The following is a 144,179-nucleotide window of genomic DNA, read 5'->3' on the forward strand; positions in this document are numbered from 1 at the left end:
ATGCAGCACCCCAACCTCCAGGGATGAAAAATGAAGCAAACGCAGAAGTGCCAAAAACTGCAGTTCCCCTGATGGCCACTTGAGGCTGGCTCCAAGAGTGAGTCAGTCCCCACAGACCCCCACGTTAAAACTTTACGGTACAAATACACATCTTTACAGCCTGGTACAAAAAGCAGTTTTGGTCTCTATTACTAATTTCAACGTTCATGAAAACTGTACGGGGGCTGAATTGTTATATAACTCATTAATTTAAATGTTATTAAAGCTTAAAGTTACACATTTTTACACATGATTAAATGCATGGTTGCTTTCAGTGACAGATGGCTGCCTTTTGTTGACAAGTCGCTTCCACAGCAACAATGTTGTTTAACTAACACAACCATGGCGTTACCCCAGATTCACAGAGTGTAGCTGTAGCTATCACAGTTTCATTGTGTTTTCGGCTCATGAAAGTTAACTGTAACGTTTCAGGCATCTTAAAAATTGTTGTTTACTGTTTGCTTGAACTAAAAGACGCTCTCAGGAGTTTTTTTGGGTAAGTAGATTTTATTTTATTGGTTTTAAGCCTGTTTTCGTTAGTGAATATTAGCATTAGCATTATCACAGCTGTAAATGCACCCTTTCAACCAAGCTAGCAGCCAGTGTTAGGGTTATCTCCACCCTCTCTCCAAATATGGTCACTTGTGGCTCAAAAAATCCAAGATGGTAGCAAACAAAATGCCAAACTCTAGACAATAGCTGCAGACGCATCACGTTTGCAGCGTACACAGCATGCCCTTACTAACAGCTCCCACCATGTCCAAGATAAACCCACCAACGTGACAGCTATCTGAACCCTCCTACAATGCTACACGGTAGTGAATAAATATGAGTCCAAATGTAGCAAAAATCCATATTATAGTTCATAATACATGAAGACGTGATTCATGTAGCTGCTCCAGCTGCAGTTACACCTACTTGAAAATCAAGGCTTCAAAATGAGAGTCCTTCAAACCAACAGATGAAGTTATGGTGACCATTTCCATGATTTTATACACTGTATGGTTTAAACAGTATATTTTGATTCCTCTTTTGAAGATAGATTTAAGCTCTTGAGATGTGCAGGCTCACCGAGACACTGAGCACAACAGATAATATATGTATCTATACATCATCAACACCTGCATATTTTCTGAACACATTAAGGAGACATCTGTCCTGAGCAGAGACGTGTTTAAACTTATCATCCTAAATGTAAATCATTAAAATCTCATTTCTCACACATTTCTGCTGGTTGTGACAGAGCACGGTGACAGGAAACAGTTTGCGTCATGGTGGTGTTGGGCAGCCAGACAGCACTTTGTGCTGAGCGACGGTTGTAAAGTCTGTAATGAAACACTGATGATGCCTAAAGCTTACTGCTGTCTCTTTACATTTTAAAAGACACGGCTCTTAAACTTCACATCGCTGTGATTCTCAGCAATAAGCCTCTCCCATATGTGGATATTACACAGACAGGCAGCACAGTCAAGCTTGCTTTCATTCTCCCTTCCTTCCTTCCTTCCTTCTTTCCTTCCTTCCTCCCTCAGCAGGGCAGGTTGTATCATGCAGGCTCTTGCCGAGCTGCTGTTTACTTCCCCTGGGTAAGTACGGGTCATTTAGCTCACTCCTAAACTCTGGAAAGTCCCTCTGTAAGTGAGCTGAAGAAGTGAACACACACTGCCGGCCTGTATGCAAATAATCTTTTTATTCATTGCATTCTGTGGTGCATTAAATTAAATACTTTTAGTTATTAAAATACTTTTCTTGGATGCGTGTACTAATGCGTTACATGTAAATATTATTTTGCATCAGAGCGAGAAGCAACTTGTTTTTCTCCTTCTGCTTTGCCTCAACAGCTCAGGAGATTGTTCTCCATTTGTCCCAGAGACAGACAGAGGACGAGGGTGTACAGACGGAGAGGAAGGAGTCCTCTGTCACACTGCACAAGTAAGACTGAAGCCAGTGAGCGACAGTGTGAACACTGGACAGCCACAGCCCGGCCTGTTGTTTAAATGTCTCCCACAAAGTGCTCTGTTAAAAGGATCCATAAAAAGCAGCATTCTGCTTTAAAGCTGAATTAGGCAATTTCACACATTGGCGGTTTTGGTGAGAAGAGGTGGTTGAAAAAGATGACTCCAGTTCACAGGGCTCGTGTAACTTTATGCCACAGTGTGCTCTTGTTTATCAACCTGATCAGACTCATTTAGGCAAACATAAAGTTTAAATATGTATTAAACTTCTCACGCCGCGACAACACGCCCGCAGCAGAGTGTTTCCATTGTAATCAACTGAAGCTGCTGCACAGACAGAAGCTCAGCGATGCTCATGCAGGCAAAGACTTTTCTTTTCTAATGTTTCGCGGCTGGTCTCCGTGGCCCTCAAACAGGTGAACCATCCCAGCAAACATCTTTGCGCTGAAAAGATGGTTCAAAAACAACTGCGTCAAAAGTGAAAGTTTTTTCCCCGACTATTTGAAGTGTGCAAATAATAGTCTATCGAGCCCAACTAAGAAATCTCATCCAAACTTCTCAGTTGAAAATCACTTTAGCTGGTTGAAAAGAGGTGTTTAGCTCAGTTCAGACAAAAGATTGCTGACAAAACAAAACCATTTTAAAAGTTGCAGAAAAAAGTGTCAGCGGTGTGAACTGACCGGTCTGAGCTCGACTCAAGCCGGCTGATGGTGTCACCTGACACTCAGCTGGTCAAATGGCCGGCGGCTGGTTTTAAAGCACGTCACCTGTTTCAACATGATACACCGTCTCATGGTGGTCACTTCCTGTCAGCGTTACAGATCAGAAGCACAGAGAGTTGTCGACTAGAGATGATACACCGTCTCATGGTGGTCACTTCCTGTCAACGTTACAGATCAGAAGCACAGAGAGTTGTCGACTAGAGATGATACACCGTCTCATGGTGGTCACTTCCTGTCAGCGTTACAGATCAGAAGCACAGAGAGTCGTTGACTAGAGATGATACGCCGTCTCATGGTGGTCACTTCCTGTCAACGTTACAGATCAGAAGCACAGAGAGTTGTCGACTAGAGATGATACACCGTCTCATGGTGGTCACTTCCTGTCAACGTTACAGATCAGAAGCACAGAGAGTTGTCGACTAGAGATGATACACCGTCTCATGGTGGTCACTTCCTGTCAGCGTTACAGATCAGAAGCACAGAGAGTCGTTGACTAGAGATGATACGCCGTCTCATGGTGGTCACTTCCTGTCGACGTTACAGATCAGAAGCACAGAGAGTCGTCGACTAGAGATGATACGCCGTCTCATGGTGGTCACTTCCCGTCAACTGTTTCCAGTTTCAACCTGTCTCATCGCAAATCTTTGGTCTGAGCTGGGCTTTAGATGTTCAGACCAAATATCGGAGGAGCCCAGGAGGATCCTGATCAGATGCCCAAATCAACTCAACTGATGCCTTTTGACATGAAGAGCAGCGGCTCTACTTCGAGCTTCCTCCAAAGCTCCTCCCCCTATCTCTAAGGCTGAGCCCAGACACCCTACAGAGGAAACTCATTTCGTCCGCTTGTTTCTGTGATCTCATTCTACCCAGAGCTCATGACCATAGGTGAGGGTTGGGACGGAGATGGACCAGTAAATCGAAATCCTGCTTGTTTCAGATTTTGAGCTTTTCAAATGATGATCATTAAGTGTGTGCTTGTAAATCAAAAACTCTGCTGCAGAAATACGAGTTTGTAAATGTGTGGAAATTCTTTGTTGAAAATAATCATGTCTAATTGAAATTTTAACACTTAATACAACCTGTCACCTTGATTCTTATTTCTAATATCTGTATTAGCTGAACTGAATTAGTTTAAAGAGGAAAAAAAGTTGATTAAAATGTAATGACTTTTCATCTACTAAAATTGGACTAAAACTATGAAGGATAAAAGGTGATTAAAACTAATCAGCATTTCCGTCTTAGAACTAAATCTAAGTTAAGTGCCAACATTAACGCTGATCCAAACAAATCACATGTGAACAGAAGAACCAGCTGGTTGTACGAAGCTTCCATGTCCTTGCTTCAGGCTTTAGTCTCTTCTGTCTTTGGATATTCTTATCTAAAAATACCACCAGTGTTTTCCGCCTGCGGCAGAGCATTTCAGACCAGACTTTATTATTGTCTGTCTTCATTGTAATTGGGTCGCTAGTTATTAGTTTCTACATGAACTCTGTGCTTTAGGCTGTAAGAGGCCACCGAGGCAGTGGGAGGTTTTCAGAGACATCAGTCGCTGCTTTTGTTCCTGCCTGTTACCATCACAAAGCGGACACCACAAGTGCATTCACCTGCAAATGAGTGAAGCTGATGACATGATTCGAGTCGCCACTACATTTAAAGGAATCTAATAATTGTGTAAAAATGTTTTCAGATGTCGCTGCACTCAAAGAAGCTCTCAGATAAAAGTCACTTTATGTTAATTACTCTGCAGTTAGTGATCTAAATTCCTCTGCTGAAAACTTTCAACACCACACCCTCTCAGGGTTTCACCTAATTAACTTTAAATGCTGCTTGCTAAAAGACAACAAGCGCAGCACCTTAAATTGCATACATTCAGCTTTATTACAGAACCTTCCTGCTTTATGTGGGTGATCACCGCAGCCCTTTTGTTCTGAAAGCAGCTGCTCAGAGGACTCAGAGAGAGTTTTTTCCTGTTGACTGAATTTCAGACATTAAAAATGCAAAGTCTGTTGGTTTGGCTCGCTCTTACTTTCCATTTTCTGAGAGTGTTTTCCCAATTGGTAAATCACTTCTGCTGCCAGTTTGTCACAAACTGTACAAGCACTTTGTCAGCTAACTTTAACTCAAGACAAATTAGATTTCTAACCATATGAAAATGGACCTCCTGCAGGCGTCTGCCGGGGGGGTTCACCAAAAAAAAAAAAAAAAAAATCAGCTGCTTCAACTTAAGAAAAAAATGAAGGAGCAGTAAGAGTCTTTTATAATCCGACAAACCTGATTAGTTTAATAAAACCATTATGATTTGCTTTGAGCTCGAAAAACTTAATTACATTAAACCAATTTATTATTTATTCTGAAGCTGTGGTGATATTTAGAGGTCAAACAGTTTTATTAAAGATATTTTAACTTTTTTATTTTAATTCCATGCTACTCAGAAATGTTAAAATAGGTTGTCAACTAATTAAAACACATTAATGAAACAAAATGTTTTTTCATGCTGTAAAGCGTCTTTATTTTAAGCATTTTCCACGAACACCATAAATCATTTTTTAGAATGCACTTTACAAAATATTCACAGGGTCAACTTAAAATAAAATAAAAATTAATCTGCACAGATCTTTTAAAGTAGTTCCGTCCCTGCGTAAATCCTATGATTATTTTATAATCCAACAGACCCAGTTAGTTTAATAAAACCAACATGATTTGCTTTGACCTCGAAAAACTTTATTAAGTTGAATCATCTTAATATTTATCCAAAAGTTGTGGTGATATTTAGTGGTCAAACTACTTTATTTAAAATATTCTAACTTTTTTTTTTTTTTTAATTCCACCCTACTCAAAAATTGTTTTTAATTTTGACCAAATTCTTAAAATAAGTTGTTAACTGACTTCAACACGTTAATGAAACAAAGGTAATTGTTTTTAATGCTGAAAAGCATCTTTATTTTAAGAGTTATGCATTAACCCCATAAATCAATTCTTACTGATCCTTTTCATGGTCCTGTTAAAAATTGTTCTTAAATAACTGTAATAGGTAGAGCATTCATTCAGTGACACTACAGTATCGTTCTGTCATGGCTAAAATAAAAACTAAAAGATCAATTTTTTTGCAGCAGAAAGCTAAAACTTCTCTCCTTTATGCCATCACATTGTGCACTTGCTGCGTCGTCATTAAGTCATGCTACAAGAGGTCCAAACGAAGGTTGTACATCTATAGGAATGTCTGTTGTATTCTGTTTTAAATTTATGACACAATTTCAATACTACAATATAATCATTATTATGATTTATTGACTTCCATAATCTTTAAGGTTCTACAGACTTTAGGGATATGACATTCCACAAATACCAATGTAGGAACTGGGGAAATATTTCTACTGCTGATGAAACTAGTAAAACAGTTGTTACTCTGCTCATAAAAATCAGCATATCTCAAAAACTAAAAAAAAATGTATATAGTTCAAATGAATTACGGAGTCTTGAGAAATATTTTGATGATGTTTTGGGTGAGTTTTTTTTCCAAATTTGTTCAAAAAAACATGTCTGATTTTTGTATTTTTTAAATTAATGACACAATTTCAATACTTTTGTCAATTATTATTGTTTATTGACTTTCATAAACTTTTATCTAATGTTATACAGATTTTAGGGACATGAAGCGTTTGAAAATACTCCAAGAAATGACATCACAATAAGCATATGTACCAATGTGGACCCTGGCGGACTGTTTCTATGGTAGAATTCAAATGACTAAACTCTGAAACAGAGAGTGTGGGAGATAAATTAAATTCTGCCTAAAAATGTAGATACAATCAGCGGAGAGAGGCTGTAAGTTACCACCACTCTGCATGGCGCCACCACCACACACCACACCCTGTCAACAATCTCAGCTCATTAACTTTAGCACTTAATGACAGACCATGAGTTAAGATCAATTATGTCGCCTCTTTCACAATTATTTTCCCAAAGACCTGTCCCTCTCTGTCGAGGTGATCAATGTGCGCCCTAAAGTGCCAAAGCAGACGTCTTCTGTTTTCACATTCCTTCAGCCAATATTGCCCGAGGGGGGTGACTTTAGATAGGACCCCTCCTCGCCTGGAGCAGTGGATCAATGACGTGACTTTGCATGTTTCTCTGTGATTCATGGAATACCTTTAGTGGCCTGGTCTTTGTGGCCCGAGGACAGAGAGATGGATAGAGACGGAGAGAAAGAGGAGGGACTAAGAACGCACACCAAGTCGCCAGAAGAAATGTTGGCATTGTACATTTCTCCAAACCACAGATACATTACATTTTCAAGTTATTATGTGGATGTTATGTTAAAACTTTACATTTGAACAACCCTATGGTTAGTGTGGGGTTAGTTTAAGGCACAGAATCACTGGTTATGGTGAGAAACAGGTCATGTTTTGGCCTAAAATATCTGGTTGGTCTTGAACAGTGGTCTCATCTGGTGACACGCCATCCACCATCCCCTCCACCACCTGACAACCAAGTCAGCTCATACACTACGTCACTTTAGAAACGTGTACATGATGTGTATGAAACATGAAAATGTAACAAATCTGTGGTTTGCAGAAACGCACATTGCCAACGTTTTCCTCTGGCGACAATGCTGCATACACACATCGATGCATGTATGGTCAGATTATATGTTTATATTTATTTATGCATTATACGTTCAGTGCGTCACATTTATGAGGATTTAGTTGTATTGAGTTGTGAGGACTGCAGATTGTCACCAGCTGAAAACTTCTCCTGGTTAGGATTCCTTCAGTGTTCATTGTTCAGGAGCTGAATTATCCACAGAGATCTCTTCCTCTCCAAAACAAACCAGCCGATTTAAACCAGTAAAAACACTGAATAAAACAGTTTCACATTTCAAATCAGTTTTCTCTCCAATGCAGTTTGATGCTGCTCGCCCAGCACCAGCTAATGTCTGCTCACCTTTATTCTCTGATAACTTGAGATCCAAACTTTAGTGAGGTTTTTACGTGCAGTTTCATGTTTAGAAAAAAAAAATGTTTGCAGTGGTTACCATTGTCACCTCACAGTAAGAGGGTTTGAATCTGCGTTTACACAAGCTCCTTTTACACTGCCAGATTTTTGCCGAATGTTGGGCCGTTTTGCTGGCAAGCTGTGAGCGTTTAGACACACAGAGCTGGATTAGCGAGTTGATCCGAGGTGCCCAATTTTCCGCCTCGTAGGGTAGACATATTGGTGGAACCTTTTTAGTTTAAAAAGTCCGAGGCGGCCTTCCGCAATGGGAGGAGCTGTTGATGACACCGCACGTGCAAGCCACTGGCGGTGGATAAACAGGAAACAGCTGATAGCAGGAATTAGCGAGCAGCTAGTAGCAAGAGGGAAACACAAACCTGACAGACACTGTAAAGATGAGCAACTGGGGAGACAAGGAATTGCGCGCCCTACTTGTCCTCGCAAACGAAGAGGCCATTAACCGTCAGATGACGGGGACGGTGAAGAACGGGCCGACTTACGAGAGAATCGCCGAAGGACTGACCAGCCGCGGCTTCCCTCCCACGTCACTGTTTACGTCACACGCTGAGCTACACGTTTTGTTACTTGCTCACGCCCCCCATTGCCCCGAAAAAGGAGCATTCTGTATAAACAAAAGTAGGTAGGCGGCATTTTGCTGCACTCCCCGATTTTGTTTTTATACTGCCAATGCTGAAAAAACACTGATTGGGCTTTCCTGCAAATTTGCACAACTCCTGTTTACAAAGGGCTTATGTGTCAGCCCTGTGATAGTCTGGTGACCTGTCCAGGGTGAACCCTGCCTCTCGCCCAGTGTCAGCTGGGATAGGCTCCACCCCCCTGCAACCCTCCAACAGGATAAGCAGTTGCAGATAATGATTGAATGAATGTCACAGAGGGGTTGCTAACTACGGTGGCTGACACAAAAACGCAAAAAAAAACCCCAAAATGCGCAAAGGCCAATGTCCCTATTTAGTCAGTGTTTGGTTTGTCCATTCTGGGCTACTGTAGAAACATGGTGTTGCAGCATGGCGATCTCTGTAGAAAAGGACCCGCTCCCTATGTAGATATAAATGTCTCATACAAGGTAACGAAAACACAACAATTCTTATTTTCAGGTGATTATACACTAAAGAAAACATACGTATTATATTATATTGCATTTCTACCAATACATCCCCCTGAGTCCTCCGCTGGAGCTTTAAAACAAGGGAGCACAGGCAAACATATTGTGCATTAGTATGTAAGACAGCAGGATAAAAGAAGACAGTGTGGTTGTGTATGTTCACACACACACACACACACACACACACACACACACACACATGCATTAAGATGAGAGCAGCTCTCCAGTCGTCTCTATATGGGCTGTAATTAGGTTAGGGATCTGGGAGCCTATTGCATCTACAAATGGTTATTGATCAAGCAACAGGTGTTGAAAAAAGGAAAAGTGTTTGTGCATCCTTGTGTGTGGGAATCCTTCTATTTATGTACACACTGGAATGCCTCCATGTGGCTCAGTGTGTTTGTGTTAGTGTCCGCCTGTGTGAGCGTGTGTTTGTGCTCGGAGCTGGGGGACAGGGCGGGGGCATTAACCACTGACACTTATAGCTATTGTCTCATCTGTCAAACCCTGCTTGCTCTCTGGCTCTTTAATGTGCTAATTAGGCTGCAGGACCTGTGTTTGTTTCAGAAGATCACCATCTAGATTCTTATCTGTTTTACAAGATCATTCCCTGACAGGGCGGTATGCTGCGTAGATCCCGGTGAGACCCTGTTCGTGCCTCAGCACACCCTGGCATTTTTTACAGGTCTGAGCCTGAGACATAAAGTCTAGTGGCACGGAGACGGAGTGACTTCATTACCGGTGGTGACAGTGGAGCAGAGACATGTTGGAAACAGGAAAAGTCTCAGAAGAAACATTCAGAAACAATTCATCGGGAAAATCCACGAGCAGGTATTTGTGTCGCTGGCATTGCTGCAAGGACAATCACTAAAATATCATCAGCACAATACTGATATACACAGCTGCTGACAAGCAAGGACAAGGACAGCTGTCATGGTGGCTGTGAGCCCTCAGTTTATTTCCATGAAGACCATCAAGGGTTATTTAGTGGACTGACTCATCTGGGTTACAGTCCTGTGGATCTGCTGGTGGCTCTTTAAACTCTGCAGCAGCTGGATTTTCACGATATCACGAGATCCCGTGAGATCCCGTCTTGTCGGGCTTCAAGTAATACCGACCTCAACGTCCAGAAACAACAAATCTACTGTAGAGAACTAGTGGCAACAAAAGACTTCAGCTGCGTCGCCTGATGTCGCTGTGTGTCAGCCAAGAAGTTGCGCATGAACACACTGTGACGACTACAACCAACAGCTAAACAGCACGTCTGTTCTGTGCCTGGGCGAGAGGAAATAACTCTCCAAACGTGCAGACGCGATCTGAAACTGGAAGACCGTCCTGATGTCTCGCCAGTTAGCACATCAACAACACAATTTAATGTTGAAAGAACAGAGCATATTTACTGTGCACCATTTTGTGCATAGAGATGATACACCGTCTCATCTAGTTGACTTGGCAGCTTTTTACAATGTTGTAGAACAGCGCGTTGCAGGTAGAGGCCTGTTTCAACTCATCTCGTTGTTAATCTTTGGTCTAAACAGGGCTTCATGTGCATTAGCATGCTGCAGAGATGAAAGATCAGCAGTCTCAGGTCTAACACATGTACTCAGTCTCTTCATCTGTGGGTTAAATGCTCCTCACGGTAAAACCAGAAACCCCACGCTATTTCTGTGAGATGAAGTACTTCAGCGTTATATAAAATCTGCAGCTCTCTCCAAAAACTAGAACTCAGAGAAGAAAAGACAAGTTCTTACACGTACAATAACCATGGAGGAGAAATCGATGTCTGTGAGCCGGGGGCAGTCACAATGCATAGAAACATTTTAAACAGAAAGTATTAACTCTTCTAACTGCCTTTGGATTGATAGAAAGCAGAACTGAGTTGATGTGCTGTTTGACCTCCTTTATTAATTTAATTTAATCTTTATTTAAACAAGTAATCTGATTCTGACACGGGGTCTCGTTCTCTCAGCAGACAACACAAAGTTAAACACAGGACATTCACACAAAGTCTTCATTTGAAAACTGTCTACAAGAACAAACTCCCACAGACACTGTCTCCAGGTCTCTTAAAAGAAGTTGAAAACAACCCCTAAAGGAATCACAGTGGACGGCTTCAGTTCCTGCTGTAGCGTGTTCCAGGTTGAGGGGGCAGAGAAGGCCATTTTACAAAGTCCTGTTGGGACTGAGGGGATGGAGAGCGTGATGAAGCTCAGGGAGCGTAGGCTCAACCCAATCACCACAATAAATATTGACCCTGTATGTTTGTTCAAACCACAGATAAGTTATGTTTTTGCATTAGGCACTAGAATCACCTGGTTATGTTCAGGAAAAGATCATGTTTGGGCTCAAAATACCATCACCGATCTCAACTCCAATCTCATACCACCCGTATGATCGATAGCTCATCACTAACATCTTTCATCATGTCTTGTCTCGTCAATGAAAACAAACCATATGTTTCGTCATTTCATTATCAGAGATCTATTGTTAGCTTGTCAGTGTCTCATCTCCGTCACAGTAAAAGGTTGTTGATAAACATTTTGTGTTGTAGTTTTTGTAACCAAAATTAACACAGCTGTAAAGCGTCCTGTTTGTTCAACCTGGTTTCAATCCAAAGTTGTCAAATAGCGGTGCTTGGGCAGTGACTTCCGACATCAGAAACCGACGAAAAAGCCACCCTTTAACATCGGCACGGTATGTGGCCGGTTGCCATTATTGTGTAACAGTGCCCGGTGGTGTCAGGGGCAAATGGGGCTGGGCAACAATGTTGGTTAAGAGGGCGAAAAGTCCAAGAAGGGTGGATGGGTCCAACAACCACCAACTTTCACCCGGGAAGCCAGCGTTCGCTTCTCATAAGATTGTAAAGCCAGACCCTGTTCTTTATTCCTAGACCCAACCATGTGCTTTTGTTGGCTAAACGTAACGATGTGTGTTTGTTGTTGCAGGAAAACAACTTACATTTGCGGTGCTGTACCGACGTAGTGCTTTTACTTTGAACAAGACTTTGCAAACTGTACATTTCCTCTGAAAACAGAATGTGTATTCTGAAGTTTACATAGTTTACTATATGACGAGGTTGGAGTGAGAATGCGTTGGTTTGTTGGCAAGACATGCTAACGATAGCATGTGACAGCTAATGAGGCAGCACTGTACAGCCACGGCCCGCAGACTGTAGCAGACCTGAGTAAAGTCAGACATTAAAGTGCAAATGTCAGAAAGCGTCGCTTGTGTGATGAAAACATCAAATGGTGGAGTTTGATATCTCTTCACCCTGGTAATGACCTTATATCTTAAGGGGAAAATACTTTCTGACAGTAGTAATTCAGGATGCATGAGGGAGTTTTGAAAGGGCTGGAAAAAGCCAAGAGGGCTCAGTGTGATACCTGCAGGCCTACTTCAGTCAGAACATCAGTTATCTTCCACCACAGGCTGAAAACTCATCTCTTCGAGAAGTGCCTCACGTCCTCTTGTCCCCACTGAATCATATCCCCTCTCCCATATCTTCCTCCTCTACTGGCTATAATATGCTCTTATCTTGAATTCAACAAAATTCTTTCTACCTCTCCCCGTTGGCTTTCATTTCTCTTATTTCACTTTAAAGCACTCGTCTCTTACGTGATAATTCTCGGGTCACTGTAATATTCGTCAGGACACTGTGGCGTCGGACATCGTGACAGACTGATGCTTCAAACCTAATTAAAGGAAGACTTTTGTTTGTCACGATGTGTGTTCAGTTTGAAGTCAATCATAATTTTAATCCTGTGATTTTGCGCCCGTCACAATACTGATGAAATGCTAACTGCTCTCACTGATTACTGCAATTATCGTCTCTAAACAGCGGAAATAAACACATTTTCCCCAGAAATGAAAAATGGAAAATTTCTGCCTTAAAAAGTCTGTTTTTGTAGCTCTCACTTGACGAAAACTTAAAACAACCAACAGTGGATATTTTGAATGAGCTGAACCCAGTGTGTGGCTGATGGTTGATCCTGAGAAAAATCCAGTATCTAAGTGAAAGTTTTGTTTGTTTGGAGTAAATAAATGAATGAATAAATAAAGTGTGTGGTGTTAGCAACCACTGCTGGACAAAAGGCTTCCACCTTTAAACCTTTATAATTCATATACTGTATATTCATAAGACGTGCACTGTGTGAGTGTGTGTAGCTGTACGGTGGATGTCTGCTGTAAAAATGACTCACAGCTCAGATCTCAACTTTATTATTCATCTAAAGTGTGAAGAACACATTTCTCCCCTGTGCTTCATCAGGTTAAGTCAGAGCAAACTGTCAATTCCTGTTGACATTCCCGGGCAGCAGGCTGCTTCTTGTGTCATCACCATGGAAACTGTTGCTGGCAATCTAAATGCCATTCTCAGCAGTTGAAAGAAAATTCTCTTTTTCTGTGGGTTCATTTTTGATTTGTATCTCTGACTGCCTGTAATTCTTTAAGGAGATTTTGAACACACTGAAGTCCCAACACTTTGAACTGGCTGTGGCCACACGAGTGATAATACGCAATAAATCATGTATGTTTCATGACTGTTATGGACACAAACCACAGACACTAAGGTCCCGTCTCTGCCACCACATATTTTGTCCCACCTGAAAACACCAGGACACGTCTGGCTGGGTGCGTTTGAGAGCGCTCGTCAGTGGAGTCTGGTGACTTTGAGATAACAGCTTCAGTTCTCCATTGAATAAAGCTGTCTGACGGCGAGGTGAAGCAGTAAAACTAATCTAAATATAGCATTCACCTTTACTGATATATTTCTCAAGTGGGTCTTTTTTGGTGGTAACTAACCAATAAAGGCAGCTCACCAGTGTTAATTATAATGTACGCGACGCAAGGGTTCAGCTAATGTCCGACGTTAATGTTAAAGGTTGTGTTAAACATGCTTTGAACGTAGCGTAAGTCTGATAGTGTTTCACCAGACCTCTGGGAACAGTTGAGCTAGTAGATAGAAAATAGTGGCTAAAGTTAGCTAACGTTAGCTAGTAATGTTAGCCTTATAGTGTTTTGCTGTGTTCGATTGTACTCGGAACTCGGAAAGATCCGGGTCGGAAATTCCGACTTCCGAGGTAATTGCTTTTCATTGCGCAAGCTCGGTAAACATGGCTGGCCAGGTGATATTTGTTTGGATGCTTTTTGAGCATCAAAAATTACTGGGGAAGTATATTAGCTACTTGAGGGAGAGAGAGAAAGAGAAACGTCATGCTGTAAGTATGACTTAAATAACTTACGCTCTTCTGCAACACACAGTCCTAAACGCACCAGCGAGGGGAATCCTGCATGCGTCATTGACCTTATACGGCCATCAACAAGTAAAAGCAAGCTGTGCAGGTAGACACTACATCAAGTGGGCCACTTCAAAAAATGACTGAACCCAAATGAAAGGAGGCTGGAGCACTCGATGAAATTGCAGAGCTTTTAATAAGGTGCAAACAGACTGACATTTCGACGCTACTGCGTCTTCTTCAAGCTGTTCAGGTGTCAACTGGCCTGTCTTGCTGCATTGTACGCGCAGAACTATATTCCCTTTTCCATAACTTCCCCCTTGCCTAAACATCTAGGTTGTAAGATAAATAGCCTAAATAAATAAATAAATAAATAAATAAATGTCTTACTTTCTGTTGCCTTACAGGTTTGCTTTGCTGCTGCTGAAGCTCAACCAACATCCAGACCCTTCATGTTGGAGGACGACCAGAGGTTCCCCTTCACCAGAGGCTTGCCATGTTTCTTTGGTATATAGGCAACCAAAACTGTTTTCGAGAGCTATCGGATAAATTCGACGTCTCACAGTCAACAGCTCACCATGCCATTCTGGAGCTGCTCCGCACACTCCCTCACTTCCTCCTTCATCTCCTGGCCTAGGGAGTGTGAGAAAACAACATCTGCCGCAGCGTTTGCCAGGGTCTGTAACTCTGTTTACCTCTCACGGTGTGCGACGCCATTTGCTATGACGTCATTCCGACTTCCGAGCTTAAGGGCCGTTCTATTGCACTTTTCCCATTCAGAGGTCGGATTTATCCGAGTTCTGAGTACAATCGAACGCAGCATTTCACCAGACCTCTGGGAACCATTGACCTAGTAGATAGAAAAGAGTCACTAAAGTCAACTAACGTTAGCTGGTAATGTTAGCCTGATAGTGTTTCTCTCGACCTCCAGTAATGGTTAACCTTGTAGATAGAAAATAGTGGCTAAGGTTAGCTAAAAATTAGCTAGGAATGGTAGCCTGACCACTGTTCACCAGACCTCTGGGAATGGTGACCTAGTAGGTAGAAAATAGTGGCTAAGTTAGCTAGTAAAGTTAGCCTTACATTGTTTCACCAGACCTCTGGGAACGGTTGATCTAGTAGGTAGAAAATAGTAGCTAAAGTTAGAGAATGTTAGCTGGTAGATAGTAACTAAGATTAGCTAATGTTAGCTGGTGACATTAGCCTAGCAGCGCTTCACCAGACCTCTGGGAACAGTTGACCTAGTAGATAGAAAATAGTGGCTAAAGTTAGCTGAAATTAGCTCATAATGTTAGCCTGATAGCATTTCACCAGATCTCTGCGAGCGTTTGACCTAGTAGGTAGAAAACATTAGCTAAAGTTAGCTAATGTTCACTAGTAATGTTTGCCTGACAGTGTTTTACCACATCTCTGGAAACGGTTGACCTAATGGGTAGTAAACAGTAGCTAAAGTAAGCTAACGTTAGCTAGTAACATTAGCCTTATAGCATTTCACCAGAGACCACCTAGAAGTGGTCGACCTAGTAGGTAGAAAATAGCAGTGAAACTCCGCTAATGTTCACTTGTAACATCAGCATGATAGCGTTTCTCTAGACCTCTGGGAACAGTCGACCTAGTAGGCGGAAAATAGTAGCCAAAGTTAGCTACTGCTAGCTAGTAAGATTAGCCTGAAAGCATTTAACCAGACCTCTGGGAATGGGTGACCTAGTGGATAGAAAACAGTGGCTAAAGTTAGCTATCGTTAGCTGGTAACGTTAGCCTGACAGCGTTTCACCAGACCTCTGCAAGCAGTTGACCTAATAGACAGAATATACAGTGCCCTCCAAAAGTATTGGAACAGTGAGTCCAATTCGTTTACTTTTGTTGTAGACTGAAAACATTTGGGTTTGACATCAAAAGATGAATATGAGACAAGAGATCAACATTTCAGCTTTTATTTCCAGGTATTTACATCTGGATCTGATACACAACTTAGAAGATAGCATTATTTGTAATGGAACACAAAATTTTTAGGTGAGCAAAAGTATTGGAACATATAAACTTAAAATAGATTAAAGTGAATGAGACTTAATATTTAGTTGCAAATCCTTTGCTTTCAATAACTGCATCAAGCCTGTGACCCATTGACATCACCAAACTTTTGCATTCTTCTTTTGTGATGCTTTTCCAGGCTTTCACCGCAGTCTCTTTCAGTTGTTGTTTGTTTTGGGGGGTTACTCTCTTCAGTCTCCTCTTCAGCAGGTAAAATGCATGCTCTATTGGGTTTAAGTCTGGAGACTGACTTGGCCAGTCTAAAACCTTCCACTTCTTGCCCCTGATGAACTCCTTTGTTGTTTTGGCAGTGTGTTTTGGGTCGTTATCTTGCTGCATGATGAAGGATCTCCCAATCAGTTTGGTTGCATCTTTCTTTAAATTAGCAGACAAAATGTTTCTGTAGACTTCTGAGTTCATTTTGCTGCTGCCATCATGTGTTACATCATCAATGAAGATGAAAGAGCCCGTCCCAGAAGAAGCCATGCAAGCCCAAGCCATGACATTACCTCCACCGTGTTTCACAGATGAGCTTGTATGTTTGGGATCATGAGCAGATCCTTTCTTTCTCCAAACTTTCGCCTTTCCATCACTTTGGAAAAAGTTAATCTTTGTCTCATCAGTCCATAAAACTTTTTCCCAGAATTTTTGAGGCTCATCTCTGTACCTTTTGGCAAATTCCAGCCTGGCCTTCCTATTCTTCTTGCTAATGAGTGGTTTGCATCATCTGGTGTAGCCTCTGTACTTTTGTTCATGAAGTCTTCTGCGAACAGTAGATTGTGATACCTTCACTCCTGCCCTCTGGAGGTTGTTGCTGATGTCACTAACAGTTGTTTTAGGGTCTTTCTTGACAGCTCTCACAATGTTTCTGTCATCAACTGCTGATGTTTTCCTTGGTCTACCTGTTCGACGTCTGTTGCTTAGTACACCAGTGGTTTTTTTCTTCTTCAGGACATTCCAAATGGTTATACTGGCTATGGCCAATGTTTGTGCAATGGCTCTGATTGATTGTCCATCTTCTCTCAGATTCACAATTGCTTCTTTTTCACCCATAGACAGCTCTCTGGTTTTCATGTTGGTTCCACCTCTAAATGCAGTCTGCACAGGCAAAACCTATCGTACCCAATCTGAAACTGAGCTGACATTCAGTGCTATTTATTGTTTGAATAATCAATGTAACTGGGAGACACCTAGGCAACAAAACACACCTGTCAGTCACATGTTCCAATACTTTTGCTCTCATGAAAAATGGGTGGGTTCAAACAAAAGGTGCTATCTTCTAAGTTGTGTATCAGATCCAGATGTAAATACCTGGAAATAAAAGCTGAAATGTTGATCTCTTGTCTCATATTCATCTTTTGATGTCAAACCCAAATATTTTCAGTCTACAACAAAAATAAAGGAATTGGCCTCACTGTTCCAATACTTTTGGAGGGCACTGTAGTAGCTGAACTTAGCTAATGTTAGATTATAATGTTAGCCGGACAGGGTTTCACCAGACCACTAGAAATGATTGACCTGGTAGATAAAAAACAATGGCAAAGGTTTGTTAGCAATAGCAAGTAACGTTAGCCTAACAGTGGTGCATCCACATACAGAGTTGAAATATAATATTTTCAAGCCCATTTACTCTGTCAAAAACAAGACAGCAGTCATGACAGACATTGATCCAACTGTACACAAATAATTATAGTCCAGTAGATTCATGTAAACTTTCATCGTCCTGCTGTGTCATGTCAGGAGGTTGAGGTCATTTGTAACGACGATCGTGTCCACACAAGGTAAATCTGTCAAGTTGTGGGAAAAATTATTTTATTATTTATTTATTTATTATTTTAGTTTTGTATGATCACATCCAACAAGAGTTTCTAAAACTTTTATGTAGTCACTTTCCTTTATGTCCAATTTACACAGTATAGATTTATCACTTCCTGCCCTCCACATGAATTTTGCGTGCCATAATAGTCATGTGATTGTCAACAAACTATTGTCCTGTTGTTTAGAATAGTCAATTTAAGAACTGAATATTTTAAAATTCCTGTCATAAAAACATACACTCAGTGGGTCATGTAACCCAGTTACAGGCTGAGACGAGGAATATATTTCCTTTTCTCTGACATGATTATTTAACTTCCTGCTGATGCGGTGGGATTGGGACTTCCCTTTAGCAAGTAAGGCCATGCATTTCTCATGTGTATCCTCGCACATGTAGAGTGCAGCTGACATGACGATGACAGCATCTCAGAGAAAGTGTCAAGTTGCATCTGTCCTGATCACAGTACAGAAAGTTTTAATTGCACGTACATGACGAATGTGGTCACGACTCCAGCACGAGCACACGACATGCGAAGATATAAAGCACGCGTATGCCAGGACACATTAATGAGCCTGCATAGTGTATGTGTCAGTGTGTGCTGTATGCATGTGATCATGGGCACACATGTTACAAAGGCAGTGGAGGAGCTTCTGTTCAACATGCAGATATGTCCTAAAACAACAACAGTAAAAACCGGGCGCAAGAAATCAATAAATAAACAAAACATCCCCCATCTCTCCGTCACATTAGGCCTTCTTTGTTTCTCTGCCCCATTTCTTCCTGCCAGCACTGAGATGAAATATTAACAAGGAGGACGGCACCCTAACCCACATACTGTATCCTGCACTGCCAATTTAACTGACTGCTTTAATAGGCACAGTAGCAGGAAACACACACAAACACACTCATGCTTTGATCCACACACATGTATGGATAAAAAATGGTGTTTATAAATGTAGATGTACATGATGCTGATGCTGTTGCTGCTGCACAGACAATCAATGCAGACACAAAGCGAGTGTGTGCCGGGTTCACACGCTGCAGGACGCGTCGACCCGTCTCAAATGAAAGCTCATCGACTTCTAAACACCCGCTGAGGATGGAGAGTCGTCGTATCAGAGCTTCGGTTTATCTTTCTTGTAGATTGATTGAGTACAGTGCGAAGTTTTCCTATCACATGCTCATCAGATTATCTGACACGCTCTGAATACCTGCCATTCAGTAATCAATTTACTTGCTATCTTTCAAATTAAACTGTCAAACCGACTCTCTGCTTCTCCTTCTGTCTCTCCCGTAACATCTGCCGTTCACCAGCCAGTTATTGTCGACAATTTTTCAGATTATTACACATTTAAAACCCATCCTCCCTCCCTCTCTTTCCCTTTCCCTGAGGGACAGTTACAATATTTAAAATATAATAAGACCATATTGGCGACACATTTTCCGGAAAGTGAGGAACACTCATTAGAAAAGTGAGAGAAAGATGAGAGGAGAGAGAAGGGGAGTGGCGGCGATGGTGTGTGTGTGTGTGTGTGTGTGTGTGTGGTGGAGGTGGTCGGGATGGAGGGGGCCAAGCAAATAGGATTTGAAGCCTAGCAAAACAGGAAGGCTCTCCGGGAGAAGGGAGTTGTCACTTTTCATTAGATACAGTCAGACGGATGGGCCCCGGCTCGCCTGACGCCCTCCCTGCATTCATACAGCTGGAGATATTTACCTTCTCTCCCTCTTGATGTGTGTGTGTGTACGTCTGTGCTTCAGCGTGTTAAGATGCTTCTGTCACGTCCTACCTTCGTCCCCCATGTTCGTGTGTCTTTGTGTTTCCAGCTTCTCTTCATACTGTAACATGCAACCTGCCGTTTGTCTTTCATTCGTACAGTTGCAAAGGGGGAGAAGTTATTTTAGGCACCTGGAGATCCAGTAGTGAACGTCCCTTCATTTTGATGCATAGAAAATGTAGCAACTGACATTTTGAGCACTCCCAACACGTGGAAGGATATGAGACTCTCCTGCTGGAATCAACAGTACATAAGATTATCAGCTGCAGAAGAAAATATCAGCTTCTTTCATAAAAGTCAAAGCTGAAGGCACATGTACAAAAATACTCATGGACAGAAGTCGCGTCAACTTTCACAGAGCTGCGATTTTCAACGCCCGGGCCACACGGCCTGTGTGAGCAGTGCATGATGGCTACATCGCGAAACTGCTGCAGCTCACGTATGAGGTGTTCACATAGACGGCGTTGCTGCTGCACAGCTTCCTGCTACTGTCACTACAGCATTTTCACAATTAAAAGCCGCTCCTGCACTCATTTATGGAGCGTGCAAGACACTGCATTGTTACCAACGCGGTCATGACAATGTTTCACAACATAAAGCCTTGTGTTTACAGATGAAGGGATTCTGACAGATTGTCAGAAGGCTCTTATTTTGAAAAGGGAACGAGAAAGGTTGAGTTAAAAAAAACGATTTAATTTTAAAATGGGTGGGGTTTAAATCAGAAGTCGGTGGGCCTTGACCAGAAGTTGGTGTTTTAAACCTGAGATTTATATGGGTTGATCAGAAGTTGCTGTATTTATTATTTATTAGAAACGTATTTACAGAACAATCTCAGAATTAGACTGAACACAGCTTCCTAAATGAGAATTATCCTTCATCACAGATATATGACATATTTAACTTGTACCCATACTTGTAAAAAGTGCATTATCTGTTCCCTATTCTTGTTTTATTGAGTAACCCAAACCCAAACTGGAACTGCAATGCAGACGTTGCACTAGAATTTTTCGTCGCCGGTCATTTTGACCGACAGGGTTATAAAAATCCAGTCATAATCTATTTTTACCGGTCATTTTAATTTTCGTTTTTAAATGATAATAAAGATATTCAAAGACATTTAGTTTTCATTCATTCGTTTTTAATAAATCCAACAAGCAAGTTATAAAGTGTGCATTAATAAGGACATGAATGAAAAGATGAACTGTCATCCACGCACCGCAGCGCTTCAGTTCGGCGTCTGGTCTACACGCGAGCCGCGAGCGCTTCTGTCAAGCTGGATAGAGCGGATCGTACCAAACAGGAAGCCGGACACAGAAAAGACGAGAGAATCCGGCCAATTTTCAAAATAAAATAACAGCACGCACTGAGGAACGTGAGGAGAAAATACCATGTTTATAATTTAAAATAACACAACAGTGCATAACCGAACACATTTTTCAATACCCTAATCACTTCATTACAATTTTAATTTTGTGTCACCGAGCCTACAGACATAACTACATAAATAAAATGGTCAGAACAATATGCCCTATTCATTTAGTGTTTATCCAACACGCTCAATACATCGACATGCAATGACAAATTGTCATTAACTTATTACGTTATAAAAAACGATTAAAATATGGCCTTGCCCATGTTTAAAATGACCTGTTGAAGTGAAAAAACGAGTACTGACAGGAACAGACGAGTGGAGTCGATGTTTAACCGGCGCGGAGAACGCAGGAGAAATGCACTGCCTGTGTGGACAGTCAAGGCCTGCGTGTACACTCGCAGGATTTCTGTGGCACTAACGCGTCTGGTGTGTCCAGGGCGTTATGTCAACAACGCTACATGAAGCAGATGAATGACTTTTTCTTTGCAGTGTGAAAACGGCAGCCACTTAAACCACTGACTGTGCACTCCGCCGCCAAGTGGGCAGGGGTGGTAATTGCAACCGGTCATAATGACCGACGGCCTTCAGATTTTCCGGTCATTGTTGTAAAAAAACGGTCAATGACCGAGAATATCCGGTTAACGCGACCCCTGCTGCACTGTAAGGTGATATAACATCTATATGATTATCAAAAGGCCATTTTCTCTTTTTGCTGAAACTGCACACGTCACACAAAAACAGTAGACAAGACTTGTATTTTTTGGAGCAGTTGAGCCACCTGAGCAGCACTGCTCACACAGGCAGTGTGGCTGCTGTAACCTGTTAACATGAGGGTCGAAAAAAACCAAGAGATTCTGCATTGCACACGCACTGCTCACGTAGGCAGTGTGGCCTGGGAGAAAGCCTGATCTTGCTATGGAAGTCTTAAGAGGCAAGCAGGAATTTTTGTTGTCCAAGAACAGTTTTTTCCTCATCTGTAGAAACTGTTGATTTTTGGGGGGATAGCTGATTGAAAAATCATCCAAATAAAGAAAATGTTTCACCTGTTTCCACAAGTTGAAAAAAAAATGACAAAAAGAAAAATGATCAACAGAAATAATTAAATCTTTCTCCTCTCTCAGGGCTCCTGTATATTTCCCAAACCCCAATGTTTCTTACTAAACAGAAAAATATAACCAATCCAGGTTTTCCTCTCTCACCAAACTAACATTAATTTAATTGCCCTGTTAAGTTATCCTAAAACACACTTAAAGGGAAATTTCGGTTTATTTCAACCTGTCTCCTATCGTCCTAAATTTGTTTCAAGTGACTAGTGACATAAAAATAATAGTTAGCATGTTAGCCGTTAGCCGGGGCGCATAGTAGTGTCAGACCTGTTAAAACGTAAGTGAACGGGCAACCTTCAAGTGCAAAGTTAGTCCACTAAACAAGCTTTTTTTCCACAAAGACCGCCTCATATCGTTAGGATAAATGTCAGAGAACATATAGAAAACGACATGTAAACGTGTTGTCTTACCTTACCGGTGTGCTGCCATGTTTGTTTACCATCTAGCTCTGCTTTCCAAAGCGCGGAGAGAACAAGCAGCGATTTCATACCGTGCCTGTGCCTGTATCTAGGCTAACGGCTAACATGCTAACTATTATTTTTATGTCACTAGTCACTTGAAACAAATTTAGGACGATAGGAGACAGGTTGAAATAAACCAAAATTTCCCTTTAATTCAAATTTGACAGAATCAAATCAAATCAAAAATCAAATCAAATCAACTTTATTGATCCTTTCCAGGAATTTGATTTGTTGCTGCAGCAACGACACAACAGCCACAACAACGTGCAACCAAAAGAGACAACACAATACTTATTCAATGAACCACAGAAAAAAGCACTAAGAAAATACTAAAATACCAGGCATGGTAGTTAAAAGTAATTTAACCAAAATAAAACTCACCAAAAGTCAGTTTGTCTTGTTCCAGCAATCAGCATCTCTGTTAAGATCCAAATAACCCTTAAATTTACTGAGTTAGATGTAAAAATAAACCTATGTTTGCTCTTCATGCTGTTTATCCCGCCGTCTCTTTAACGTTATGCCTTTCAGCTGTCAGCTGAGTAGCAGCTCTCACTCTGACAGAACGTCATGTTCAACAAACATGAAATTAATGGCTACAAAAAAATATTAAAACAAACAAACAGGTAAATAACAGTAATGGTGATGTCTTATATGAAAACCTAGCGACACTGCTATTTTGGTCGTTGCTGCAAAACCTCACCTCAGTGAGTCGCCACCTGTCACAGGTCCATTTGTTTAAACTAAAACGGTTGTAATGGCAATGGTTCACATAAAGTGGCTGCCGCTCTGGTCATCCTGCTGTGTTGCTTTAAATGGGAATGTCAGTTGTACTCTCATTAAAAATGTTTCTTTGCTGCAAAACACAGCACCATTAAAATGTTATATTAACAATTATTAAATAATAATAATAATGAAACCATTTAAAAGGTGCCTTTCAGCACACCAAGGGTCACCTGTTGTAATGTTGCCACTGAGCGTCGTCCAGTGTTTTGCAGAGTCGTTTTGTGCTGCAGTTCTTGTCTGAAATCAGTCAGAAACAAATCAGTTTGCTTTTGGATTCTGGGTAAATTCTGAATGAATTCACGGCGCTGCGTTTTGCAGCAAAGAAACATTTTTAATCTTCTACAGCTCTCATTTGTGTCTCTGACATTTTCACCTTCTCCATAGCAACGCCAGCTGAGGCTGCCGTGTTTAGAGCCAATGTCTACACCAAACAGAAATAAACATGACTTCTTGGGTATTAAATCATTTATAGTAATGGTCACAACATAAACATATGCTATGATATCCCTTTTTACATTGAAGAGTAAAAAAAAAGACTCTGAACCCAGCAGCTGCTTCCTCCACACAGCTCTACCTGTGCTGTATACAGTATATAGTGTATTCTTGTCTTGTCTGGCTCTCTTTGTATTTTTGGCAGGTCATAGTAGTATCATATCGTCTTCTTCAGACTCTCCTTCTCCAGCGCGCACATTTTCTCTGTCTTTGTCAGACTCAATATCACTTCTACCTCTCCTCTCCTGCCCTCCCTCCCTCCCCCTCTCTCTCCTGGCTCTCCTGTCTCACTCTGTGGTGTTGGTTAACTCCTGCTTCCCCTCTCATCGGTGCTTCTGTCATGTACCGTCATGAATATTGAAACACCACCTCCCTCAGTAAAGCCTGGCCTGTCTGAAGACGTTAGGAGCAATGAATACCTCCTCCAGCAGCTCGTCCTTGCTCTGCGCTAAGATGTTTGAGCGGTGCCTGGATGCTGCCCGGAGCAGGAACAGCCTGGTACTCCATTATGTTGGAGTTCACAGATAGTCCGCTGACCTCGCTGTCGTTTCAAGTCAGCAGATATATATTTAATATTTGTGACAATTTTTAACACCACAACGCTGTTGTAAACCTGAGTCTAGCTGTGGTTAAGTGTTCAGAATGCATTTCAACTATTAAAATCAAAACACCTTTGTTTTTGCTCCCATTTTTAATTATTTAAAAATAGAAGATTTTAGATTTTTTGTTTGCACACGTAAAACTTACTTCTCTCAAATTTTGCTCACATATTTGTTTAAATCCATGTTTATGACCACTTTGCCAACATAACCGATCCACCTGACAGGTGTGACGTATCAAGATGCTGGTTAAGCAACTCGATTACTCCACAGATGTGCCTCAGGATGGTCACAATAAAAGGCTGCTCTAAAATAGTGCACTTTGATTAACGACACAATGCTGCAGATGTCACATATTTTAAGGGAGTGTGCTGTTGGCATGCCAACTGCAGGAATGTCCACCAGAGCTGCTGCTCGTAAACTGAATGTTCATTTTACTACCAAAAACCTTCTCCGCTGTGACTTTGGCAGTTCATCCAACCAGCGTCACAACCACAGACCACATGTAACCACACCAGCTCAGGATCTCCACATCTGATGTTTTCACCTGCCGCTGAGAGTTGATTCCTGACAATTTGTGCACCAAGTATGGAATGTGATTGCTTCTTCCTGCTTCCTGTCATTTTGATATTGGCAATGTACAGCAGTTGATCGGCTTGAAATTCATTGTTTACAAAAAAAAGTTAGAAAAAAAAAAAAAGTTGGAATGTGGACTGGCAGCTCGAGGCAAGGCGCAGAACCCCTTAACTGCTCCAGGGGCAAAATAATATGGCCGACCCATCACCATCCCCCTTAACTGTAGCCCTTTTTAAACAGAAATTGTGCAAATTTGCAGGAAAGCCCAATCAGTCTTTTTTCAGCATTGGCAGTATAAAAACAAAATCGGGGAGTGCAGCAAAATGCCGCCTACCTACTTTTGTTTATACAGAATGTGCCTTTTTCGGGGCAATGGGGGGCGTGAGCAAGTAACAAAACGTGTAGCTCAGCGTGTGACGTAAACAGTGACGTGGGAGGGAAGCCGCGGCTGGTCAGTCCTTCGGCCCGTCCTTCACCGTCCTTCACCGTCCCCGTCATCTGACGGTTAATGGCCTCTTCGTTTGCGAGGACAAGGAGGGCGCGCAATTCCTTGTCTCCCCAGTTGCTCATCTTTACAGTGTCTGTCAGGTTTGTGTTTCCCTCTTGCTACTAGCTGCTCGCTAATTCCTGCTATCAGCTGTTTCCTGTTTATCCACCGCCAGTGGGTCGCACGTGCAGCGTCATCAACAGCTCCTCCCACAAGTCATCAACAGCCCCTCCCGTTGCGGAAGGTCACCTCGGACTGTTTAAACTAAATGGGTTCCTCCAATATGTCTACCCTACGAGGAGGAAAATTGGGCACCTCGGATCAACTCGCCAGTCCGGCTCTGTGTGTGCACTTGCGCGAGACCGTGAGACATGGGCACCGCGTTCATGTGTGTTCATGTGCTTTCGCTGGTCTCGCACAAGTGCACACACGTGAACGTGGTGCACAGAGAGGCAGTCAGAGCTACAGGCTACAATGAGGCTAAAAACAGAGTTCAAATGAGGTTTTTCCAAACAGCTTTTTATGTCGGGGCTTCAGGACACTTGGATCACTACGGACGAGCAGTATGGAGATATTTTGTGGTTTCAATTATGTGTTTTTGGACGTTTGAATCTGGGGCGCCGTCAGCCTCCATTAGGTGGAGTTGTGTTGCTACCTCCTCTCCCCTTGGATCTCCACAAGTGATGTGAGGACTCTAAAACTTCACCTGAGCCTCCCTCGGCATATGGGTGAGTAGATAATGGCTGAATTTTCATTTTTGGGTGCACTATCCCTTTAAGATCAGCATCTCCTCTCTCCTCCCAAATCGTCTCAGCCAACCAATCACTGCAGAGTCGCGGTATAAACAACCCCTCTTCCTCACTCCTCTGTGTTGCTCATCTCGCAGGCACCCACCATCACCTCAGCTCCACCTTCCATCAGATGACTCAGGACTCCCCGCGGCGGCCAGCTCAGACGCCCTCCTGCAGAGCGCTCTCTCAGGATGCTGCTCCAGCTTTGGGCCACACGAGCTGAGACAGTCTCTGCACCAAAAGGCTCGGTGCAGCAGTTTTACATCTTATTCACGGGTGGTGAGCTGTTCTCTTCTTTAACTATGAAAAGACTACAGATTTATAAGGTAAATAATGTGTTTAATAGAGCATGCAGGCACGGAGGAAGAATGTAGAGGTCTCTGGGCTACAAAACCATGGACCCCCCCCCCCCCCCCTTGTAACTTTTGTTGCCTGTCCTGAATGGTTAGCTGAAAGGTTTGATTGAGATATAGAGGTAAAAATGAATAGATAAACTGTGGGGCTGCTAAACTGGTACTCTACCCAGCACCAACAGGTCTCTTCTGCTGGGCGGCCTCCTTGTTGGACTCAAGGTCAGATGGCAGAGGTGGACAGGCTGTTTAACAGGTGGAACAGCTGGACTAATATGCTAGCTTGCTGAAAAACACACCATCTAACTGCAGTCGAGTTAGCTGGTGTGTTTTTCCGAAGTAAAATGTTTCTGCTTTCCTTGTTTTTTCACATTTTTTCACTTTTTTTTTTTTTACGCCTCCACGCTGGCGACAGCCTTCACTGGAGGCATTGTGTCTGTCCCATTCTTATGAACGTGATGTCTCAAGAATATTTGCGGGAAATTTCTTCAAATTTGGCAAAATTGTTCACTTGGACTTAACAATAAACTGCTTAGATTATGGTGGTCGAAAGTCAAAAGTTAAGATCACTGTGACCTTGTCTGTCTCCTTATCTCAAGAACCACTTGATTTTTTTTTTTTTCAAATGTGGCACAAACATCCACCTGGACTCAGTGATTAACTGATTAAAATTTAGTGGTTGATGGTCAGAGGTTCAGATCACTGTGCCCTTGTTGGTCTCATTGTTGTGAACACGATATCTCAAGAACGCCTTGAGGGAAGTTTTTCATATTTGGCACAAACAGCCACTTGGACTCTAGGATTAACTGATTAGATTTTGGTGGTCAAAGATCAAAGATTAAGGTCATTGTGACCTTGTGTCCCTCTCATTCTCGTGAAGGTCGTGCCTCAAGAACCATTTGAAATTTGGCACAAACGTTCACTTGGACTAAAGTATAAATTGATTTAAAGTTTGTGACTGAAGATCAAAGGTCACTGTGACTTCACAAAACATGTTTTTGACCATAACTCAATAATTCATGCGCTAAAATTTGTCGAACAGGATACAACAATACATAGGCTACAATGCAACTGAATTGTCAGTCAAAATATATATACTTGCGTTCACCCACAAATTAGACATACAATAACACAAACAACACATAATCATAAAAAACAAACAAACACAAATGTCTAACAGGATAAAATAATGAAGGTCAAAAGGTCAAAGGTCAGCTTGACTGTGACATCATCATGTTTTAACGTCATATCTCAGGAACAGAAGGGGAGACATTTGGTCAGATACTGAATTGGTGACTCTAATCTTCAAACTGTGCTGATTGTGTAGATCTTCTGTGTGTGAAGCATCCATGTTTTCACTGACATGGATGGAGACTGTCAGAGACACTGGACTGGTTCATGATAACTGGAGATAAAGTAACTCTGCATTCACTGGCTCGTACTCAAACACACACAGACACAAATAATTTATTTGTTTGATTTTTAAATAACTAAAGACAGGATGAGGCCACAGTTGGTGGGATTTCGGAGGCCCCCGAGCACCAGCCCAGTCAGCTCAGTGGAAAATCCATGCTTGAGAGCATAATGGAGCATTACGTAGAATTCTCACCCATGCAAAAGTTCATTTACATTGGAGTCTCATTTTTCCTTCATCCCACTGTCTTAAAATGCTGTTTTTGGTACTGGTTAGTATTTTCTCAACATTTTACACAACCATACCCTTAACTCATCTGCCACGTAACCCCAGTGTCCTACAGAAACCTTCTACTGTCATAAACATCAGGACTTTTTATCAAAAATTGAGAATGAAGTGGTCAGTTGTCCAATTTTGTCTTTTTTCGTTTGTGACATTTAACAATACATTTTCAATTATCTGACTCAGCCCCAGACTCACGGAACATCTTTCTCCTACACAATGGGGACAATGACTGCTGTCAGTTATAATAACACTCTCAAAGATGGCCTAGTTCTGGGACAAAATACCAACAATTTTCAAGATATGTTTCACCGCTCTTCCCCTTCAATCATATCCCGATCACTCCACGTCACTTCAATGGCACGACAGAGATTCTGTACATTGTCACAGGTAACTACATACCCTCGAAAAACATCTGCTCCTCATGTACCTCTCCACTTGGCTCTGCTTTTCTTTTATGTCTCATTTCTTTCATATATGATCATTGAGCAGTCACAGACACACAGTCGGTTCATTGCGGCTGTCGTCCTTACACTCCTCTTTGTTTGATCTAAGACAACTGTACTCTTAATTAAACGTAAATTAAATGAAACAAATTTAATGAGTTTCACATTTAATTCACACAAAATGAGACATTGCTTAGAAGTGACATCTATGCTCGCTTGGTAAAAAAGATTTGATGACAGAATGAAGCAAAATCAAATTAAAGCAGTTTTTATGAGGACAGTCGACACTTGAATCTATAAGTCATAATATTTGGGGGAAGTCAACGCTTCCTGGTCACATCACTGGCAAGCAGACTCTCTGGAAGGCTAGTGACTGAAAATCTTGTTTTCTCTGATTTTAGGTACAGTGACAAATTTAGGCCAAAGCGTAATTTTCAAGATAGAAACCTGGGCTCAAAATGAAGCTCATCAACTTGGGAAGTTTCTATGTACAAGTGAAGCAGTGACATGAAACACAAAGTGATGAAAATAATCACTTTTGATGAGAATTTGTCAAACGGACGGTCCAGACAACTTGTCTAAAACAAGCTAACAGACATTAGCTAATGTCTGTGGAGAATTGTTTTGCCTCCAGCTAAGCCCCGCCCACCAAAAAACACCATGCTGTTCACTAACAGTAAAAGGGTCTGTAGCTGACACAGAGATAACATCTGTGCAGAAGGAAAAATACAAGAAGTAGAAAATCCTTAAAACAGCTGACAGAGATAAAGTCCTTTATTTTATTCTATTTAAGGCTTTTGGTTCGACTCTCAGCCCCGCGTTGAAGTGTCCTTGAGCCCGACACGGAGCCTCAAACTGCTGGTAGTGAGCAGGTCGGCCCCCTCACACAGCCGCTCTGCTGCCACGGGTGTATGAATCTGTGCTTGCGAGCGTGGGTGAATGTGCTGCGTTGTAAAGTGCTTTGCAGTGCTCTTGGGATAAAGGCGCTATATAAATGCATTCCATTTACCGTTTACCATCACCCTACTTCACACTCCGACTATTACATATTCACACATCTCCACCTTCACCAGAACAATTGCATGTTAAGTGCCTTGCTTGTAGGCACCTGAACAGTAACTGGCAGTGGAGGTACAAGTGTTTTTCATTCACTGTTCATGAGCGTGTCTGGGATGTGGGCTGGTGACCTTCCAGTCAAAGTTTCGTTAACACCGCTTTGGAGAGAAATCAGTGTGGAGAACATTATGAGCTATGACGAATAAGGACTTGTTCAGTCACAATTATTCTTGGCAAACTTTCCCAATCAAAGTTCAGCGTTAGTGGTGCTTGTGGCTCCCAGCATGAGGCTGTCTTTAGAGGTGAACCCCTCTTTGCACACAAAGACCTGAAAAGCCATTACAAGACAAAAAACATGAGGCTTTTACCGCGGACAAAGACTGATTTTATGAATTCACGGAACACTTAGTTGAGCTTTTATATCAAATCAAGCCTTATTTCACGCAGTGCTAAAATGCATGAGCACATATAAAAACACTCCAGGTGCTGTCCATAAAGTCAATATGAGCAAAGACACTCAGTCAGGCAAATAAATAAGCTTTTACTTCACACAGATACACGTTTGTTTTTTTTCCTTATGTAACACAAAATGTGAAAAAGCAACTTTATTAGGCAAAAATGGAGAAAAATTCATATGTGAAAAAGTTGGCAAAAATATGATCTGAATCACTTTTATTTTGGTCAGTTGGAGGACGAATATATTATTCATAATGAGCGCAGTATTTATCAGTCTGTCACATCCAGCTCAGTCACCAGAAGAACATGTTGGCGCTGTACGTTTCTGCAAACCACAGATACATGAGTGCGTTTCAAACACATCATATCAACGTTTCTAAAGTGATAATGTATGAGCTGACTTTGTCAGTGGGAGGTGGAGGGGATGATGGATGGAGAAACACTTGGGTGAGACACCTGCCAAGCTGCAGAACAGAAGCTCTGGACCAGCAACAATGACTGCTTTTGGTGGCACAATGCGCGATGGAAGAACAGCAACCAATCACTAAAAAACACACGTTTGGCTACAAAGGAAAGGAAAGGATTTACCATGAAAAATGAAGCCAATGCAGAAGTGCCAAAAGCTGCAGTTCCTCTAATGTCCACTTGAGGCTGGCTCCAAGAGTGAGTCAGTCCCCACAGGCCCCCGTGTTAAAATGTAGAAATAAACATCTTTACAGTGAGCTCCAAAAAACTGTTCTGGTCTCTGTAGCTAATTTCAACATTCATGACAACTGTACAGGGACTGAATTTATATATAACTCACCTGTTTACATTTTATTAAGGCTTAAAATTACGCACAATTAAAGGCGGGGTCTCTTTAAGTGACCCGGGAGAAGCATGTTTGAAACCATGTGAACTCTGACTCATTTCAGGTACGTCCTCACCATGTTTCTTTTCCTGGACCTAACCTCCCTGACTTTACGTTAATTACATAACTGTACGTTAAGGGCGTAACGTCATTCAGGGGCACTAATTTGTAGGATATCATACAATCCGTCTCACAAGAATTCATTGCCCCATCACAGCTCCACCCTTTCGCCCAAATATGGTCACTTCTGGCTCCAAAAAAAACAAGATGGCTACTGCCGAAATGCTGAACTCGAAGCTAGGGTTCCAGCGATGTATCGGTTTCAAGGTATACCGTGATATAAAAGTTGACGGTTATCGTACCGTGTACATTTGCTTATCTGCGATATTGAAAAAAACAATGTAACTGTACGGAGAATCTCCCCTTTATTTTAGCTTTTTTTCAAAGAGGAGACTTTTTACACAAACATTCATTAACAAAACGGTTTAAAGTTTCAGTTATAGTTATAAAACATTTGTTCAACCTTTCTGTTTTCATTCCTTTAAGTGTCATTCTGACTGATCGTAATATAAATTCTATAATCCCATGAAGCCGTGATTATATTCTGAGACGGTTATCATACCGTGAAAAAGCTTGGCTCCAAAAAACCAAGATGGCGATGGCTGAAATGCTGAACTCAAGGCTTCAAAATGGGAGTCCACAAACCAATGGGTGACGTCACAGTATAGCTACGTCCATTATTTTTACAGTCTATGGTACAATGCTGACATTTATCCTGCTGACTGCGCTGACTGAATCTAACTTTAGTTGTTGCACTGATGAGATTGTTGTTATTTAGTGTATTTCACTACTGCTAATATCATACTATTACGACCCGATTTCGTACATATCCCAGGTATTTTGAAAGGCTGCGATCACATGATCAGTAGGCTGATGGAAACTTTATCCCGGGACTCTCCCCAGGAGACCGCTGTTTGGAACCACGTGAACGTTGAGTCATTTAAGAAACGTCCTCACTGTGTTTCTTTTCCTGAACCTAACCTCTATAAATTTATGTTAATTACGTAACTGCACATTAAGGATATAATGTTATTCGTGGGATGCTGATTTGTAGGATATCATAAGAACCCTTCTACTAGAATTTGTCGCTGCTCCACAGCTCCACCCTTCTGCCCAAATATGGTCACTTCTGGCTCCAACAAAACAAAATGCGACCTCGAGGCTTCAAAACGTGAGTCCACAAACCGATGGGTGACGTCACAGTAAAACCACTGCAACTATACATTAATAACATAACTGTACGTTAGCAATGTAATGTCATTCGTAGGACGCTAATTCGTAGAATATCATACGAACAGTTCGACTAGAATTTGTTGCTCCTCTACAGCTCCACCCTCCCGCCCAAATATGGTCACTTCTGGCTCAAAAAAAAAATAAAAAAATAAAAATGCCGAACTCGAGACTTGAAAACAGGAGTCCACAAACCGACGAGTGACGTCACAGTAGCACTACTGTAACTTTACGTTAATAACATAACTGTACGTTAGCAATGTAACGTCATTTGTAGGACGCTAATTCGTAGAATATCATATGAACAGTTCGACTAGAATTTGTCGCTCCTCCACAGCTCCACCCTCTTGTCTCAATATGGTCACTTCTGGCTCCAAAAAACCAAGATGGCGACGGCCGAAATTCTGAACTTGAGGCTTCAAAATGGGAGTCCACAAACCAATGGGTGATGTCACAGTAGCTACGCCCATTATTTTGTACAGTCTATGGTACAATGCTAACATTTATCCTGCTGACTGCGCTGACTGAATCTAACTTTAGTTGTTGCACTGATGAGATTGTTGTTATTTAGTGTATTTCACTGTGTCCATGAACAACAGAGCCTGTGACACTTCACCACTTGACTGCAATGCTCAGGGTATTGATAAAAAAAGAAAGCTGCAGGATGATCATTCACCTCCCGGATCAATGTCATCATCATAATTCCATCTGAGGAGGTGTTGAGTAAACATATTGATTTATTTGCTCATGATTAGGGCGCATGCCTTCAGAGGCACAAACAGGCGGGGGGGGGGGGGGGGGGGGCAGAGTGAATGAAAAAGGAAGGAGACAAAGAGGAGAGGAATAAAAGGAGAATGTGGGAGACAGGAGAGCAAATATAGTGAATGGGAGAGAGGAGGAAGGATTCAAAAAAGAAAAGGGAGAGGGGGGCAGTTTGGGGGAGGAGTAATTCAGAGAATGCGAGCCACTGCCCTCCTCCCTCCCTCTCCCTCCCTCCCACTCTCCCTCTCCACTCCTCCTCCTCCGGGTGGAAATTCATCCTTCAGGCTCGGCAGCGGACATTTGTGTGGAGGACCTCGGGAGTGAGGGACGTGTTGAGCCGCCTCTCTCCAGCCGAGGTGCAGCCTCTACAGCCCCGCTGTACTCGTCCGGTGTCACCGCTGCACACACTGATGTGATTTATATTTGATTTTTATTGCTGTCACCACTCGAGACAACATTTCTGTCTGTTTTTTACGCGTCACATTTTTCCTGTTCAACTTCAGGATTTCTGCTGCTGGTTTAATCCCAACTCCGGGCGCTGCTCCATCTGGAGCTTTTTCTGCTGCACTTCTGAATCAGTAACTTTGGAGCAGCCCGAGGAGACAGCCTGCCGCCAGCCGGAGACCCGACACCGAGCACAGCCTATATTTGTCCGCTCGGCTGTGTGCGGAGAGGAAGGAGGAAACCCAGCTCCTGTCGCCACCTCCGCCACCAGCCTCCTGCTCCGCCGCACGGAGGGAGCAGCAGCAGAGGAGGAAGAAGAAGAAGAAGAAGAGGAGGAGGAGGATTTAGGCTGAATTACACCAAGGGATATAAAGCTGGAGGAGATTTGACGGTCAGTTTGTGTCTCTCTCTCTTGTCTCTGTCTCACTGCTCAGTGTGTCTCGCACATTTCTTCCTCTGTGTTGCTGGAAACTCGGAGACATGGAGCGGATACCGGCGGAGGGGACAGGAGACATATGTGAGCGGATCTCTCCGGTGTCTTGTGTTGCTTTGTGTCGAGGTGTGATCGTGCACACTCGGAGCAGCGTGAAATTGGGTGCGTTTGATAACACATCCGGGTCCGCTCGGCGGGGTTTGGGCTGCAGCGGCAGCAGCAGCTCTGTGGTCGAGGATATTTTTAGGCAATCGCTGTGTTATTAGCTGCCTTGCTGGGCTCCTTATCCCAGCTACCGCTCTCCACCCCTCCTTCCCTCACCTCCTTCCCTTGCTTCCTACCCGCCTCCCGTGCCCGGTGCTCGGACAGCTGAAGCCGCCTGCAGCCCGGCAGGCTCATTCCTCTGGCTTCAAACCGAACAGGTGCATTTTAAAGCCAGGCCAGGACAGGCTGTGGTCCAAGAGGCACACACACACACACGCACGCACACACACAGGGGGCCTCTCTATCATGTGCACCGTGTTCACACGCTCCGTCTCGCGGGTTATTTTTGGCGTCCAGTGAAGGGACAGTCCCTCGAGACTTCCAGGAGAGGTCCGTGCACCGTGCACCCAAACTGAGCCCAGTGACCTCATTGTTCCTGCTACTGTTCCTCTATCCTCTCCTGTGCACGCGAGCCTGTGCGCGTGCTCCCGTGCGCCACAAGGCTAGTTAAGTTGTGTGTGTCAGCTGTGTGAAACGTGTCGGCGGACATGGACACACAGCTCGTTATGAGCTCCGGTAATGAGCTCCAAACACGTCCACTAACAGACACCGGCTCCGGTAATAACGCGGAGCTGTGTGGAGGTGAAGTGTGCGCGCACCGGAGGATGTGTTCGCCCTCCTCGTCGAGATTCCGCGCACGTATGCTTTGCCATGGAGACGTTTGACAGCCTGCCGCGGTCTGGGTCTGTCTCCTCTGACCGAGGGACGAGACAAAAAGAATATATATGTGTGTGTGTGTGTGTGTGTGTGTGTGTACAGGGGACAGAAATATTAAGACACCACAAGTAGGCTACGGTGTGTTTATGGTCCTCAGTGGTGTCCACAGCAGGTCAGGTGGGACATCAGGTAAAATGGGACGAGTAGGGTTTCACATTTTGGGCTCTTTAAATATCAGCAGCTAAACATGTTAGGGACTGTTCGTTACTTATGAGGGGAGGAGGTGCACAAAGGAGGAGGCGTGTCAGATAATTCTGGATACACTGGGCAGGGGAGGGGCCTTCAGCTGTAAACAGCCATAATTTGTATTTATTTTTCAGACTTTTTTTTTTTAAGAAATCTGGCATGTTTTCTTTAAAAAAAATAAATAAATAAAATCACCGAAAGTACAACATTTATAAAACAGAAATTATTGTTGGATTTTCAAATATCCGACGGTCCTGAACACATCGTGGGATGTGAACCAAATCTGAGCTCAAAATATTTAATCAAAATCACTTTATTCTACATTTAGAATTTGGCCAAAAATAAACTTTTAGCACAACAGGTGTGAAAACATGAGGCTTTTTCAACTTCTTCAATTTTATTTTTTTTCTCTGGTTTAAATGTTTGTGTCAATTATTATTATTTTTTTTAAAGATTATTTAAAAAAAAAGGGTTTTGCTTTATTATAGAACAGCTGAGGAGTGACAGGAAATAGGGGACACAATAGTAACGGCACGTCACAAAAGGCCACAAAGCCAAGCCACCGCTAAGGCCTCAGCCTACCCGGCGAGCTCGAGGGCGCCCCCGTACTGCTGATTTTAAGGTATGTTTTCTTTTAAAATTGCCAAAATAACTCGGGGTGGGAATCACCAGAGGATTTGTTTTGATTTGATTTATTTATTTTGTACATTAAAAATAAATAGTGATATAAAATAAAGTAGAAAAAACCCACAATATAGAGACAAACAATAAGTCATGAACAGACTGTGATCAACAGTATCACAATACCTAAGTTACAATACAGTATTATTGAGACTTTAAATATGTTGTGATATGCTGAATATTGCAATAATTGTGATTTATTACCTTTTTTTCCCCTTTTTAAACTGTAAATTATGTCTTCAGTTTTCAGTCTGTCCGTCTCACCTCAGACATTTTTTTTTGTGGCCGTGAAATGTATCTAGTGGACTGAAAAAGCGACTTAATATATTATTTGTATTTGTAATAATAACAGTTTATATAATACAAAAAAATAATACCTGTCACTGACAAAATTAACACTTTTCCTCACGTCCAGAAACTGTGAAAACTGGCAAAAAACAAAAAATATTGTTGGATTTTCAAATATCCTACGGTCCTTGGATCCATCATGTGCAACGAATGCATCAGAATAAAACAATGTAAAAAAAAAACAACTGAGCTTTAAAAGGTAATTTCACCAAAATCAGTTTAGTCTTTGAGTCTTATTTAAAATTTGGCCTAAGATGAGTAATTTGTGTGAACTAACCAGTGTGTGCATCAAGAATTTAATTTTCATCTTTTAACTTTCAAGTTTTATAAATGGTCATTTAAGGTGTAGTTGTGGTCGTGCATTCACACTCAGTCACTGAGAGGCTCAAGGAAAAATATTTGTAGCTTCAGTGGGGGTAAAAAAACAAGTCACACTCCAGCCCTGCCCTCCTCTGATAAATAAAGAACAGTCCCTTGTTACACTGCAGAGCGGAGATTAAAAACCTCACTGGTCCCAGACGTTTCCATGTGACATGATGATTTTCTGTGTTGGTCATAAGTACAGCTGAAACAGCCCACAGGGAAAATTGGACATTTTTCTGATGTGAACCCAAAATGTTTTTAGGCTACCAGGTGCTATCAGATCATGACACATGGTGTTGTGTGCCACTCTGTCATATGACACACATTTTCAGTATTTTTGTCACTTAAAAATATTTAAGTTGATGCAGTGAGTCCATGTCAGCCACAGTAGTCCAGACGTAGTCATAGTTGTGACACACGTTTGTTGATTGTCGACAGTATGGCACTGAGGAAACAGGAAGCAAAGGACTGGGAACGCATGGCGGAAAAAACGGATGATCTTTATTAATGAATAGTTTGGTTATAGTTATTGATTTAATTCATTATTAAACTGATACATTGATTTAATCTTTTAAAAGTACAGACAAACACGACTGTCTCAGCTGTCCCATTTTACCTGAACACATCATGGGAGTGAGGTCGGGGTTCTCGGTGTGTTTGAAGGTCCAAAGTTTACAAAGTGTTGAACTTGGAAACGTATTTTCTTTCTGAAGATACAGCAGATACACAACAAGATGTGAAAGCAAAGGTGTTTATTTGGTGATCACCAGATGACCTGACGTCACCCAGCTGATATAAATGACATGTAGTTACATTTTCTGACTGTGAACCTCCATGACACATCTAATGAATGTGTTTGTTGTGCTGTTTGGGATTTCCAGCACCGTCTCTGGTGTCCTCCTGATTGTTTTACTGGAACCAGTTTAGATTTTTTTTTGAGTGAAAGTTATTTTCTCCTCCATCAGGGAGGCCGAGGCTTCAGGTCTGGCCTGACTACAAAGGTGTTTCTCTTTTTCCGTCAGTTGGCTGTTGCAGCCTGACCTTTGAGGTCCTGGTAGCGTTTCAGTTCATGCCTGGCTGCGATCCTCAGTGTGATTTGCAGAGTGTGTGTAGCAGCAGCAGCAGCAGCAGCAGCAGCAGCAGCAGCAGCAGCAGCAGGCACACAAGTGAAATTCCCCACTTTTTAAACGCGTCATTTCCAATGACATGTTTCGGCTATTTCTGTTTTAATGTCATTCGATCGTTGAGAAACGCTTGGCCGCTCCATCCCACAGGCCCCTAAATAAATTAAAGGACTCGACTGTTCAGTAATGGGCAATTTGGAGGGTTGGGAGTGGTCCCATGGGTGTCATTATTCTCTGGCTGAGGCCTACAGAGGAGGCCTGAATGTCCACCTATTCTCCTGCCACCCCCCATGGACACACACCAATACCTCCTCACTTCATCACCCCTTCATCATCTCTATTCTGCTTTACTCTTTTCACTCCTTAGTGACGTAAATGAGCCAGGCCGACAGCTGAACATACTTGCTCTTGTGTGTGTGTGTGTGTGTGTGTGTGTGTGTGTGTGTGTGTGCGTAAACAGGCGTCATGTTGATAGGACTGGTGTGTTTTGTAGACAAGCTGTCTTTAATCCTCGACACAGAGAACAGTGTTTGTTTCCCTCAGAGCAGCAGGAACCGCCTCCACTGATGATGATGGTGCGTGTGTGTTTGTTTCTGCACCGTGCTGATAGTTTGTTCACTTAGGGACTGTTCCTTATTTATGAGAGGGGTGGGGGTGGGTGGGGGGTTGTTGCAGAAAGAAGGAGGCATGTTGAATAATTTTCTAGGCACTGAGGACGGACTTATGTTTATTTATTTAGGGGAGGGGCAAACAACCTTGCTGAGGTTTGTATTTATTTTTCGGATTTTTTGAAAACAAAACAGGCATGTTTTTGTTAAAATTGCCCATTTGTCTCGGTCAGAAACTGTAAAAACACAAACTGTTGTTGTATATTTAAATATCCGAGGGTCCTTGAACACATTACAATGATGAACGCTCCCATTAAAAAGAAAAACATAACCAAATCTGAGATTAAAATAGTGACATTTCATCAAGTCGATTTATTCTACATTCCAAATTTGGCCAAAATGAACTGTTAGCATTAACTTTGAGTGAAAACCAGAGGCTTTTTCAACTCCAGGATTTTGCCATCAACTTTTACGTCTCAAACATCAAAGGGTACGTTTTTAAAAACTAACTGGATGAGTTGTGCATTCCCCGTCATTTAGGAGGGATCAAGGAACAATATTCATAGTCTCACCACAGCCACCCGCGCTCTGATAAATAAAGAACAGTCCCTCCGGTGTGTGTCTCGTGTATACTGATATTTCTTGTTTTATGAGCGAGGATGAGTTTGGGCGTGTGTGTGTGTGTCTATGCATGAGTTGGCTCTGTGGTAAGCTTTGCAAAGTCTCCCAGAGCAAGACGCATAACCTCCTCCCCTCCCCGTGATGGCCTCGGCGTGGCTGATGGCGAGCTGTCAGTGTTTCCCCCTGCAGATGTAGAAGTGTGTGAATATGAAGCTGCATCTTGCTGGAAAAGGACAAACATGTTGAGCTGACTTTCCCCCGGATGAAAAAAAAGGATTAAAAAACAGATTAGTGTCCCAGGCAGTCGCAGTAAATAACCTCATCTTGTCTTTTTTGATGAGGAGCAGAGGACACACAGCCTGTGCCACACACACACACACACACACACACACACACACACACACACACTCTCATACTCATCTGTTTGTGTATTAGATTGGATGTATTTATGTGGCGCCTCATCATCCTGCACTGTAGCAGAGCTGTAGTAACACAAAGAGGTGAGAAACACCGTGCACACGGAGCTCTCTCCCTCTGCAGTGAAAAGAGCTCCAGTTGTTTTCACGCTGTGCGTTTCTTCTTCATGTTTTCTGTCATTTTTACAGAAGGAATCTCTGTGCTAACCTCTGAGGGTTAAGTAAACAGTGTGTGTTTGTGTGTACTTTGCCTGTGCAGTTCCTGGTGTTTGTGTATTTCTGTTTCACCGGGTCAGCCCCGGCAGAGCTCGCCTGTGAAAGGCGCCTCAGTCTTCAGTTAAAAAGGTGTTCTTCCAGCCTTAAGAGGTTTGGATTACCTCTGGAAGGCATCGTGGCAGCCATCTTTTCAAGGTGATGATCAGCTTAATAGGAACTGAGCGCTGCTGCACGAGATGTAACACATGCTTTGTGTTCGGCCTGCTGTGTGTCGGAGGAGGAAAACAAAGTCTTCGGGTCTGTTCTGTGGTTTTGCGAGGAAACCCTGGAACTCCGCTTTGGGTTTTGTCTTTGCCTTTTTCTTCCCCACTTGAAGCTTACATAATCTTTAATGTGCTGAGTAACTTCTGACCTGAGATGACCCACACACAGAGGCTCGGCGCAGACTGCAGAGTTTCAGCTGCCTGTCATTTATGGAGACGGTAAAACCCCTTTTCCACAAAAATGAATACGTGTGCGTGTTATTAAATGTGGGAACAGCCGCTAAAAATAGGTGATAGACTCCTTTCCCAGCAGATGAGGGTGTCTTTATGTAGCTAATGTGTTTCTTTATTTACTGGTGTGCCACATTTGACGCCACCAACAGGCGTAAAACAGATCAGTAAACAGTAAAGCAGTGTAGAGCACCATGTTACAGTGGTGTCTTCCTTTTTTTGTTTTATATACTCTATATAAAACAAAAAAAGGAAGACACCACTGTAACATGGCGTCTTCCTTTTTTTATATACTCTATATATTTATTATCATATCTATCACTTATTAAGGGTGGGACTCACCAGAGGATCCACGACACGATATTATCACGATACAATATTTTGACAGTATTAGATATGTTGTGATATGCTGAGTATCGCAATTAAATATATTGTGACTTATTACCTTTCCTTAACTGTAAATTATTTTCCCAAAGGAAAACATTGTTAACATCTCTTGATCTAATCAGATCAAGTTTTCAGTCTGTTCAGCTCACCTCAGACTTTTTTTTTGGCAGCGTAGTGGACTGGAAAAGCAACTGATTATATTATTCTAGCAGGCTACCTAAAGTTTAATTTGGATTTGTCACATATATAATAAATCAATCTATACATGACACTGTGACGATATGATCTTGCAGTACTAATCTATCACGATACTGTGCTGTATTGATTTTTTTCGCACGTGTATTGTTTATTCAGTCTCTCTTTCAAACTCTGTGCAGACTAAAGTTGAGATGTGACTAAACATTCGAGTGCTGCTTGGACAGAGATGGACAGTAGTGAAGGAGCTAAAACTAGCCAACACTTTGTCAGTGACCTCTTACACTGTAATATATGGTGATAGATCTTCTGTGTCTGTTGTTGACGTTCCGAAACAGCGTGTTAATTTACATTTGCTATATTCATTCTGTCTTTGCTAAATACACTAAAGTTTTCACAGGACATTTAGTTTAGATGTTTTCAGTTTGCTTTCAAAATAAACTTATAACGTTGGTAGAACACGAGTGTAGAACGTTGTATAGTCCTCTTATTTAGGGTTACACCTGTTAATGAGGAAACAAGAGACCTGAGAGACTCTGCTGGCAGACATGTATTCAGCTTCACCATCAGAGCCGGACAGCGCACCAGTTCCTACACACAGCAGTGGAGGGCGTAACAGTGTCTCAGAAAGGACAAATGTAGGCTGTCCATATGTAAAAGTTAGGTTTGGATAAAATACAACATGGTTTGGCTGAAAACAGGCACAGGAAGCAAACAGCGGGCTCTCGGGTGAAAGTCCAGGGTTTGTTGAACTCATCCACTTTCCAGCTCTTTATATTACGTTGTTACCAGCTGCGTTTCAAACTGACGGCACTCAGCGCGCATCGTACTGCTGTTAGTGGGTAAGGAATTTTTGTTAGTTCTGAAACTCCAGGAGTACACAGTGCTCACAAAACTTAACAGAAATATCACAAAGGATGTTTAAAAGTCACATAATCCGTTATGTGCTCAATAAGTCGCATGTGGCCGTTAACAAATCTGAGGAGATTTATTTAGAATATCCCTCTGATCACTGTGCTAACAAGGCTGTTTTTCTTTTGTCCCCAAAGAGTTCAGATTCACTTTTTTGTTTGTATTTCACCCGACAACAGCTTTGGTTTTTATCCCATTTTCATCTCGGCAAACAAGATTTTCGTCAAAAGGCAGATTGGAGTCAAACATATTCCCCAGACGCTCCCTCCACCCCCCCCCCTCTCTGAGGGTGTTTCTTCTGTCTACGTCTGAGCTACTCCCTATTTCAGAAATCAATATCATCCAAAGCAGGATTGAGTTCCTCTGTTATGAAACGCCTTGTGTATCATCCACATGATAAGTCTAATCTTTGGCTCCCTGCTTTTCAAACTTTAGGTACAAGTGGAGAGAAGGATTCTTCTTTCAGCTCAGAGATCAGCAGAGAATTTTTTCTTTCCTATTTTGAAAGCTTTAGGAGGAAGGTGAAAAAGAAGTGTGCATGTTGTGGAATAAGCCCACTTTATCACATTGGGAGATGAGATTTAGATCCTTTAGGCACTTTCTTTCTCTCTGTGTCTCATTCTCCTCCTCCCTCGGCCCTTCTGGGCTAAAATAGGGGATGAGGCATCTCCTGCGTTTCTCTGCCTACAGTTGGCTGCAATTCTGTCGCTGTGAGTCATGCTCTTGCCATGGCTGAAACACCACTTGTCGATACATATACTGCACATTTGTCAGAGAATAAAACGGTCCTGGGATGTTTAAAGAGCCTCGCAGGCTTTAAAAGGTGTGGGCCTGGGCTACTGCCGCTATTCTTAGTCTGAGATAACAACAGGAAAAAACAGAGCAGGCTTCGGTTGATGACGTCGGGCGGTTGAATCAGAGGGTGTGCAAGTGTAAATTTGGAGCACGTACAGGACAGAGAGCTGAAGTTGTTGTCATGGTTTCAGTGCGGTTTAAAATAGAGACCAATGAAGACGTGGAGCCAAACAGAGGGGTTAATCCATAATGTGCAGCCTCGGCACCTTCACTTTGACTGTTTGCTGAACATTTAGGCTCCCTCTGATTGTAATCTACAACAGCTCTTGTCATGAGCTGTAATTCCTTCTAATACATTTCCTCTGGGTTACAGTGCTCACTGCAGATCTTGTCAGTCTGTCAGAGCTTATATTGTTTTTCTCGACTCTGCAGACGAGTCTCCAGCTGCTGTTTCACTCACCTGTTGGGAGTCGCTGCTGCAGAATCATCAGCATTATAGATTAAAGTTTGCAATCAGAGGAAGCAGGAAATGGAATCAGAGGTGTCCATGCAGTCCTGCTCATGTGCAGTTACGTTTGCACAGCATGATTTGTAGGTGATTTATCCATACTGGGAGATCGTCATGGTTGATTTAAGTCACAGTGTAAACATTTGTGGTGTGTCAGTTTATAAAAGTTCACACCCATCAGCATTAATTTAACAGTTTTGATACAGGCCTGGAGCCGTATTCGTCCTGTGAGCAAACAAACAACAGTCTAATCAACACCTGTCAACTTTAAATAATCGTCACTGAAACTGTGGCTCTTATCAACTCTGGGAATGTGCTCAGAGGAAATTATTTCAGACATGATGTGTTTCTGACTGCAGATTTCCTGCGAATAAAAATCATCAGAAGAAACTCAACAATCAGAATCCTGATTCTTTGACATCGCAGTGACATCGCAGTGACATCATAGTGACACTGAATGGGTGATGGGACGTGTGATTGGAGGATAGACAGCAGTGTTGTAACAACAGAACAGGATCTGTGAGGCAGCCAACCTGCTAACACCTGCTAACATCTGGCTCTTTATTGTAATGGGAAAGGCTACAACCGGCAGTCACGCCCAGGTCAAAAGACTCTAAATTGACTCCAGCTCAGATCTTAAATACCGTCCATCTGTGCCCAAGCTGTGCTCGAACATAGATCTAAAAAGTTTGAAAGAGAGACTCAGTAAGTAAGCGATATAAGAAAAGACGTAACCACTGTTAAGTGTTCACAGGCCTCCATGTTGCTTCCTACTGTTTACTAACCTGTTTTCCAGCACGTCTGTGACACCAAAAAAACCTGCACACACAGAAGGGGAATGGAATACCACTGGGAATGGGAAAGAGATCTGTCGCCTATTTTTTAAAAACAGCGTACATGTGCTAATTTTGATGGAAAAGGGTTGTAACAAGCGGTTCACTTCTAACTTCCAGTTGTTGCATTATGTCTATTAGGTGGTGCTGTATCAAACCCAGCACACTGCAGCGGGACCACAGTGAAGTGGTTACCAGCCTTACAAACACAGTGAAGTCATTATTAGTCTCTGTTTCCTGCCGTTCAGTGTTGTGATATAGTTGTATCTCAGCCGACGCCCCTTTCTAACCGTAGATAAGTAGACAACAAACTTAATTTTCATCCCAACCGTCCTCTGAGTTCAACAAATAACAATTCTGTCTGTGTGCAGCCGACTGACGACACCGAAAAGAGATCTGACAAAAATATCCAGTAACTTTACTCTTACAGAGTGTAGTGACCAAAATCATTTCACACACACATCATTGCCTGTAAAAAAAAAAAAAAAAAAGAAGTGTGTGCTTGAGCCAGTTGAAGTCATGTGTGTACACATGATGAGGATGGTGCCACCACTCTTGATGGACGTGTATTTTCTCTTCCACAGCGAGCTCAGCTGGGCGGATGCTCGCTGACAGGTGTGACGTGTGGCTGAACTGGAGTGTATTCTTGTGGGGACTCATTACTCCACCCAGCAGCAGGAATAATCCTCCCATGTGGGGTTTGATAAGAAGATGCCTTTCAGTTATTGATTGAGTTGCCCTCACTCTGACCCTAAATATCTGTTTAATGTGCTGTATCATCAGCATGTCCTCAGATCTGCTGATGCTGGAGAGTCATATCCAGCAGCTCAGTGGCATCGGTAAATTTCTGGCAGCCGCAGACGCCAAATGACACAAAATGTCCAGGCTGGGATAGTGTGGGGAATAATACTTCTTATTTTTTTCTAACTCAGGCTTTGAGTGCGAGGCAGTGTGACAGACTGTCTGCCATGTGTGTATACGGCTGTGGAGCTGTTAGGGTGTTGCTCCTCGTGGCAGTTTCCCGTATAATTGCAGCTGACATAGCTGTGTACTGCTGCAGAGGGAGACGGCGCAGCAAGCTGGCCAGGCCATTATGAGCGCTCAGTGTAGCTAACTGCTCAGGCCTGTATGTCACTGATAGAGAGGCCATTTCAGTGCCGGAGCTCAGGAGGGTGGGGGAATTGTTCTTGTGATGATGCACGCATCTCGCTGGTGGAACCTGTGGCTCTGCTGCTCACTTTAAACACAGATTTTAACTGCTGACAGTGACACTTGTGCTCTAAGATACAGTAACATTTCCATATTTGCTTGGGTGTATTTTAATCATTGATTTAACTCCTCACATCAAATATTTTGACACAGTTTCCTCTGCACATCAGGACGTTCATTTATTTAGCACTTTTTGAAACACACAGTGATAAAGCACTTCACATTTAGATGCGATGCACATAAACATTCAAGTGCACATATGCACACCAATGCACATACATACATATATACATATGGACAGTATATAGTCAAGATTTACTTGTGGCATACAGAGAGATTTTTATAAAAAGGCCAACCTACAGAAATGAGTTTTCAGGAGCAGCTTAAAGCAAAACACAGATTCAGCACTTCTGATGAAATCAGGACGACTGCTCCACAGTTTGGGAACTGCAAAAGCTCCTCTGGATTTAAACCAGGAACAGGGAACAGAAAGGAGGTCTCGATCAGATCATTGAAGTAGTCGACTGGATGAAGCATCTCTGCTGTATATGCACAATTTTAAAATCAATTCTGTGTTTACCTGCAAGCCAATGAAGGGAGGCAAGAACTGGGAGGATGTTTGACTGATGACTAGCTTTTGTTAGCAACCTGGCCGCAGCATTTTGTACCATTTGCAGTGGAGCTATAGAGCACTGTGTAATAGTGAAGAGGGAGCTGCAAAGTTGAAGCGCGAAAAGATTAAGTATGCTCTAGATGTTTTTTGCTCATAGTGTTGGTTTGGTTCTTGCAGTATTTCTCGACTGGAAAGACATGACTGAAGTTCAAATGTTGGTCAGTGTAGTACAAGTGGGACAAGTACGAGGTTATGGGATGTTTAGAAAGTCATGAAGAATTTTCCTAATTTAAAGTAGTCACACATGGTACATACCATACTCAGTGAAATCTGTCTCAATGGCTAAATGAACATTTTCTCTACCATATTTTCCAATTCTTTTTGAAGGCGTATGGAGCAGGTCATCTGTTCCAGAAATGTTCACCAGTATTAACACAGAGCAGCCCAGCAGTGGGACAGTTTTTCTGGAACCATTATTTTATAACAGCCTTTTTACTTGCTGCCAGCAAGATCTTTAGCAGACACGTATCATCGTAACTAAGTCTGTCAGGGATGTGTCCAGGATAAAGGGACGTGAACATTGTACTAAAATCCAAAGTTTTTGAAATGATTGCTGCTATTTTCTTTCAGAAAGTCTGAACAGAACGACAAGACCTAAAAACATGGGCATGGTCAACTAATGGTCCAGTAGGATTGCTGAGTGCCATTTTGTTTAGACTTCTGTTTGGTTATGATGAAAAAGCGAATCAGGTTTTTCTGGCAGAAGTCTCTCCAGGTTCAGGAGTTAGTGGAGGTCAGCTGTGTTTCAGGGCATTCAGCCACATGTTCTCAGTTATTTCAACATCTAGTTCTTTTTCCCATCATTGTTTCACATTTAATTCAATTCAATTCAATTCAATTTTATTTATAAAGCCCAATATCACAAATCACAATTTGCCTCACAGGGCTTTACAGCATACGACATCCCTCTGTCCTTAAGACCCTCACAGCTGATCAGGAAAAACTCCCCAAAAAACCCTTTAACGGGGAAAAAAAAAACGGTAGAAACCTCAGGAAGAGCAACTGAGGAGGGATCCCTCTTCCAGGACGGACAGACGTGCAATAGATGTCGTACAGAACAGATCATTATAATAAATTAACAGTAATCCATATGACACAATGAGACAGAGAGAGAGAGAGAGAGAGAGAGAGATGCAGGTAATGACAGTAGCTTACAACAACATTAATGAAAGTAATAATATTATAGTTATAGTTCTGGCTACTGTGGTACAATATGTTGAAAGTATGTATTAATATCTGACAGTATACTTGTGTGACAATAGTCATATGTGTATAATAACAGTAGAAGTATGACTAATGACTAATGATGGCAGCAGCAGCAGGAGGCATCTGGCAGGACCACGGCAGCAGCACAACCACACACGTCACGCTGTCCAGGCACCGCTGTGATATGAGTTAATCTGAGAGACAGTGGAGCACAAAGGCTCCGGAGAAGAAGCCGAGTTAGTGACATCCAGAATGGCCGAGTTAGCAAGATGCAGTAATAGGATGAGAGTGAGAGAGAGAGAGAGAGAGAGAGAGAGAGAGAGAGAGAGAGAGAGAGAGAGAGAGAGAGAGAGAGAGAATGAGAATGAGAATGAGAATGAGAATGAGAATGAGAGAGAGAGAGAGAGAGAGAGAGAGAGAGAGAGAGGGAGAGGGAGAGAGAGGGAGCCCGGTGTATTATAGGGGGTCCTCCGGCAGACTAGGCCTAAGTCAGCCTAACTAGGGGCTGGTACAGGGCAAGCCTGAGCCAGCCCTAACTATAAGCTTTATCAAAGAGGAAAGTCTTAAGTCTAGTCTTAAATGTGGAGACGGTGTCTGCCTCCCGGACCGTAACAGGAAGATGATTCCACAGGAGAGGAGCCTGATAGCTGAAGGCTCTGGCTCCTGATCTGCTTTTGGAGACTTTAGGGACCACGAGTAACCCTGCGTTCTCAGAGCACAGTGTTCTGGTGGGATAATATGGCACTATGAGCTCTCTAAGATATGACGGAGCTTGACCATTTAGAGCTTTATAAGTTAACAGTAGGATTTTAAATTCAATTCTGGATTTTACAGGGAGCCAGTGCAGAGAAGATAAAACAGGAGAAATATGTTCTCGTTTCTTAGTTCCTGTTAGTACACGTGCTGCTGCATTCTGAATTAGCTGGAGAGTTTTTAAGGACTTACTAGAGCTACCTGATAATAGAGAGTTACAGTAATCCAGCCTTGAGGTAACAAAAGCGTGGACCAATTTTTCTGCATCTTTTCGGGTCAGGATAGGCCTAATTTTCGCAATATTACGCAGATGAAAAAATGCAGTCCGTGAGGTTTGCTTTAAATGAGAATTAAAAGACAAATCTTGATCAAATATTACTCCGAGGTTTCTTACGGTAGTGCTAGAGGCCAGAGCAATGCCATCTAGAGAAACTATGTCATCAGATAAAGAGTCTCTGAGTTGTTTGGGGCCAAGAACAATAACTTCAGTTTTGTCTGAATTTAACATCAGGAAATTGGTGCTCATCCAATTTTTTATGTCTTTAAGGCAGTTATGGAGTTTAGTTAATTGATTACTTTCTTCTGGCTTCATCGATAAATACAACTGTGTATCATCCGCATAACAATGGAAGTTTATAGAGTGATTTCTAATGATGTTACCTAAAGGAAGCATATATAGAGTAAATAGGATTGGTCCGAGCACAGAACCTTGCGGAACTCCAAAACAAACTTTGGTACGTAAGGATGATTCATTACGAACGTCAACAAATTGAAAACGATCAGATAAATAAGATTTAAACCAGCTTAGTGCTGAACCTTTTAGGCCAATTAAGTGATCCAGTCTCTGCAGTAGAATTTGATGGTCAATTGTGTCAAACGCCGCACTAAGATCTAATAAAACAAGAACAGAGACGAGTCCTTTGTCTGAAGCAATCAGAAGGTCATTTGTAATTTTAACTAGAGCTGTCTCAGTGCTATGATGCACTCTAAATCCTGACTGAAATTCCTCAAATAAATTATTATCCTGGAGAAAATCACACAGCTGGTCTGCGACTACTTTCTCAAGGATCTTTGACATAAAGGGAAGATTAGATATTGGTCTATAGTTGGCTAACACCTCTGGATCCAGGGTGGGCTTTTTTAGGAGAGGTTTAATTACAGCTACCTTAAAAGACTGTGGTACATAGCCTGTTAATAGGGATATATTGATCATATCTAATATATGAGTGTTAACTAAAGGAAAGACCTCCTTAAGTAGCCTAGTTGGGATGGGGTCTAAGAGACACGTTGATGATTTAGATGAAGAAATCACTGCGGTCAATTCTTGAAGAGAAATTGGGGAGAAGCAATCTAAATATATATTAGATTCTACAGCTGTGTTTGAGGTTAGATAGGTAGGCCTACCATCTGAGGGCAGGAGGTCATGAATTTTGCCTCTAATAGTTAGAATTTTGTCATTAAAAAAGCTCATAAAATCATTACTGCTAAGGGCTAAAGGAATACAAGGCTCAATAGAGCTTTGACTCTCAGTCAGCCTGGCTACAGTGCTGAAAAGAAACCTGGGGTTGTTCTTGTTTTCTTCTATTAATGCTGAGTAATAGTTTGCTCTGGCATTGCGGAGGCCCCTCTTATAAGTTTTGAGACTGTCTGTCCAGATTAAACGAGATTCTTCCAGTTTGGTTAATCGCCAATTCCTTTCAAATTTTCGCGATATTTGTTTTAACCTACGGGTTTGAGAGTTATACCAAGGAGCAAACTTTCTTTGCTTTGTTAACTTCTTTTTAAGAGGAGCTACAGAGTCGAGCGTTGTTCGCAGCGAGCCTACGGCGCTATCAACAAAATGATCAATTTGGGAGAGGTTAAAGTCGGCACGGGAAACCTCTGTTACTGAAGGTATTGGTATTGAATTTAACGACGAAGTAATCTTTTCCTTAAATTTTGTGACAGCACTATCTGATAAACATCTAGTATAGTAACTGTTGCTAAGTGGCGTGTAATCGAGTAAAAAGAAATCAAAAGTAATCAGATAATGATCTGATAGCAAGGGATTCTGTGGAAAGACTTTTAGGTTATCAATTTCAATTCCATACGTCAGAACTAGATCGAGGGTATGGTTAAAACAGTGAGTGGGTTCATGTACACCCTGACTGAAGCCAATGGAGTCTATTAATGAGATAAACGCGGTAGCCAGGGAGTCATTATCAACGTCGACATGAATGTTAAAATCGCCTACAATAATAACTTTATCTGATTTAAGAACTAAACTGGATAAAAACTCTGAGAATTCAGATACAAATTCAGAATACGGGCCAGGAGCACGGTACACTATAACAAATAAAAGTGGCTGCGAGGTTTTCCAGGTCGGATGTAAAACACTAAGAACGAGGCTTTCAAATGAATTATAATCTAGTTTAGGTTTAGGGCTGATTAACAGACTAGAGTTAAAAATGGCTGCAACTCCCCCTCCTCGGCCGCTGCCTCGAGGAATGTGGGTATTATTATGACTGGGAGGAGTGGACTCATTTAGACTAACATATTCATCTTGACACAGCCAGGTTTCAGTGAGACTGAGTAAATCAATATGATTATCTGATATTAATTCGTTTACTAACACTGCTTTAGACGATAGAGACCTGATATTTAACAGTCCGCATTTAATTCTCCTGTTTTGTCTTTCTGTCACAGAAGAGGTTTTAATTTTTATGAGGTTGTTATGCACAACTCCTCTTTGTTTAATTTTAGATTTAAATAATTTAGGTGGTCGGGGGACAGACACCGTTTGTATAAAACTATGAAAACTATGGCTGGGTAACTGAACTAGAAGCTCAGAGAGGCGTTTAGGACTGCAACTCTCTGTCCTGGTCTCAACTCTGGGTTGTCAGGGATTTAAATTACTAATAAAATTTGCCAGGTTCCTAGAAATGAGAGCAGCTCCATCCAAAGTGGGGTGAATGCCGTCTCTCCTAATAAGACCAGGTTTTCCCCAGAAAGTTTGCCAATTATTAACAAAACCCACATCGTTTGCTGGACACCACCTGGACAGCCAGCGGTTAAATGATGACATGCGGCTAAACATGTCATCACTGGTCAGATTTGGGAGGGGTCCAGAGAAAACTACGGAGTCCGACATCGTTTTTGCATATTCACACAACGAGGCAATATTAATTTTAGTGACCTCCGATTGGCGTAACCGGGTGTCATTGCCGCCGACGTGAATAACAATCTTACTGAATCTACGTTTAGCTTTAGCCAGCAGTTTTAAATTTGATTCAATGTCGCCCGCTCTGGCCCCAGGGATACATTTGACTATGGCCGCTGGTGTTGCTAATTTCACGTTCCTCAGAATAGAGCTGCCAATAACCAGAGTTTTATCCTCAGCGGGTGTGTCGCTGAGTGGGGAAAAGCGGTTGGAAACGTGAACAGGCTGGTGGTGAACCGTGGGCTTCTGCTTGGAGCTGTGCTTCTGGCGAACCGTAACCCAACCTCCCGGCTGAACGGGAGTTACCGGAGGACAGTTAGCAGAGGCTAAGGCTATGCTATGTGGCTCCGCACCGGCTACAGGGGGCTGGCTAACTACCGCAGCTTTTGAATGGTTTTCCATGGTGCGGAGCCGCGCTTCTAATTCACTAAGCCTCGCCTCCAACGCAGCAAATAAGCTACACTTATTACAATTACCACTGTCGCTAAAGGAGGCAGAGGCATAACTGAACATTTGGCACACCGGGCAAGAAAGAGCAGGAGAAGGAGAAGCCATGGCTAAGCTAAAGTAGCTAACAAGGCTAAGAGCGTGCAAACAACAGCTAAGAGATTAGCGAGAAAGTCGTAGAAAGAAGGAGAGCTATAAGTGCTTAAACAGAACCAGTGTGGGTTATGACTTGAAGTAGACGTTAAAGCAGCGTTAAAGCAACTGAGGTGAGAAAGCAGGCTAGCAGAATTCACCAGAGCAGTACAGAGACACTGTCACAGAAACACCGGAAATGACACAACTCGCTTACCGCAATAGAGACAGTCTTGATATCGCTAGCAACGGGGTCAGTTTATTTACTGATGTCTGCAGTAAAACAGTCAGAGCCGATCAGAAGGAGCTCGGTTTTGTCAGAATGAAGAGCCATCCAGTTGGTAACAGAAGCTCTGCAGTCATGACGGGTGATAAGGTTATTAAGATTATTAGGTGTGATTGAGAAATAAAGCTGCATGTCATCAGCATAGTAACGGTAACAGATACCCATAGAGGGGTTAGGCAGATTGCCCAGAGGTAGCATATACAGTCAAAACAAAATAGGTCCTAGGGTCGACCCCTGTGGGACCCCACATATAACAGTAGCAGAGGAGGACACATGATTGTCTGTCATAAATTCAATTTTATAAATATTAGGCCTTTTAAAGTCAGTAAATAGTCTTAAATTTTGAATTTGTGAGGTCTTAATTGCCACAAACATTTTATCTAATTTAATTTATCCATCTTTTAATTTCCTTAGGTCATAAAGAGGTGAACTTTTCTTTGCAAAAGTCCACAGTTTTGGTGTTACAAATCTTTAAACCTACCAACGAAAAAAGTTTAACCATATAACCATATTCCAACATAAAACCTACCTCTGCACAGGAACACATGTATACTACTTACCTTTATACTTACCTTAGATGCTTGAATAATATTAAGGAAAATAGTCTTAAACATGATTAAATATGATTTTGAAAAGATCTTAAAAAGAATTATATTTATGTGTCTGATACCTGTAGACACACTGCGTGAGCTTCTGATGAATGTTCCCTTTCAGTTTAAAACTTCTTCCTCTTTAAATTTAAATCTACAAAATGTCCACTGACTTCCCAGAATTCCTGTTTCTACTTCTTGCTCCTCATTCCTCAAACCTTTTCTCTGTTGTCCGGTTACAGCACATATAACTCAGAGTGTGTATATATGTGTGTATATGTGTGTTTGTGCGTGTGAGCGTACCACAGCACTGATTTGGGAGAGCAAAGACGGGGTGGCAGTGCAGTCATTAGTTCTGGGGCATTAACTGCTTATCAGTGGACAGTTTTATTAGCCCCCTTGTTTTGGCTGGTTAGCCTTCTGGACATGGAGCCAAATGGCGCTCTGAGTTGCCCGGTCAACCATGGAGGAATTCCACCACCACGCCAGAACCCTTAACGCTGTGAGAAGACCTAATTGTGATTTGACTTCACCACCGAAGCAGCGGCCACATGCTGTGAAATGTTTAACACTCAATGAGATTTCAGCATCAAGATGTGGCCTCATGATCTGAGATAGTCTCAGCAGGCTGAGATGAAACATGAAGTGTGTGTGTCGGGGGGGATTTGCTCGACTCAATGTTCCTGAATGAAAAACCATTAGGGTTTATCTAATCAAACATGAAGGGATTCCACCAGGCTGCAGTCCACTTTTTTAGGCCAACAAACAACAAAACTGGTTGTTTTTTAACGAGACATTGCTGCGTTTCCTGCCGGTATATTGCCACAAAAGAGGTTGTTTTTTATGGAGACATCGCTGTGTTAGTTGCCAGGGTAGTGCCACGAATGCAGGTGTTTATTTGCCCAAATATCGCCATGTTTCCTGCCAGAATAGTGTCACAAAAAGCATTTGTTTTTAACCAGACATTTACTGAGACATTGCTGCTTCTCTGGCCGGGATAATGCTACGAAAAGTGTTTCAAGACATTGCTGCATTTCCTGATGAGATTGTGCCACCAAAACTATATGTAAAGCCAAAACATGATCTTTGTGTGTGTTTTTTGTGCCTAAATAAACCACACATTAACCACAGCTTTGTTGTTTCAATGTAACTGCTTCATAAAGGCATATACATGTAATGTTTGGGTGGTTTGGAGAAACACACAATGCCAACATTTTCCTGGATACTGAACATGTTATTGTTTGTAGCTGCTTTTTTTCTGGTATTATCGACACAGTATTTTCCCCGTTGTATTGATACCTCAGTGCTGTAAAACAAAAGTAATCCTGGTGTTTTACCTCCAGTCTGATCCTTGGATCTCGACGCATGCTGAGTGCAGACTTTCCATTCTCAAGTAGCCTCATAATGATGCTGAATTTGTTCTCTGTAAGCACTGGAAACAGACCCACATGTAGAGGCGTGTTGCTCGGTCATCCGTGAAGGAATTCTGCTTCACCACAAACAGCCAACGGAGCCACAGAATGTCAGAGCCTACTGGTGCTGTAACCATGGAGACGCGTCTGGTTAGCTGGGCTGAATGGGGGCGGTGGAGTCCTTTTTTAAAAAGTCCTTTTGTAAGTAGTTATGTGCAGTCAGGCCCAGATGAAAGTGCAGACATTCACAAATATTGGAATAACATTTGGTTTTACTTTCTTGGCGTGAGGACTGCAGATGCCTCAGATAGTGAAACACATTCAAATAAAATGCTGAGTGCTTGTTTTGGCTTATCTGGCGCACAGAGTTAACACCAAGAGTATAAAAGAGAGGAGGAAAAATCTTATCTGACACATGGTGTTAGTGCTTTGAGACTATTTGCAAGCCTTTTTATTAAAAATTGATAACTGCAGAGTAACTCAGAGAAGCGGAAGAGACGAACCTCCGTTTTCACGTATTTGTCGCTATTTGAAAAGGACAGTCTTTCATCTGTCTCTTTCTATCTGACTGTGTGTGTGTGTGTGTGTGTGTGTGTTGACTCAGACAAACAGCTTGGCCCTTCCACCTGGCCGACAGCTTTTAAAGCGTCAGTGGGAGACAAATACAGCAGGCCAAGGAAATGACTTGAGAGGAACTGACATGTTAAATCTCACAGTCAAACACCACCAGGTCGACTTCACACAGGCCCACTGTGTGTGTGTGTGTGTGTGTGTGTGTGTGAGTGTGTGTGTGTGTGTGTGTGTGTGTGTGTGTGTGTGTGTGTGTGTGTGTGTGTGTGTGTGTGTGTAGATTCTCAATGGATGACATTGTTCCTGGCATGTAGTCAAACACACACACTCTCACAGGCAGGGTCATATATGTACATGAGGCAGTGCAGGTCAGCACACACACACACACACACACACTGCGTCATTTGACACAAGCAGGTCTGAAGGCTTCAGGTTACACAAATTCTACAAGTTTGGACGAGTCAGTAGGTTTCGCAAATAGTGACACATTCCAGCGACGGCAGGAAGCAAAAGACTGAAGAGACAGAGTTAAATTTAGTTTCCTGCTACTAAAAAATGTAGTGCTTTTGTTTTTTATCTGAAGGCCCTTTACTGAACACACAGTTGACATAATTAGGATGAGAACAGTTGGTTTTAGGGCTGCGACAAAAGTTAGTTTCATCATCGATTAACCTGCTGATTATTTTCCTGATTAATCCTCATTAATCCGCCCTCTGTCTGTGTGTCATATTTTCTGTGTTCAGGGTGTTTCTGGGCAGTTACCTCCACAGAGCTCAGGTGAGGTCAGGGCTTTATAAAAAGGTAGCAAAAGGTGTCCAGAGCCTCTTTTACACTGCCTGTTCAGGGCGGGAATATTGCACCATTATTCGGCCTCATGGTGCTGTGTATATACGCTACGATCACTGAATCGGGGGACAGAGTTGTGTCGTCTGTAAGGCGCCACGGGAGATGGTAATGGCGCTGAAGTAGGACAGGATCATGGGTGTGATGTGTGCAGCCCACCATGGAAGATTTAAGGAGTAGCAGTTAGCGGCTAACTTAAAGACAAAGCAGCAGAAAATGTCCACAAGTTGGGAAAACAATGAGGACAGAAACAGAGGGCTCGGCGGGGACGGAGCACCTGCTGCAGACTTCACTACAAGCTGATTGGCTGTTGAAACAGGTGACGTGCTTTAAAACCAGCCGCCATCCATTTGACCAGCTGAGTGTCAGGTGACACCATCAGCCAGCTTGAGTCGAGCTCAGAACGGCCAGTTCACACCGCTGACACTTTTCTCTGCAACGTTCTAAAGCGGTTTCATCTCATTGTGAATCTTTGGTCTGAACTGGGCTTTACATTCCAGCCCTGCACCAATCACCACGTCCCAGAGCCCTCACTGATATCCTCAGTGTGTCCTGTCCAAAACTAAAACATTATATAAACATATAAAAGCAGCAGCTCCTCCATCAGAGTCGCTGAGAGCTGCAGTGAAACGTCAGGATTCTTTTCTTTATAGATTTCTTTAAAGATTTATCAGTTATCAATAATATCGACCAGGCTAATCGTTTCAGCACTCGAAGCACTGAAATAACTCTGCTGTGTGTTCATCGATCCTTTGATAATGTACTTTTGTATTTCCCAAATCAATGAAACGAACTGACGGATGAATCAGCAGACGGACTCCGAAAAATCAGCTCCTGCGATGTTTGAACTCAAAAAACAAACTTAGCTGTGGACGTATGGTCCTCCCAGCAACCATCAGGGTCTCCCTGCAGGCTGCAATAAATCCTCAAACTTCTCCACACTCGGTTAAAGTGCTACTCCACCCGCTACAGTTGATGCACCAGGAAGTAAACACTCAGAGAAATGTGTCACGGGGCATGAATGCTCATCTCCAAGCCTATTTGCAGATTTGTGTAACGGATCAGGATGTCATGAGTCACCCATTCATCCAGTTATTCACCCACCCATTTATCCCCTATTCATCCACCCACCCATCCATCCACACTCTCATCCACCCATCAAGCCATTTATTCACCCCACCCATTCATCCATCAATCTATCTTTTATGAAGGGCAGTCATTCAAAGGGACGAGAGCTGTCGTCTGCCAATGCGCTCTGATGATTCACGTCCTGGAGACGCCGTGGCTCTGAGATTATGTGTGTGTGAGTGTGTTTGTGTGTGTTTGTGTATGTATGCAGGCTGCGGGGACAGAGGAGGAATTTGGCTGTGACAGGGGAAGTAGTAATGGGATGTCTTGATTGATAGGACTGGAGACTGCAGAAATATGCAGAGAGCGGGAGAAAGAGGGGAGGAGGGGGAGATAGAGAGAAACGGGGTTAACAGAAAGCGAGGGAGTGATTGCAACAGAGAAAATGAGCACAGTTAGAGGAGGAGGAGGAGGAGGAGGAGGAGGAGGAGGGGCAGGAAGCTGTGTGGAGGAAGACAGGTGAATAAAAGTCAGAGAAATGGAGCAACAGAGCAGCTTAGTGTCCCTGAACGTCCTCCGAGTGTCCGGTGTGACCTCCGTCTGCAGCTCCGCCCCTCGGAGGCGGGGTCGGGTCATACTGTTTACATAGTTGCTGCTTCACAGAGCATCACAGTTTAATAGAGCAATGATCTTCAAGGGCAAATGGACTGTGATGCAGACGGAGCTCACACCCAGATCCCTGCTGTTAAAACTCCAGCAGCCTCACATCTCACTGGGTCCGTTTGTTTCCAGAGTTTAAAGCTGTTTATCACAAATAACAATCATCTGAAGTTTATTATTAGACAGCTGTAAAAATAACTTTATAGAACTCTTTATTTGCACCACAGGCTGCAGCCGACACTTTTAACGGAGGTGGAGTCCAAACTTGAAGCCAGAGTTTCCTCTCAGCAGCTGCTGAGACTTCAGTTACGTCCTGGGTCAAAGAAACCAGAGATCGAAAAAAGTTGTTGAATTCTAAAGCTCTCACGTCTGTATCTGTGTATGCTAATGTATGTTTCCCAGAGCAGCTTTAGTTTCTCCTGCTTCTGTTTGGACGTGTGTGTGGTAGGGTTGCAGTGATGTACCAGTGTCAAGGTATTATATTGAAGAACAAAAATGTCATTGGACGGAGAATCTACCCTTTATATGAGCTATTTTTAATACCAAAGTTGTATAATTGCCTAGAGTTGGTTCGTGTTCTCACGGCAGCATTTACAAGAGGACCAGATCAAATGCCCTGTGTGAGAAAGCTGCTCTTGATTGGTCAGAATTTCCATGTGGGAAAAATCCAGGAAGTAAAGCAAACGTTGAAGAAGAGTACACTTGCAAGATAAATGTGACACTTTCTAATGTCACAATGGAGGGACAACTACGCAGGTTGATTTTAGCGCTGCTCATCGTGGACTATATTGCTGTCATTGTTCATTTTAGTCAAACCATACAGTTTGAAAACGAGGCGCGGCTCCAACTAGAAAACAATGTTTTGATGCATTGGATGTGCTGAATGTGCATATTAAGGCAGTACAGGAGGAGGTGCACATTAATAATCCTCCAGGACTGTAACATGCTCATGTTTAACCCAAACAATGTGTCATGTGACTGCAGTTGCTTCACATCCAGGTCGCAACACCTTCTCACCACAAACCAACCGCACCAGAGTTCCTTTGATTGAACTGAACCAAACAGGGCAGGTGTGAACGCAGCCTTAAGCTCTAAACGTCACCCTGAATCAAAAAGCTTCTTAACGGGAGCTGCTTGGTGTTTGGACTTGTTTGTTTGCTCCTTTGTGAGATGTGTCTTTGGTCCACTACACACTTCGGTTTAAACACATCTTGCTACATGTTGTCAGGGATGAACGTGCCCCTGCTGTTAGATCAGGAGGACGAAGGAGAGATGAATAAATTAGACCTACGTCAGCGTTTTGGAAATGAAAAGAAAGGTTTTGCCTGCCGGTATCCAAACACACATCTCCACCTGTCTCTCTGTTAGCTGCTACGACCCACAAACGGTGAAATGTGGTTTTATCGGTCGCTGTGGCTGCTCGTCGCCCAAAGTCTCATTTGATTGGATGAACTTTTGTTAACACCCCTGAGTGCAGGATGAGTCATCAAACTGTTTCACAGGACTAGATAAGACATGAATTTAGATGTTAAAATGCTTTGATGCTAATTTCTTGACACGTATTGTATTTGCCATATAACGAGATAAATGATCCATTAACACAGAGACGCAGGATTAAACCTGGAGCATGTATTTTTCATTTCAGCAGGTCTCACAGAGTCAGGAGTGTCCTGACTGGGCGCTGACTGGCTGCAGTCATGACTTACAGTATGATGGTTATAGGACTGAAGATATGTTTTGTTTCTAGCTCGGCTCTCTGTAAGAAAAGGTTACAGCAATGTGAAGAAAATGTCATTTTCTGTGTGTGTGTGTGTGGCCTGAGGGAACCACTGAGGTCTGTCGTGGGCGGTGTGTGTTCACCAAAACTCAAGAAACAGTTCTCGCACAAATAAAACCCTGATTTACCCCAAATGTCTTTATATGTGGTGAGTTCTCACTCTGAGGATATGAACATTTAGAGGAAGACTCGTGCACCATGAAATATTTATGTAGAACCAGTCAAAAGACAGTATGCTCTACGTGACGTTACAGCAGCAGAGAGTGCAGAAACATGGTCAATAAAACATCAATAAAACCACCAAAATATCAGAAGTGACTACAGAGAAACATTTTCATAACCTCCAAAATGAGTTATGCTTTTACATCACAGAAAAATGAAAGCAAAAAAAAAAAAAATCCCCAGCTTTGCTCGAGCAGCCAAAGGCGCTCTGCTGTCGTCTGCTGTGTGTTTAAGTCCTGAGACATCAGGTGGATTTGCTGCAGAGCCACGGCTTCTCTTGAAGTTCACCTCAAACCAGGTGTTTATCCTCGGCAGAGCTCGGCCTGTAATCGGCCCCGCTCCGCTGGAATGATGTGAATTCTGTTTGAACATTCAGGACGAGGCTCAAACCCTCGCCGCCTCATCGTGAAGTGAAAAAAACACCTTTTTGTTTGTTAGCTTCTGGTCTTTGTTTGTCCCTTTCTTTGTTGCTACCTGACCACATATAATTTTATTTACAACCACGCAGGTGTTCATAAAGAATTTTCAATACGAGCAGCAGATCAGACTGATGTTTTCATCCACAGCCTCTGTGAGCAGAATCAAATTATTAAATGTAAATCCTGAGGAATATTCTTAATTTAAAGGAAAGACAAAGAGGAGCGGGCCACTCTGTTGTTCTGCGTCTGTTTGTTGACAGAGGAGAGAGGGCGGTAAACTCTTCTTTGAAGTATGCTAATTCATCCGTGGCATCCTCCCTCCGCTTCGTTGTTATTCTGAGATGCTAGCAGACTCACTAGCATGGCCAATACATTCATTGTTTGCTCGGTGCTATCAGAAGGTACAGGACTGCTCTTTAAAAGACTGTCACCCACTTACCCAGGAGAGAGAAGGAGAGGGGGGGGCAGAGAGAAAGTCATTAGGGCAGGGAGGGTCGAGGAGACGGAGGGAGCCAGCTATCGCTCTGTGCAGCAGTGTGTTTGAAACTGCGTGGCTGCCGCCTACAGTCCCTCAAGACACGAGACACACTGTGTGTTTGTGTGTGTTGAACTTACATACGTGTGTGTGTGCGCTCTGTGGGAGTATCTGCTGGTGTGTGTGTGTCGAGCTCACTGGTTTACATGATACTATTTACCATCGCTGAGGCCTGCAGGAAGTCTCCTGATGCTTTGAATCCCTCGGCTTCTCTCTGTCTCTTTGCTGCTGCTGCTGCACATTAACTCAAACACCAACACCTCCTCTTTCTCTCTCGGCCTGTCTCTGACTGTCTCTCCTCTGCTTCTGACTCCTGTTCTCTGCCTGTGCATTTAGGAAGAACAGTCTCACCCTGTCTTTATGTATCACCCACTTATGTAGCTCCTCTTTTAGCCTCTCCTGTGAGCTTGGCGTCAGTGATGGGAGTGTCCCACAGCTGGTTAATATCAAATGACCACCCAGATGTTGTGATACTTCTCATTAAGTGCCGTCATGTGAAGGTGACGCTGGTGTTTCTCTTCTGTATCTTCCTGTCACTTTGGCTCATAAGCACACTGGTACCGGTGTATCTGCACTGAGCTAATATCGGCCTAGCTGTAATGCTAACATGCTAAACTGAGATGTCTTTCCTAAATCTCTCGTCCGCCTCCTTTCCTCTTCATCCTCCCTAAATCCGACTGTCCAGTGAATAAAGATCCTTCAGCTGCGTCCACGTCCACAGTTGAGACTCTGCATTCCTCCGTCTCTCACACTCTTCCTCCCTCCGTCTCTACGTGGTGCCTGTTCCTCTGATGAGCATCTAAAACACCAGATATTCAGGCTCAAGCTTTAACCTTTCGGTCTCTGAAACGCTCTCCTTCCACCTCCCTCACACTCCGTCTGTTTCACTTTCATGTTATCAGTTTCTCCTGTTTGTGTCTGCAGTTTTTTTTTTTTAGATAACACAAGTGCAGTGTTTCCTTGACTCAACCTTCTGCTGCACAACACAAACAAATCAAATCACCTTGTACGTTTGCGAAGAAAATCACATTTTAATTCACTGATTAGCATCAAAGAGGCCGGTTTGTACTTTACTAGAATAAACACACGCAGGCTGAAATGTGAACTAAACACCAGAGTTGAGACGTGAGCTCCGAGAGATGAGCAGCATTCATTACCCTGAAGAAGCTCTCTCTGCTCCCTCGCTGCAGGACTTCCTGTTGCAGCGTCATTTTCTCCTTTTAGAATAATAACAGACATTTTCTTTGTCCTGTCAGAGATGAATGAGCCGTAATGTTACAATCAGCAGTTATTTGTCCCTCCTCTGACCCTCGTAACCGCCGTTAACCACATGCAATCGTTTCCATATGATGGCTGATGGTGCGTCTCTATCAGGAGCACAGAAATAATCCAGACGTTCTGACAGCGCTGACCCTGCTCTTCTCTCTTGTGTTTTCATTTGAAACAGTTTACAGAGGTCTCTGGTTTGATTCCTCGTGGCATTTACCTAAATCCCTTTACAGCGCAGCGTTAAGTAACATTCAGCGCGGAGGTGGAAAAATAAAATCTAGTGATAATAAATATCAGCTCAGCGAGGCTGCTGAACGTCGCTCGCTGTCTCGCTCTGTTTGACTGGGATAAATTTAGCAGACGGTCGCGGGGGGGGGCATCTTTAGCCTGGCGAAAAATCCAAGCTATGGTTCCTCTAAACCCCTGCAAGCGAGTTGGAGGTCACATTGCTCAGTCCGTAAGGCTATCAGCCGTGGCCCGCTATTATCACAGAGATAAAGAATGGAGCCTCAGAGCTGAGACATCTGCAATGACCGTGGAGGGACTTAGAGGTGGAGGTACCTGGGGGGGGGCAGAGGTAGATCCAAGATGCTGGCTGGAGTGAATTATGAGCTTTCTGGGTAAAAAAAAAAAAAAAAAAGGACTAACTGGCTGACTGGCACAGAATGTCAAAGACTTTGCTGCCTGGCTGGTCGAATCAGTGACAGTACAACTGGATTCATGAATGACTCAGTGACACTAAACGCCTGACAGATGGACTGAGGGGATAACTCACTTACAGGCAGATGGACAGACTGACTGTGGCTTCCTGTGCGGATGATGCGGCGTCCTCGCTGACTGAATCAATGAATGAATGATGCTGATTGATCACTGATCTGCTGCTGTTTGGTCGTTAGATGCTGATGGACAAACTGACAAGTAGATTTCTGGTTGATGTGGTGCGCCGACGCCTTTGTGGCGCTCAGGTCAACCCACCGAGTCAAATCATCCTCACTGTGACCTCGTCACATATCGACATTTGGTCTGCAGACAGTCTCTTTCAAAGTAAAAACACTATGTCAGTACAACACCACAATTCTTTTTCCTTCAACAACAAATGCACGTGGTTACGTTTAGAAGGAAAGAACAGGGATTGGCTTTACAATCTTGGGTGAAAGCCACCACCAAGTACCAATATTTGACGACTTCAGAGTGACTGAGTCAGCGTGGCATGATATGAAACTTTCACATTATGATTATCCCGGCCAAAATAATTGTGATTCACAGTGACTGTGCTGATAATAATCCCAATAATCATCACAATGTACTCTAAACTCTTAAACTGGCCCTGAAACCTACTGAAATCTGAACATTTTAACTGACAAATATTTTTATTGTCACACATAAAGGACGCATGTCTTTTACAGTGCACATATGTTTTACTGAAAATCAGAACAGTCTCAAAAAGCCAGGCTCTTCAAATATTTGAAACAGAAGTTTATCTTTTGATATCAAATATACTAATGCTTCAGATCTTTGAGGTTGGTGTGTAAACAACCCGTTAAGGTGCTGACACACCAAACCGACATCAAAGAACTAGCGTCGCCTCACGTCGCCCTGTGTCAGTTGCATTTGAACACACTACACGGACTACATCCGACGGCCAAGTAGCACGTACGTTCTGCGCGTGAGAGAGAGCGGAGTGAGAGAGTGGTACATCCTGTCAGCTGAGGGGTTTCCTATCTGTGCAGGCGAGCACCGCAGCACCTCCACGGACTATTACATCCAGACGGTCCCGGTGTTTCCTCCTCAGGCTCCACTTCACTCAGCTGCCCGATAAACCCGCTGCTTCTTCCCACTTTAACCTGAATAACAAACCAGGGCTCGGTGCTCCGGTTGGATCCAAACGGAGAGCCGGGGCTAGCTCAGAGACTAGCGGAGGCTAACTGGCTGTGCTTCCCTCCGGTCATGCTGCGGCTAACGCTCCGCTAGCCGCTCCCAGCTAGCTCCAGTTTGTTATTCAGGTTAAAGTGTGAAGAAGCAGCAGGTCTGTGGGGCAGCTGAGTGAAGTGGAGCCTGAGGAGGAAGCACCGGTTAGCCCCGGTTTCACTACAGGCAGATTCACTCGCTACAGGGGCGAGGAAATAAAACCTGAACAGCCAATCAGAGTGATCTCTGTCACCGACAAGCTCCGCCGCCGATTCAACATGCTCAATCGGCTGAAAAGCCGCCGACACCAAAGTGCAGACGATGTGGGACACACCGCAAAAACTAGGCCAACAGACGCTCACCGACGGCCCGACTTTGGTCGACGGTCAACCGTCGGCTTGGTGTGTCAGGGCCTTTATGGCTGAGTCTCATTTACCGTAGGTTTCCCTGCAGTCTCTTTCATATTTACGATTATACTGATGATGAAAATTCATTACGATCAACTTGAATTTTAATGTCATTTCGTCCCTACCACCAAGTGATACACCTCTCCTGAGTCGTAACTGGACGTCTTGGATTCATCTGTGTGATCGGTTTTTATTTGAATTCATTTAAAATGATATAAAGCTGCTTTATTCTGCAGAAGCAGGTGTAGTTCAGCTCACAGACAGATTGAAGGCACATATGAGTCGTCCAATCAGAGACTGTAAAACATAATGGACGTAGCCACCATGACATCATGTTGTAGTTTAGTGTCCCTGTCTTTGCTTTATATTTTGATCACAGTCTGTTTAATTAAACTGGTTGTAACATCTCAAATGTGTCTCTGACTTGCAGCTGAAAACATGGCGCTCATTTCGTACAGAATACCGAGATATATATCGTGTGTCGCAATTCAGCCTGAAAACAGAGAGATATGACTTGTTGTCCGCATCGTTCACCCTGTGTCGGGCTCATGCACCGACTCTGCTAAAAGCCTGAAAATAAGCAGAGAGAAAGCCTCAGGTTCAGACTGATGTGTGCAGGCTGTTTTTCTGTCAGGTGTGTGTGCGTGTGTGTCCGCTGGCTGACTGTTCCTCTAACCGCCTTATTATCCCTTCTTGTCGACTGGTCGGTTTGCTGCCTGGTTGTGTATTTATAACTCGGTGGTGTAAGCCAGATAGGACGGACACAGAGATGAGAATTGATGACCTGCATCACCAGGGGATGGAAGGAGATGGCTATCGCTGCAAACTCATCACACAACCGCACAAACACACACACAGAGACACAGCACACAGAGACATGACGCCACAAAGACACGTAAAGTGCAGAGACTTACACTGAACAAGGTTTTACGTTAGGAAACACACACACACACACACACAGAGCCGTAGCTGTTGGTTGTCGCAGTATCCAGGTCACTGCAGTATGTGCAGACATGAACTATATTATCAGAAGTGTACCTGCACATGGCTGACCCAGTTTCCTCCTGTTTATCTTGGAGAAGGAGACAAGAGACGTGTTTGCATCATGGAGCTAAATGGAGCTCCTCAGGGCAGCGATCAGACTCGTGGGACAGATTTCAGCTGCAGGTTTTGTGACCTCAGAATAAATCTGCCGTTCAGTTTGTAACCAGAAAGAAGAAGCAGAGGTGTTTTTACAGCTCCTCACATCTGTGATGGCGACAGCTCAGCGTGTCACATCTGCACTTTTTTGACTTTTGAGCCGTGTGAGTGACGGTTGTGTCGCAGCCTCCATCTGTTTGCCAAAGGCGCGAGTGAAAACTAATGTTCCCATTTAAAGATCTGTCTCGTCCTCCATCATCACCCAAAGGTCTCAGCTGATGAAGTGGAAGTTAGAAATCTAAGCTTACATCAGTGCGTGCACGAATCTGTCAAACACAAAGCAGGATTTAACCCTCTAAGGTCTGTCGATCCTGGCTGACACTCCTGTCTTTAAGAGGCTGTAGCGAGCTGAGTGATGATGATGATGATGATGGTATCCTATGAAGGCAGAAGAACAGAGGAGTCCAGTGGCACCAACTGTGTCATGCTCTCAGATCGAGGGCTGAATAATGCTCCAGAGTTCGGCTGAGAAATGGGTCACAGAGGTTAAAATGTGACATGTTGGGAGGAGACGTGACACTTTAACACCACAAGAGTCAAACCGTTTAAAACGAGACGCCTGCCCCCGTTTATAAATACAAAATCATTCACAGTGTAAAAATGGAGTGTATCATCTCACAGACGCCGCCGTGTGTTTGAAGACAGAGTCGATTGTGTTTTTAAAATGATGAGTAAAGGTCAGACAATTTGCCCAAAACGCCACGGCGAGAGTTTAACTTCTCGGTAACTTCCTGTAACCTCTGACTGTATTTAAGTCAAAGTCTAAAAATAGTCTGCGTGAGGTTATTTACCCCGATCAGAGCTGTCAGAGGGAAGGAAAGCAGGGCGCCTTCAGAGGGAATTGGATGGCACCTGGGAGGGAAAGTTCACGGATTGAAGCGCACCCTCGGATTAAAGGCCACAGATTAGCAAGTCTGCAGTAATGTTTTAAGGGTGTGTGTGTGTGTGTGTGTGTGTGTGTGGTGGAGCATATAGAAGGTCTTGTGTTGCCCGGCTGTCATTTTCTGTCACAGTAGCAACTGTCCCCAGCTGTCTGTCACCACACACACACACACACACACACACACACACACACACACACACACACACACACACACGTGACCAGCTGCCCCCAGCTGTCACTGTATCTCAAGTCTTGGCTGGTGGTCCCAAAGGTCACACACACACACAGACACACCCTGTGACAGCACACACACACCTTCAGCTGTGAATCTGTGCTGTTTTGTGTCTCATCAGAAAAACGGACGCAGGAAACGGTCGTTTTTATGATTCTGTTGAAACATATGGAAAATAAAAAGCGTATCAACAGAAGCGTCATGACCTCACGTTACGTCATGTTTCCTTCCGTGTGCAGACCATAATTCACCATAATTCTCCTGATATTTCCCTGTAATGACCACAGGAGATTGTTGTTTGCATAAACCTTCATATATTAATCAAAACTGTAAAAGCTAAAAGCTGAGGTTTCTGTCCTCCCATCATCACGTTATTAACTTATGTTACGTTTCCTTTCGTGCAGTTCAAACTTCATATTTCGCCATAAGAACACCGAGATTTCCCCGACGTGGCCGTGGAATATTGTTGTTTGCATTATGTGTGTATAAACTATGATAACTAGAACGTTCATTCTTTCCGGAGGAGAAAGCTCAGGTTGATACCCGTGTCATCGTGTTGTACGCTCGTTTCATCACACAAGGTTACGTGTGGTGCAAAAACATGCCGCGGCACTGGAGGAATAAATAACGACTCAATCAATACCAACCCGTTCTCTTCCCAAGTTGTCACATAGCACCGCTTTGTCAGTGAACTTTCACCTCTAGATATCCTCCTGTGTCTGCTGTTGATGTTCCTGGACGCCGCTACCAACACCAGCACATGGTGAGGTTTAGAAAAAGACATCATGGTTTGGCTCCACATACACACGGGAAGCAACCATGGGTGAAAGTCCACGGTTTGTTGGATCCACCCTGTCAGGGCTTTCCAGCTTGTCATGTTGTTATCGGTAGCGTTTCACAATGATGCTGCCTGTCCACGTGTCATACTGCCGCCACATACTGGCTGATCAGAGGCATATTACAACACTCCGAAAGGTTCTGTCCATTTGTGTTACAGAACAACACGGTGTATCACAGTGAAAGGTGGCTTTTGTTGTCGGTATCTGACGCCGAACTCGCTGACATCATGGCGGTATTTGACAGCGTCAGAATGAGACCCGGCTGTCACAGCACCTTTACACTCTGCTCATAGCAATGAGCATATCTCTAAACTACATATTGAACATAGTTGAGAAATATTTTGTTTATGCTTCTACGTTTAAAAATCTTTTGGATCAAAATGTTTTGTGATTTTATTTTGCAAAAACGTCTGATTTTTATTGACACAGTTTCAACACGTTATAAATTATTACCGTTTATTGACTTACAGAACCTTTTATCTTATGTTGCACAGATTTTAGTGATATGATGAGAAGATACTCCAGGAAATGACATCACAGTATGCAAACATACCAGCGGACAGTTTCTGTTCAGAGCACAAAGGGTTAAACACACACACACAGACAGCAGCAGCGAAAACTCACCTTCAGCAGTCTAATTTTTCCCCATTAAAAAGTTTTTTTTTGGGGAGTTTTTCCTGATCAGCTGTGAGGGTCATAAGGACAGAGGGATGTCGTATGCTGTAAAGCCCTGTGAGGCAAATTGTGATTTGTGATATTGGGCTTTATAAATAAAATTGAATTGAATTGAATTGAATTAATTGGAGTGAAATGTAATTACTGGTGCTACCTACACATTCTTTAACAATAATTGTGTTTCCTCCTCCTCCTCGTGTTTCTGCCTGTTGTTTCCTCCTCTCTCTGTGTGATTGTTCGGTCTTTCATGTTTCATTTTTGCAGCCGTGGCAGTGTTATAATTAGCCTTCTGAGATGCGCAAAGCATCGCAGCACTTTCCCCTCATGAGCTGTTAGCCTTCGCACACACACACACACACACACACACACACACGGCCTCTCTCTGAAAAGCCTATGAGCCTTATAAGCGAGCGGGCGAAAGCGCTGATGCTTCGATGCTCCAAAACACAACTCTAATCAAAGTGGACGTGTGTTTGGCTGCGTTCGCAAAAGAACCGCAATTCCCATGATTCCGCCTCGCTGGGTTCATTTTGACTTTTTTGCTTCGCCTCAAATTAAACCCTCATTTCGAGGAACTTAAAGCACGCTGAGCCCTGTGGGGGGCAAAAAGGCTTTGTAAAGGCATTACACGGGCAGCAGGAACACACACGCCTCCATGTTACAGGAAACTAAATCCAATATGAACAATATTTCCAAACAGCAGGATGTTGTTGTGTTTCTTTCATCTCGCTGAAGTTCACATCGTGGTTTGATTTCTTTTCTAATATCACGCTTGAAACAACAAAGAAGAGGATATTTTTAATGCTCAGGTGCCACGCTGACTGCATGATTCCTTCTCTGGTAAAACAATCTTGTTTTCGATGAAAGGATTATTTGGGAGATAAGGATCTTGTTTTCGGAGATAATAAGTGGCGTCCCAGTCGCCGCGGGTCGTCTGTGTAACTCTAGAACACAAAGCTTCCCGGTGTGTTTTCGGAGCGTTGGGAGGTCCGGAAGAGCCGCCACACCTACCGTATGTCAGGTCACAGTTTCCCTGATGTGTCTTTGTACATCTGGAGTTCAGAAAACATCCACGCCTCAGTGATCCTGTCACTTTTTCCTCTGGTGAACCCCAGGAACCAGTGGGTGCTGAATCAAATGTAAATCCCATGATCAGCACATTAACATCATGTGTCTGAGATCATCCAGACTGATCGCACATCTGCACGTCTCAGTGTGTGTGTGTGTGTGTGTATGTTTTGGCTCCTCTGGGTGTTCACAGGACTCTGTGTGTTTTATGAGGCAGGTTCACATCTGCCTCCGACTGTCAGTCACACGCAGGTCTGAGCGGCTCATCCGTCACAGCTGGGCGAAGGAGGAGCGTCCGGAACCTTCCAGCAGGAGGTGTTTGCTCTGTCAGCTGGATGTGAAGCTGTTGTTCTCCTCGCTCCTCAGAATTCTGCTTTTATCACACGATTGTTTTTCATCTCTGTTACGTCGGTGTTTGTTGTTCTGCTGAAGGAGCTCTGACTCCTGCTGCTCTGTGGTCTCCTCTGTGGTCTCCTCTGTGGTCTCCTCTGTGGTCTTACCTGGGTCACCAAGACTGTTTGCCTCTGCTCTTTCCTTCCCTCCTTTCCTTTCCAGTCCTCTCCTCTCATTACCTCTCCTTCTTTCTTCACTACATATTTCCTCTCCTTGTCTCCTCTTTCCTCTCAGTTCTTCTGTCCTCACTACTTGTTACCCTGTTTTAACTCCTCTCCTCTCCTCTCCTCTCCTGTGTGAACATGGTTCATGACTCACTGGGTCGTTGGAGTGTTTTGGGGCTGAGCTGGTTCAGCGTTGGCGTGACACACAGACCCTCTCCTCTCCGCCGTATGTTCGCACATATGGCCGCCCGCCTGCCTCAGTCGCAGCTCACAGTGAAGCAGATTCACTCTGGACGGTGGCGTGTCGTTGTGACTGTATTTCTGGGAGTGTGTCGTGTTTCACTGGAGCTGGATCGTCTCGTTCAGACTGCAGCCAAGATGATTACTGATGTCACTGTGAATCTGAATCTGCTGAAATGTTTTAAAGTGTGTTTGAGACGCAGAGTGGACGGACTGATGCTGCTGTGGTGAGATTCATCCATAAGCAGCCAATAATGAGTCCTAAATGATCACATGTCCTCTCTCTGTCTGTCTCCCACACAAACACGACAAAGGAACAATGCTGATTCTTCCATCCTCACACCGAAGCATAATCTCACCCTCCTCTGGATGAGCGCGCCGGCTAAACGCCTGAAATCTCTGCACTAAATATCTAAATCTTATTGTAAAGGCAAAGCGTTTTGTAATCTGGCTGCAACGCACACACAACCTGCGGTGTCTTGAACCTGTCCGCCGCTCAGAGACGCCGCTTCTCTGCCAGGACGCTGAATAATATTTGCAAGCGTGCAGATTAGGAGGAGGACTCACTGTGTTTATCTGCGTCTGAAAGTGTGTGTCTGATAGTGGTAACATTTGCATCGTGCACGGCGTCAGTGTCACCTGTCAGTCTGGGAACTTCCTCAGGAATGTGAGCATTTTAGACCCCTCCCCCTCCCCCTCCCCTCCCCCACCTCTCCTTCTGTTTCTCAGGCCGCTCTCGTCCTGTCGGCGCCAATAATAGAGGCATCAGCTGCGACTTTGGGGGATTGAAAGGTGACAGCGGGAGAAGGTGGAGTGAAAGCGAGATCGAGTGAGGAGTAAACTTTAAAGTGCCAAGGTCTCGTCTTTGACAAGATGCGTCTGATTGGCTCCCACGTGGGAATTCCTCCTCCTGTAATTGGCCGCTGAGTGGCGTTTCTGTGTCCTCACCGGTGACTGAGGTGAATTCCAGGGAAGGAGTTTCCTCAGAGTTTTCTGCAGGCACTTTTACTACTGTTCAGACTGATTTTAGTTCCAGGATGTCGTCCAGGGCGCAGGTACTCCTCGCACCTCGCCGTGTGCTGCGTTTGGATTTAAGCAGCTGTCTGGGGTGTTGGACTTCTTGCTGCTCTGTTGAGTTAATGCAAAATCCTCACAGCCTACTCACCTTATTAAGTCAGAAACTCTGCGTGTGTGTGTGTGTGTGTGTGTGTTTGATACCTGAATTCCCAACCGCCGTGGGTACAGCTTTTTTTTTCTCCCAAGGGAAGGAATCAAAGCCTTTCGAGAAATTTTACCTTTGGTGCTTTCAAAGCTCCCTCCTCCTGTCCCCATCCTCCGTTCCATCACCTCCTTTTCATCATACCCCAGTGACAGCATTAAAGTCTCTCTCAAGTCTCAGGATGCCACCCAGGATGTCGCCTTTATCCCCACCCAAACAAAAAAAAAAGGGGAGAAAGGAGCACAGGCTGTCACCACTTTGTGGGGAAGGGTGAAATGTGTTATAGGAGCGTAGTCTCCTGTAAGTGAAGGATCACAGGTTCTGGGGGTAATTGGGGATTTTGTCGGTACACAATATTCTTATATCTCAGCTCGTCTGACATAAATATTGAAACATGCTTTTTGCAAGTTCTCAAAAACCAGATGAGCCGGCCAAGACTCTGAAACCCAAAAACATTCAATTCACAACGATGTGAAACAGAAGAAAGCAGCAGATCCAACAGAACTGTTGCTGACTGTTGATTCTCAGGTGATTAATGAACTCATGGTTTCAGCACTGCGGCAGATTCACAAAGCTGCTTCACACTGAATCATCAAAGTTCAGCAAAACAATTGACAGAATAAATGTCAGGATTGTATGTTTTTGCAAACCAAAGATATGTTAACATTTGTACATTATCATGCAGCTGATACATCGTGGTTACGTTCAGGAAAAGAACATGCTTTGGTTTGAAATATCACCTTTTTGTGGCAAAATCATGGCTGGAAAAGCACCAATGTCTTCATCTTCAACTGCCCATTCTAGGTTGGAATTTCACGCTGTTATGCCGACTCGCTGCTCTGTATAAAAGGTACAATCTGGAAAGGGGGGGCAGAGTTGTCTTGCCTTTAAGGTGGCATGGAAAGTTGTTACAGCGGCAAAATGACGTCTGTGTAAATGGGACAGCCAGCAGGACAGGACTAGTGTGAAGTTTTGATGACATGTTATGCGTGCAACCCACCACGGGAGATTTAAAAAGCAGCTGATAGCAGTTAGCAGCTAACTCAAAGAAGAAGAGCAGTGTCCACAAATTGGGAAAACACTGAGGATGGGATCAGAGGCTATATAACAGAGATGGTAAATAGTTGTTATTGACATGTTAATGTCACTGTTATTGTTTATTAAGCGCTGCTAACGTGTCTGTTATTTGTCACACTAGAGGCCGACGCTGTTGTGTTACATGTCACACTTCTTTGCTTCTGTGATGCCGGCATGTTGTCTACAATCTCACACTGGAGCGACATGATAGCATTGTTGTTTGGTTCTGTGTAAAAATGCAAAGGTGGTGTAAAGAAGGGACTTCATAGCAACTCTATAGCGCCATCTCTGCGCACTTTTAGTGCCACTATCCTCGGCGGAAAAACAGCAACGGGTCACTAAAAAACACTCAAGTTTGGTGGCTAAAAAGATGCCGGAAACTCAGCAATGACTCCAAAAATAACAAGTTTTGTTGGTTGTTGTTCTTGAACAGTGGTCTGCAGCTTGGCAGGCTTCTCGCCTTGTTGTCACGCCACCCACCATCCCCTCCACCTCCTGATGACAGTCAGCTCACACACTACATCACTTCAGAAACGCTGATATGATTCGTATGAAATGTGCAATTGTAACGTGTTCATGGTTTATAGAAACATATGATGTCGACATCTGTGTGTTCAGAGACACATCAGATATTTGTTTACAAATGCAGCACAGACTGTGACTCTACATTAAAGAGAGTGTGGTATCACACTGTTATTATCACAGTGTAAGCTCTAACTGTCGCAGTGTATCGAGGCATGAAACTATCTTTGGACCCGCGGCAGGGCGCGACATCCACCCTGTTATTAACACAAAATAGGAAGTGCATCTGCTCTTTGCTAACTATAGCTCTCACAGAGCGTGTTTCACATTGTGTTCTGTAACTGATAACAAATGATCGGATCTCAAATCTCCTTTTAGCTCAGTGTCTCATCCCCGAAATCCCACAGCCGCCCCCTCTCCTCTGCCCTCTCCCCCACTTCTCTGTCCAAGTCCATTCAATACCCTGCAGAGGAAGAGAGGAGGTGAAGGCACGCAAGTGTCTCATTAACTGTTTATTTATAAGACGTGCTGGCTACCTGATAGTGGAGATGAGCTGCAGGGGCGTTGGTGTCGTGTCTGGATATTTATTTTTGTCACTGGGCAGCAGCTCGTGTACAGTCTCAAAGAGACGACATAAAGTTAAAGTCATCAGTGAGTCCAGCCGAGGAGAACACACGTCTGTACTGGATTACTGTTTGTAATCAGATTATACTTCCTGTTGTGTTTTGAACCAAGTCCAAAGACGGTTGCAAGAAACTCACAAGACTGATGTGTGGTTTGTTTTAATGTTCTCTTAATTGTGTAGCAGAGTGTCAACAAAACACACAGCTATGTTGTGTAATGCACAAATTGAATCTGCCTGGGTGGTTTGCTTTCAGTTAAAGAAAGATTGTTTTAATTGAGTTATTTTTAAAGGCCAGAAAGAATTGAAATTAGACATGAATGTGTCAGAGACAGTGAGCCGAGTTTGTGTTGCAGAAACCAGTCTTTCTTCTTTGATTTTCTGTAAATCATCTGGTTATCCCAAGATGGCAGCCACTGATGTGAAACCTTATTGTCTGAAGCCGACATGTAACAGTCTGTTATTCACTCTTGAACGTTCGCCTCCATCTTTTTACCTTTACAAGTGTTTTGATGTGACGTCTCACTTTGAAATGCTCCGTGTTCTTAACTAGTCTGCTGCCATTACACTTCCATTACTCTGGGGTTGTTTTGCACAGCGTTGCCTCATTTCTCGTAGCGCTGCAGCTGCTGTGGTTTTTAGAAAAAATAAATTAACCTCCAGGATCTTTTTTTATTTCTCTCTCTCTCTTAGTTTTTTCAGGAAAATCATCAGCTTACTAAAAAACACAGTGAAAAACAAGACAAGGCCTCAGCGCTGCATTGACTTTTGGATTTGTAAAACCATCCAGCAGGAGAGTTGAGGAGTGACTTCATTTTGTATTCAGCTACTTTCAAGCTCTCCAGTGAGCCGTCACTGTTTCCTGTTCCCACTGTATTCAGTCAGAAAGCGACTCTATTAGTCCGACGCGTACACCCAGTTAATTATCCCTGGTTCTGTGAAGCAAATACAACATGAAGCCAATTAGAAAAGGTTTGTCTCTGAACACGCTGCTCAGCTTACCTGCTCCTCTGCTTCAGTTTGAGTCGGGACGAATACAGTGTGACGTTCACTGTTCGACCAACAGCAGTAAATCAGAGGAGCGTGCTCACTGCAGCTCATAAGAGAGAAGTCACATTGGCAAAAAATATTTTCTAAATAAGTGCTTTTCTTTAAGGGACTGTTCTCACTGTATTTTGCAATACATGGGGGAAAATAAATAAATGAAAATTAAGTTTTAAAGGCTCGTTTTCTTTAAAAACCTGCGGTAACTGTTAATAAAATAAATAAAAATAATTTCCCTGCACTCCTTTTGACTTTTTCTTTTGTCACCATATTACACAATAAAAGGGGAAAAGTAAATAAATCAATAGAAATTAAGTCTGGAAGGCTTCTTTATTTTAAAAATCTGCAGTAATTCATGATAAAATGAATCATGTCCCCGCACTTGTCTTCACTCATTCTGTTATCACTGTATTACACCGTAAAAAGGAAAGAAGAATAAAAAATAACCTAGAAATAAAAAAAAAACATGTATCCCTGCCCAGCGCTTAAAACATTTATTTGACATGCCTCCCCCTTTTTGCACCCCCTCCCCTCATAAGTAATGAACAGTCCCTTAGTTCATCTCACCACCCGAAATGAATGCGAAGCTTAGATTTGAGTGGCTTTTAATTTCCCTGCCGATCTTTCCGCCCACACGGCCCGAACATGATCAACATGTGGGAAAGCCTTCCGGACCGTCGTCCCTCAGAGCCCATAAATCTCTGCAGTTACTGGCTCAGTAATTGCAGAGCAGCCAGAGGCTCTGAAAGACCCCGGCCAATCAGAGGAGAGTCACACAGACATCGTTAAGTGCTTGTTCAGAACAAAGGTGTCACCATGGCACCCGGTGAACTAGTTTCAGCCGACACACCCACAAAAACACACACTCACACATGCCCCCCCCCCCACTGGCCCCAGCTTCCTTAGGTTAACTCTTTTAGCCGTTCATGGATCGCAGCAGAGCTGGACACACAAAAACAAAACTCTTTGCTGTAACTTGTCAGGCATGTGTAACAGCATCTCTTAGCGGTAGAGCTTTGATGTTTTGGACCAATCAGAAGGCACTCGGCAGGACAGGTGTGTTTGTCTGACATCGTGTCTTTTTTCCTTTCCTCTCTCTCTGTTCGTCACTTTCATGTTCGTCTGAAATGTTTTATTCAGCTGCATAGACACAGAAAACTGACATAACATAAGGAGCAGGAAAGTCCCTGTAGGGCGTCAGAAGGGGGGCAGTGGACCGATCCAACAAACCCTGGACTTTCACCCGGGAGCTCGCTGTTAGTTTTCTGTATCATTGTAGCGTCAAACTATGATAGCAGACGCAGGAGGATACCTAGCATGTAGCGTGTAGCATGTAAGCGTCAAAGTCTGCTGAGAAAGCAGTGATATGTGACGACAGGGATGAGAACATGTTGGAAATTCCCTCCTTGAACAGGCGGTGTAAACGGGCCTCATGTCTGCCTCCTCCCTCGTCAGTCTGTGTGTGTCAGAGTGATCAGTGGGTGGAGTGTGTTGGGGGGCGGTGTTGTAGGTGTCGAGGTAATGACAGCTCTCCGTCCCGCTCTGAGTAGAAGCTCTCTCGTCCCTCTCGGCCTCTCTTTACCTCTCCGTCTGTGTGTGTCCCTCATTCTCTGTGTTGACAGCGCTTCTTTATCCCGCAGCACAGACAGCTCAGCGGGCTCTCTCATAGCGACACTCCCCCGCCATCATCAGCCCTTTTGTCACGCGATGAATAGACAGGCGGTGTTTTTGATAGGTGACTGAGTGGAGGAGAGGAGAAAAAAAGAAGCCTTGAAGGTTTTAGAGATTTGAGAGAGAAGGTGTGATGTGCCTTAAGCCTGTGGAGGAAGGAGAGGACAGGAAGAAACTGTTTTTGGAAAGAGAAAGCTGAGCGAGGTAGACGAGACAAAAGACATCCTGAGAGACGGAGAGAAGCAATGAAAACATGAAACAGATGACAGGCTGAACAACAGTGAAGCAGCAATAAGGGGAAAGGGGAAACAGGAGGGATGTTGCCCCCGGCAAAGCAGTTGAAGGTAGCCGACATGAAAGGGATGGAGTTTATCCCTGGCAGCCATCTTGGACTACTTTCGAGAGGTAAAACTTTCCAAATAGTGCGCAGAAATAATTCCAGGGTGGCATCAATGAAAAACAAAGTTCAAAGTGTGAAAATCTTCCACAAAGCTGGAAAGGTAAGAAATTGTGAAGTTTCAGAGCGAAGAAAGAAACTGTTCTGCTCTGCTTCCTGACTCTCTCTGGATAAAAGCTGGCGCAGCGGGGAGACGACACAGTGGTACTCGTGATTAAAAACAAAGTTTTGTCCAAAGGTGATGCATGGCAAGGGCGAGGCAGCGGCAACAAAGAGTCTTTTTAGTTGGTCAAAAGCTACCTGGGAGGCCTTGTGTTGTTGTTGCCAGGGAGTTCCTGCGGTGATTTCACTTTCTCCAGCGGGCATCTGCGACTGGGCAAAATGGAGTCACAGCGGGGACTCTCTCCCTCTTTTTCTTTCTCCTTTGCTTTCATTCTTTTCTTTCTGCTTTCTGTCCATCTCTTTAACGAAAGCCCTCGGGGGAAATCACTTGTACCGTGACACACACACACACACACACACACACACTTGCACAGGAGGGGATCCTCTCCTCCAAGAAAGAGCTGTATGAATAACAAACCCCTGAGTTCAGTCCTCCACACCGACAATGGACACAAACACCAGCACATGCTCTCTCCCTCTTTCTATCCCTCTCTCTCCGCTCTTTCTTCACCCTCTACACACACACACCTACACACACACACACACACACACACACACACACACTCAGTTTGACCCCTCTCACAATAGAGAAGGCATGCATTCATTAGCGCTTCCGAGAAAGCTTTGACTGGTTCGGCATTGTTGGCTAATCCAAAGTCCCACCGTATATCACCTTCACTCTCCCCCCCTCCATCCATCCATCTTAGTCTCTCCATCACGTCTCTTTCCCTCACTCCGTTCCCTGGAGCTCTTCCATTCTGAAGCTGCTGAATGACCCACCGATGGTCTGAAAAAAGAGATGTGAGAGCTTGTGAGAGGAGCGAGGGTGAAAGTGAGAGCCAGAATTGTTGTAAGAACTAATCAGATTACTCCACAGCATTGATGATATTATCCCCCTCCTCACCACCCCTCCCCCCCTTCATGATGGATTTCTATCGACAATGAGATTTGCGTGGCACGAATCAGTTTAAGGGGCTGAACTTATCAAGGGGATTGACTTTTGATTCAGTGCGAGGCGCTTTAAGTCGAGGTGTTTGTGACGAGACTGAGTGCGGAGCGGTTAGAAGCTGGATGTTTGCCCTGCTCTCCTAACCATGCCTTCTGTCTTTCTATCTCTTGTCTGTCTCCTCACAGATCTCAAAGGTGCTCGGCACAATGGGGCTCCGAAACCTCTGAGGGGTGAGCACAAAAGGCCGAGTGGAAGAGGAAGAATAAAGCCAAGGGAGGGGGAAAAGAGGACAAAAGAGGAGGAGGAGGTGGAACAGAAGAAGGTGGGAAGATTCTTGCCCGGTGCCTGGCGAGCAGGAGAGCTTTTCGGCAGAAGAGTGGGCGGAGAAGGAGAGGGAGGGAGGGAGATTTGAAAGGAGGGATTTGCTCGATCTGTCGGGGGTGCATGCTCCCCCCTAAGTCCCCCCCCTCCCACTTGGACATCCTCCTTTTTATTTTTGTTTCTGCATCACTGACAGGCCCACAAAAGGAAAAGAATGCGTAATAAACTAAGTTGGGGACGCCTCGGGGCGAGCAGGGGCCTCGATGTGAGACTACCCAGGACTAGAGCCTTGCTGCTGGGTTTGCTTCTGGCCGTAGCGGGCTGGCTCCCTCAGCCGGTCCGTGCAGACGTGGAGATCGATGTGCTGGGAGAGATGGTGTTGATGGAAGGAGGTGGAGAGAGTGACGTAGACAGGAGAAGCGACCTGGAGGCCTCCATGCACTCCTCGCTCCTTCGGGACTTCCAGGAAGTGACGGAAGGTATCCGGGCGATGGAGGTTGTTGCTGGAGACACTGGTGAGCCTGCGGCGACTCAGCAGAACACGGCCGCGCCCACCGCCTTCCCGGACTCCTCGGCGGTAGTGGGTCGGATCTTCCAGATGACAGTGCCAAACAAGATGGAGGATGTTTACCTGGGTGACATTGTCAAGGTGAGTCCCAGAATCACCACCTCTTCCCTTTGTAGGTCAGCTGACTCCATGAATCTGTTTTGGCTAAAATTGGCTTCCTTATTGTTTGAGCTCAGTTTGACCCAGCGAGGTCCAACTTCCTGTTACACCAGAAAATACTTTTTGGGATGTTGCATTAAAAGTACAGACCACAGTAATATTCCACTGTATGTGACCATATTTTACAGCTGAGCTCTCTCAAACCTTGATCGGAAGTCTTTTTCTATAGCGAACCTCTGAAACATGTCATCAGTTCAAAATACGGTTCATAAGCAGTTCTCATTAAATTAGGAAAAGTCAGGATGTATCTATGTGACAGAAGAATGTGAAGTTAGCGCTGGGCGTTACAAAGGATATCAGAGAGTGAAGCGTTTTGCTCGCTGTTTTTGCATCGCTGAGCACCAGGCGTTTTTGCTGGAGCAACCTGTACGCCTCGAGTTGACAAAAAAAAATGGCTTGAGAGGCGGGTCCTTTCTGACAATGATGAGTGGACTCACCCATATGCCGAGGGAGGCTCAGGTGAAGTTTCAGAGTCCAAGGGGAGAGGAGGTAGCAACACAACTCCACCTAATGGAGGCTGACGGCGCCCCAGATTCCACCGTCACATCTGAGTTTATGACACATTTACAAACATGTGCGTGTAGTCGCAGCTGTAACAGAGAGCCAGCCAGGAGATGAGCGAGCGTCGGGGTCAGGTACAGTTTCCTCAGCCTCAGTGAGTGGGTTGACTCCAGATGAACTCCGAGAACAATCAGAAAGGAACCATTTCCCTAAAAAATATGTCCCTGAAATGATGCGATCGTGCGCCATAGCTCAGAACCCGCCCCGCGGCGGCGCCCATCTGAAGCCATTCACAGCAATATGCCCTTTTTTAATTGCTCTGCATTTTCCACGATGGCCAATTTTCTATAATATATGTAGCGTCATATCTGAATAGGAGGCTTTAGTAGCATTACCCTTCTTCTCCTACTCCTCCTCCTCCCCCCTCTCTCCTGCCTCTGCTGTTTCTCCTCTCTATTCATCCTCTCTTAATGTCTTCCTCTTCTCCGACCATACTCTCCTCTAGCCTGAACAAATTTAACTCCTCCTTCCCCATCTCTTTCCCTCCACCCCTCCCTTGTTGTTCCAGACGCACTTTCTCTACTTGCTTTCACACCTAAATGTTATCACTCCATCCTTCCTCTCCTCCCTCCATCCATTCCCACTTCTCTCACTCCTTCAGGCTCAACCCTAACAGTGTACGCTCCCTTCCTTCCTGTCCTCCGCCTTCCTTACATCATCTCCAACCAGTCGTTGCTCTATCCATCCTGCTGTTCATCCATCCCCTCTTTCTTCTCCTCTCATTCCTCTATCCTTCTCTCCCCTCCTTTATTTCCCTCCATCACATTCCAGTCTTTCATATCCTATCGCCTGCCCCCCCTCCTCCCCCCGGCCTCCATCTTTTGCTTTTAAGTCCAATCTCTCCCTCCACACCCGTTCCTCCCTCACTCCTTTCTTCCATCCCTGTCAAATCACATCAGATCATATCAATCATGTTCCCGAGTGATGAGCAGCATGAAAATATCCCCGCACCGCCCTAATAAAGCCTCCACACGAGGCAGGTCGGCTGCGCCGCAGAGAGACAGGCGTCCACATACGTTGGTTTTGTCTGATTTCACAGCAGCAGTTATTCGCTGTGTTTCCAGACGGCAGATTTGATTCTGGGTACAAACCGCTCTTCAGTTGTTCATAATGTTTTTGTCGAGTTCACAGATGACTGAGCAGAGCTTATTTGCAGGATCTCAGCTGATTGGGGCTGACTGGACGTGGCTCGCTGGCACCCAACAGACGCCTTGTGTGTTCTGTCTGGGAATTTAAAGGAGTATGACGTGTATTTCTTGTGACAGTTGATACACGACCCATCGGGTCAGCTGCCTGGCTCATCTGAGACGGTGGAGATGGAAATAAAACATGGGTGTGGAGGCTTGTTTTTTTTAAACCCTGTAAAGTCTGCAAAAGGTGCGCCAGGTGCGTCATTTCCTGGAGTAGCTTCAAACGCTTCATGTCCCTAAAATCTGTACAACCTCAGCTAACAGGTTATGCAAGTCAGTAAATCATAATAATTGAAATAAGTATTGAAATTGTCATAAAATATACAGAAATCTGGTGTAACACACAAACCATATTGATCCAAAAGTGGTTTTTAAATATAGAAACACAAATTATTTCTAAACACTCCAGAAGTTATTCGAACTATTTAAGTTTTAGTTTTTGAGATATGCTCATTGTCATGAGCCCAGTGTAACAGTGTTGTGACAGATTGATCATTCATCTCTCTGGCGCCAACATCTGTTTTTGTGCAGTTTTGCGCTGCACATATTTGTGGTGCAATGATGTCATTACGCAGTTACAATGTGATGACACGGACGACAGAAACCTTAGCTTCCTGTTGCAGAAAAAAGAATGCTCTCGCTTTTATTGTCTTTGTTTTAGATCGATATAGACAGGACTATGCAAATAACGATCTCCTGCAGACATTACGGGGAAACACGGTGTAATTACAGTGAAATACAACATTTAGGTAAAGTAACATCAGGTAATGACGTGATGAGAGGGAACGCAGACGCCTCAGTTCTCTGCTGCAAGAAGAATGAATGTTCTTCTTATTTTAGATTCATTTAACTCTGTGGAAACAGACTTCCTGCGGGCGGCCGTGAGGGTCGTTGTTTAAATGATCCTGTTTAAAATCGATCTAAAATTTAAAAAAAAATGGAGCGACAGCATTAATTCGTCTTTGCAACAGAAAGTTAAAACGTCCTTCTTTCAAGCCGTCATGTTATTTGTGTGCAATGACATCATTACATCATGCTACAAGCGGTCCAAGAGACGTGTGGTGACGCTGCAGTATTGACCTGTCATGGCTGCGGGAGATTGTTGTTCACATGATCCTGTTTAAAATCGATCTAAAATAAAAACTACAAGAGAGCGTTCATCTTTCTGCAGCAGAGAGCAAAGGCCTCTCGTTTGCACCATTACGTTGTCAACTTGCAGTGATGTCATGACGTTATTCTACAAGGGGTCCAGAAAACGTGAAAATGTGCGGAGGCACCAGAGAAGCAGGTCGATAGGAATGTCAGTTGCACACAAGTCAAATGCTTAAATCAGTTATTGTGGGTCATTGACGTACATAACCTGTTGGCTTTTAGGTTTTACAGATTTTAGGGACATGAATACAAATGTGGGCGCTGAGGAAATATTTCTGCTGCAGATGAAACTGTCAAAACTGTTTTGCACTCTGCTCCTAAAAATGATCATATCTCAAAAACTAAAAAAAAAGTCAGTTCAAATATCATATTGACCGTTCATATTTTTTCGTCATGTTTCTACAGTTAGAAATTTTTTGGATTTATATGTTTTCTGTGTTTATTTTACAAAATCTGACGAGAAAACGTGTTGGATTTTTGTAATTTTGCTCATTTATGACATCATTTCAATACTTTTATTAATTATTTTGTTTATTAACTCACATAACTTTTTAACTTTTAGGTTGTACAGATCTTAGGCATATTGAACATTTGAAAACACGCCAAGAAATGACATCACAATAAGCAAAAATACCAACAGATGCAGTGGCGGACTGATTCCATAGCTTTAAAGGGTTAAACAGGATCTCTCACAGCGTCTGTTTTTAAAGGGTTAATTTAACCATCATCCTCTTCTTTTGATTTTGGCACTCCTCGTTTCTCCTCCTGATCTGTCCTCACTTGCTTCTCCTCATTCATCAATGAAGCTCCTCCTCCTCTTCCTCCCCCTCTCTTTATGTTGCATCCAGCTGCTCGTCTTCCTCTCACTCTTGCCATCACCATTTTCACCTCCTCCTCTGTCGCTCCTCCTCGCTCTCCATTTGTCCCACAGGCTGAAGCTGTTCTTCCAAACCTGATTATATCTGTCACACTGTAAGCCGGGGGCCTCCTATTAGAGCCAATAGGAGCTGACAGCGTGGGCAGAGAAGTGGTAGGGAAGGAACAATGAAGAGAGAGGAGGAGAGATAGAGGACAGGCTGGAGGTGGTTTTCAGAGAGATGAAGGGAGGCGTGAACAGAGGAGCAGATCATGACCTCAGAAGCAGCAGAATCACCTTTTGGGAAAGTCTACTTTCCTGTAAAAGAAAGGTCACAGATTGTATCTGGGCGGTGTGATCCATACAGTCCTGTCCAACCGTCCTTGTGAAAGACTCGACGCCTCCTTCTTACTTTGCTTTTGGACTGTCGGCTCCGTCTCTACAACTTCACAGAGTTTGTTTACTTCCCCTCTGTTTCTAATTTCACCGCCGCTCTCCTGCTCTTTCCTCCATTACAGATTTAAACACTTTTCCCGCATCCGCCGTCCTTCCCCTTTTCTTTAGATGTGAGTCCCCCCTCCGGTATTTGGAAGGTCAGCACTCAAGGTTGTGGAGCGAAAGGCCAAATCAATTTTTGTGCTTGGCGTTGCACTCATACTAATGGCCTTTTCTTATGAAAATCGGCCGGAGTTTGAGAGGTCTCGAGCTCCGTGACAGCCCGCCTGCCCATTCACCTTTTGCTGAGCGGTCTGGGCCCCGTCAGTGAATACACCAGCGATTATCCATTCATATGGCGTCGAGCTGTGGATTCTCAGCCAGGTGGGCAGGACAGCAAGCTTAGAGGAGGAGAGGCAGAGACGGGAAATATATTCTCCCATTGATACAAATTGTTTCATCATAGAGATTCATTTTTTAAGGTTAGTTTGACATCATGTCTTCATTCAAGGCTCATGTGTGAATTAAGGATGTAAATGTTTGGTCATATTCTTGTTTGTTGGACAGTTGTCAAATAAAATAGTCCAGGGTCCCACAGTCACCTCTTCCAGGCCTGGAAAAGTCATGGAATTTTGTTGTGTGTGAAGAAATGTATACAGAGTTAGAGACAGATGACTCTGCAGTAGTCACAAGTATTTATCGGCTTCAGCAACGATCAGCAGTGATGGAAATACAACACCCAGGTGGAGGCGCTAATTTTAGCCTCTTTACCCTGGTCTCCACCAAACCCTTTCAGTCCAGCACCTTTGGAACCAGCAGTAAGCCTTCAGACATGGTACCTAGACCCTCGGTGTGTTCAGACAGTCCTCTTAAATGTGGGCGGGGCTGTTGTCACTCACTGCTCCGTCCAGCACTCGCTGTATTTCCTCATCAGCGGTGACACAGATGGAAGTCTGCACCTGGTTTATCGTCCACAGAACGAGGCTGCACGCCCACATTTTCACAACAAAATAGAACAGGCTGCAGTGAGAGTCTCTCTCCATGGGATATTTAAAAATAGCAGCTTTGTGCATTTAGGGGGACCAAACATGGGGATGCTAAGGAACCGTTCTGTTGGTACCATCCACAACTTCTCATTGTGGGAACTGAACTGAACTGAACTGAACTGAACTGTTCGGTGGAAACAGGGCGTTTGCTGGCGCGATGCGATTACAGGCTGCGTCCGTCTCTGTCCAATCAGCGCTCCAACATCGTTCAAATTTCTAAAGTCAACACTGAGTCTGAGAGAGAGGCTAATTTAACTGGTTTTCCCACATTTAAAAAATCTGCTAATTTTTGTGGAAGAGGGTTAAAGGCATAGTGCACCCAAAATGAAAATTCAGCCATTATCTACTCACCCTCATGCTGAGGAACGCTCTGGTGAAGTTTTAGAGTCCTCACATCACTTGCGGAGATCAGCGGGAGGAGCGGCTAGCACACCTAATGGCTAATGGCTGACACGTGAGCGCGGAGCACAGAGAAGCAGTCAGAGCTACAGGCTACAATGAGGCTAAAAACAGAGTTCAGATGAAGTTTTTCCAAACAACTTTTTATGTCGGGGCTTCAGGACACTTGGATCACTACGGACGAGCAGTATGGAGATACTTTGTGGATTCAATTTTGTGCTCTTGGACGTTAGTCTGGGGCGCCGTGTGCCATTAGGTGTGCTAGCCGCTCCCCCCGCCGATCTCCGCAAGGGATGTGAGGACTCACAAACTTCACTAGAGCCTCCCTCGGCATATGGGTGAGTAGATAATGGCTGAATTTTCATTTTTGGGTGCACTATCCCTTTAAAGTCTGTGAGGTGGAGAAAAGCTGTCAGGGAGCTTGTGGTGCAGTCGCAGGTGATTAGTGATGACACTGACTGTGTAATGCATAAAAACAGAAGTGCTTTAGTCCAGTCTGACACACTGGAATACCAGTATGTGAACACACACACACACACGCACACACACACTACTGGTGGAGTGTGAATGGTCACGGTGTTAAAACACCATCAAGGTTTTACTAAAACAGTCCAGGCGAATGATTTCATATTCTCTTTGATCAAGAGCAGATTTCTAATTTGAAATCTGGTGTGTTTTCCTCTCTGAGGACGTCTTAACCTTTTTGAACATTTTTAAAGTGAATGATTTTAAACTTTCCAGCCTCTGAATAAATAAAAAGCTTTGCTTCAACCTCCAAATACCTACAGAGCAGGAGAGGAAACACTTTTTGATTGTTGTAGCCGAGTCCTCTCCGGGGGCAGAGCGACAACAGCGCAGTGATAATTCACAGCATCGACCGCGGCTCGAGAGGTGGCACCTTTGTGACTGCAGCATCTGTATGCAGGTGCTGCTGGGACTGAGAGACCCTGCGGCGCTGCTATCGTCTACTGTTATTAATGGAAGTGGCCGCAAGAACGGGGTTTGTGGCCAACAGATGAGTACTCTCCATAGCCTCATTACCACAATTACCAGTGTAATTAGCTGATTGGCTGATGGGCGGGCTGGCAGGCGAGCTCACCGCCTTCATTTCTTTTTCCCCGTATTTCATTCCAGGAAATAACTGACGTAGCTGAAAGTTCTTTTGTACTGTAGTTCTCAGAAAAAGAGGCCAGAAACGTGTGTGTGTGTGTGTGTGTGTGTGTGTGTGTGTATGTATGTGTGTGTGAGAACACATAATGTGGACATATTTCTTTGTTTTGGCGTGTGTGCCTAAAAGCATATGTTGCATATTCCTTTGTGAATATTTTGATTGTGTATTTGCATGCAGATTAAAACGAGAGATATTCACAGCTAATTACTCTGTGTAAGCCCCCTCACACACACACACACACACACACACACACACACACACACAATGTCTTTGTCTTTCTCCATGTAAAATCGCCCCTCAGTACCACCCTGGATAGCAAACAGTTTATTTGGTAAAACACTGGTCTCCCTCTGCTCTGCTGAACCGCCTGACGTCACAGAGAGAGTGTGAGGAGGGAAACACAGGAAATGCAGCGACATGGCAATGTCTCAGTTAAACACAACTGCTTTTTGTGGCCCTATCTCTGCAGGAAATGCAACAATATTTGGTAAAAACAACCACTTCATGTGAAGCTATGTCAGCAGGAAATGACACGATGTCTTGGTAAAAAAAAAAGATTGCTTTTTATGGCAATATTTCAACAGTAAATGTCTCAATAAAACACGATAGCTTTTGGTGGCACTGTCCCGGCAGGAACGGAGCATTGCCTTGGTTAAAGAAATCACTTTATGTGGCACTATCAAGGCAGGAAACACAACTTTATTTGGTCAAACACAACCACTTGTTGTGGCTCTACCTCAGCAGGAAACACAGAGATGTCTCAGTAAAAACAATCGCTTTTTTGTGTCACTATTACAACAGGAAATTATGCACTGTCTTGGTAGAAAACGATTGCTTTTTATGGCACTTTCACTGCAGGAAATGCAACAATATTTGTGAAAACACAACGACTTCTTGTTGCGCTATTTCAGCAGGAAATCCAGTGATGTCACAGTAAAAAACAATCACTTTTTCCTGTCACTATCACAGCAGGGAAAGATGCGATATCTGGATGAAAAACAATCGCTCTCTGCGGCACTATTTCAGCAGGAAATACAGCGATGCTGCAGTAAAAAACACAATCGCGCTTGGTGGCTATTATCCCAGCAGGAACAGAGCAATGCCTTGGTAAAGAAAACAATCACTTTATGTGGCACTATTGTGGCAGGAAAATAAACGATATTTGGTCAAACTCAACCACTTGTTGTGGCGCTACTTCAGCAGGAAACACAGAGATGTCTCAGTAAACAACATTCACGTCTTGTGGCACTGTCCCGAGATGAGAAGCAGCACAGCATTGCTCATAAACAGCCACATTTGGTGCCTGAAAAGCCGCTGAAAACACAGCTATGACTCACTAAGAGGTTTGTTGGCCTCAAACACGACTTTGTAATTTGTATAAAACTTAACTTATTAGCTGTTTGCAGAAACATGCAGCGGCAACATTTTCTGGCGTCTGACGAGAGTCGGTACAAAAGAATCAACTTATGAAAACACAAACACATGCATATTTGTGGGAGCGTTGCTGTATGTGAACACAGAGAGAAAGCCTGTGTGTGTGTGTGTGTGTGTGTGTGTGTGTGTGGTTGTCAGAACACATTGAGTCGCTGTTTGAGTCGCTCCCCTCTTGATGAATGGAGACAGTAGCTTGCTGTTGTAAAGGGCTGCTCCCCTCGGGGGCATTTTGGTGGGAAAACTAACTTTCCCTTCTCCTCCCCACTGACTCCTCTCGACTCCTCTCCTCTCCTCTCCTCTCCTCTCCTCTCCTCTCCTCTCAATTCATTATCGTCTCCTCCTCTGTGTCTTCAGTCGTCCACTCTCTGTCTCTCTCTCTCCTTTGCCCTCACTGTCTTCCTGGCGTCCTGTTATATTTCCATTCCTCTCCGTCCCTCCCCTGTTCTCTGCCCTCTTTCTTTTTATCACTCTCATTCTTCCACATCAGCAGCTCTCCATCTCATCTTCTCTCTTTACAATTAGTTTCCCCTCCGTCTCCTCATAGACCCCTTCCACATTTACTTTCTGATGGTCTTTAAACCCACAGACATCACCGTGTTGCCGAAACTTTTATTTCTGATGCTCTGGGCTCGTGTTGTCGGTCGTCTGCCTCTCTACTGTCCTGTCCTGCGTTTAAAAACAGAGCGGCTCACCCTGTAAGCCCCCGCAGCTCTGTAGCTGTTAGCTGGCAGGGCAGCAGTGGAAAACTGGTATTAAGAGCGCAGGAGGGAGGAGGCAACCAAAGATAAAAACACACACACACACACACACATACACCAGAACATATGAGTCACCCGAGCTGTAAGCTAGCATGCCGCGATCGGTTTACTGGCACCAGGACGGTGGTGGCCATGTTGCTATGTAATTAAACATACAGCAGACGAAGCTTTTTGATTCATACGTCCCAAATTATATGCTCCCATGAATCCATTCATGATGTGGTGTTTCTCAGTTTGAGCTGAGAAAACACTCCCGTCTGTCCATGTGCAGGGATACTTTGCTGTTACTTCCCTGATGCCTTCATGTCGGTGTTGGATTTCAGTGTGTAATTTCCATTTGACCTTTGACACATATAATTACAGCCAAACAGCCTCTGCTCGACTCCCCAAACTCCAGGAGAACAGTCTGAAAAAAAGGAGCTAATTTGGTGGTTTAAGTTTCCAAAAAGGGAGCAAGTCCTCTCTGCGTCTGTTGATCGCTGTGGAGAAAGCATCCTGATGTTGTGATGGTGTGTCCCTATGTCGCCTAGCAACCACAGGTTTTGGACTGGACGGTATCCTCCAGCATGCTTGGTTGTCACCCAGAGGGGAAGTTGCAGCGCAGCGGGCTGCTTTCATTGGTTTTCCAGGCTTAGTGAGCCGAGCCATATTTGGTGTGTGAGGGCTACAGTAGCAGATTATATTTAGATGCTGGACACTGTGATTATAGATTGGCCTGTTAAGGCAACAGAGCAATTTGTTGATCATCACATGGTGCGATAATACACGGCCAGTGATTGTGTCAGTGTGACGAGCTGAATGAAGGAGCACAGCTGTGTTCAGTGCGTCCTGTGTCAGAAGTCGTGCAGTTCAAAGCCTTCAAGTCTCAGTTTGGAATAAAACTCTCGGCGTGTCGTTCGTCTCATCTCAAACAGCATTGATTTAGTGTTTGAGTGACCAGCCTGCGTCTCCTCCTCAGGCGGCAGCGCCCCGCATCTCCTCCACTTCAAAAAAGGCGCCTCTATATCATGTCTCTCATTATCCCTGAGCAGTGTGTTTAAGATTTAATGGTTTGTGTCTGCACTATAGCTCGTTAGCCGGATAAAGAAAGCTAATGTTTTATTCACACGGCATCAAAGCAAAGGGGATAATTGCTGACCTAGGGACGAGCGAGGGCTCTGCAGAGTTTGTTCGTCAGGAGGAGGAATGATCCTTTAAGGATGCACTCCGCCTGTCACATCACACTGATGACGGCAGCGGGTCTGTCAGACGTCTCACTGTGAGGAGGACTAAATTGAATAGTGGCTGAGCTCTTTTTTCATTTGCATCTCAGAGGAAATGATGGGAACTTAACTTTGGGTGAAGTGTGCTTAATTGTCTCATTTAGTCTTCCATTGTAGCTGTGTCACAATGGATTTAACAGTGTTCTGATTTGGCCCGCAGCTCCGTCTTCACTGTATTCTTCTCCTCGTCCTGCTCCTCACAACACTTTCACATGCATCTGCCTCCTCTGCTCACACTGAACCACACCACAGTTAGTGCTGAGTGTGCAGTTTGCTCGTCTCCCTCCTCTGTGACGTCCTGCCATTCTCTGTAACGTGTCAGTTTGTCCTGCTGAACAGAAAGCTGCTGACATTTCTCAGCTCCAAGACAAGTGTCTGAACACTCACTGTTTTAACTACAGCTAAATATTATGGGATCAGGATTCTTATTAAATCTCTGCAGTCGAGCCGAAATAATGAATCGATCAGTCACCATTTTGGTAAGGATTAAATCATTTTAAACATACAGTGTTTTCTGCTGCTAGAGGTCTCTCAATCACAGAAACAAAAGACGGAGCGATGCAGTCACCACATTCGGTTTCTCCTGGTCAGAATTCCTTCAGTGTTCATCGTTCAGGAGGTTTTTACCAGGAGCTGAATTATCCTCAGAGACCTCTTCCTCTCCAAAACAAACAGGCCAATGGATTTAAACCAGTAAAAACACTGAATGAAGCAGTTTCACTTTAGAAATCAGTGTTTTCTGCTGTTGCTAGCCTGGCTACTGCTAATGTTTGCTCAACTTTTTTCTCTGACAACTTAAGATCCAAACATTCAGGAGCTTTTTACTGGTGGCCGAATTATCCACAGAGGTCCCCTCCTCTACAAAACAAACACACTGGGTGAATTAAACCAGTAAAAACACAGAATAAAGACGTTTCACTCTAAAAGTCCGTGTTTTTCTGATGCTGTTCAGCTCGTTAAGAGACTGCTAATGTTTGCTTACTTTTTTGTCTGACAACTTAAGATCCAAATGTTCAGGATGTTTTTACCAGAAGCCGAATTCTCCCCAGATGTCCCTCCTTCTCCAAAACAAACACACCCAGTGATCTAAACCAGTAGAAACACTGAGTAAAGCAGTTTCATGCTAAAAGTCAGTGTTCTGTGGATGATCTTTGGCACAGCAGGGGCTGGAGTCGAGCTGTCGCTAACTCTTGCTCACCCTGTTTCTTTGATAACTTCTAAGATCTGAAATCCAGTTAAAATATTTAGTAAAAACACCAAGATCTGAATTGTTTATCATAAAAATGTGACTTAAATTGGATAATAAGTCAGTTTACAGCAGCTTCTGACAGAAGCACAACCCTGACACATGCACAAAGCGGATATGACGTCACCTGTGTGACGCAGACCTGCCGGAGCACATTAAACCAGGATGACATTCATTTCTATGAGTCTGCTGTCACTTACAGTCGTCTTAAAATGTCTTAAACAGGTCTTAAAAATTAAAATTTTAACTTCACACTCAATAAAAGTGGTCACACATGCAACTGTTGAGTCTCCAGAAATACACACACACACACACACACACACAGGAGCCATACGTGCATTAAATGGAGAGATGTCAGAGTGAGGGGGGGCTGCCTTGGACCAGCGCCCCGAGCAGGTGGGGGTTCAGTGCCTTGCTCAAGGGCACCTCAGCGGTGGTGAGCTGGCGTCTCTCCAGCTACCAGTCCACGCTCTATGCGTGTGTGTGTGTGTGTGTGTGTGTGTGTGCTGATGATGATAGTGAGTAATTCTGGTGGGGCTGCAGCATTAGTCAGAGCTGAAGCTGAGAGTCTGCGGAAAACGAGCCACACGCTGACACGGAGATAACACACACACACACACACACACACACACACACACACGCCTGCTGTTATTTTTCCAAGCAGCGTTGTTCACATATTCACGTGCACACACACATGTATATAGAGAGTATATACAGTGTGTTTTTGCCTCTGCGTGTGTGTGTGCAGGCCTCAGTGTCTTTATACCCTTCCAGTTCACTGTCTCTCCTCTCGTTCACACACACTCACTCACACTCACACACAACATCTGTCTCGACGGGACTTTGTCTACACTCTGCTTTATTTTCCTTCCTCCCAGTGTGTGTTTGCTAAGCCGAGACTGGACGACTGCTGCAGAGGCAGCAAGCTGTGTGCTCGTCTCCTCGCTTGCCTTCCAGTTGTCCTTGTCGTAACAAAACACACACACACAAAACACACACTCTCCTACCATCATTGTCCTCCTCTTTCTCTCTCTCTCTCTCACACACACACACACACACACACACACACACACACACACACACACACACACACACGCACACGCAGCCTCCTCAACTTTTGCCTTCACACATTCACACTCACTACATGTATTTCTCTTTTGTTCTTGCGTGGTCAGCATGAGCCGCTGACTTAGTGTCTCTGCCCTCACACACACACACACACACACACACATTCTGTCACCACACAGCTGGAATCAAACAATGGCCGCTCCCGTTGGCTCCTGTGCAGCTTCCATTGCTGTAAACTGTGAGCAGCGAGATCGAGAGCTACAGAGACATAGAAGGAGAACTTGTGTAGTGTGTGTGTGTGTGTGTGTGTGTGTGTGTGTGTGGGAGGGGGGGGGGGCTTTATGAGTTTTGCTGCAGGCTTTGGCACCGGGGTTTACCACAGTGTGTGTTTGCGTGTGCATGTGCAACACAGAGAGCATACTTTAGCACAGGTTTTATAGCTGAGAGCCCTCTCCATCATTATACTTTAATGACTATATAATAGGGGTGTATTTGTGGTTCTGTGTGTGTGTGTGTGTGTGTGTGTGTGTGTGTGTACACACACGCACACAATGGCTCTCCTCGGTGTACCGGGAGTCGTTTCCTCACGCCTACATCTGTGTTTGCTGGCAGTTTTCTCTCCATCAGCGTGCAGCGGTCACAAACACTTTAATGACTCCTCGTCTTTAGGTCCGGCGCCCTGTGATGTCGTCCTCATGCAGCTGATTCCCGTGGACGTGGGACGCTGTGCCGTCCCTCAGCGGGGCCTATTAATAGAAAAGGGTTTATTTTTCCTGGATCGATTTCGTCTCTGGGAATTTCCATTCAGCTTTATTACTGTACACTGAACATCTCGTAACTCAGCTTCCACTGGTGAGCTTTTATTTTGGACCTGAACAGGAAGTGCAGAGTTTTGGTCATGCGTTGTAGGTTTTATGGTCGAGGAGCCATAAATGCATAATTTAATTCGGCTTCACAGTGTTGGTGGTATATAATAACTGCGTGGCAGGTTTTCTAATTGAAGACTGAGGTGAAGGTCGAGATCGTGTCGTTAATAACTTTATTGGTTTTATTGTGTTCAACATGTCACTTCCTGTTGCTCTCTTAAAGGGCGGCTACACCCAAAATAACATATTTTCTTCTTTAACATCTGGAGTGGTATCTGACCAGTGGTGGTTGTTGCACATTTGGTGCCTTAGGTGAGCCTCCGACTCGCTAATAACCAGCCAGTGTTGTTGTTTGTTGGTGTTGAACAGTGGTCTGTAGCTCACAGGCGTGTCGCCAAGGTGTCATCTGGTGGATATTTGCCTCCAAAAATATCCAGTATTAATCAAAGCTTCGACGGAGGGTGAGGTTGAAATAAGAGAAGAGGGCATCAGTGGATGTTCCTAAAATAATGTCAGTCAGCCACTTTGTTAGCGTACAGGTTGCACATTAGCAATAATGGCTGAAAGAACTACTCTGCAAGATGCCTCAGCTGTTAATTATTCCAGTTTTAAGGTGTTTTGCTGAGTTCTGTGTGACGGACCAGTGTCCTTCTGCTGATCTGTCACTTGACTTTTGCAAATTTTGAAACTATTCCAGACGCTTGACTTTTCCGACGTCTTGCTGGCGTATCCAACAGGTCTCAGCGTTTCTGTCAGCCTGTCCCATGTGGTCAAACTGTCCCAGTGTGAGTAGAGCCCTACAGCAGTGACTGGCTATGGTTAGAACAATCATCATGTTTTAGGTTAAAATACTTTTTGGGGCAGAGCGACCCCCGCTGGAAACACAGCGACAGGTCACTGAAAAACAACCGGTGTTGTGGTTTGCCGGTTTTGCAGCACTGTTAACCGCACAGGACGTCAGCTGATCCGCTAAAATATCACTTGCCGCTGGTCTGCTTCTCGCTGCATTGCTTCCATACTTGTGAAGGTAATGAAATGACACCACAGAGGCCCTGCAGTGTGGACCAAGGCGGCAAACTCTTCATTTCCTCCCTCTTTCACAATAAAAGCTTTGGAAACATACACGGCGTCACCAGGGTTGGAAATGTTTTTTGTTTACCTGCCACTGTGGCTGATGGAGAGCAAATTCTAGCAGCCACTCAGCAGATCACTGTTGTTTCTGGACTGATGAGTGAAGCAACTCGTGCAGCCTCTTGCATACGTTACCAGTATTTGACTGATGCTAGTTTCCAACTCTGCTGCTGACCAGAGGGAACGTCTTCACATGCTGAAGCCGTAGCTGTTCAATATTCTAAAATAATTATGCTTCAGATTTTGATCAGGCCTCTTCTTGAAGTTTGTATTCAAAATAATTCCTCATTATCTCAGTGAAATGTAGGTTAACAAATATGTTTGTGAAACAAAAAAGACAAGTTATTATTCTGGTTAGTAACAGTATGCTTGTAGTTAGTATTTCAGAAAGTTAACTTTGGACCCTGCACCTGAACGATCCACACACCTTGTTGCAAGCAGCTTTCATTTGCTTTCAGCTGCTCTCTACTAAAGAGATGAAACACCTCACATCATCCACTGTGAATATCTCAAAACCCCAAAATAATGTGTATCTGCGGCGCCAAAGGAAAGTTGGAGGATGTTTTTTGTAGTGAAGCTGAACTGACTCTTTAATCAGAGCGTCGTTCTGTGGTGTGTGTTATTGTTGGAGCTGCAGAGTCAATGTGAAGTTACACATCAAATCTCCAAAACTCATTTTCAAATCAAACTTTTCTGTTTTTTAAACGTGGCTGTTGTTGTTGTGTGAACATGTCGTCGCTGCTCGTGTATCTCTTGATCTCAGACTGCGCTGTTACAGAGTGTGAATGTTCCAGCTGTGGACCTCGGCCATGAATGAATTTGTAACGGTAGAAAATGGGCTTTAAGATGGATTTCCCCTCGTAAACATCCGCCTGCCTGTTGGCCACCCAAAGCCCCCCTACCCTCCTGTTCTATAGCTCTTCAATCCATCCGTCCGTCCATCCGCCCGTCCGTCCCTCCTCTTCGCCTCATAGTTTCCACTGGAAACACGAGGCTATGCCAGCAGTTCCCTCTGCGCCCTCTCTCTCTGTAACCTCTGGGTTACTCTGGTCTCGCTTCACTTCTCCCCTCCCCTTTTCACATTACCTCTCACTTCCACTGCTTTTTCCTCCATCACTCTCTTTTTATCTTTTCCCCTCCTTGTCTGTCGCTCCCTCCCTCCCTCCCTCCTTCTTCCCCTCTGTCCTTACCTCCATGCCCCCTCCTCTTCCCTTCATGCTCCCTCTGTTTTCCTCCCTCTCATTCCCCCTCACTGAGTTGCATTTCACCCTAAGTCATCATATCACAACGACATGCGCAGGCTCCTCCTCCTTCTCCTCCTCCTCCTCCTCCTCCTCCTCCTCCCCCCTCACCTCCTCCAAAATATGAGGCTTATCTGTCGAGCTGTCAGCCGGGTCCCGGTAACAATGGTCTCCTTTCTCCGTGTTCTCTTGCCGCAACAATGAGCTGCTTTCTTTCCCCCCAGCGCCGAGAGACTCGACGCCTCCTCGTAATATCTCTATGTTTAGGAGATCTCTCTCTCATTCTTCTTGCATGACCTCTCTCTTTCTTTCCTTCCATCTCTCCTTCTGTCAGTTTATCCGACTGTCTTCACTCCCTGCGTCTGTCTCCCGCTTCTCCAGCTCTCCCTCCTCTGAAGAGCTCTGTGATTGCTCGTCTCTCGGGGTAATAAAGATGTTTGTGCATCGTGCCTTTGATAAAGAAACACTGTACACACAGTATGTGCAGTGTTAGCAGGTCAGGAGTGAAAGAGATGTAAAGAGAGCTGCAGGGAAAGATGGTTACAATATGTGTCTGTGTCTGTCTGCTTCTGCTGTTGCAGGTTAGTCCTCCTGCCTTGTGTAGATTAAATGATGACCCACTCTCAGTCACTGTTCGGCTCGGGCCCGCATTTATTTCGGCACTGGTGGATATAAAACAAGAAAATCAGCTTCCACAGCTCCCGTTAACAACGTAGCTCAATGTGCACTGTAACAAAACGAAACACGTGAAGCTCGCTGCAAATCAAACAGCCACAGCACCTGGATTAGCCGCGGCTAACGGCTAACGGTTAACGGCTAACTAGCTAATAAAGTTAGCTGCACAGTGACCTGCACAGCTACTGGCTCCAAATACATCTCCAGCCACCCAACATCATCTCAGAACAGTTATTATTGTTTTCAGGAGCTTTTATGCCAAATAAATCAAACGTGTAACCATGAAAAGTATTTTTGACGAAGCTTAGCCGAAGTCAACCTGAGTCCATGAGTCCAGAGACACACAGACTTTTCCTCTGCTCATATGAAGCCAGGGACAACAGCAACATTCAACAAAGGTAACGTGACAAAATTCGGCTCCGTTACAGCTCACAAGGTTCAACAACTGTTTGGAGATTTCCTCTGCTCATATTTCAGCCAGGATAAATCACACACAAGACTTAAAATGCTATTTTAGTGGAGGCTTTATTGTCTTCACAATTTATTGTTTCTTATCTGTGAAATTAAAGTAAATCAAAGCTTTGTTTCCACTGAGGGAAATGGTTTCAGCTCACAGAGACAGACAGGAGGTCTGCGTCACCGTGGGAGGTGCACGTCAGGATACATCATAGGGTACGGTGTTGATTCGACGCAGGAGTATAAATTCTGCATGAGATGTGACAGCTGATCTTTGTGGTGGGTTATTTGTCCCGCCCCTCCTCTGCTGTGATTGGACTGCAGGGTTAAAGTTGACATTGATGCACAGTGGTTTACTCAAAGTTGAATACTTTTCAGCAGTTGGTTAGCGCTCAGAGCAGAATAGACGTTCAGCGTGTCATCACTCTGCTGGAGTTTGTTGCGAAGTGTAAATACTCAACGCCCCCACTGCAAAGAATTAACAAAATATGCTGCCTTTCTGGTTGATGAGCCAAGGCGGAGCTGTTGCTGTCTCATAAATGTATTTCGTTAGATTCCACCACAGCTCTAATCGTTGTAATAAGAGACACTCGTCACGCCGAACAGACTGAAAAATAATTATTTCTCAGAGACAAAGTTGAAGTAATGTGTCAGTTACACAGGAGAGTATTTCTGTGTTGAAGAACATCAGCAATATCAAAAAATTCAACTTTCAAATAGTTCAGTGTTCCAGAAATCAAATCCTTGTGTAACCAGCAGACAGTGCTTTGACTCTGTGACATTAACCGTCAGCACTGAGGCTGTTTAACAGTCCGACTTGTTGTCCGGCCGCTCAGACTGCAGCTCCTCTCTGACGTAGGACTGTAACTCTGAGGGAAACAGCTGAGGAGGCAGCGAGGGCACTGATGCACAGTGAAATATGGATGATGCCAGTGATATGCGATAATGTCTCCTAGTGTTTCATGCCTGTCGCTCACACGCACTTCAAATACGCTCTCAGCCGAGCTTGTTGCACCACGGCACCCATCACTGGAGCTTATAGCGCCGATAGTCACGGTGGCTTTATGGCTGACGTGTGTGTGTGTGTGTGTGTGTGTGTGTGTGTCAGTGAGAGAAAAGATGATCAAACAGCCCCGAACTTTGATGAGATTATCATTTATTTCCTTTTAATTAACAGTCTTTTAAGTCGGGGGGGTTGAAGCAGATGTGGTTTGGCGTTGCGCTCACACGGGGGGTGGCAGGCGTGCTTAGACCTCTTTACACATGTCAGTGATTCATTCTTTAAATCATCCAAAAGGCTGTTATCTCCTCGTGGCTCGGGGGTTTAATGCCATCAACATTCACTCTAATTGTCCTCAAAAGCCGCATTACTCAAAACTGGTCGGGACTGAACCTTGTTGGAGAATAAGATGTGATTTGACCGTCCCAAAGTCCTTGAGCAAGGCACAGAGCTGGTGCTGTGAGAGGTTATCATATGGCTCAGTGAATGCCCTGAGTAAATTAACTGTGGCTGTTGCTTCTGTATGTTATGTCTTTGCCCTAAGTTGCCCTTGCCACCACCTTAATAGCTTCCCAGAAAACAGTCTCCTTCCTTCCCTCGCGCTGCCTGGCCCTCTGTGCTTCTCCAAATAAATCTTCCAAACTGCAGGGTTTTCCCCGGCTGTTTCACAGGGGCTTAGGCGGTAACCTTGCCAGTGGTGTGTGTTGTACAGGAGGCTGGAGGAGTCTGTGAGAGCACACGATAACCTTTAGGGCCAAACATCAAGCTCTCTCGCGCTCAAGCCTTGTGCCAGGAAAAGATATGAAATATTTTTCTTGACATTTTGGCGGATTTGATGTATTTTTCATGTTCTTTTAGGGAGACAGGAAACTACAAGCTCTCTGCCGAGCTCATGGAGGAGTTTAAAAGGCACTGCTGTGTTTTTGCTTTAACACTTATTGAGTCAGGAACACTGAGTCAGAGAACATTGCTTCTGGTCCGTAGCTTCGGGGAGCCTATAGAATTTCCAATGGCAGGGACACACAGACTAACCACCACAACTGGAAGCTGTGCAGCCGCAGTGTTGCTCTGTTCAGAGTGAGGAGCTGTCAGCCAGAGGGAAATGTTTCACTTCTGCAAACCACAAATACATTATATTTGCGCATATCATATGTGTCATATCGTGTTTCTAAAGTGATGTAGTGTAAGAGCTGACTGTGTCATCTGGGGTGGAGGGGATGGTGGATGGTGTGACAGCACCGGTTGTGTTTCACCGACCTGTCACTGTGTTTCCAGCTCTGATTGTGTCTCCAAAAGCCAAAACATGATTTTTGTGCCTAAAGGCAGAGACACACCAAATCAACATTTAAGAACTAGCAGCATCCAAAGCTGACTGTTGCCTCAGCTAAAAGTTACACATGAACACATGGCAAAGACGACAGCCAGCTGCCAACCAGCACGAACATTCTGCGCTTGCATGAGAGGAAATAACTCTCCACACCAGCAGAGGGCGGTCGTCTGTAATTCATTGAAAAAGGGAAACAGGAAGAGCATCTTGATGCTAGTTAGCCAGTTAGCACATTAACAACACAATCAGAACATATTCACCATGCGCCAGTGAACAATAACACAAACCATCAGGAAACGTTTCTGCTAAAAGAGAAAAATAATCTGACCTCATGGAACAAGTTCGTTTTGGTCTCACTCCCTCTGGACTTTAGCTCTTTGTTTACTTTCCTCACTTCTGTTTCTCTTCTCATGCACTGAGCTGAACTGACAATCAGAGTGATTTCATTCACCGACGGGCGCCGCCATCTCCGACACCTGTTCAACATGCTGAATTAGCCATAAAAAGCCAACAAGGGCCTACAGTGCAGGACACACCGCACCGTTGAGGGCAACAGATGCTCACCAACGGCTCGACATTGACCAGCAGACTGTCAGCTTGATGTGTCTGGGCCTTAACACGACTCCTTAAAAACATGGGTTTCACTCAGAGGTGCTGCCTCACATCCTGTGTCAGACAGAGTATTGTGTCCCAGATGTGCGTTCTCACCAGCACGGTTTCGGTTGTTTCATCACTAGTCGGTTAATTAGCAAAATCGTAACCTAGGAGATTGTTTATGAACCGAAACCTACAGGAGACTCCGCACCTAACTGTAGCTTAAAACAGAGATCATTTTTATTTACTTATTTGTGATCATGATTTACAAAGATACACTTAGAATTGTCCTCCCTGAACTACTTGAAACATACACTGCTACAACCTGCAAACCATCCCATCTCAGCAAAACCCCATGTTTTAAGGTCGTCCCTAAACCAAACCACACATCCACCACAGTGTTGTTGAAACATAACGTTGCAACATATCCTCTACGTCATGTTATAGAGATGTAACTAAGTGGTTTGCAGAAACATACGGTGCTGACATGTTTCCTGGTGATTGATTTGTAGATGTTGGAGAGACGACTTTTCTGTGTCATGGAGAGATTCAAACTTTCCCGTGTCATCCAGAAGTTTCTCCGTATGACTCAAATATCACAACATGTGGTGCAGCTGATCTTGTTTGTTGTAAACTCGTGATATTTTCACCTCCTCTGACCAAAATGAAATTAAATGTCACCTATTCCTTTCCCGTATTTAATTGGCAGCAGATAAGCCAGCGATCATTCTTCTGCTTTCAGGATGCAATTTAGTAATTTACAGAGCAATTACGACAGTTATGATGAGATTACTGCCCGGCAACTCACTTGTCCTTCATCGTCTCTTTGTGATTTAATTTGCAATGCCATGTCAGGAGGCAATTGGTTTGAAGTTTCCAGGCAGTGGAACTCCGTGACAAATTAAATCAAACGTTGCTCGAGGAGCCACATTTGAAGACACATAAGTATTTTTGTTTCTTGTTTTCTCTCACAGGCAAATATATGCCATCAACACTTTCACTGATATTTGTCTTCTTTCTGGTGCCAGCAGTTGGACAGGAAATAAAAAAAAGATGGATGTTGTGGAGCTAAACTGTCGGCTCTAACAGTCCTGCATGTTTCCCTGTAATCTACAATTATCTGAATAATATCCCTGTTTCCTGCCGTCGTAATTTTCAAGCTCTTTCTCACAATCTTGCCCAAGAATCATGACATCTTCCTGCGCCATCACCTCAGAAATGAGCTTTTATCTACCAATGAAAAGGACTGTCAGATTTTGAAAGTGACATTTTGAAATAATGACAGGAGAAAAGAGGGAAGCAGGGACGCAGAGGAGGGGCGAGGTGTCAGAGGAAGACAGAGGGAGAGGAACAAGAGAGGGAACTGAGTGTAAGAAAAGACGTCACAAAGACGAGCAGGAGAACATAAATAAGAAACAGCTGAAGCTTAGATCATTCCCACCAATCCATGTCCAGATCTGTGTTTGAGTGGTTAATATTTGGACATGTATAGCACATGAATTAAGAAATAGTCATCCGACATTATTCATCAGCGTTAACTATTATTAGTCATTCTGACAGGTGTGATAGTTTTGTGACTCAGACTCACCCGTAGTCCAGCACCTCTGTACCTGCGACACTTTAACTTCATGTGATCAATTACTAAAATGTCAAAAAAGTGGCTCAGTGGGTAGAGCGAGCAACACCAACTTTCACCTGTGACGCTGGTGTTCACTTCCTGTAAGACTGTAAAGCCAAACCCTGTTTTTCTTTTTCTAAATCCAACCACGTGTTTGTTGTTGACGGGGGAAAAAACAAGTCAATTTGCGGCGACATAGTGCTTTTATTTTGAAAGAGACTGTATGCAAACTGTACATTTCCTGTTGACATGGCGTCCCAGAACGTCAACAACCAATGCACCCAGGGTACCTTGGACGTCATATGTGGACCAAGCGTCGATATGTGACGAGGTTGGAGTGAGAATGAGTTGGTCCGTCCGTCTCATTCTCGTAAGCGTGATATCTCAAGAAGACCTTTAGGGCGTTTCTTCAAATGTGGCACAAATGTCCGACTCAAGAATGAACTGATTAGATTTTAGTATGTGACCTCACAAAACATGTTTTTGGCCATAACTGAAGAATTCATTCACTGATTCTGACCAAATTTGACACAAATGTCTAACAGGATAAAATAATGAAGGTCAAAAGGTCAAAGGTCAGCTTGACTGTGACATCATCATGTGTTAACGTCATATCTCAGGAACAGAAGGGGAGACATTTGGTCAGATACTGAATTGGTGACTCTAATCTTGAAACTGTGCTGATTGTATAGATCTTCTGTGTGTGAAGCATCCATGTTTTCACTGACATGGATGGAGAGCGTCAGAGACACTGGACTGGTGGGCGGAGTCATACAACCACAGGGTGGACTGGTGGGCGGAGTCATACAACCACAGGGTGGACTGGTGGGCGGAGTCATACAACCACAGGGTGGACTGGTGGGCGGAGTCATACAACCACAGGGTGGACTGGTGGGCGGAGTCATACAACCACAGGGTAGTAATTCTAGTTTCTAGTTATTATAGCTAACATCACTGCGACCTGCATGCAGTCAAAGTGGCCATGTACCACATTATTTTAGGTGTATTGACTGAAAACTGGTTGAGTCCTCGAAGCTTCGATCAATCGCAGATATTTCTCACTGAAGCTTTGATGCCCAAAAACTGCGGGCATGCGGAACATCCCTAAAATAAAGTCCGTGGAGTCGCTCGTCTCCACTACGATCCTTCGTAGTTTCCTCTGCTCCTTGAAGAAAGATGATCCAAATGTTTAAGAGAAAAGAGGCTGAGATTTGAGGAGGCGTGACTGTCTAGGGAGGGTAGTCTCGCCACCAGACAATCAGCCGGCAACAAAGCAACGCCTCTTGCATTTTTGAAAAGGACACGCCCTCCTGGAAATGTGCACTCGTCTTTTCTCGTCTGCAAGGACACAAACACACAGAGAGCTTGAAAATGGATGCCGAGAGATTAAACTCTGTTTTATCAAACGTGTGCTCAGTCCACAAGATTGTGGAAATGAAGGACTCACAGCGACTTGAGCCATTTTGTACCGCTACACGTGTTTCTAGTCAGACTATGTTTACGAGCACAAGAGTTCAGCGAGCCACCGAAGGACCGCACTGCAGATTTACTATTGGTTCTGCAACGTAGGGAGTTTTTTAAACTCTGAAATTGTATCCGCCCATCTAAACACAAAATCAGCGAGAAAGTCATCAGTCTTTAGTTAAGCAAAGCGTCTAAAGACTGACTTGTGAGTCTAAGGGAGGGAGGAAGGTTTAAGGAACTGTCCGTGAGAGGATGACTGTTACGTGTGTGAATGTGTGTGTGTGTGTGTGTGTGTGTGTGTGTGTGTCCATTTGAATCAGTCAGGGTGGCCACATGTGAACAGTGAGTCTCAGTGAAAATGCACACACAGCTCTCCATGTGTAACCTTGTGTGCGTCTCTATGGCCTTCAGTGTATGTGTGTGTGTGCGCTTGAGAATGTGTGTGTGCTTCCTGCGTGTGTGTTTATGTGTGCGTGTGTTTTCCCCCGGCGCTGCCTGTGTGCTGGTTAGAGCATTAATGATGTGTCTAGGGAGCACTGCCTCTACATAATTTATCAACCAGGATTTATTAGCCGCAGAATTAACTTGTAGGGGCCGGGGAGCGCACCATGCATTTGTTCTTGTTTTTGGATTTATGTGTGCGGATGCATTGTCACTCCCCTGTGATCCATTTCTCTCCATCAGCCTCCTGCCACGGGGACGTCCCCACTCGTATAATTGGCCAAGTTATTTTAATTTCAGTTGGGTTTAAATTACAATTCAGAGTGCTGGTTTCGAGTGTGTGTGTGTGTGTGTGTGGATGGCAGCACATACCATGTTACACACCCCCAACAGTAAATAATGTTTTATGTCTTTTACAGCAACACTCCGTTTGTGCGTCTGTCTGCATGTTCGCTGTCTGTCAGAAGTTATAAGATGAAGCATCAGTATCGGATCATTTCAGACAAACACAGAAACAGTGCATGAGGAAAACAAAGTGTGAGTCTGACAGAAGATGAAGCTGTACCCTTGAATCTGTTCATTGTGTTCTGGACAAAAAAGCTTCGCGCTCTGTTAAAAGTTTTATTTGTGCCAACGGTATATTTTGTCCGTCCAGCCTTCTGGACAATATTTTTTCCCAGGAAACTGCCAAGTACATTACCTACAAGTATTTCATAAGCAAACGTAACCTTTTCCACAGGTAACAGTTGCCAACGTCCTCTGAAAGCTTTCTGTGTGTGTGAGGCCTTTAATTCATGTTTGCTTTGTTCGCTCATTGTTTTCTGTCTTTAAACCTTTTGTTTGAACAGTTCGCTGCAAATAGCGTTTATTTTGTTTCATATGTTGTGTCACTGCAGCGTTCTAGGGATGCACCGAATTCTGGGCTGATAATGATACTGACTGTAGCCAGTACCAATGTTTTTAGTGTTGTTCATTTTGGTTTGTTGTTATTTTTTCCCCCTTTTGTTCCAGGAACACAAAGACATCTATAATTAAAGAAATAAAAATAAATTCAGTCCATTACACTGCACACACATTGAAGACAACAGCGAACAAACAGCTGTATTTCACCAAAAACTACATTTTACAAGATTACATTTGAACACATCATGTTAAAATTTACTTTCACCCAATAACTGTTTTAACTGAATAGAGCTTGAACGCATCATAATGTAACTCAGTTCAGCTTCCATCAGCTGTTTTCAAACTGTGTTCATATCTGTGCATCCCTGCAACATTTATTATAATTATTTATTCCCATTGAGTCAAATAATTATTATTATGTCTTTGTCTATGATGAATCCTCTCTCCTGGTCTGTATATTGAAAGCTGTGTTCTGTGTCTCCGTCAGATCACAGAGATGGGGAAGGACTCCCTCCCCGCCTGGCTGCACTGGGACGCCAGCAGCAGGATCCTTCAGGGTCTGCCGTTGGAGGAGGACAAAGGCGTCCATTACATCTCTGTATCCATCTCCAACCACACCAAATCCTCCACTTCTTCAGAGGTGTTTTCCATCGAGGTTCATCCCGAAGATCATCTGGACGCAGAGTCAGCCCAGCTGGCATCCAACCAGGCCTCCACTGAAGACGACGTCCAACCATTCATGTGTAGCAACGAGGAGCCGGTCACGGTGCTGACAGTGATCCTGGACGCTGATCTGACCAAGATGAGCTCAGAGCAGAGGGTGGAGCTCCTGGACGACATGAGGAGCTTCTCTGGGGTGGGGCTCCAGCACATGAAGATCCTCCCTGTGGTCAACAACAGGCTGTTTGACATGTCTGCGTTCATGGCAGGACCGGGGAACGCCAAAAAGGTGAGTGAATGTGTAAGACAGGGAGTCCATGTCGGTGATAAAAGCTAATGAGTGCATGGGCGTGTGGCGCCATGGAGACGTTAGTGCTGCTCCATTACAGACAGGATAGTCAGGAAAGTTTTTCCACTGCAAGGTGTGAGAGGTTTGACGGCTCCTCAGAATGAGAGGCTGCTGTTAGTTGAGAAAGCGCTTGATTTGAATATGAGGCAGAGTTTTTATACGAGCAGAGCACGCATCCTAAACTTTGATATTGCAGCTGATCATTAACTGTGGGAGGCTGAATTCATGATCGTGGTTAATATTCATCAGTGATGCAGCCCTAGGATCAGCACATACCTGCCAGGCTGTGAATGATTTAACGTGTCATATTAGTAGATGGATAATTAGATTAACAATCCCCAATGTCTCCCCAGGTGGTGGAGAATGGCGCTCTGTTGTCCTGGAAGCTCGGCTGCTCGCTGGACCAGAGCACCGTCCCAAACATCAACAGTGTCCAGGGTCCTGCAAAGGAAGGCACGATGTCAGCCAAGCTGGGCTACCCTGTGGTGGGATGGCACATCGCCAACAAGAAACCCCATGTCCCTAAACGTGTGAGGCGCCAATTAAACAACACTCCAACACCTGTTCTGGCTGTGCTTCCTCCTACAACTGTAGTGGAGCCTCCAGTGAGGATTATTCCAACACTCTCGTCTCCTTCTATCGCCGCACCAACCGAAAGCTCTGCTCCGCCTGTAAGAGGCCCCGTTCCCCTGCCAGGAAAGCCTACAATCAGAGTCCGTGACCCTATTGCCCACACCCCGACCCTGGGACCCCCTCAACCAACCAGAGTCATGGAGACCACCAGCACGCTTCCTATCCAGCCGACCATGACCAGGCCTACTTATGTGGAGGCGACCGCCACACCACCTGTACCAACTAAAAGACCGACCAAGAAAACTAAGAGACCCAAAACCACACCTGTGCCCAGAGAGCCAAAGACCTCCACAGCGAAGCCGTCCAGGCGCACCACACCGTCACCAGCCATCATCCCGGACCCATACAACGAGAAGCCTGTCCTGCGTAACCCCATCGACCAGGTCAATGCATTGGTGGGCACCTACTTCGAGGTTAAGATCCCATCTGATACCTTCTTTGATAAAGAGGATGGGACCACTGACAAGCTGCGTCTAACGCTGAGACAGAATCACAATGAGGTGGTCGGAGAGGGCTCCTGGATCCAGTTCAACACCACCAGCCAGCTCCTGTATGGCCTGCCTGACGTCCAACACGTGGGGAAACACGAATACTTCATGCAGGCGACTGACAAAGGAGGCCTGAACGCAATCGATGCTTTTGAGGTGCGTGTGAACCGCTGGCCCATCAACGACAAGACCCCCGTGATTTTCACGGCCAGATTCGACGGTGAGCCTCGTTCAGTTACGAATGACATCCACAAGAAGATCCTTCTGGTCAAGAAGCTGGCGTACGCGCTGGGCGACCGCAACAGCAGCACGGTCAGTCTACGAAACATCAGCAAAGGCTCCATTGTGGTGGAGTGGACAAACACCAGCCTCCCGCAGCACCCGTGTCCAAAAGAACAGCTCACGGTCATGAGCCGGACGCTCGCCAGTGCTGACGGAAAACCCTCACAGACATTCAGGTACTCTATGGAGCCTGAGTTCAAACCGCTGGACGTCATGGTGAAGGGAAGGGCGAGCTGCAGAACGTATTCCTTCATCCCGCCAGGAGAGATCGATATACCAGAACCTCCAGCAATCACTCCGGCTTCAGGAACAGGCCGGCAGAGCACAGATGACGTCTATCTCCACACGGTCATTCCCGCCGTGGTGGTGGCGGCGATCTTGCTAATAGCAGGCATCATCGCAATGATCTGCTACAGGAAGAAACGAAAGGGCAAGCTGACCATCGAGGACCAGGCCACCTTCATCAAAAAAGGCGTGCCGATCATTTTCGCAGATGAACTTGACGACTCTAAGCCGCCTCCGTCGTCCAGCATGCCCTTGATCCTACAGGAAGAGAAGCCCCCTCTTCCACCGCCCGAATACCCCAACATGGCCACGCCAGAGACCACTCCCCTCAACCAGGAGCTGCTGGGGGAGTACACAGCTCTGCGCGATGAAGACCCCAATGCGCCTCCCTACCAGCCACCTCCTCCCTTCACCACTCCCATGGAGGGCAAGGGCTCCCGTCCCAAGAACATGACTCCCTACAGATCTCCACCTCCCTACGTGCCACCCTAAGACTTGTTACACCCTCCCCTCGTAGGGTGGAGGGAGAGGACGCCTGAGGAACTGTGACGGTTTCCATTCTGGTGTTTGTCTGTCTGGACATTTACAGGGAGAGATGACAAGAGGTGCTAAAGTACAAAACAGCGATGGGGGACTTTGGTGTGGGAGGGGGCGCGACGAGTCGGGTGGGGTTTTACAAGTGGGATGATTGGTTGAAACAGCTGGGAGGGACTACTGTTTTAGTGGTAGCCCAGCTACTACAGTGGCCTAAGACAAACAAATTCTCGTCACATTGGCTTTTGGATCGACCAGTTGGTCAGAAGCGACGACTGGGAGACGCGCTCTCCCTTCCCAGCATCCATTTCGTTCTCTGTTGATTTAAAATACTGGCTTTCATTTTGTTTTTTCATCATTATCCCCGGGTTATTCTTCTTTTTTTTGACTCTGGACTGAACCGTTTGCCTAACAACTCGTCTTTTGTCTTGCTTTTAAATAATACGAGGAGACAGTGAACTGCCATCAGACCACTGCAGGCAACAACTCGTGTTTTTACTGAGGAGAGTGAGATTCTCTGAAAATGAAAAAATCCATCGCAAGGATCTCAAATCACCCTGCAGACGACACAAGAGGACGTGAGGCTGCGGTGTGTGCGTGCGTGTGGGTATGTGTGAGAATGAGTGGGAGTGTGTAATCAGATTCAGTACGGTTTGCCTTTTAACACTACTTGTCTGTTTCTATCCTTATTCACAATGTCTAGTAAAGATGAGAATAACAAGGTAGCCTAAACAAGATTTAGAGATGAATAATAAATAATTTGTTTGTTTCATTGGTTTTAAAATTCACTGTATATCTGGAAGATGTTCTGATAGATTGTGTTCTATTTTTTTGGTGGTGGAGGGAAGCGGCAGGAAGAGGACTGCCTCGCTGAAATAACCTGCGGGAGCTCCTTACTTCCTGTTTGGATACGACTGCAGGTCAATTACAGTCCATCAGAGGGAAATCTTCCTCTCAGCAGATCTAACAGGGCCGATAAGGTGGAAGGAATCTGAGTGGGAGGAGGTTAAGAAAGAAGCTTTTCTTGTTCTAACAATAAACTTATTTATTATGTTTGAATGTGAAACTTTCTCGTTGTAACAAGATATGTTTTATGTTTTTACAAGATAATTTCATGTTATAACAAGAAACCTGTAAAAATAAACTTTTTTTGTTTAAAAAGAGAAATATTTCTTTCTAAAGAGATACTTTACCTTTTGTTAATACGTGAAACTTTTCACGTATTAACAAGATGTTTTCTTGTTCTAACAATAAACATATTTATCTTGTTATGATGTGAAACTTTTCTTGTTATTACAAAAAAGTATATAAATTAATAAAGTTTTTTTCTTGTTTAAGAAGAAAAGTTTCACGTTTCGACACTTTCATGTGATAACAAACTGTTGTTGGAAAGAAAAATGTTTCGTGGTGTAACAATATACTTATTTATCCTGCTAATACAAGAAATTTTTCACGTTTTAACAAGATGGTTTTTTTTTTATAACAAGAAAACCTTTGTTATATCAAGATATTTTTTATGTTTTAACAAGATCTTTTTACATTATAACAAGACGTGTTTACGTGTTTCTTGTTATAACGTGAAAAGATCTTGTTAAAACGTAAAAAAAAAATCTTGATGTAACACAAAGGTTTTCTTGTTCGAAAAAAAGTCTTGTTAATGCGTGAAAAATGTCACATATTAACAAGATAAATAAGTGTATTATTTTACCAAGAAAAGTTTGTTATAACATTTAAACGTCTTGTAAAAACTTGAAACTTTTCTTGGTATAACGAGATTTTGTTTTCATGTCATAACAAACATTTCTCGTTGTTCTCGTTATAACGATACTTATTTGTTATAAAGTGAAACTTTTCTTGCTAAAACAAGAAACTTTTCACGTTAAAACTTGATTCTGATGAGTTATTTTTTCCTGGCGTGGTAGTTTTACACTTTCGTAGTTTCAGTTCACGCAGATTGGCCTTCATTTGTCAACAGTAAAGTTAATAATACAGTAACAGTAATAATACAACGCCCAGCCTTCATACGTGTACTCAAACAGGAAAAGGAGCCCTGCAGTTTATTTTGGAGCAGGGATAATTATTTTTTTATGTATTGAGGCAGTTCTTCTCCTCAGTTGGAGAAACTTTGTGTGCCATGGAGACTCTCCCTGATCGGACTGTACAGATTCTCACATTGTAGAGGTCACAGAGGAGGCGATGGAGGCCGAGATTCAGAAGGAAGAAAGAACCCTGAAGTTCCAGTAATTAGCTCACAACGAAAATCTCCTTCTAATTTTTTTACCAAGTTTTTGATACAGCCTCAAACGGTTTGATTATTAAAATAAAACATGATTAATGATTAGTCTTCTGTGATTTGTAAAATTTTAGCCTAGAAGTTCGATTATGATTCAGTTATGTACACTTTGTTTTCTTTTTGTTTCTGTCATGGGTCACATTTTCTCAAGTGTTTTATTTTATCGTGTGTGTTTGCATATCGAAATGTATCTCCCACTATACAAAGATGGAATGACCCATATTTTATGTAATCACAAATTTTATTTTTATGTCCTTATGTTTGCTAATGAGTTTCAACTGAAAGTGACCCTTTGCAATAATAATGTAAGGCGCAGTCCACTCAGTGGCTGGTCGATGCAGGCTCGAGCAAGTGACTCGTATTGTCATAATCTTGTTGGTTTTTGCAGGATGCCAAGGCTTTTTTGCTTATCAAGTGTGCATTGTCATAATAAAACCAACTGGTACGATAAAAAACCAACTTCTTCATTCATGCATCTGATTTAACTTCTCCTTACTGGTTCTGCTGGGAGTTTTCCACCTGTGGGAAACGTGTGGTTCCGTCCTGCTCTGCGATCAAACCCTGCCTGATGTTTATGGATGAGATTTTTGATCACTGTCACTTTTCTACTGCTCCCGCTTAGCCTTGAATTGATATATCAATCTGTCTGAAGTCCACAGGAGGTTTTACCTCCCGAGACGACTCGCTGCCTGGCAACCATCTTTGGTCTTTGGACTCACTGAAACAGTCGCACTGCTCTCCTTTTTGTACTAAACTATTCTGCTGCTGAATGACTCGTTGGACTATTCAGTTTGAAAGCTCTGCCCATTAAAAGGCTGTGCTGTGAAAACACCCTCTCAGCTCCGTCTGTCTCTCCACACGTTGCATACAGATAATTTGCATCGATTACTCACAGTATTGATTAGATGTAAACAATTTGCCGGCTCTGTTGCACCTCTGTGATAATTCGTGACAGAGTTTAATTTGGAAGCGATGATGAATGTATTCCCAGAGCATCGCCACTTGCTTAAATGGATGACAGTGATGACAGAGATGAATGGAGGATTGATCTTGGTTTGATTGAGACGAGATGTGAGGCGGCTGAATATGACCATGACAAGGTCCTCGTCTTTGAAAATACAATCAGTGATTCGCTCATTTCAGAGGTGAAGAGGGCTGAATCAGCACATCTGTGGCCTCTCAGGCTTCACTGAAACTGGTTATTAGTTAAAAGCTCCAGTGTCAGATTCAGGGGGATTTATTGTCAAACATATAATCTAATCACTCTGTTTTCTTCTCTTTAATCAGCTGAAAATAAGAATCATTGTGTTTCCATTACCTCAGAATGAGACGTTTATATCTACACAGGGAGCAGGTCCTCGTCTACAGAGATCACCATGTTGCACTGCCATGTTTCTACAGTAGCCCAGAATGGACAAACCAAACACTGACTCTAGATAGAGACATTTGCATTTCTGCGTCAGCTGCCGTGGTTTGAAGCCCCACCGCAACAAGAGCGTAAAAAAACCCACTATTTTTTATTATGCATTATGTCTCCAGGTTGTCTGTCTGTCTGTCCGTCGCGTTGTTGTGAACGTCATTTGTCCAGAACTCCTTCTGGAAAATTTTCAATTTGGCACAACGGTTAATTGACTCAACATTGAACTGATTCAGATTTGGTAGTCAAAAGTCAAAGGTCACCGTGACCTGTTTCTATCTCCTTCTCATGAATGCATTACCTGGAAAATGCCCAGAGGAATTCTTTTTTTTTTTTTTTTAACTCTGCAGCAATGAACTGATTCAGATTTGATGGTTGAACGTCAAAGGTCAAAGGTCAAGGTCTCTGTGACTGTGTCCGGCCCATGAACATGAAATCTTACAAGGGCCTCACATTTGGCACAAACGTCCACTTGGACTCAACAATAAACTGATTTGAATTTGGTGGTCAAAGGTGAAAGGTCAGTGTGACCGCACAAATCATGTTTTTGGCCATAACTCAAGAATTCATACGCTCATCATGACAAACCTGCACATAAATGTATAACAGGATAAAATAATGAAGTGATGATAGTTCATATCCAAAAGGTCAAAGGTCATCTTCACTGTGACATCACCATGTTCTGCATAAAACACTTTTTTGGCCGTTACTCAACATCATATCTCAGGAACAGAAGGGGAGACATTTGGTCATCAATAATGTTTCAGATTGTTAGATTTCGTGGAGGCGAGACAAACAAAGTTTTCTACATGACTAAGTGAACATGCAGAGTAATTCATATTCAAATGGTCATTTTGAGGGTGAACTATTCCTTTAAGATAGTGTATTGTTTCACAGTAAGCAGCTTTCATATTGTATATTTTGTATTCATGATATTTTGCACTCTGCCACTCACCATGGACGCACAGTAACTTCAGGATTTCATGAGCAAATTCTCGTCTGGGATGTGCTGAACATCTGATTGGGGATTCAGGCAGATTATAGATGTGCTGAGGCTGCATTTTACAGAGTCTAATCAGTCGCCTTCAAAGTACCAGACAAGCTCCATCTATCACTGGGAAGTTGCTGAAATGATTTGTAGTGCCACTTTGTCTGCATGCTGCAGGAGCATCGCGTCACGGAGGCAGCGCTCTGCTCCTCCGCAACATGAGGTCAAACCAAGACGACTGAAACTCAGACTGCTCGTGAGTCCTGCTCTGTTGTTGGCGCACGTGGACTGAAAGCAGCTGGTTGTCGCTCGTTACACAGGGCTGATTAGTGCTGTAAAGTTTATGTAAAGCACTTGTGAGTGAGAGGCCTCGGTTGGTCCTTCATGAAGCCTCTCTGCAAAACTATACTTGATGAATCCAAGAATAGGAGTCCTTCTCAGAACAGAGGCCCCAGAGTGGAATCAATTATCAGACTGCATGAATGTACACTTAACATTGACTCCATGTTCCCTGGATACCCAGCTCTCACTGCTCCTATTCTTAGACACCACATGAATATTGGTCTGAATTCTGACGGGGGAGGGGCATAAAGTCACGCTCACAGAAACGTCTAAAGTGACATTAAAGATGGGACATGACTTCACACGCACAACACTCAGCCCTGACTCAAAGGATTCTGCTGGAGCTGAAATTTTAGAAGTTAAAAACCGTTGTCACGCGGTCACAAGCCTGTGTTTTAGGGAAGAAGGAAACCAAAGATGGACACGTGGACACGTTGAAGTGAAGTGGTGATGTTCACTCACTTTGATTGAATTAGCTCTTTGTGCTGTGGGTCAGCTGTGGGCTGTAGGTGCTACGAAATCTGACACAAGAGAACAACATTACTAATGTCAGTCTGATCTGTGGGAGCTACTGTACACGCCTTAATGCATTTAAAAGCTTTTCAGTCTCATGGAGGTCTGATCTTTTGTCATCGTTTTAAATCCTCCTCTGCACACACACACACACACACACACACAGAACCATGAAGGAAAACACAGACTGATTTTCTGCAGCTGTAATGAGTCAGTGATTAATTATTCCTCCTCGTGCCTCCTTCCAAATATTTAAACTACAAATTTTAATTCACATGGTTCTTTGTAGCGACACTGATCCCCCAGAATTCAGCTGGTCGGAAAGAAGTGTGAGAACGAGTTCCCAAACGCATGATAAAAACTATATTTATACACCTGTAGGAACAAGTCACACCGCAGACTTTACAATGGAGACAATAATAATAAACAAACACCTCTAAGATAATAAACAAATGTCTCTTTGATAACAAACTAACAAACAAATGTTTCTGCGATAATCAACAAATGCCTCGTCAATTAATACAATTAATAATCCGTCCCCACGCCCTGTGCAACAGCTGATCCCAATTACTCTGATGAACGCATGAAAATTGTGACGTTCAGCTAAAATGAACTGAAACAAGTGAAATGACAGTAAGAACCATGTGATGCTGCAGCTCAAATCTGAATCTAACAGACAGTTATACAGTCAGCCCTCATTTTTTATTGTTGGTTTAACAAGAAATGTTTAAGAAAGCAGGAAATGTTCCTGCAGTGAGAACCAGGTAAAAATGAATTTGATAAAACCGAGCAAAGGAAATAAAAAGACAAATTATGTTGGAGTCAGCCCTCTGACAGATGATTGGTTCTCTGGAGTTGTGACAGACGTTATGAGATGTTATTTCAGCTGAATCTTCTTTCTCTTCTTGTCTTGTGAAGGTAAATGATTGTACCTTTTGACAGTTGTGCAGAGCTTTGTTTGAGGAAATGGTAAAGGCCCGCTCACAAAGGCTTCCCTCCTCTTTTAGGGAAGGTTGATTAAACTCATCGGCGTCCACATGGGCTGCAGTTAGAGGGACCACATGGAGTGTGATGGTCGGGCAGAAACTGTGCCGTGCAGTCGAGGACCAGGGCGTTAAATTGAAAATAAATCAACTATCCATCCCACGGAAAGTCATTCAGAAAACAATTCAGCCGGCCTCCTGCAGCCCGGCTATTATCCGCACAATCATGAGGACTTTCAACACTGTCCACAATGACATACTCTGTCATTACAGCCAACACGGCCTGTGTGCTTTATTCCACTCTGCAGAGTAAACTGTGTCCCTGAGCGTGAGCAGGGACGCTGACCCCACACAGTCACTGCCCACACATGGAGTATGCAGCTTCAGAAGAATATAAACATGGAATATGTCTCCCTGCGCCGTCGCTGTTGCTTCGTGTCGCTTTTGTGTTCGAGCTTGTTTTTCCATAATGGAGGTTTTTTAAAAGGAGGCAGGAGTTATCAGGCATCTGATTCTGGCCTGTTTGAGGGATGAAACGAGAGCAGCCTCATGCGATCACTAGATGCTCAGAGACGCTTGAAGTTTACCTACAATATCTTATCTACACTATTTATTCTGCATGGCGTTTAAAACAGAATCATCTAAATACAGGAGTGTGACACAAAGGAGGAGTCGTGATGACGAATGTGATTTGTTCTGTATTATCTGAACTGAGGAGTGCCCGCAGTCTTCAGCTCTCACAGTTTCTGAACACACTTGTGAAGATGAAATGTGCGACCACGCTTGTGTTGAACAAAAACAGGTTTGTTTTGTTGGCCGTCATGAAGCAGCATAAGAGGGGGTGGGGGGGCTCTGAGTCAGCCTGGTTTTCAGACGCATTAGCACGCATCAAGGGCCCATCCCAATTTCTTCACTTCAAATCGTCGTGGTCGATGGAAAACACTCAGGAACAAATACGCTGCAATTGCAGGATAACAGCGCTGCCGAGCTGAAAGTGCAAAGTTAGTGTCTATTGTGAAAACATGAAAGTGGAGAAATTGGTCAGAAATCTTTTCTCCTTTTTATTTTTTGTCACATCTCTCTGTTTGAGAGGAGAGAAGCTGTGTGACGTGTCACGCTGACCTTTACATGATTATAGATTTGCTATCTCAAGATTTTGCACAGAATAATTATCAGACATCTACACACAGTATTTGTAACATTTATTTTGATGTTCAAGGATTTTAGAAGAGTTACAGATCGACCTGTTTCTGTGTGTCACACGTCACACTGGTTCATGTACAGTTTACTTCATGGTCACTGTTACTCTGGTATCGGACATCTTGCTTCACTCAGAGGTGATAATCTGTCGTCTTCTTCTGAGATGTCAGATTATAAATTTAACTCTGTCATAGATTCATCCAGCATCTCTGAGATCACTTCATGCTGACGCACCGAAACTGCAAAGAAATACAAAAATATCAGTAACTTTAATTTTAAAGGTCCAGTGTGTCAGATTTAAGGAGATTTGAGGCCCTGACACACCAAGCCGACGGTCGGCCGTCGACCAAAGTCGGGCCGTCAGTGAGCGTCTGTCGGCCTAGTTTTTGCGGTGTGTCCCGCACCGTCGGCACTTCGGCATTGGCGGCTTTTCAGTCGATTGAGCATGTTGAATCGGCAGCAGAGCTTGTCGGTGAGAGAGATCACTCTGATTGGCTGTTCAGGTTTTATTTCCTCGCCCCTGTAGCGAGTGAATCTGCCTGTAGTGAAACCGGGGCTAACCGGTGCTTCTTCCTCAGGCTCCACTTCACTCAGCTGCCCCACAGACCCGCTGCTTCTTCACACTTTAACCTGAATAACAAACCGGAGCTAGCTGGGAGCGGCTAGCGGAGCGTTAGCCGCAGCATGACCGGCGGGAAGCACAGCCAGTTAGCCTCCGCTAGTCTCTGAGCTAGCCCCGGCTCTCCGTTTGGATCCAACCGGAGCACTGAGCCCTGGTTTGTTATTCAGGTTAAAGTGGGAAGAAGCAGCGGGTTTATCGGGCAGCTGAGTGAAGTGGAGCCTGAGGAGGAAACACCGGGACCGTCTGGATGTAATAGTCCGTGGAGGTGCTGCGGTGCTCAGCTGCACAGATAGAAAACCCCTCGGCTGACAGGATGTACCACTCTCTCACTCCGCTCTCTCTCACGCAGGCGCAGAACGTACGTGCTACTTGGCCGTCGGATGTAGTCCGTGTAGTGTGTTCAAATGCAACTGACACAGGGCGATGTGAGGCGACGTAGACGACGCAACAGTTGGCTTTCATCGCCGCTAGTTCTTTGATGTTGGTTTGGTGTGTCCGCACCTTTAGTGGCAGCTTGCAGTGAGGACTGTAGATTGCAACCAGCTGAAACTTCTCCTGGTTAGAATTCCTTCAGTGTTCAGGAGCTGAATTATCCTCAGAGGTCTCTTCCTCTATGAAACAAACACACCAGCTGATTTAAACCAGTAAAAATACTGAATAAAGCTGTTTTATATTAAAAATCTGTGTTTCTTTGCTGCTCTCTGGCTCGTTGCAGACAGGCAGCTCACCCTGCACCTGCTAATGTGTGCTCACCTTTATACTCTGATAACTTCAGATCCAGATTCCTGGTAAAAACCTCCTGAAGATCTAATCAGGAGGTTTTTACCTTACCTGCAGGTAAGAGGTCCCTTCCTCTCCAAACAAAAGGACCAGGTAATTAAACCTGTAAGAACACTCACTAAACATGTACTAAGGCTATGTCCTTGCTGCAGTGGCCGCAGCTTTGAAGTGAGCACGGGGCTCCCAGGTGAAAGTCCGGTGTTTGTCAGCACCATCCAATGCCCCTCCTGCCCGTCCTTTAGGAACTTTACAGCTCCTTACACTACGTTGTTACAGGCAGTGGACTTTAAAACTGACACCTTCCTGTGGCGTATCATACCGCCATGACAGGTGCCATCCACTCGCGTTATGAACTGAACTACCCTTTGGCGTCGGTGTCTGACCTTGAAATCACTGACAAGCAGCAGTATCTGACAGCATCGGAATAAGAACGGGCTGGACACCTAAAAGACATAACTGGAAAAAGATGTGCTGAAATATTTTTGTCACCAAAAAAGATAAATATTTTTAATTTATTTAAATAAAAGTATTTTTGATAAATAGATTTGTCACGGCCTTCTTTCATCTCATGTTGTTTACAGTGTTTACTAAACCCTGACAAAACACGTACTTCTCTTTTCACCATCATCTCTGTGAGTGAAAAACACTGAGGCAAAAACAAAACTCATCGTGTTCTGTCTATGGTTGAATGCACCATCTTCATATCTCCATAGCTGCGACACAACGAGGGTCTGTGTGATGTAAATTCTGTCCCCTGCTTGCGTCCCAGAGGAGCCGTCCAGCCCAAAATCTAGACTGTACCTGCCGACTGCACATGTGAATAAATGTGTGTGAGCCGTGTGCCCCTCTGCTGTCCATTTGGTGGCTATCAGGGCCGTAAAGGTGAGAATCAGCTGTGAGAACATTTCAGTAGGTGAGAATTTATTTTCCTCACCCAACTAGATTTCATTTGATCTGCGTTTTAAAAATTTATCAGCAAATTTTAAACGTACATTCTTTATCCAGACAGTTGCAGTGTTCAATAGTGAGACCAGCTCAGAAAGTAAAAACTATTCTTCTTGCTGCACCAAATCCCACTGCGGGCGTTCTTGAGCTAGGCACCTCGCTGCAGCTGCTCCTGCTGAGCTGCTTAACTGAGCATGTGAGAAGGATCTGGCTCGACGTGGTGACTAACAGGTGAGGAAGCAAAGAGTTTTTGGGGACACTGTGCATAAAGACAGAGGAGCAGAATGCATCGCAGCATTTTAATGAGCTCTCACATTCTGATTTGTCTCTGCGCTGCCTCTCTGAAGCTCCACGGTGCAGCAGACGACATCTCATTTAAAGAGTTCTGCATATTAACCAGCTACTGTGGCTGTTTGTCCGTCCGTCTGTCCAGTGATCCAGATCTGTCTATCTTCCTGTGACGTGCGGACAGACACACTCAAAGGCGCCACACTTGTCTGATTCCCAGCAATTTTAATGGAATAGATTCTGCTTGAAACTCCTCTCCAATCACTCATCTTGTCACCATGAGTGTTCTTGACCTTGTATCCTCCAACAGAGGTGTGTGAATAGAGCTCCCCCTTCCCTCCCCTCCTCCTCCTCCTCTCATCCAGCTCACCCACCCCGCTATTGCTTTTGTAAACCACATAATGAGCTCTTGTCTGGTTTTTACTGAAATGCTTCTTTTTGTCTGCTCCTCTTTGGTGTAAAACGCTGCGGCTATTGACAAGTTTTTACCTGTCGTCTTCAAACCCTTCATTTCTGAGAATACCACACAGCTAAAGACGGAAAATAAGAGGGCCTGATATGTTTTTGTTGTGAAGGAAAAAGTGTGTCTTTAAAGATTTCTTGTCTCTGTTGCTTTGTAGGACGCCACTTTACAGTGACAACACTTCAGCTGCAGAGCTCCGGAGAGGAGACGCTCTGTAAAACCTACATGCTCGAAATGCAAACATTTACCGGCCGAGTGTCGGGAGGTGTGAACGGTTTAACAATCAGTGGTGGACAAATTACTCAGATCTTTGGCTTCAGTGAAAGCAGTGATACTCAGTTACAAGTTAACACCCTGTGTTCATTCTTTGTCTTAAATAAAAATACCATCAAAATATACTTAAAGTAACAAAAGTACTCACCGTGCAGAATGGATATGCATATTTTACTGGATAATAATTATTGATGCATTCATGTGTTCATCACTTTAATGTTGCAGCTGGTAAATGTGGGACATCCTGATTTATTCTGTGATATATTTTGTATTATCAGTTGGAATTTGCAAAACAACTCGTCCTAACTTAAGTTATTATAATATCTGCCTCTGAATTGTGGTGCTGTAAAAGTATAAAGAAGCAAAAACATGGAAATACTCAAGAAGAGTCGGCTAGACGTAACTCCAAATTGTATCTGAGTACAGTTGCCTACTGTAGTGCAGTTACGATTTCATGCCCAGGCTTCACCAGGGTCCCTGAATAATGTATATTGATATGATCTTGATAAGAAGATCCCACACACTGCTCTTGTTCAGCATCACAATTTATTGGTTATATTACATTATACTATTATATATTATATTGAAGAGTATGTCTTCTTGATGAAGGTCCAGAGGGGCTGAAACTGTTAGTATGACCATTAGGCACATGTATACATATACAGTATTTGTGTACAAGCGGTACAGTTATTGGTGATAGTCAGATCACTATTATTATCTGAGTAAGACTGTTCCTTTTTTGTAGTTACTAACTTTCCCTGTGTGTATTTTGTTTACCCTTCTCTTCCACCATCACAGGTCATCCTAATCCAGCCGGGGTGGGGAGGGTTAGACAATAGGTCAATTTTTCCTTCTAGAGTTTAAATTTTAATTCATTTTATTTCATTTCAATTTATAAAACATTTGGAGACATTTGGATGAGATGTGGCTGTGTATATGTAACCCCCTATTCTTGATTGTTGGTGTTCCCCAGTTCCTCCAGGCTGTGAGTAATAAGCTACATTTGTTTCTTCCTCTTCGTTTAATTTTTTACCAACACACCAAGACAGTACTATCACATCCCAACTTAGGGGTACAGCTACTTCTCTTCTATGAAGCACGAGGCCCTCACTCTCTCTTGTGTCTCACTCATACCTGTCCCCACAGAACAAGGGCAGGTAGGAACCAATTAGCTCATAACCAAGGAACACGTGACTCCACTTAAACACTGCACATGAAAATACAAATGAAACTATATACAAAGTGCTTTAAATGACAATGAAATAATAATTTACCGATAACTCAGTAATGCTGAATCTATTACTACTTAAATATGAATAATGTACCCATTAATGAATAACACAGTAACCTAAGTAATAATGCGTGCAGTAGTTATAGTTACATATATATGATTTATTGTTCATATTTTGCAAAGAAACTACAGTGTGTGGGATCTTCATCACAAGACTCAAGTGAAACTGTCCATCGCACCTGCATCTGAGATAGCCAATACCTTCATTTAAACGTGCAATATGTAATTTTCTGCCGCTAGGGATCTCAAACCAAAACAATAACAGAAGACGGAGTTGGATGACGTCATGAAGTAGCGTGGGATCATGGGAGTTGTAGTCATATAACATATACAGATCTGCCGCTGGCCGGAGCGCTGGTAATACACTGGTGGAAATGATTAATATTTCGATAACATCAGCCAGATGTTTGCTCACCTGTCTAGTAGAACACATGCGAGATTGGCGTCGAATTGTAGTCCTAGATTTTCACGAAGCTCTCTCCATCTCGGAAAGGCCACACCAATATTTATCCTTGATTTAGCTCTCTTCTTATCCCAAATTCTTCTGGGAACGCTTGGTTGACCCGTACATTTCCGTTTTACCGGCTTGTTTACCGTGACAGCTTCGGTGTCAGAAGGTGCAGCAACCGTCAATGCATAATCATGATCCATGACGAGTTAGCTTAGCCTAGCAACAGTAACGTTCATTCTCTGACGTCTCATCCGGTCTGCTTCTTCTTCTTCTCCTTCATTTAATGGCTATGGTAACTGGAGCTACGTCGCCATTGACATGCGACCTAATGACACGGTCCGTAACTTTTATTAATATTTCATATTTATCTGGGTTTGAAAAATTCTAGGAAACATTTCTGATAATCAAAGTACACAACTAAACAAAATATATAATATTGGTTTAGTTGTTTTTAGACATTTTTATGTGGAAAAACTACATATTATACCTTTAAACACATCAGTAATATTATAAAATCTATTTATATGTTATTTTTTACGTGTATTAATTCTAATTTTTTTATGCATGAAATTAAAAAATATATAATTATATAATTATTCAAAAATACTCAAACGTTAAAATGATTTAATTAAAATTATTCAAAAATACTACTAATAATAAAGGGGTAAAGGTCATACATCCTGTGTCCTGATTGGTCAGTTCATTGCCATGATGATGTTTCTTGACTCTGATTGGTCAGTTTGAGGTCTCAGCGTTGCTACGGATTGCCACCTTGAGTTTGAGAGGAAAAACGTCAACATGGCGGACTTCCGGAGACACTGGAGCAGCGCTCTACAGCCAAAGGACCGGCAAAACAAGAGCGGGAGTTATTTTATAGAAATAACAAAGTTATGAGGATTTTTATTTCAGAAAGACACAAAGCGACAAAACGGCAACTCTCTAACGTTAGCCCACAGACTGTATGAGACGGTAAAGTTAGCTTAGTGTTAGCATGGTGGCTCGCGCTAATGTTAGCATGATTCCCGGTGAGAGTGACGTTAGCCCGGAAGCTGATGAACACAATCAGCGGTGAAGAGGAGCACATACTGACGCTACCGGCCACCGTAGAGCAGCTTCTGCCCGCGGACAGCCGACTGGAGAGACCGCCGCAGATGACACTGAATGGAGATGCCATTGATAACACTGACCGTGCTCACTGGGACAGAGTGGACGTGTTAACACAGAGCTGCCAATATAAACACCAGAGACTTGCATCATGTGAAACTGAGCCATCTGACGGTGATGTCCACTGAGAGGGACATTATTCTGGATCTGGACCTTTCAAGGAATTTATTCAGGACTATTGCTGCCATGACAACCAGCCGCAGACACGTCTAAAGGTAAGTCAGGGTTTAATATGAAAATTTGTTATGACATTAATGTGCCAGACTGTTCGTGCAGCTTGCAGAGCATCTGAGGCCTGAACCAAGCAGGATTTGGAGTTAACAAGGTAACTTCAGGGTTAACTCTGGGTTTTCAGTACCACTGTGCTGGTTCTCCATGGTAACTGATGCTGAACAGCTAACCTGATCACAGCCTGTCAACACCCTGACCTCTGACCAATCAGATCACTGAAGAAAAGAGTACCCATGAATGAAAGTCCGAAGTGACATATGCTGTCATAGTTCAGTAGAATCATTTGATATTCCCACTGGTTTTGAAACAGCTTCTAACAAAGGTAGAGATTGTTTACAACACTAAACACATGCTTTTAGCACTATTTGAAATAATTAAGTTTATTTCAGTCTGCAGTGACTGCTGACAGTGGTGCTGCTTTTACACTCTGATTCCATCACTGCAGCTCAAAATCACATGAGACACCTGTGTGAAAGATATTATCTCATTAGAAAATGTGTGCATAGTTTATGATGGATGTATTCAGTCTCTGACTACTGAATGTCACCATCAGTCACACATGTTTTCTGTTAACAGAATAAACCTTCAGATCAGACAGCTAAGTCTTTGAAATTCAACAGAAATGAACAGTGTTTATTAAAATGTCATCTTGTTGAGTCAACCTCTGAACCAATCAGCTGTGAGAGCCGGGCAGGTTTTTACTACGTTGCAGAATGGGGCATTGCAAGTGGTTGCCTGTTTCAACTTGTCAGCTGGTCTGAACTGGGTATGACTCTGCTGTTGACTTAATAAGACATGTCTGGTTATTTAATGTGTGTAGCTTACACTAATATTGCTTTTTGCACCCGCCGTGGTGTCCACAGCTCTTGTAATTTGTCACGTTTGCGTTATTGTCTGGGTTTTGTCCTTTCTCTGCTTGTATAGGCCAATTTATTATCAGCTGTGTGAACAGGCTGCAAAGTGCAGAAAAGGAATAGACTGTTAGTTTGGACATCAGGTGGGCTCATAGACTAAATCAATTATTTATTTAAATAGGTCTATCATATACATCATTGTATACAATTATTTCTCAACCCTTCCTCCTTCCAAATTTTAATATGTAACACAGTTACTCTGAGTACATTTTAACTGACCTAACTTTGTCAGTCAGTATGCATCTCTCTTTCACATATGCTTTTATGACCATTATTATGAGGTATCACACATTAACATACAATAGAATACATACATACAGTACAGGCCAAAAGTTTGGACACACCTTCTCATTCAATGCGTTTTCTTTATTTTCATGACTATTTACATTGTAGATTCTCACTGAAGGCATCAAAACTATGAATGAACACATGTGGAGTTATGTACTTAACAAAAAATAGAAATAACTGAAAACATGTTTTATATTCTAGTTTCTTCAAAATAGCCACCCTTTGCTCTGATTACTGCTTTGCACACTCTTGGCATTCTCTCCATGAGCTTCAAGAGGTAGTCACCTGAAATGGTTTCCACTTCACAGGTGTGCCTTATCAGGGTTAATTAGTGGAATTCCTTGCTTTATCAATGGGGTTGGGACCATCAGTTGTGTTGTGCAGAAGTCAGGTTAATACACAGCCGACAGCCCTATTGGACAACTGTTAAAATTCATATTATGGCAAGAACCAATCAGCTAACTAAAGAAAAACGAGTGGCCATCAATACTTTAAGAAATGAAGGTCAGTCAGTCCGGAAAATTGCAAAAACTTTAAATGTGTCCCCAAGTGGAGTCGCAAAAACCATCAAGCGCTACAACGAAACTGGCACACATGAGGACCGACCCAGGAAAGGAAGACCAAGAGTCACCTCTGCTTCTGAGGATAAGTTCATCCGAGTCACCAGCCTCAGAAATGGCAAGTTAACAGCAGCTCAGATCAGAGACCAGATGAATGCCACACAGAGTTCTGGCAGCAGACCCATCTCTAGAACAACTGTTAAGAGGAGACTGCGTGAATCAGGCCTTCATAGTCAAATAGCTGCTAGGAAACCACTGCTAAGGAGAGGCAACAAGCAGAAGAGATTTGTTTGGGCCAAGAAACACAAGGAATGGACATTAGACCAGTGGAAATCTGTGCTTTGGTCTGATGAGTCCAAATTTGAGATCTTTGGTTCCAACCGCCGTGTCTTTGTGAGACGCAGAAAAGGTGAACGGATGGATTCCACATGCCTGGTTCCCACTGTGAAGCATGGAGGAGGAGGTGTGATGGTGTGGGGGTGTTTTGCTGGTGACACTGTTGGGGATTTATTCAAAATTGAAGGCACACTGAACCAGCATGGCTACCACAGCATCCTGCAGCAACATGCCATCCCATCCGGTTTGCGTTTAGTTGGACGATCATTTATTTTTCAACAGGACAATGACCCCAAACACACCTCCAGGCTGTGTAAGGGCTATTTGACCAAGAAGGAGAGTGATGGAGTGCTGCGGCAGATGACCTGGCCTCCACAGTCACCGGACCTGAACCCAATCCAGATGGTTTGGGGTGAGCTGGACCGCAGAGTGAAGGCAAAGGGGCCAACAAGTGCTAAACACCTCTGGGAACTCCTTCAAGACTGTTGGAAAACCATTTCAGGTGACTACCTCTTGAAGCTCATGGAGAGAATGCCAAGAGTGTGCAAAGCAGTAATCAGAGCAAAGGGTGGCTATTTTGAAGAAACTAGAATATAAAACATGTTTTCAGTTATTTCACCTTTTTTTGTTAAGTACATAACTCCACATGTGTTCATTCATAGTTTTGATGCCTTCAGTGAGAATCTACAATGTAAATAGTCATGAAAATAAAGAAAACGCATTGAATGAGAAGGTGTGTCCAAACTTTTGGCCTGTACTGTACATACATACATACATACATACATACATATACAGGAGAAGTAGATAAAAGATGCAGAGCTCCATCTCTTTATATCACACTGCATCCTCTGTTATATAAGCACCACTTCTTTACAATCAAATGACTTGAGAGGCTTTTATGCAACCTTGATACTTTGCATATTGATGGGAAAATAAATAGCACACACACACACACACACACACACACACACACACACACTATACATACAGATAGATATTTGAAGTGTATGATAGAAAAGAATAAATCACATATTGATACCTGTGAAATAGCTCCAGCATATTGCGACATCAATACCTCATCTGCTTCATGAGTTGCTCAGGGATTCAAATCTGACATGGCGGTGAGCAGGAAAAAGAAGCATCTGGGGATGAGCGTCTCACTGAGCTCGTACTACAATCATCGTTACTAACATCAATCAATTAACCTTCACACCATGTGACCTTCACAACAATTCAATGAGTAAATGTTATTACTTCCTCCTCGCCGCTTCTCTCTCGCCACCACCTCCCCCCCTCCCCCTCCTACTTCCTCTCCTTGACCATTTTAATTTGGCCCTCATCATGTCCGCCCTGCTATAAAGCAATAATGTGACAAAAGATTTGAGAGATCGAAAAGATGAAAAACCCACGTTGAACAAGAGGAAAAGTCGGCTTTTAAAGATCAATGGCTACGGTTACATGATGGCTTCTCATTCGGAATGAAATAAATCTGAATGAAATCATTCGGAATTAAAGTCTTTCCAGGTAGTTTACATGGGAAATATTCATTCCGAATGAGGGTTTACACAGAGATCAGTTTAATCGTCTTTATTCAGGTCTGTGCAAGGTTTGGGCCAGGGAAGGTTTCTGATTGGATAGGGGGCGGGGCGGATGTTACGTGTTTATGTTTACCGGAAGAAAACACTGTAGTCCTCGCTCCGGATAGCAAGATGCTTGACGACGCCGTTCTTAGTGCCTTTTTCGGGCTTGTTTTGCTTATATTCTTGAAGCAGCAGTACGACAACAACCTTGTTCTGCTAATGCTTCATCTGTTGAGGAGGAGAAGGGAGGTAGAAGGTCGAAGAAGGGAGGTAGAAGACCGTGCTGTGGCGAATGGAAACCGGTGAGTGCAACAAGTCCGACTGCTCTATCTCAGCCTGTTGCTATGCAGCCCGTTGCTATGCAGCCCGTTGCTATGCGCGCTATATACGTCATCGCGCCAGAAGGGCAAGGAAACGAGCATGCGCAGAAAGACCGGAATGAACTTAAAGAGGAATGAGTGTATACATGCATACAAAATTCTTTCATTCGGAATGACGAACGGAATAAACCACCCCCTTTAATCGGATTTAATTTTCAATCGGAATGACCGTTTTTCAATCGGAATGACCGTTTACATGACCACTTTTAATCGGAATGGCCTTTCATTCCGATTAAAAGTGGAATTAAACTGTGCATGTAAACGTACTGAGTGTTTGGAGATATTGCTTCTCTGTTATTGGCGATCATATTACCATGACAACATGTAATTTTCTATGCCTCCTCATTGGTTGTGGTGGGTGTCTGGGTTTGCACTGTAGATTAAAGCTCAGCCAAATGTTGGCAATCCAGCTGATCCCCTCACTGTGGACGAGTACTAGTATGTTGGACTGGCAGGCCCTATTCTGAAAGTGCTTTCATTCTGAATATAACCACAGCCCATAATAATTGTTGTAGTAGTGTTTGTGGTATTTGACTATATCACAGGTTTTTGAATCCCACATGGAGTCAGGTCAGATCTCAGTAGGGATGTCGATGCTTTAGAATGAACTATCAAAATCAGCCAACAAGCTTTTTCTTATTTTGCACAATGAATGAATATTACATTCGTAGAAAAGTATTTCATGTCTCCATCTGCTGGTGGGTCGTCACCATAAGAGTATGCATGCATAATATAATAATACGACGACAGAGGAGACTTGATGATCACTAGAATTAGGATATCTTCTTCTTCCTAGAAATAGATTGTTGTTTTTAGGGGCTGAAGATGCTTCAAAACACATAAATCTTTGCACACTTGTCAGAAGTGGTGGGAGATTTGACATTTTATCGGTCTCGCACTCTGATTTGAAACTTTCAATGAAGCAGCCCCGTGGTACATTTAACCTGCAAGTACGAACATTGGTAGGAATATCTAACATCCCAAGACAAAAACCTCTAGGGCCATACCCTAAACCTAACAGGAAGTCAGCCATTTGTAATTTACTGTGTAATTTGTGTGCATCTATAGCCATTACAGGGGTTGGAGATTTAATCAGTTTGACTTCAAATTTTGTCCATACTATCTAAAGAACTTTGATATGAAAAGTTACTCAAAGCTTGACTTTTTGTTGAATCATGTCACTGTGACGAGGTGTCCCATTTCCATGTTTTGCCACCAAACAGGAAATGGTTTGTAACTCCACTGTACTGGTCCAGTCTGCCCCAAACTTACTTAATTACTCATAGCATCCCCTACTGGCAACAGGAAATGAAATGTTTTATGCTTTCATTGGATTTTCCCAGTAGGTTGACCAAAGCCACCTCAGATTTGCTCGTTAATGTCTCAAGACCATGATGATGCTTTCTGATGAAAAGTGTGAGTTTTCATCAAACAGTGTTGCTGTGGTGTGGCGGCTATTTTCCACGTTTGGCTATAAAACAGGAAGTTGTTGTAATCTGAGCATACATTGTCCAATCTGCCTAAAATGTTTCATGCAGGAGTCCTGGCCTCATGGCATCTATGTGCTAAAATTAAGTTAGTCATAGTGCCACTCCCTGACAACAGGAAATGACATGTTTTAGACTTACTCTTCCCACAGGGGTGACCAGATGCACCTCAAATTTGGTCAGCGGAGTCGCAACACCTTGATGATGCTTGTGAAGATTGTGAGTTTACATTGAAAGATGTTGCCATGGCGCCCCCCAATTTGTCACTAAACAGAAAGTTGTTGTAACTTCGTTGTACTTGGTTTTTAAGGCTACAGAAATGAACAGCTGATGTCCTGCTAGGACCCTCGACATGCACAAAGGTGTGAGGGCCCGTTCATCGCTGCTTGCAGCTTTAATCCATAAATGTTTTTCTCTCAATACTTCTGATACAGTTAAAATTATTCATAAAAACCTCAAAAGGGAAAATAAGAAAACCAACAACTAGAAATAGAAGTTTACAGGAAGCTGACGTGGCCACTGTTAGGTACAGATTTTTCAGAGGTGCAGATTTTTTTTTATATAAGTTATTAATATTTCAAATACAAGTTAAACTTTTAGTAGCCTACAACTATAATAAAATCTTTGCTGCTTTATGTTATTAGATTAAAACAGATGTAGACACAGTTTTCTCTGGGGACATAATTTGCAGTTGAAATGAGGTAATGAATTGTAATACATCATAATATATGTTATCTTACTACTACTATTGTATCATGGCTTAAGTATTGTGATGATATTGTGCTGTGCAGTCTCTGGTGATTCCAGCCCATAGCCACTTTGATATATAGCTAGTAAGTACTAACTTTTTAACTTTGAATATCACTTTAAACTGGAGCATTTGCCAACAAAGTGAATGTGACTTTACCCGCTGCCCCTGCTTTTATTTTGAAAGTAGAAAGAAGGGTCTAACAGGACGGCCCTTCACCTCCAAGACACATTGAACAAGCAACACTCTGCTTTCAGTCTGACTTCACGCTGAGGAGATTCAGACCGCCGAAAGTGAGCGTGAGCAGCTTTGATCATTATGAGCGTGAGAATCATTGTTGCTGCTCAAATGTAGTTTCACACTTCTTCTGACTGCTCAAATCATCTGTTATACTCCCGATTCTCTCCTGCCTTGTGCTCAAATCCGTGCCTGTGACTTCTCAAAGGTTGGCTTCAATAGTGCTCAGAATTAGTTTTTTGCTCTCAATTCTTTTGTCATCAGTCTATGTCCATACCTTCTTTTTATCTTCTATTCTCCTTATGTTTCTGCTCTCTCTTTATCCTGCACCCCTCTGTTTGTCACCTCCTCCTGTGTGTGTAAGACATATTTGTTTGTAGGTTGAGTCATTGACATGCTGCAGCTGAACTGTGCTGCAAATGCCTTGAAAACACATCAGCACTGATGCAGTGAATTCAGAGACGCTCAGAACTGTTCCCGTTTTCTTTCCTTTACACTTTCTGACTTGTTTTAACATACGTAGTGAACAAGGTGGTCAGTCAACAATCACTGCTTGTTGATGTGAGTGTGAATGTGATTGTCTGTCATGTGATGGACCTGTCCAGGGTCTGGGGAGAGACTGAAGGCCTCCCACCACCCTGAACAGGATAATCGGATATAGAAAATGGATGGATGGAGAGTGGACTAAGCTGTGGCGCTTTGCTGCACTGTAGTTGTTCTTGTTCCCCTCTTACACTGATCCTGTGTCAAGGACTGTTAACTCTGAAGACAGGTTTTCTCAAGAGACGTATTAATTAGTATGTAGGGTTGGGTATCGTTTGGGTTTCTCCTGATACTCGTGCCAAAAATGATGCTTTTAAAATGGCACTGGTGCCTAAACCTGGAACTTACCGCTTCGTCATTTCAGTAAGGGGAAGGTGACAGTGGGGAAGTGGTTTCCAACATGGTGGCAGGAGTATGAAGCAGTTGGCACCCATGTGCACGCACACAGATTTTGCTCTGCTGTGCTGAGTTTACTGTGTTGAACTTGTGGTGGTTGCTGCCTGGCTGTGGTTGATCATGATAGCACAAAGCAGACAAGACAGAGGAGCTGATAATGTTACTGTCTGAATACCCAGAGTTACAGCGCTAGCTGCTATAAAGGACAATCAGAGGCAAAACTTGGCCTGGGAAAACACTTATACCAAATTTCAGATGGTAAATTAGTTGCTGGAAACATCGGTAAGTCCAAACTGGTAGAAAAGATTTCTGCACACTTACATCTGTGCGGTGTTTCACTTTGTTGTGACGTCATGTGACGTATGCTCTGATGAAGGTCTAATGGACCAATGCAGAGATGTAACTGTAACTGGGGGGTGGGGCGGGGACTGAGCTAGGAGGTGCGAGTGCGCATGCGCATCTACTGTAGCCTGGAGTTTGTTTAATAGTGACGGGGAGTCGATAATGGCGGACAATTTAGTCTTGACGAAATCAAGGAATGCGCCACTATGGCAACACTTTGGCTTTGAGCCAGTCGAAGGAGGCAACCCTTGTTTGCACTGATTGAGTAAGCTGCAAAATTTATTTGTAAGGAATAAAAGAAACAACTTGTTACTGTCACTCTGTTGTCCTAAGGTCGTTTTTTATTTTAAATGAGTCAATTGCGCCCCCAAGTGGCGAAAATCCGGTATTACCGACTTGATGTGGTTTTTTACAAAAACCGGACCGTTTTTTTTTTTTTCTCATACCGACCCAACCCTAGTAACTGTGTGGAAATCTTTTCTACCAGATGGTAAATTTTCAAATTTGTACAAATCTTTGGTCATTTCAGTGATTTCTGTTGTCTTGCTACAGTACGCAGATACAAGCTAGCTTACACCTCTGCCAGTGTTAACCAAAGCACCTGCCTGTCGTTGCAGCTGTGGACTGTAGCGACAACAGCTGCTCTTAAAAACGCTTTGTTTTTTGGGGCGTCGGTGGCTTGGTGGTAGAGCAGGCTTTTTGGGGGAACTCTCTTGCAGATCAGTGGTTGTCAGGGCGGTTACCATAGGGCCGCATGAAAGCACTTTTAATGGTGCCTGAACTGATACTACCATGGAAACTAGAGGGCTTCATTGGGATTGGATCCCGCTGGGGGGACCCAACCCAAATCTTGCGGGAGCGGGCGGTTTGAACTTTGCTGCGGGCAGGAATGGGTGGCTAAAAAAAACACTGCGGGATCAGGATATAGCCTATAGCGACAGGATGGAGTTAACAAATGTTGTGGAAAAGAAGCTCAAACAAGGTCTGAAGGCGCACTGAGCCCTCTACTTCCCAGCACTCTCAAAGCTGGCGTGTTTCATCTTCAGCATCCAGTGCGCCTTCAGAGCGGGCCTTTAGTGTCTGTGGGTGCATCTTGGAAGAGAGACGCACTGGATTGGGGCCGCAGTCGGTCAGCAACATTCTCTTCCTCCACAGCAATATTATGGCCAAGTGATTCATTTGTTAAATTCATTTGTTTCATTCGTTCACTTTGTTTATTTTCTGTCATTTATTAGTGTTATTTGAGCCACTCACAGCCTACTCTTGTTGCTATTTGTTAGTTACATAAAGAGGCGTGATGATGCCGGTGCTATTGAGCATAGGATTTATCTTTATCTCATTAATGTTTCTTATTCAGGTCTCTCTTACAAAAGAGACCTTAACCTCAATCACTGCGTGATTATATAAAGGTAGAAAAATAAATGAAATACAGAGGAGGAGAATAGAATATGAAACAGCCTTAATTTCATTAAAAACTAAATGAAAACAATGAAATAGGAGCGCTATTCCTGACCAGTGCGTCAAAAGACATGCAGGCCAGGGAAACGAAACAAACAAGCCCATGAACCTCTTTATTAATAGCCTATAAAATGACGTGTTTTCTCCTGCGGGGCGGGAGATGACACAAAATCAATGCATCTCTATTATTGTGCAGGCATAAATTCTCAGAGTTTTGCGGGAGCGGGCGGTAATGGTCAGAAATTCAGCGGGAGCGGGATGAAGAAAACAGTCCTGCGCAGGGCTCTAATGGGAACTTCGTCACATACATGTACGTGATTCAACGACAGAAACTTTGTCAGACATGCTCTCGTTACACACACAATCTGTCTCCGAAATCAGGCGCTGAAATCTGCATTATGATTTGATTGTTCTGATACCTAACCTTATTAGTATAGCGCAATTGTTTACCAAACTAGTTAATGTGCAGCGGTCAGTAACAAAACACCAAATGTCTCCTGATGGTTTGGCCACCATGGTAGCTCAGGTTAGATGATTTACAAGAAGAAAAATGACCCTTGCTGACACACTAACAGGTTGATGGTGTTAATAACACTCAGTACATTTCCAGTCACAGTGAATTGGAGCTACAGTTCCAGCTGGACGAGGACATTTAACTGGCCTACTGTCCTTGTCCCAGTATACAAGCACGGGAGGGGAATCCATTTATTGAGCCTAGTATGTGAGACTCCTCTACGATAGGTGGAGATATGCCCCCTTTCAGCTTGTTAGTATTGGACCTTTTTCCTGTTGACCTATTACGTCACAGACCAAACAATGGACAAACAAGTTAGCTACGGTTAGCTAGCAGCTAACTGCTACCATGGTGGACAACTTTACAGCTCTGTACATTTGGTCCGTCCAAAAAGTCACGGCTCTGGATGTAGATTTCTTCATGTTGTTACCGGCTTCTTCTTCTCTTACACATTTAATGCTATTGGACTTCCGGGTCAAAGCCCGGGGCGGAAACTGTGGAGCATGCTCAGAGCGCCTCGGCCAGTTTGGGTCTGATTGACTGTATACATGCAGGAGTCACATGATCTGGGTGTGTTAGTCCCACTGTGACAAATTCACTTTAGGACTATTTCACTCACGCTGACATGTTTACAGGGATTTTAAAAGACAGACGTACAGAGTGTGACAGTCTCGGCTTTATTAGAGGCTGGTAGTTTGCTGTGTTACTGTATTTCAAGTGTTAGATTAGGTTAATAAAATGTGATGTCCTGCAGCCATTTGAGTTTAATCTGAAGTCTCAGGACTGCAGATAAGATAAATACCGGTGAGCGTCAGTGTTTCCCTATTTGATTATTCTCCTTTCATATTCAGCTACATTGACACTGCAGGCAACAAACATCCACATCACAGCTCTGCAGCTTTAATGCTGCACACACACACACACACACACACACACACACAGAAACGCAGCAGAGGTGGCTGCACACAGGGACGCGCTAATGCAAACATACACAGCAAGTTGCACGAACACACATGTACACACACACACATACACACAGGGCACCACAATTCAATGTCACAGCCATTTTCCTATCACCTCAGCCATGGTTAGTATTCTGTCACAGTGCCCAGTGTAGTATGAAGCAGTGCTCATTTGTATGTTGATAAAATGTAATCTCCCAGGTGCCTGGCTGAATTTGTGAACACTATCCTTCTGACATTTGCAGAATGCCAAGCAACACATTGCTCTGCCAGCCAGGGTGAAAGTGTGCGTGTGAGTGTCCTTGTGTTTAGTATGTGTGTGTGACACTGACTGTTTGTGTTGCATGTGCCAGTCAAGACCTCTTAACTTGTGTATTTGTTTTCATGCATGTATTTATGTGTGTGTGTGCCCTTGCATTTATTGTGTAAATAGTGTTTGAGTGTGCAAAAGGTTTTTTTTTTTTCTGTGTGTGTGTGTGTGTTGGTCTTTATTTCCTCTGGTGTCCCAAGAGGTGTGTGAGGGATTAAGCCAATGTTTGCTCAAGACAACAAATAAGATGGTAATGCTCACGTCTAATAGGAATTAAGTTTTACAATCTTTGACAACAATGCCTCGAGTAGCTGAGCTGGTTTAATGAGGAGTCACTCAAACGTCACTTTGGTCTGTTCTCCACCCCCTTTTGTGTGTGTGTGTGTGTGTGTGTGTCAGCAATTTTATGATTCTCCACAGATTGAGGATAATTTCTGTCAGAATGTAAAATAAGAGATGTCTTGCTGGTTTATGGTTGTAATCGTTTATGATCTGCTTTATCAGTAGTTAATGTGACAGTGATGGTCGGCAACGCACTTGACAGAATAAATGTTTGCATTGTTTGTTTCTGCAAACCGCAGATATGCTACATCTTTACGTTTTTATGTAACTGGAACATTGAAACTTTACGTGTCTTTACGTTTCATCAGTGCTGCGGTTAATTTGCAGGTTAAGGCATAAAAACCACTTGTGTATTGTAAGGAAAAGATCATGTTTTGGCTTGAAATACACTTTTTTTCCGTGTCATCCCGGCAGGAAACGCAACGATGTCTGTGTCAAAAAAAACCCCCACAGCTTTTCGCAGCACCATCCCTGGTGGAATCACAGCGACGGCTCACTGAAAAATTGGAAATTTGGCTTTGAGGGAAGCAAAAATTACACATCAAGATAATCGAAAAAACAAAAGAAACGGTTTTGTGCTGCATGATGAGTCTACCAATGTTGCTCCTGTTTTGTCTTTTCTTTTGTAAATCAAGAGCACCCCTCCCCAGTGAATGTGCTCAGCCCCTTCCTCCAAAGTCCAAACAGACAAGTCACGACACATCAACTCTCCAGTTGTTCTGAAACTTCATTGGTAGAACTTGTAAGAAGCAGGCAGAAAGAAGAAGAAATGTAAAACATAGTCTGTGGTGTGGAAACACTTTGGTTTCACAGAGTCAGACTTGGAACAAACTACAATCATGTGCTGTGCAGTTGTGGCTGGCAATAATCGTTGAATAACCGTGATTTCAATATCAGTCAAAATAATGCTGATTATTATTTTTGCCATAATCGAGCAGCCCTAACTACAGCTCCTTTTACACTGCCAGAATTTCAGCGAATGTTGGGCCGTTTTGCCGCCAAGCTGCGAGCGTTGAGACACACAGAGCCGGATTGGCGAGTTGATCCGAGGTGCCCAATTTTCCGCCTCGTAGGGTAGACATATTGGTGGAACCCCTTTGGTTTAAGAAGAACGAGGCGGCCTTTTGCAACGGGAGAGGCTGTTGATGACTTGTGGGAGGAGCTGTTGTAGCGAGCAGCTAGTAGCAAGAGGGAAACACAAACCTGACAGACACTGTAAAGATGAGCAACTGGGGAGACAAGGAATTGCGCACCCTCCTTGTCCTCGCAAACGAAGAGGCCATTAACCGTCAGATGACGGGGACGGTGAAGAACGGGCCGACTTACGAGAGAATCGCCGAAGGACTGACCAGCCGCGGCTTCCCTCCCACGTCACTGTTTACGTCACACGCTGAGCTACACGTTTTGTTACTTGCTCACGCCCCCCATTGCCCCGAAAAAGGCACATTCTGTATAAACAAAAGTAGGTAGGCGGCATTTTGCTGCACTCCCCGATTTTGTTTTTATGCTGCCAATGCTGAAAAAAGACTGATTGGGCTTTCCTGCAGATTTGCACAATTCCTATCTAAAAAGGCTTACGTCACTTTGGAAATGTTGACATGATACATATCTTGTAGAAAAACTCCTGCATATTGTCCAGTTTGCATCACGCATACATTTGCCTGATGAAGGTCTCGTAACCGAAAGATTGCAGCATTAAAATGATTATTTCTGCCAGTTTGAAGGCACATGGAAGTTTTTCTACAAGTTGTGTTCTGCCTGTCCCGATCCTACGCACCTGTGTGGAAATAGACATGATACATATGAAATGAACAGATGTGTGGTTGTGTAATAATGTACAATGACAGCATGTTTTTCTAGCGACGGGTTGTGGGTCATGGGTCATGGGTCAGGCCTACTTATTGTTCTGTCAGAGCTACTGTTTAAATATTTGTGTTCTGAAGTTGGACTCCTTGAGGTAAAAAGTAAGGGGACTCATAAGGGACACATTATATTTTGGTTCCTACATTTCCCATAATCCTAGAATGGATTGTGTCTGTAATTGGACCTTGACTCCCAAATTCCTGCTGCTTTTTAAACCAAGCCCAAAGAACTTCTGTGATTTAGTTCTGGGTTACATGTAACTGCTTTTTTAACAGCCTGTCATTGATGGCGTTAATAAGCAGGAGCAGGTCCAGTCTACAGAGTGAAATATTGTAATTGAAAAGCTTTTGAAACGCTGGTTACAGAGGTATTTATGTGTGTGTGTGTTCTTGATAATATATCTGAGATACCTTCCTGTGTCAAGGACAGAAGTGTTGCTCTGACATTGACTGAGGTCAGTTTGCTCACTCACGTCATGAACTAATTGCGTTATCAGGTAACACTGACCTTTTGAAACGTGTCCTGTTTGTAATTTATCTGAATGATATAAACCCTCATGGAGCACATCCTGCACATCTCCGTCCAGACTGATGGTTTCCTCGTCTGTCATTCAGCAACAACATACCTTTGGTAAAGTGCTGTGATGCTGGTTTAAACACCGCTCCACCCTTCAGATACTCTGTTACTTATGGCGGCATTACGTTTGGCATCCAGTCTGGTGTTGTGCAAGCAGCATCCAGCTGGTAGATTAGAGCCTTTTTTAGCTCAAAATATCTGCTGTCATGGTTGGAGAAAAGCTACGCAGACAGCGTTACACCAAAATAACAGTCACACCATACATTCTTTTTATTCTTTTAAATGAAGTCAGCTGGAAACCAAGGATCAGCCATCAGGGCTGAAAAATGAAGCCAACACCAAAGCCAGAAACTGCAGTTCCTTTAACGTCCACTTGAGATTGGCTCCAAGAGTGAGTCCATCCCCACAGACCCCCATGTGACTGTTATGACGACTGTACAAGGGGTGACTCTTTAAATAACACACTGGTTTACATTTTAATAAGGCTCAAAGTTAGGCATCGTTAAGGGCGTGGTCGCTTTAAGCGAAAGGTTGGCTGTGAGGCGCCACCACAATCTTTGAGTCAGATCCACCTACGCTTCTCCACAGCTCCACAATATGGTGACTTCAGGATGGTGACAGCCAAAATGCAGACCACAAATCAACGGGTGATGTCACGCTAGCTGCATCCATTGTTTTTATACAGCCTTTGTTCAAAACATTAAAAGTGAGACTGAATTTGCGATGTCTTGGAGCTAACTTGATTAGCTAGCTAGCTAAGGCTGCTAAAATCAGCCAGTGACACAGGGATGTAAATATTAACAGTGCAGGCAGTGTGGTTGAACTGGTACCGTTTAGGTATGGGAGTATGTGGGTTCCCCAGCAATGTTCTGGGTGGAGAACAATCCCCTGACAGTGATGCCACCTCCATCATGGCTCTCCGTTTTTTTTTTTTTTCCTTACTTTCTTGGGTATTTTTATTGATGTGCAGTGATGATTGCTGGGTATTATATAGGGGTGTAACGATCCATCGATCTGGATCGATGGATCAACGATTCAATGATCAACAATCCAGTATCATTGATGCAAAGTGAAAACATTGATCTGTATCATCAGCAGCAGACAGATGACGAGCAGCCGAGAGAAAGACGACGAGGATAGAGTTATTTACTCAGGAATAAATCAGCAGTGTGCAAATATTGTTGATTACAGAGAAAGCACAGGTCAACAGACAAAACACATGCTGAATGTGAACAATTTTGTGATGAGATAAAACACGACTTAATGTTGCCTTCTTGCCGGACATCTTACTTATAACTTCTTGCAGCTAAATGACCTCCTCTCTTTTATCACTGTCAGACTGAAAAAAAATGTGCATGTAGGCTGAAATTCAACCATCCTGTTCTGTTGGGAGATACAGTGACTTGTCTCTCTGACAGAAAGCCCAGAAGATTACCTGATCCCACATGCTGTTTTGTGTCTGTTAGTGGAGTCAGTTTAAAGTCAACTTTACTGCTCTTATTATTTATGCGTTGTTTTGATCTTTGATGGGGTGGCAGCTTCTTCTGTAACAGATTGTGTGATATTGTCTCATGCTGATTGTAGGCCCTTGAATTGTAAATATCGTATCGTTGTCCAAAGAGTCGATATAAGGTCATATCCTGATGAAAATAGTGATTTACCCTCTGTTGTAATATTAATGTGGATGTCCAATATCGAGTCCCTATTTGTTCATGTGATGAGACGATACGATACATGGGAGCTAGTTGAGCTCAAAATCTGTCAAGACTGACAAACTGAGCACATCTGCCAGCCGAACAACCAGTCATAACTAGTAACTAGCATGCACCAGGGCCCATCATAACAGCGTGCACCGGGGCCCGTCATAACAGCGTGCACCGGGGCCCGTCATAACAGCGTGCACCGGGGCCCATCATAATAACTGGGGCCCATCGAAACTACCCTCTGCGACTGCAGTGACAGTTTAAAGTTGAGCCAGTAAAATCACTGATTGCGACCTGTATATGAGATGCTGCTGTCTGACATTAAGGACCCAAATTGTTTGCAAATGCTATTTTAATATTAGATGATCAGAGTGACTTTAAATGACCCAAATGTTAGAGTTGTTTGGACCAAACGATACAAACAGAAGTGTAATTGGACGACTGAAGAAGAGTCCCAGTGAGTGTGTTACTTCCCTCTCTGTGAAATGGTTGAGTTTTTCTGGGCTCTGCTCTGAACACATATTGCCACTTGAAGCAGTGTGACCTATGTGTCATGTCATGTTGCTGCAATTCTTGCCTTGGGCACTGAGATACAGAGACCAAGTCATCTGTTTCAAAGACAGTGGCGTTTAAAGTATCAGTGGGATCTTCGTGTCCCTCTTCTTCTTCTTCTTCTTCCTCCTCTTCTCTCTCCCTCGCTGTCTGTCTGGGTACACTCATTCCCCCAAGGAGTCATGTCTAACAGAGAGGAGCTGATATCAAAGGTTGCGTTAGCCCCCTACGGGGTCGGGATCAGAGGGGTCGAGCCAGGAAGAGGCAAAATGAGTCGAGAGGAGAAGAGGAGCGGAGGAGGAAGGAGCAGAGAGGAGAAATTATTTTGGGGGGAGGATATGCCATATTGCAGCGGGGCAGAGGGGGCAGATGAAAGAAGAGGAGGAAGGGGAAGGAGAGTGGGAATGAGGGATAGGGAAAGAAGGAAAAGGAGAGGAGGGGACTGTGGAGGACGAATGAACTGTAAAGAAGTGTTAGAGAAGTAACAACCACTGTGGACGCCAGCCAAGGAGCGAAAGAAAGGAGAGCTGTCTTCTGCCAAGGTCTTTGATTTGTCCTTCTCTATCATGGGTCAGGACATGACAACAGAGGAGGAGGGAGATAAAAGAGAAGGACTGACTCATTCTCCTGACTGTACTCAGGGGGAGGACATGTAAAAACACCAAACTAGCATCAGAGAGTCAAATCTATCATTAATTATGATAGGACTCCAAAATGTGGCTGTTTTACGCTTACAGTGTTTTTTGATCCCTGCTTTGTGTTCAGTTTTACAATTAGGTAACCCTTTAAAGACTGCTGCAGGAAATTATTGGTTGCATAATCCTGTATTCAGAATTCAAACCATAATAGCTACAACATTCATTCTTTTTGCAGCAGAAAGCGAAGGCTTCTGTCCTCTGTGTCGATGACGCCTTTACGCTGCTTTAAGTGCAATGCAAAACCATGCGTAAACGAGCGATGGCGCCAGAGGAATAAATAATAAAACTCTCAAGATGTCTCATAAAAATGAGCATACCTCAAAAACTAAATAATGTACATCCTTCAGTTAACCTAAGGAAGTTTAGAAGTCTTGGGATCATTTTGTTTTGTGTGTTTATTTTGTAAAATTTCGTGAAACTAAAGTTACCGCCCCGTGGTTGTATGACTCCGCCCACCAGTCCACCCTGTGGTTGTATGACTCCGCCCACCAGTCCACCCCGTAGTTGTATGACTCCGCCCACCAGTCCAGTGTCTCTGACGGTCTCCATCCAGGTCAGTGAAAACATGGATGCTTCACACACAGAAGATCTATACAATCAGCACAGTTTCAAGATTAGAGTCACCAATTCAGTATCTGACCAAATGTCTCCCCTTCTGTTCCTGAGATATGACGTTAAAACATGATGTCACCGTCAAGCTGACCTTTGACCTTTGACCTTTTGACTTTCATTATTTTATCCTGTTAGACATTTGTGTAAAGTTTTGTCACAATTGGTGTAAGAATTCTTGAGTGATGATGTCACAGTCACTCTGACCTTTGACCTGCGACCACCAAATTCTTATCAGTTAATTCTTCAGTCCAAGTGGATGACGTTTGTGTCAAATTTTAAGAAATTCCTTGAAGGTGTTCTGGAGATACCGAGTTCACGAGAATGAGATGGATGGAAGGTCAAAGTGACCTTGACCTATGACCACCAAAATCTAATCATTTCATTCTGGAGTCCATGTGAACATTTGTGCCAAATTTGGAGAAGTTCCCTCAAGGCGTTCTTGAGATATCACGTTCACGAGAATGGGACAGACGAACAGGCAACCCTGTAAACATAATGCCTCCAGATGTCACCAGAACAGAGGCACAAAAACATGTCCAATTTTTGCATTTTTAAAACTTTGAATTCATGACACAATTTCAGTACCTTTACCATTTTTTATGGTTCATTGACTCACTTGACCTTTTAGTTTATGTAGTACAGATTTCAGGGATATTTAGAATTGAAGATACTCTCAGAAATGACATCACAATAAGCAAAAGTAGCTGTGTAGGCGCTGGTTTGTATCGCAGGGTTCAAAGGGTTATGCTGCTTTCACATGGAGGCGGTAGACGGCAAACTGGATATTAAGTTTGAAAGCGGCCAGTGGATAATGCCGGCAACTGTAGTTTAAAGTTAAAATATTTCAACTTTTTGTGATGGAATATACCACCCGTTGCTGTAGAAAAATAACATAAAATAATAAACACAAAATAATCTTTTTAATATATTTCATTCCATTCCTTGTAAACCATACAGCACTACCATCACTCATATTGTCATGTGTTTCATCTCACTGTCCTGCCATTCTGTTGGACTGTTTGTTTTCCCTCTGGCGTCCAGGAGGTGTTTTCCATCTGCCGTCTGTTGTCTGCCTGATTCCTTTATACGCACGTGCTGTTGGACCCCACAGTTCATACAAACCACACACACAATGAATAGAATGGGGCGAGAACGTCAGTGCTATTAATAAGCCCTTTGTCTTTCACCAGTATTTCACTGTAATCTTATTATTGAGATCATAAATCTACCTATAGACCAGTTTAATCAAAAACAAATACAGCACTGCTCCATTCACAGTCGCTCTCTCTAGCATGAGCATGGGTGAGAAGAAATTAAACGAAAACATATTTATCATCTAACACTGTCAAGACCTCACTTAGCAATTCAACGACCAAAAGAAAAAATAGTTTCACACAACCTATTCAGATATTAATGGTTGTATAAGCCAGAATATAGTTGGCAGGCTGACGCTTTCTGCTTGGCAGTATCTTCTTCAGCCCTGCTGGAGTGTTAAAGGTCACGAGAGATGGGGAGATGTTTACAGCGCAAATTACATACAAGCACAGAAGCCTGGGGAGAGCTTACAGGCTCCAGTGGGCTTGACTTGACTCATTAGTTAGAACTGCTGCAGCTCCATCAGGGTGCAAGGCCAGGAGATCTGACAACAGCATTTCACAAATAAAGCTGTGTGGAGTTTTGGATTTTGTTTTTCATATGGAGCACTATATGGAATGTGTCAATAAAGACGTGTTTAGTCTCTCGGGAAGGATAAGCTTGAACCCTTTTAACGGCTTCAGTGTGCAACTTTTCACCTTGAGGCACTGAGAATAAAGGTTCCTTCCCCTGAACCTGCCATGAACCTGAGCTTATTCTGTGAATCCACTGTGACAGTGAAGAAGCAGACAAGGCATAAGAAAAAGTCAGCACATCAATTCAGACAGGTTATTGTGTTCAGTCCTCCACAAACTCTAAGATACAGTTCTGACTGATAATTAAAAATGCAGGATCAAAGTTTGTCAAGATAAAACCAAATCAATCAAAAAATAGTTCATACTTACTGTAGTTCACAAAACTTTGTGTAGAGTTGTTCATATTTGACTAATAGATCAAATATCCAGGCGCACTTTAGTGCTCCATGTCTGGGATGTAATCATTTCAGTCAACTTCAGGTTAATACAGGAAATAAAGACTTCTCAGTGAGGCTCTGATCTTCTACTGCTACTAGAGATGTCGAGGAGTAGCAGATGGGTTTAAAGTTTTTTACTTGTGTTTAAGGCTGCTGTCACACCTGCCCTGTTTGGTTTAGTTTTGTCGAACTCAAGTTAATTTGCCCCCTCAGTGCGGTTGGTTTGTGCAGGTGTGAACACACCAAAACAACCAGACTGAGACCTTCGTGAAGAGGTGGTCTCGGTCCGGTTCCAAAGGAACTCTGGTGCGGTTGGTTTGTGGTGAGAAGGTGTTCCAACCTGGATGTGAAGCAACTGCAGTCACATGACACATTGTTTGGGTTAAACATGAGCATGTTACAGTCCTGGAGGATTATTAATGTGCACTTTCTCCTGTACTGCCTTAATATGCACATTCAGCACATCCAATGCATCAAAACATTGTTTTCTAGTTGGAGCCGCGCCTCGTTTTCAAACTGTATGGTTTGACTAAAATGAACAATGACAGCAATATAGTCCACGATGAGCAGCGCTAAAATCAACCTGCGTAGTTGTCCCTCCATTGTGACATTAGAAAGTGTCACATTTATCTTGCAAGTGTACTCTTCTTCAACGTTTGCTTTACTTCCTGGATTTTTCCCACATGGAAATTCTGACCAATCAAGAGCAGCTTTCTCACACAGGGCATTTGATCTGGTCCTCTTGTAAATGCTGCCGTGAGAACACGAACCAACTCTAGGCAATTATACAACTTTGGAACAACATGAGTCCCTGATTCAGACCAAAGGAGACCACTCTAGGGCTGACAGCAGCCTAAATCACTGCTGTATTGGTGATGATGATATGACCGGGATCATGACCTGGTTTGGAGCGTGTCACCTCGGGGCCGAGATGAGGTCACCTGTTGTGCCACAAACTTAATGTCAGGTTCAAGGTTTCTTCATAAGTACCAAAGGGTAAATTTGTTGTGCAGTTGGGAAACTCAGTGTTCCACAAGATATCACAGTAAAATTTATTAAAAGAACATTAAAACCAAATACATTAAAACAAGTATCACTTCGTAATAAAACAGAATCAAAGTAAAAGAACACCTTCGAACATCAAGATAAAGTCAGAGAGTTTCAGGCGGCCAAAGAAATATTATCACTGCTGCTTTGCCTTAAGGTTAAACTGCATTTGCTTAAAACTTTTTACCCTGCTGTCAGAAATTGTTGTTGTATTTGGACTGTTTTTATGCCTCTGTGTCGGCATTATGTTTTTCAGGTTTTCTGTTCGTCCCATTCTCGTCAACGTAATATCTCAGGAATGCCTTGAGGAAATTTCATCAAATTTGGCACAAATGTCTGCTTGGACTTAACAGTGAACTGATTAGATTTTGGTGGTCAAAAGTCACCGTGACCTTGTGTCAGTCTTATTCTTGTGAATGCGACATCTCAAGAACATCTTGAGGAAAATCTCTCTAATTTGGCGCGAACGTCGACTTGGACTCAAGGATGAAGTGACTGAAATTTGGTGGTCAACTGTCTAACAGGATAAAATAATGAAGCGCTGGTATCCATGTTTTAAAAAGAAATAGCTTTTTTGCATTAACACAAATGTGTCAACTATCATGGGTACATATGAGTCTGGACAGACATGGATGTAAAGTGTAACTGCAATCTGACTGGTTCATGGAGGTATAACCACAAGGTGGAAATTCTAGTTACACTTACAAATTGCTTTTTCCAAAGCAGTCCTTACTGATTATGAAATTTGAGGTATTTCCTTTGGTCGGATCATTTTTGCTTCTTGCAGTTTTATTGCATCCTGGGAAATACAAAGTGTATTTGTTTATATCTCCCATCTCTATTTGTTTGTGGACTTGCCTGTACTGGTGGAAACCCTCCTGTTTCTGCAGTCAGTGTATTCAGTGTTTCCTGTAGGTCTTAGCCCTCTTCCTGCCTCAGTCACATATAACACCTGTCATATATTGACTGTTTGATGAGGGGACCAAAAGAAGCTGGTGCCACATCTTAGAAGTTTTCTAACACTCTGCTGCCTCACCAGCAGAACTGCTTAAAAGGCTAACACTCCGAGATCAAGATCCTCAATAATCTAGCATTGATCATTGTTTAATGTTGCTGTGGTGTAACAGAAAGTTGCTTATTTCAGGGTTCTGTGTCCTCGTTCACTGAATCACCAACACTTACAGTATTGCACCTCTGCAGCTGGCTGAAAAAAGTTTAATGTTTAAGTGCATCTTTGTACCATGATGTCATCATGTTGTGTGGTACAATTTGTGTCTGCATCTGATGGTAAAAACCTGACATTAACTTCTAAGTTGTTAAGAAGAGGCTGAAGCATTGTGTTACAAAAAGTCAACACAAAACAAAAGCCTCCAGTTATTCTACAGACTTTGATAATCGCTAAATCGCCAAAGTGGAAGCTAAGCAAACAGTAATGAATGGACGAGTTAAAGACACAGTGCTCTTCCATTAAGCTAAATATTACAGTCAGCCTTTCTCAGTATGTAATGTATGGAGTGGAATATGAAGCCAACAGCTTTGGGAGTAGATAGATGGAAGATAGAGAACAGAAACTGCAGCTGAGTCTGTTAGCAATTAAGAATCCCGATCTCCCTCCATTCTCCTTGAACTGTATTGGACAGCGGAGACTGTATCTCAGCGTTCAATTGGTCACTGTCAGGACACAGTGAGCCCGACTGTCCAACTGAAATCAGGACGGAGCTCAATATAATGGATTCCTATTGGTTTCTGCCGGCCAGACAAACGACATTGGAGAGATGAGAAAATGGCTTATTGATGAGTGTCTGAAACTGTGGTGGCTCTAATCGTCTCTCCACCTCTCTTTCTCTCTCACACACAGTTCTGGAAACTGCGAGGACATTTAATTGACTTGGAGGCTTATTAACTCCGCTCCAACCAAAACAAGTCCTACCCCTAAATAAATGGTCAACCTTGTGGGCATAGGCCTTTTGTCTCCACGTGGGAAGTGAGTCCTCATCATGCTTTAAATGTTACTGTGTCCTGCAGGAGGAAGCTCTGTTTTGATACCGTTGGATCTGTTATACACTGTAGACTGCAGCATCCTGATTAACAGGCTCTCTGGGTTATTGTGGTCTCAGTTTCTTTGTGTCCTCACCTGAAACTTATACTGTGGTGTGCCCCAAGGTTCTGTACTGGGTCTTATTCTGTTTGCCTCGTAGATGCTTCCAATGGTGCAGATAATTTTACAGGAAGTCTGTCTCCTGTCACTGCTGTTCAATTATACACCTTGTTAAACCACCAAAATGTAGCAAGATTGTTTGATTTACATGAAACAAAACAAATTACCAATTAAGTATGCAAGCAAACTTTTTAAACTGTACTTTTAACGTATTTCAAGTCGAAATATCTATTTCAAGAATGAATATTGTCCTACGCTGTATATGAATGTTGAAAGCTAAACGGATTCAACCAATCTTACTTAGCCTCAAGTTGAAATGCAAATCAGTTAAAAAACTCCTGTAGAAATAAGCCTGACACCCATCATAGATGTGCTTAAAAAAAGAAACTACTGCTTTTTTATTTTGCTGAATATATTCTTTTACACTAATTTATGCCTTAGAGGAGGGGTCACCAACGTTTTTCAGGCCAAGGACGCCTTTGGTATAAAGAGACGGAGCAGAGATCTCCTACGACATAAATTGTAGAAAGTGGAGTGCATGAGACAGGTCAGTTGTTGCCAAATTTTGGGACGCTGAGATGTTCACATTTTTGCTATTTCAGAAAGTACTGAGAAAAAGGTACCTGTAGGGTGCCAGCGCCTAATTCTAGGTACAGTTATTGGTTCAGTTGTGAATGGTAAGTTACTTTAGTTCCCTACATTTCACCGATGTAGACGTTCTAGGCTCAGTACAAGATGGCAGTCAGACTCACATATAGAGGCACATTGAGCAGTGTTTACAAACCTTGCCCAGAGAACTGGAGGAGGGACGGAATTTGATTGAAGGGAATTCTCTATGCAGCATGTTTGTAGTGACTGGACACACACCACCAGTGAATCATACAGACCTAATTTCCAAACAATATGTATTGTGTGAGCTCCATTATTCTATGTTACATGAGCTTAAACATATTTCAAACACCAACCAAAAACTTCAGTTACTTAACTTTCATAACCGTATTATATAATTTCCTTGAACTTGTGCATTAGTCATCAAATTGTTCACATTGCCTTTCTACATTTCCTGAGTCCACAGCTCCTTCACAGCCTCTGTGTCTTTATCATTATCTGTTTCTATGTGGAACATTAATGCATGCTCACACAAACAAACTGCACTGGCCTGAGGCGTGTTGAATAAAACATGAGGATGCTGAAACTCTGTGCAATTTCCCTTTAAGTATATTTGTAATTTCAGGCTAATTTGTTATCTTAAACTGCCCGCCTTGTTTCTACTGTGAATAACTGTAGTGTTTGTTCACTGATACAAACGTGGCCACCCCTCGGTGTTGAATACTATACGTATAATATGAACCTAAGATTTAATATGATCTGCATGTGTGATTCATGAGTTTCAATTACAGGGACAGAGAATGCATCCGAGCTACATGAGGATAGTGATGCGGCCTGTTAGACGTGTCTCTGTGGAACTACAGGAGATTTAATATGATTTCAAGGTGGGACACAAATAAGAAATGTAGTTATCTCAACATACTGGTTCTGTTATCATATAGTTCAGACCAGCTCGCAAAGCCCAGATGAAAAAGACACTCCACAGGGTGTGCTCCACAGCATCTGAATCATTTAAACCTCATAATTAAATTTCATACTATGTGTGATTAAAAAGCAATGATGCTAACATTTTATTATTCATGTTATTGTTATAACGCCGCCGTTTCCGTTCTGTGACATACAACTGTTTCCTTTTAGAGAAAATATACGCGGCTACCCAAAGATATACGGTACAGGCCATCATTTAAATTATGGTGATACACGTTATGGTGTTTGTATAATTCATGTGCTTAACCCCACATCCTCAGTCACGTGTCTATATTTGGATAATGTGTACTGTATGTGCCTGAGGAC

General features: G+C 43.5%; 1 protein-coding gene across 3 annotated transcripts; it reads left to right on the plus strand.

The window, feature by feature from the left end:
* The first annotated feature begins 33,539 nt into the window (after positions 1-33,539).
* dag1 (dystroglycan 1) lies at positions 33,540-108,072 on the plus strand. Of its 3 annotated transcripts, XM_033625928.2 has the most exons (5): positions 33,540-34,095; positions 35,793-35,926; positions 76,933-77,717; positions 102,577-103,038; positions 103,452-108,072. In XM_033625928.2, exons 3-5 carry the CDS (start codon positions 77,283-77,285, stop codon positions 105,276-105,278), a joined length of 2,724 nt encoding a protein of 907 aa, XP_033481819.2. In that variant the 5' UTR covers positions 33,540-34,095; positions 35,793-35,926; positions 76,933-77,282; the 3' UTR covers positions 105,279-108,072. The 3 variants fall into 3 exon arrangements, with proteins under 3 accessions (XP_033481819.2, XP_033481818.2, XP_078028096.1); XM_033625927.2 differs by lacking the exon at positions 35,793-35,926; XM_078171970.1 differs by lacking the exons at positions 33,540-34,095; positions 35,793-35,926 and adding an exon at positions 39,857-39,876.
* Positions 108,073-144,179: the final 36,107 nt, after the last annotated feature.

Source organism: Epinephelus lanceolatus, chromosome 1, assembly GCF_041903045.1.
Source record: "Epinephelus lanceolatus isolate andai-2023 chromosome 1, ASM4190304v1, whole genome shotgun sequence".
NCBI classification, from domain to species: Eukaryota; Metazoa; Chordata; class Actinopteri; order Perciformes; family Serranidae; genus Epinephelus; species Epinephelus lanceolatus.

Excerpts from the sequence above, each read along its gene's own strand:
- dag1 (XM_033625928.2), top strand. The coding sequence starts at position 77,283 with ATGCGTAATAAACTAAGTTGGGGACGCCTCGGGGCGAGCAGGGGCCTC. Across the intron at positions 77,718-102,576 it reads ACCTGGGTGACATTGTCAAG|ATCACAGAGATGGGGAAGGA; the intron begins GTGAGTCCCAGA and ends TGTCTCCGTCAG. Across the intron at positions 103,039-103,451 it reads GACCGGGGAACGCCAAAAAG|GTGGTGGAGAATGGCGCTCT; the intron begins GTGAGTGAATGT and ends ATGTCTCCCCAG.